General features: G+C 38.0%; 2 protein-coding genes and 2 pseudogenes across 2 annotated transcripts; 2 read left to right on the top strand and 2 right to left on the bottom strand.

Moving 5' to 3' along the window:
- The first annotated feature begins 34337 nt into the window (after nucleotides 1-34337).
- LOC127809338 (3-ketoacyl-CoA synthase 12-like) lies at nucleotides 34338-35702 on the top strand. Its single transcript, XM_052348104.1, has one exon. It carries the CDS (start codon nucleotides 34338-34340, stop codon nucleotides 35700-35702), a length of 1365 nt encoding a protein of 454 aa, XP_052204064.1.
- A 13442-nt stretch (nucleotides 35703-49144) lies between these two features.
- LOC127809793 (caffeoylshikimate esterase-like) lies at nucleotides 49145-51241 on the top strand. Its single transcript, XM_052348889.1, has 7 exons — nucleotides 49145-49328; nucleotides 49474-49509; nucleotides 49651-49924; nucleotides 50031-50161; nucleotides 50297-50434; nucleotides 50528-50626; nucleotides 50744-51241. The coding sequence occupies exons 1-7, from the start codon at nucleotides 49326-49328 to the stop codon at nucleotides 51026-51028; spliced, it is 966 nt and encodes a 321-aa protein (XP_052204849.1). The 5' UTR covers nucleotides 49145-49325; the 3' UTR covers nucleotides 51029-51241.
- Nucleotides 51242-51299: 58 nt separating this feature from the next.
- LOC127809792 (spliceosome-associated protein 130 A-like) lies at nucleotides 51300-94626 on the bottom strand (annotated as a pseudogene).
- On the bottom strand, nucleotides 66812-66911 carry LOC127810745 (small nucleolar RNA R71; annotated as a pseudogene).
- Nucleotides 94627-144179: the final 49553 nt, after the last annotated feature.

Below are 144179 nucleotides of genomic sequence, written 5' to 3'. Positions count from 1 at the left end.
GAGTTTCCTAAAAATGGCAATTGATTAAATTAGGAAGGAGTTTCTAATTTAATAATTTTCTATTTGTTGGGGTGGCAAATAGGAAATAAAATATGTTTGGGCTTAAGTTAATATTTGGACTAAATTAGATTTGGGCCAAATATTAAATTAAATATTATATTTGGACTAAATTGGATTTGGGCCAAATATTAAAATAAATATTATATTTGGACTAAATTAGATTTGGGCCAAATATTAATATTATATTTGGACCAAATTAGATTTGGGCCAAATATTAAATAAAATATATTTGGGCTTGAATTAGATTTGGGCCATAATATTTTATTTAACCTATAAAAGGATTGGGCCATTTAATTATATTTCTAGTTGGACTAGAATAAGCCCACTTAAGATTCTAATTAAATTAGAATTAATGGGCTAGCCCAATCCATTAGGGTTTTAGAAACCCTAGGATATTTCCTTATAATTATCCCTTTATGGGTTGCCCAAAATTAAGGAGTTTTTGGTGTCGTTTTTCAAGAGTTGAAAAACGTATTGCCGTTCACTCATCCCCGTTTCTTTTGGCATCAATACGAAACGAGGGGGTTCTTTTACCGTCCATACACAAGTTGCACAAAGGAGAAGGAGCTAGCACTCCTATTCCGCTCTCCTTGCCAACGGACGCGTGCCGCGTATCACGAGTTAGAGGCCGGACGCTTAGACGGCTCGAATCTGTGAACGACTCGAAAATCTAAAGGTTAGATTTATTTATTTGTTTGTGAATGATTTGATTTCGACGTTGATCCAATAGCCGAGATCGGGGTAAGGTTCAAAATTTTTGAACTACGTTACTTGCCCCGTAACGATCTTGCTTTACTTTTACTAACAACATCCAATCAATATCATAATCAATGAAGGAACATAAATAATAGATAATATGAAGTTTTGGGAATAGAATAAAAGCAAAATAAGAAGCAACGGTTGACAACAAGGGGCGAAATGGTGGAGATCTCAAGTCCCAACAGGTGACCTCCAATGTCGTTTTCCCTGAATGGTCGATAGCTTTGTTGTAATGGTTAATAGTCTCCACAAACTCCAACCTGAAACAACATACACATGAACAACATCCATGCAAGTAACACCAAAATCTTGCATGTTCTTAACCCTAGCTAAGTAAAGCATCATTCCCAAAGAAAGATAAGGTGGTACAAGACCTATTTGAAGATCCAATGGGACTTGACAAAATCCAACAACAATCAAGGAAGATCAATAAGAGTAAAATGGTAAAATAGGCAAGAATCATCATCTCAACCGTAGGAAATATAGCTAAACAAAAAGGATTTCAATAAGCAAAATTCCAGAAATTTCTAGATTTCAGGCTGATTTTTAAGGACGTGTTCCAGGCTCAATACTTGGTCAAATACCATAAACAATATGCTAAATTTGAATTTTAGGAACTTTAGTTTCTAGAACAACAAACGGATTCAAAATCAGAGATAAGCATAAGAAGTTATTCCCTATAAACTAAAGTAAGGACATATTACCCACAATAGTAAAATTTTAGATTTTATGCAAAGATTAGCAGGGCTATTACATGTTCAAAATGTAACCAAATAATTCAAGTCATATGTTGAAACAAAGCTTATGAAGTCTAGTTTACAAAAAAAAAAAGAAGGATTTCCAATAGGATATAACCACACAAAGTTATACCACAAAATGTACAACATGCACAATTTGGATGAAAATTAATAGCTCCGAAATGAAAGAAATGAAAGGATTAGAACTTGACTCTGTAATGGAAAGGAGAATAAGAGCTTGCATTCGAAATGGGAAAATAAATACAATAACTTACATTAACAACAAACAAGAGAAGAGGAACTTGTAAAGAAATGGAGAAAGGGATAGAAGACTTGCATCAAAAGAAATAAGAGAAGAGGAACTTGCAAATAAATTGAAAAAGGGATAGAAGACTTGCATCAAAAGAAATAAGAGAAGAGCAACATGCCTTAGATGATTTTCCCCTTGATTCTTGCGGGAGTGAAGTTGCTAAAATGATTGAGGAGAGCTTGGGAGTTATGAAGGAATTGTTGGAAATCCGAAATGCAGGAAGGATTGTAACAACCCGAAGATGGGGGCCGATATTAATGAATAACTCCATATTATTTTTATGTCTTGTGGGTATAATTATTTATAAATTGGTTTTCGTGCGGTGTGAGTGTGTATGTAAGTGTTTTGGAAGATTTAGGATGAGTGGTTAAGAGTTAGGAGGGCTTTTGAAGAGGCATTCAAACGTGTGAAGCTTTGGGAGGATAGTGTTAGTGTAGGTGCTATAAACCCAATCAGATTGGGCAAATTGTACACTGACATTTGTAATCATATTTCATATTGAATAAAGAGTTATTTAATTCTACAAGAAATCATTCTATTAGTTTCTTGTTATTAATGTAATGATCGGATGAAACTAGATAGAAGTCCATATGATGTATATTGTGATTAATCTATAAAGATGTGAGATAATGCATCACAGTTTCTCGACATCATTAAATGTCCCAAGTCGTAGCAATGTTAAGAATGGACATTGACAATTGCGGTAAGACTTGTATGTGCTATGTTTTTGCTATGTGATAGCAATGGGGGTCTCACACCCATAGGTATGGGGATGCCTCGACAAGTACATAGGTGACCAATATTGGAGAACGTGTTATTGGACATGACTCGCCATGAAAATCCATTTTAGTTATATGTTGATGGAATTTTCATACGAGATGGGTGTAACTAATCCTTGGACCTGAGATTGTCATGGTCATCTCATAAGAAGACCGGCATGCTTTGACATCGTTTCGATGGGCCTAGATAAAAATTGCACGTGGGCGATCGTTGGGCATATCGTGAGGCTTATAGAGATGGGTGCATAACCAAGATGGGACTCGTCTATCCCTTGATAGAGGATGATGTATCTAAGGCGCCTTCGGTGGATATTCACTTTAAATCCATGGCCATGGTGAAAGAGATCAATAACGAGTTATTGATTTACTTTCTATTAAGTGAAGATATCCGGAAGATCGAAGAAAACTCATGTGATCGTTATCAAGCAACACATCGCCATACTTGAGATCACATAAGATACTTTGACGAGAGGATCGAATTATAAGGTAACCATGCTCGTGAAAGGTTATTTGTGGATTATGAATCCTTCTGAATAATTGGGTAGGCATGATGCCTTGCTAGAGGCCAATCTTGTCTTATATGTTCGTACCGACACATTGCCAACATATTCGGAAGCCTAATGAGTCATACGCAATAGGCACGGTCCCTAGCTTAAACTAGGAGAGTGGACGTATGGTTAAGTGGGACACTTCGGCAAGAAGTTGTGCCGTCATAGGTTCTCACGAGAAAAAAACAAATAGACGTAATGACGTCAATATGATAAGGGGTCGTCATAAAAGAAAGAGTTTCCTAAAATAGCAATTGATTAAATTAGAAAGAAGTTTCTAATTTAATAATTTAGGCTTAATTTAATACTTGGGCTAAATAAAGTATTTGGGCCAAATATTAAATTAAATTAAATATTTGGGCTAAATTAAATTTGGATCAAATATTAAATAATAAATATTATATTTGGGCCAAATATTAAATATTAAATATTAAATATTTGGGCTTAAATTAGATTTGGGTCAAATATTTTATAAATGGATTTGGGCCACTTTAATTTCTAGTTGGACTAGGATTAATGGGCTAGCCCAATCCATGTCCATTAGGGTTTGGGAAACCCTAGGAGATTGCTTCTCTATAAATAGCCCTTTATGAGATGCCAAATTAAGCCTTTTATTTTGTTGGTTTTCAAGAGTTGAAAATTGGTTCTTTTCCCGTCCATTCATAAGCCTCGTTAGGAGAAGGAGCTAGCACTCCCATTCCGCTCTCCTCGCCAACGAACGCGCGTCGCGTATCACAAGTTAGAGGCCAGACGGTTGGACGGCTCGAATCCGCAAACGACTCGACAATCTAAAGGTTAGATTTACTTTATTATGTATGTGATTGTTTGATTTCGATGTTGATCCAATCGCCGGGATCGAGGTAAGGTTCAAAATTTTTGAACTACGCTGCTTGACCCATAGCAATCTTGCTTTACTTTCAATGGTATCAGAGCCATCGTCGAGATTTTTAAATTCCTTACGTGCAGATTCAATTGTGTTGTTGTTTGTGAAATAATTAAATAATTATTGCATTTGTATTTTTTGGATTGCAAAAAGTTTTTGGGTGAAGGCCAAAAGATCGTGTATGACACGAAAAAGGGCGAAACGGGGTTCGGGGTGCATACGGATGCATCGGAGGGCCGAAAGGCGAAGCCATGCGGGGCTGGCACGCGCAGGGCACTGCCAGGGGCGACCTAGCACGCGCAAGTGCCCCAGGCGCGGTCGCGTGCCCGCGCAGGCTCTGCAAGGTGACCCGCGATCTGCACGCTGCCTTCTCGCCCCAGCTGCCCTCGCGGCCGCAGCCAGCGCGCCAGGCCTTGCCCAGGGCGCCCCATGCGTCCTGCTGTTGGCAACCTGTTTGACAAGCGCGGCCAGCAGCTAGGTGGCCCCCCCGGCTGCCTTGGGCCGTGTTTTAGCCCTTCCTCAGGGTCCACATGAAGCACCCGGGCCGACCCTTTGGTGGCCTAGTGCGTTCCGTACCCTCAGTTGGGGCCCGGCCAAATTGTTTAGTTATTTTTATTATTTTTATCCGATCCATGAGTGTATGACACCTATGAGCCGTGATTAAAAAAGGGTCGGGACTATTAATTGGATTATTTATTAATTATTGGGCTGCTAGTGTATGTTTGACATGCATTGGTTGATCCAAGGCCTGTTGAGCCTTGTTAGTTAGACTAATGGATGGAGCCCAAGCCCAACACAATTAAAACAATTTTGTTTTTCAAAAATTATACAAATTTTCAATTTATTGAAAGCATTTCATTCAGATTGAAATAGATGCGACAATTAATTAACATAATTGTGAATGAATCAATTTGATTGATTGCATGGGTGTATGGTATGGATCGAGTCGACCATTTATCTTATATTGGGAATGAATGCTTGTAAATTTGGTTTTTGAAATAGGGCATGCGTGTCCTACCTCTCTTATACTCTAATGTACATTCTCTTCTCATCTCACTCCTCCCGAATGTAACTCGGGATTTCTGATTCTATGTAATGTATGTAGAATAGAATAGAATAGTGATAGTTGTAGTTTGTATGAAGAGCAAGAGATGGAGCCAAATTGAAGACAAGATTCGAAGACCAACGAAGGCTTGGAGAATGTGCTTGAGAAGCAAAATGTGATTCTTCACCTAGGTTTGACCAGCTAGCTTCCCTTCTATAGCTTGAGGGGGCTAGCCATAGTTATCCATACCATACACCGGTTTGAGTCGTTTATTATGCATTATTAATTTGATTAATTGCATGTGAAGAGACCTAAGTAAATAAATAATAAATCCCTCATTAATATTAAGCCAACTTGCCTTCCATCATTATGAAGCATTAGGTTTCTAGCTGGCACTTGATTTGTTGAGTCACTCAAGGTCATGTGTCACCTATGATTCCTATGTTTCATGGGCCATGAGATGTCCCTGAATGATGGGCCCGACTTAACTAGAAAGGTGGGGTTTGTTGAGTCACTCAAGGCCTCACTAAGTATAGAGGTAAAGATTGGGAGTCACATAAGATGTGCTTGACAAGGAGTTGTCAACCCAATGAATCTAAGAGTTGCATAGAGATGCAATTGGTAGCAAGTACCTACCTAATCGATCCTAGCATAGTTTGTTGAGTCACTCAAGGTTGTGCGAGGGGAGATGGGATCCTAGCCTATTAGGAAATCTTTCAACGGGATTTCCTGAGTTATGTCTTAAAGGTGGAAAACTCGTAGAAAATAGTGGGAGCAACCATAAAATGTTACTTCTTACAATTTATGATTTCGTAATTAAATATGATTATAACATTTATCTCTATAATTCAGGTTGTTGATCCAGAATGTCTAGAAACATGTTGATAAGATCGATACTCGATGGCAATTATACCTTCAACGGGATAAATTTCCTCAATTGGGAGATGAATGTGAGGATAGTCCTCACTCATGAGAAGATCCTCTATACGATAGAAACACCTCTTCCTCCCGAACCATCACTTGAGGATGCCGTAGCACATGAGGCCTGGAAGACACACAAGGGTGATATGATCACCGCTCAGTGTATCATCCTGGTAGCCATGACCCTGGAACATAGGCGACAACATAAGGGTTATACTGCCTATGAGATCATGGCTAGGCTCAAGGATCTCTTTGAAGAGCGAACTAGGCATGAACGTTATGACGTTACCAAAAAGCTCTTCAAGTGCCGTATGGATGAGGGATCATCTATTGAAAAGCATGTCACTGAGATGATAGGCTATATTGACAGATTGTCAGAGCTTGGTGTGGGTATGGATGCAGAACTTACCCTTGATTTTGTGCTACAGTCCCTTCCTGATTGTTATGGACAGTTCATCATGAATTTTAACATGATGAATATGGATAAGACTCTTGGAGAGTTACTGTCCATATTGCGGGAGGCCGAGCCCGAGATAAATAAGAAGGCCAAGGGAAGTGTTCTCTTAGTTGGAGGTCCCAAGGGGCGCAAGGGCAAGCCTAAGAGTAAGAAAGCCAAACAGAAGAAGAGTTGTTCCACAGTGCCATCTGGAGGAGTCCAGAAGACCAAAGCCCGTAAAGGCAAGGAGAATGCGGTTTGTTTCCACTGTAACAAGCCGGGCCATTGGAAATAGAATTGTAAGGAATACTTTGCAGAGGTGCAGAAGAAGAAGAGTTCTACTTCGGGTACTTCAGGTATTTATGTTATTGAAGTTAATTTATCTACTTCTGATAAGTCCACACGGGTATTAGATACTGGATCTGGTGCTCACATTTGCACTTCCGTGCAGAGGCTTAGAGGTATGAGACGATTGACTCCAGGAAAGGTGGACCTACGCGTCAACAATGGATCAAGAGTTGTTCCATTAGTTGTAGGGACTCTTTCATTGACATTGCCCTCTGGGCTTGTGTTAGATTTACATAACTGTTACTTTATTCCTAGTTTGACTAAGAATATTATTTCTATTTCTTGTTTGGTCAAAGATGGATTTTCATTTTTATTTAAGGACAATAGTTGTTCATTTTATAAAAATGAGTTGTTTTATGGTAAAGTAACAATATGTAACTATTTGTTTGTCCTTGATGTTGATACTCCTATTAATAACATAAATATTAAGTGACTGAAATTTGATGATTTAAATAGCACTTATTTATGGCATTGTTGCCTTGGCCATATAAATGAGACTCGTATATCCAACTTGTATAAAAATGGATACCTTAGCACATTTGATTATGAATCATATGGTGCTTGCGAATCTTGTTTGCTTGGTAAGATGACTAAGTCTCCTTTTAAAGGAAAGGGATAGAGGGCCATAAAGTTGTTAGAGCTTGTGCACACTGATGTGTGTGGGCCCATGTCCACCCAGGCTTGAGATGGGTATGTCTACTTCATAACCTTTACTGATGATAGATCACATTTTGGTTATGTGTATCTCATGAGACACAAATCTGAAGCTTTTGAAAAGTTCAAGGAATTCAAATTTGAAGTAGAGAAACAAACTGGAAAAAGCATCAAAGTATTTCGATCAGATCGAGGTGGTGAATACTTGAACAGTGAGTTTCTAGATCATCTGAAGCAGAATGGGATTCTCTCACAATGGACTCCACCTGGAACACCAGAGATGAATGGTGTGTCTGAAAGGAGGAATAGGACCTTGTTGGACATGGTCTGATCCATGATGAGTTGCACTGAACTCCCCATTTCATTTTGGGGATACGCACTCCTCACCGCAATCTTTATTTTGAATAGGGTTCCAAGTAAGTCAGTTACTCAGACTCCATATGAGATATAAAAGGAAAGAAGCCAAATTTATCTTTCCTTAAGATTTGGGGTTGTGAAGCTTATGTCAAGCTTGTTGACAGTAATAAGCTAGAACCCAAATCGACAAGATGTTTGTTTGTGGGATATCTAAAAGAAACAAATGGTTATTACTTTTACCACCCACAGAAACAAAAAGGTGTTTGTTGTCAAGCATGCGGTATTCCTTGAGAAGGAATTCTTAGATGTTGTGGTTAATGGGAGGAATGTTAAACTTGATGAGATTCGAGGTGATCCACAAATAAATACTCCTCTCCAGGAACCCGAGGAAGATCAAACACAAGATGTTGTGTCAATTCCCCAATCTTCCACACAAGGACTTCGTAGGTCAACGAGAGTTTGTCATGAGCCTGAGAGATATGGATTTCTCATCTCGACACATGTAGATGTGCTTCTAGTTGAGAATAACGAACCAAATACCTATGACGAAGCAATGTCGGACATTGACTCTAGGAAATGGCTTGACGCCATGAAATCCGAAATGGATTCCATGTACACTAACCAAGTATGGACTGTGGTCGATCCACCCGAGGGTATTAGACCCATTGGGTGTAAGTGGGCCTTCAAAAAGAAGATTGAGATGGAAGGTAATGTACAGACGTACAAAGCCAGGCTCGTGGCCAAAGGTTTTAGTTGAAGACAAGGAGTTGACTATGACAAAACCTTTTCGCCTGTAGCAATGATAAAAATCTATTCGGATTCCGCTTGCAATAGTTGTCTATCATGACTATAAGATTTGGTAGATGGATGTCAAAACAGCTTTCCTCAATGGAAACCTGATTGAGGATGTGTATATGACACAACCTGATGGTTTTTTCATCCAGGAACATGCAAATAAGATTTGTAAGTTACAAAGGGCCATTTATGGTCTAAAGCAAGCATCTCGGAGTTGGAATCAACGTTTCGATGAAACAATCAAAGAGTTTGATTTTTCACAAAACGAAGATGATCCTTGTGTTTATAAGAAGATTAGTGGGAGCGCAGTGGTCTTTTTAGTCCTCTATGTAGACGATATATTGCTCATAGGGAATGATGTTCCCATGTTGCAATCAGTTAAAAAATGGCTTTCAGAAAAGTTCTCCATGAAGGATTTGGGAGAAGCAACTTATATTCTGGAAATAAGGATCTATAGAGATAGATCCAGGAGGTTGCTAGGACTCTCCCAAAGCGCGTACATTGACAAAGTGCTAAAGAGGTTTAGCATGGAAGATTCTAAGAGGGGGAATCTTCCTATGTCACATGGAATATATCTTTCCAAGGCTATGTGTTCGAAGACACAAGATGAAAGAGATAGAATGAGTCGAGCACCATATGCCTCAACTATTGGCTCGATCATGTATGCTATGTTATGTACGAGGCTTGATGTCGCATATGCTTTGATTTGAGCATATGTAGTAAATATCAAGCTGATCCAGGTGAGAAACACTAGATTGCAGTAAAGAACATCCTTAAGTACTTGAGAAGGACTAAAGAGATGTTCTTGGTATATGGAGAAGGAGAGCTTACCGTGAAGGGGTTCACGGATGCCAGTTTCCAGTCCGACCATGATGATTTTAAATCACAGTTGGGATTCATATTCTGCCTGAACGACAGGGCCGTTTGTTGGCAGAGTTCCAAATAGGAGACAGTTGCAGATTCAACAACTGAAGCCGAGTACATAGCAGCCGCCGAAGCAACAAAGGAGGTTGTATGGATCCGTAAGTTCATTGGTGAACTTGGAGTGGTGCCTAGCATTGTTGATCCAATAACAGTGTATTGTGACAACAATGGAGCCATCGCGCAAGCGAAGGAACCACGGTCTTATTAATGGACTAGACATGTATTGCGACGTTACCATCTGATAAGAGAAGTTATCAGCCGGGGTGACATGAGTATAGAGAAAGTACTGACGGACGACAACGTCGCAGATCCCTTAACTAAAGCTCTATCTTGGGAGAAACATGAAAGTCATATTCGATCATCAAGTATGAGATACATGAGTGATTGGCTTTAGTGCAAGTGGGAGATTGTTAGTGTAGGTGCTCTAGAACAAATCAGATTGGGCAAATTGTACACTGACATTTGTAATCATATTTCATATTGAATAAAGAGTTATTTAATTCTACAAGAAATCGTTCTATTAGTTTCTTGTTATTAATGTAATGATCGGATGAAACTAGATAGAAGTCCATATGATGTATATTGTGATTAATCTATAAAGATGTGAGATCATGCATCACAGTTTCTCGACATCATTAAATGTCTCAAGTCGTAGCAATATCAAGAATGGACATTGACAATTGCGGTAAGACTTGTATGTGCTATGTTTTTGCTATGTGATAGCAATGGGGGTCTCACACCCATAGGCATGGGGATGCCGAGACAAATACATAGGTGACTAATGTTAGAGAACGTGTCACTGGACATGACTCGCCATGAAAATCCATTTTGGTTATATGTTGATGGAATTTTCATACGAGATGGGTGTAACTAATCCTTGGACCTGAGGTTGTCACGGTTATCTCATAAGAAGATCGGTATGCTTTAACATCGTTTCGATGGGCCTGGATAAAGGCTGCACGTGAGCGATCGTTGGGCATATCGTGAGGCTTATGGAGATAGGTGCATAACCAAGATGAGACTCATCTATCCCTTGATAGAGGATGATGTATCTAAGGTGCATTCGGTGGATATTTACTTTAAATCCATGGCCATGGTGAAAGAGATCAATAACGAGTTATTGATTTACTTTCTATTAAGTGAAGATATCCGGAAGACAGAAGAAAACTCATGTGATCGTTATCAAGCAACACATCGCCATACTTGAGATCACATAAGATACATTGACGAGAAGATCGAATTACAAGGTAACCATGCTCGTGAAAGGTTATTTACGGATTATGAATCCTTCTGAATAATTGGGTAGGCATGATGCCTTGCTAGAGGCCAATCTTGTCTTATGTGTTCGTACCGACACATTGCCAACATATTCGGGAGCCTAATGAGTCATACGCAATAGGCATAGTCCCTGGCTTAAACCAAGAGAGTGAACGTATGGTTAAGTGGGACACTTCGGCAAGAAGTTGTGCCGTCGTAGGTTCTCACGGGAAAAAAATAAATAGACGTAATGACGTCAATATGACGAGGGGTCGTCATAAAAGAAAGAGTTTCCTAAAATAACAATTGATTAAATTAGAAAGAAGTTTCTAATTTAATAATTTGGGCTTAATTTAATACTTAGGCTAAATAAAGTATTTGGGCCAAATATTAAATTAAATTAAATATTTGGGCTAAATTAAATTTGGGTCAAATATTAAATAATAAATATTATATTTGGGCTAAATTAGATTTGGGTCAAATATTAAATATTAAATATTTGGGCTTAAATTAGATTTGGGCCAAATATTTTATAGATGAATTTAGGCCACTTTAATTTCTAGTTGGACTAGGATTAATGGGCTAGCTCAATCCATGTCCATTAGGGTTTGGGAAACCCTAGGAGGTTGCTTCTCTATAAATAGCCCTTTATGGGATGCCAAATTAAGCCTTTTATTTTGTTGGTTTTCAAGAGTTGAAAATCGATTCTTTTCCCCTCCATTCATAAGCCTCGTTAGGAGAAGGAGCTAGCACTCCCATTCCGCTCTCCTTGCCAACGGACGCGCGCAACATATCACAAATTAGAGGTCGGACGCTTGGACGACTCGAATCCGCAAACGACTCGACAATCTAAAGGTTAAATTTACTTTATTATGTATGTGATTGTTTGATTTCGACGTTGATCCAATTGCCGGGATCGGGGTAAGGTTCAAAATTTTTGAATTACGCTGCTTGCCCCGTAACAATCTTGCTTTACTTTCAGATAGATATTCGAATGGAGATAGTACCATTCAAATGGGGTGTAAGTCATTCGAATGGGGGGTGATCCATTTAAATGGCCTAGTTTTTTAGGTGTGACTTCTTCATTATAACCCAATTGTGACTATGTTATAGCTTGAATCTCTCAAAACGTATAACATGAAAGTTGTAGAGCTTTCTCTTTTGTTCCATAGCATCTTGAATCACCTCAATCAGAGTTCAGATGAGAGAGTTATGCCCAAAATTCAAAAAGGTGTCAAAGCTATCCAGAATCCATTTTTTAGCAGATTAAACCTTCACATTCGAATGAGCCATGCAAAAACTGAAAAATTCATCCGAATAAGGCCACTGTAGCATTCGAATGGCCTCCTTTTTTCTTCAGCTTTTTTAATACCCAGTATTACATGGTATTGAGAATAAATAATTTTTAATTAATTTGAAAGGACCTCGGGTGGTCCGGGAAGCCCAAGGGTCGATTTCGAGGAATTAATTAATAAAATTGCCGAATTGATGGCAGGGAGTGCCTCGGGACTTGGATGTCTAGGGAAGAGGGCAAGAGATTGGTGAGCATCCTGAGATGAGGATAATGACGCTGGAAGTAGTTCGATCGGGTATAATTTTCGGATTTAATTCTGTATAACCTCAAAGGGGTGCAAATACCGAATAGTCTCAAGGGACTTTCGGGAAGCTGAAGGGACCTTAGGGGTGGTCCAGTTTTATGAATAAGGTAACCCTGAAGCGTTTTTAGGTCGAAATAACGGTCCCGTGTAGGCCAAGGATGAAATTGGTATTTTCGAGTAAATGCCGGTTATTAATTTTTGAAGAAATCGAGTTGGGAGTGGCTTGATGATAATTAATTTATGCCTTGGAGGGTCCAAGTGCTATTATTAAAATCGCAAGTGTAATTAAATTTCCTTAATTATAATTATGAAAAATTAGAGGGATTAAATAGTAATTTGTGTGTTTATATATATGTATATATATATATATGCGGGTGCATGAGTGCTAGGGAAGATTTCAAAATTTGAAATCAAAACAGAGAGGGAGATTGAGAGAGCAGGGCCGAGAGAGAGCTCGTGGGAGGCTGAGTTCGTGAGAGATTGAGAGAATGAGATGAGATCGAGAGGGAGCTGTTCAAGAGAAATGGCGAGAAAGCGAGAGCTCAAGGCAGCAGCGGCCATGGCTGCCGCGATGATGGCCATGGCTGAGTGAAGCAGCAGCTCGAGCAGGGGTCGCGGTCAGCAAGGCAGCTGCAGCGAGCGCAAGGCAGTCAGGGAGAGCGCGAGGAGGTGCTCGAAAGTGATGGGGATGGCCGGAGGTGCGGCCATGGCAGCTGCGGAGCTGCTATTGCAGCAGCCAAGCGCGGCCATGACAGCACTCGGCGACTACAAGCGGTGACCTGGGCTGCTGGTGGCGACCGAGGGTGATAGGGCGAGGCGTCCTTGGCCACGGGTGGCGGCTGGAGAGGCCGGGCTGCGGTGGCAACCGCGCAAGCGCGCTATGCGCGCAGGCTTCGCGAAGAAGAAGGAGAAGGCACGGGAAAAAGATAAGCAGGGAAGAAGAAAAAAATAAAAGAAAAGAAAAAAAAGAAAATAAAAGAAAGGGAAATAAAGGAGAAAAAATAAGGAAAATAGCCAAAAATTCCAGAAAAGATTAGGGAAAGTTCTGGAAATTAATTTGGGACCCAAGGAGCATGCTGGAGGCCGAGAATGAGATTTAGGAGCAAGATTTGCAACCATGGAAGCAACGCCGGTTGAGCGTTTTCTCAATGTCTTCTCTAGAATTAATCGAGGTAAATTGAGTTAATTTTTCCTAATTATTTTCAATAAATGAGATAATAAATTGTGTAGTATTGGTTGGATTTAACCCTTAGGTAGGGTTAATTGGAAGTTGTTGTTGGGTGAGTTTTGGGATGTGTGGCGAAGTTAAGGGCATTGGTTTAATGCCAGATGTTAATGGAGTTGGGTTTTGTGTGTTTGCCTTTAGGTTCGACCGAGTAGGCCGTGATCCTAGAGGAACTTGAGATTCAAGCTGGAATTCGTGTGGAGGCAGAGATGAGGCTTCGAGCCAGGTAAGGGACGGCCCCATGTGGAGGTGGCCCTGCAAGTTGGTAAATGTGTTTGATAATATTTTTATGTTGCATTTGCATGTAGTGGTTAACACTTGCGTGATGCGAGATCTAGTGGACCTGTGGCCATAAGGAGGACTAGTGTTGTAAGGGCTGATAGGTTAATGCCTCAAACCTTGGAGGGTTGTGAGGATGAGTGGGCCTAGCCTCATTTGCATGCATTGGCATACATAAACATGATTATATTCATATTTACATGCATTGCACCCTTACTGAGTCTTATAACTCATGAGATTTTACCTCATATGTAGATGTTGCAAGTCTAGATGCAAGCAGGGATGGCACCGGGAGGCTGTTGTGGCAACTAGCTGTGTTGCCCGAGTTATGGAGTTTTATAGTGTTTTCTCAATTCAGATCTAATTTACATTTCAGTTAAGGGATTGTCCCTTAGTAAGAGTTTATGCTTTTCATTTTGTATTGACTCATAGTTTTTATTCCAGTTGATTGAGATGTTCAGTTATGGTATCAGATTTTAGTTTATCAGTTAGTTTTATTTTATTTTCCCTGTAGCACCTCTTCTCGGGCAGTTCTAGGAGAGGGGTGTTACAGTATTGGTATCAGAACGGTGTTTTGTGGAGTCTCCCGTACACACATAGGATGTTGGGTAGAGTTAGGATTTGTGTCCGTCAGTTAGATAAGTTAGCCCAATTAGATGTATTCTAACCCTAAGTGGTGATGCAGAAAGATGAGTAATAAAGGTGGATGACCCCGTACTTGCAGTCAGGTTGCTTCTATGCAAGACGAGGTTCTAGTGTCCACACCAGGCTCACCAGGAGAGTCTAGTCGCGATCTACGACAGGGAATGGTCAAGATACGAGGTATGCTAGCAAGATTAATGAGGGTGGTAGATACCCTAGTTACTAATTAGGTAAGGGAATCACAAGTTCCCCAAGAAGTAGGAGATAGTAAAGGCGATAAGCCAGTCGGTCCAACTGCTCCAGTTGTGGAGACAGATATAGGGAGTCAATTATTAAAAGATTTCATGGCCTTAAGACCATCAGCATTCCATGGAGGCACAAATGCAGCAACAGTTGAGAATTAGATGCTATTGATTGTACAAACGATCGCCGAGTGCGACTTAGTACATTCTTATTTAGAGGTGATGCCAAGAGATGGTGGGAGATTACCGTTAGAGATTGGTAATCAAGAACTCACATGGGTCGAATTTCATCAAGTATTCAATGATGCTTACTGACCAGCATGGGTCAAGGACTAGAAATTTTTTTTGAGTTTGATGTAAGGTACCAAGATAGTGGCCTAATGTGAGGCATAGTTTACAGCCTTGACTATATAGGCCTTAGAGTTGGTGTCCACTAAAGCTAAGAAGGTTGCTAAATTTAAGAGAAGATTGCGTGTTGATATTTGCCACGCTTTTGGAGGAGCTTAAAGTGTGGATTATGCCATGGTAGTTCAACAAGCATATGCTATCAAGAGAAATGTTTGAGAATTGCGAGATTGAGGTACATGATAAGAAGCTATTTAGGAGACTTAGAAATTCTTGATGTTAGGGATTTTGATTTGATCCTTACCATGGATTAGTTTTCATGGCATTATGAAAGAGTTGACCGTCGACAAAAGATTCTTGACTTTGATCTACCTCGATAGCCAGTTCAGATATATAAAGGAGTCAAGCCTATGGCTATGATTCCTATGATCTTAGTGATGAAAGTAGAGAAGTTGATAGGTGATGGATGTGAAGTTTACCTAGCTTTTGTACCACAGATGAGGGAAGCAAGAGGAAGTTGTTTGAGGTGCCAGTAGTATGAGATTTCTCAGATGTTTCCTTAATGAATTACCAGGATTACCTCCCCATAAAGGAGCAGAGTTTACTATTGAGTTATTGCCTAGTATACAGCCTATTTCTAAGGCTCCATATCTAATGACACCTAATGAGCTAAAGGAGTTGACGGCCCAGTTAGAAGAATTAATAGAAAAGGATTTTATCCGACCCAGTTCATCCCCGTGGGGCGCACCAATATTGTTTTTGAGAAAGAAAGATGGATCTTTGAGATTATGTATTGATTATTGCCAACTAAATCAGGTGACAGTAAAGAACAAGTATCATTTACCTTGAGTGGATGACTTATTAAACCAGTTGTGAGGAGCTAAAGTGTTCTCAAAGATAGACTTAAGATTAGGTTACCATCAGGTTCAAGTCAGAGATGATGACATTCAGATGATTGCTTTCAGGACTCACTAAGGACAGTATGAGTTTATGGTGATGCCATTTGGGTTAACAAATGCTCCAGTTGTTTTCATGGATTTGATGAATTGAGTTCTACATGAGTACCTAGATTGCTTCATTATTGTCTTCATAGATGATATTCTAATTACACACCCAGTGTAGAATTGCATACAAAGCATCTTACTTCGATACTATAGAGGCTCAGAGAAGAGCATCTGTACGCCAAGTTCAGCAAATGTGAGTTTTGGCTCACTCAGATTGGATTTCTAGGCCATGAGGTGTTTGGAGACAGTATTTCGGTGGATCTAGACAAGACTAAAGCAGTTATGGATTGGCCAACGCCGACGATAGTGGCAGAGATATGTAGTTTTCTAGGTCTTGCAGGCTATTATAAACGATTCATTGAGGGATTTGATCGTTTATCTTCCCCTATGACTAAGCTAACAAGAAAAGGAGAGAAGTTTGAATGGAATGACGCGTGTGAACATGCCTTCCCAGAATTAAAGATAAAGTTGACTACTACACCAGTTTTAGCAATACCAAGAAATGGAGAGAAATATTCCATTTATAGTGATGTCTCCCATTAAGGTTTGGGTTGCGTATTGATGAAATAAGGTTGAGTTAGTGCTTATGTTTCTAGACAATTGAAGAAACACGAGGTGAATTACCCCACTCAGATTTGAAGTTGGCAGCGGTAGTATTTGCATTGAAGATATGGTGACACTATTTATATGGTGAGAAAGTTGAAATTTATACAGATCAGAAGAGTTTACATTATCTCTTATTCTAGAAAGAATTGAACATGAGGTAAAGACGTTGGGTCGAGTTATTTAAGGACTTCGACTGTGAGATTCTATACCATCTAAGAACGGCTAACGAGTAGCTGATGCTTTGAGTCGGCGAGGAGCTTCTACGGCTACTTTGATGGTTCAAGAATGAAAGTTATTAGAGCAATTGAGTGCTCTATCTATTTCAGCACTAGAGGATAGTACAGTGATAAGTTGTGCTTACATGAGAATACAACCCTAGCTATTTGATTTATTCAAGAACCAGCAATCAAAAGATGAAAAGTTAGCACAGATTTTAGCAGATATTGAGAAATTTTCTCCTTTGAGATATACTCTATGGAGTGATGGTATACTCTTATTTCAGGGATGTATTTGTATACCCGATGATAGAAATCTTAAGTAGGAGATTTTGAATGAAGAAAGATGTAGCAAAAAAATATTTCCTAGGGTTTAGTATGCAGCAAGTTAAATCGGAATATCAGAAACCTGTAGGTTTATTAGTTCCATTACATATTCTAGAGTGGAAATGGGATAATGTTGCTATGGATTTTTGTGATGGGTTTACCCAGAATAACTAGAGGCTATGATGCTATATGGGTGATTGTTGATAGTTTGACTAAATTAACCCATTAAGAAAACTTACCCATTGAATTGATTTGCTAGAATTTATATTGAGGAGATCGTGAAATTACACGATGTTCCAGCCAGTATTGTATCAGATCGAGATCCTTTTTTCACTTCCCATTTTGGGGGAGTTTGCATGATGCATTAGGATCTCAGTTGAAGTATAGTACAACATTTCATCATTAGACAGATGGTCAGTCAGAGAGGACTATCAAGACTCTCGAGGACATGTTGAGAACTTGTGTTCTAGATTTCCAAGGTAGTTGGGATGAGCACCTACCTTTGGTGGAAATTGCCTACAATAACAGTTTCCATTCAAGTATTGGAATGTCACCTTATGAGGCTTTGTATGGGCGACCATGTCGATCGCCAATATGTTGGGAAGGATTGGAGATAGGGCTTTATTAGGTCCTGAAATTGTTGAGCAGACGACAGAAAAGATCCGAGTGATCAAAGTAAGAATGAAGACAGCACAAGACAGACAGAAGAGCTATGCAAACAAGCGACGATGAGACCTCGAGTTTGAGGTAGGTGACCATGTTTGGTTGAGAGTCATGCTTATTAAAGGTGTGCAAATTTGGCATAACAGGGAAGCTTAGTCCCCGTTACATTAGTCCGTTTGAGATTATAAGGCAGATAAGGACTTTGGCATATGAGTTAGCTTTGCCACCTCAATTGTCCCATGTTCATAACGTGTTCCACATTTCGATGTCGAGGAAGTATGTGCCAGATCCTCAGCATGCGATTGACTTTCAGACTCTTGAAATTAGAGAAGATGTGTCTTATGAAGAGATGCCCATCAGTATATTAGAGCGAAAAAGAAAAGATTTTGAGGAACCGATCAATTCCCCTTGTTAAGGTTCAATGGCAGCGACACTTGTCAGAAGAGGCGACGTGACAATAAGAAGAAGAGATGAGGCGTCTTTACCCCTCATTGTTTGAGTAACCAGGTACGAATTTGGAGGACCAAATTCTTTTAAGGAATGGAGAAATTGTAACGACCCGTTAGAGGGCCTAGTATTTATTCAAGAATTATTTAATTAATTGTTAAAGTATTTGATTAAGATATTTTTTCAATTAATTATTTAATGTGGCAATTTACAGATTTTGAAGTAAAAGAATAGCATTTATTTCTTTTTAATGTTGGAGTTAAAGGAATTTTCCAAGGTGGCAATTTAGATTTTTAATTGAGATAATAGTATTTAAATAGCATTTAAATGGCATTTATTTTGTGGAAATTAAATGCAAGGGCATGAAGGTAATTTTGGAGTTTTATTATTATTTGAGAGTTTTAATAATAATTTTGTATTATTATTAATTAAGTGAGATTATGTATTTAAAAGAGAATGAGAATCCATGTATGAGATGGATATGGATTGAGAGTCTCCTAGTAGATTTGGAGAAGGAATCCAAGTTGTAGAAGAAGTGTGATCTAGGGCTTTATGTCTATATATAGAGCCCATTAGCTTAGCTTTTCTTCACGCCATGTGAAGAACAAAAAGGCCAAGAGATAGAAGAGGCTTGCTAGAGTCTTCAAAATCGCTCCAAGGTTCAATCAGAGAGTTCTATCAGGCAAGTATTCTTCCTGTAATCCCTTCCATTACAGGTTCGCATCAGTTTTGATTTCAGATTATTCCAGTTCTTCGTTGTAGTTTTCAGATTTATATCAGTAAGCAGAGATATATATATATGCATATAACAGTGAAGTTATGAGTAAGTTCTATTAATCCTTATTCATTTTAGATTACAAATTCTATTAATCCTTATCCATTTTGGATTACAAGTTCCATTAATCCTTATCCATTCTGGATTGCAAGTTCCATTAATTCTTATCCATTCTGGATTTGTAAGTTCCATTAATCCTTATCCATTGTGGATTGCAAGTTCTATTAATCCTTATCCATTTTGGATTGCAAGTTCTATTACTCTAAGGTCTATTACTCATTTTCCCATTTGGAGTGCAAGTCCTATTATTTCTTCTTTCTTTTGAGTTGCAAGTTCCTTCCTCCTTTTATTTCTTTTAGAGGCAAGTCTCATATATGTATGATCTTTATAACGATTCAATCAAATATTATCTTTGAATCATCCTTAAAGTTGTTTCATATCGATTGGAATTCGTTTTCCTAAGATTTTATTCAGAATGCTGTAGAATCATTAAGTTTTGTTTCAGATTTCAGTCTTTGTTAGCATTCATGTTCGTCAAATTTAATTGTAGATATCCGAATGGGTCTTCCCATATCCGAACGAGTTCCAAGTTCCTTGTGTATGATATCTGGATGGTTCTTTGCACATCCGGATAGCTCATATCTGGATGCCCTTTCTTCTATCTGAATAGGTCTAGCATATCCAGATGCCTCCTTCCATATCCGGATACCTCTCTCCAAAGTTTAATTTTATATTCAAATAAGTCTCCTGATATATATATCTGAGTGCCTTGTGAGATATCTGAATGTTCAAAATCATATCCGAATGTCCTAGTTTCTATCTGAATATATCCCAGCATATCTGAATAGCTTCTTATTTGAGGGCCAGCGTATCCGGATGTCTTTCCTCATATCAGGATATCCTCCCTAATACCTGGATGGCTTTTCCAGAAATCCAAGTGAACTTCCAATGATGTTTTAATTCAAGTTTTATTCAAATAAAGATATTCAGTACCTCCAAATATTGAATTTTATGCCAGAATATAACAAGTTAATCATGCCCATACCATAATACATAATTCATAGAATCTTTGTATTCCAATATACTAAAGATCAGATTGCATGGTTAGTATTTATTATGACATGTTCAGCATTATTCTGTGAGATTATGTGCATACATTGTCGTATGAGCATTTAGCATGACTTTATATGGAGCACTACATATCGTGTGCCAGCATTTATATGAGCATTGCATTATGCGCGCTAGGCGGCTTAGTCCGCGGGGATCCCACCAGTATCAGTTTCAGTTACAACTCAGTTTATGAGTTGCTCGCCTGGTGACGACCAGGGGGCTAGGGGCTTTGCCCACAGTATGTGCTTACAGTTTTTTCTGTTTACAAGATTCAAATCAGTCAGGTATGTTTTATCAGATTATGTGGGCCTATGAGCCAAAGTTGCATACCTGCATTTAGTTTATAGTTTATGTGCATTACATTTTTATTAATCTAAACAGACAGTGATTATACTCGGTACAATTTCAGTAAGTATTTATCAGTATCGATATTCTTCGATTTAGCTTTAATATTCTTTCCAGCTTATTACTTGCTGAGCTTTATAGCTCACCTTGTACTCTTCACCCCTCCAGATCCTAGCGGGGGAGTACTAGATATGGGGCCTAGCAGTAATGGTCTATAGTGTGTACGTGGAGACGCTCAAGATAAAAGATGTCTGGGAGTCTGTTGAGTTTTATAGTGTTTTCTCAATTCAGATCTAATTTACATTTCAATTTAGGGATTGTCCCTTAGTCAGAGTTTATGCTTTTCAGTTTGTATTGACTCAGAGTTTTTATTCCAGTTGATTGAGATGTTCAATTATGGTATCAGATTTCAGTTTATCAGTTAGTTTTATTTTATTTTCCCCGTAGCACCTCTTCTCGAGCAATTCTAGGAGAGGGGGTGTTACACGACATGGAGTTTCACTCTCTAGGAGGATGACTCCGCAGACTCAGAAAAAGAGGCAGCACATGGAAAGAGTCCCTTATGCTTTGGCAGTGGGAAGCCTCATATACGCTATGCTATGTACGAGGCCTGATATCGTGTATGTGCAGTGAGTGTCACCAGTAGTTATTAGTCTGACCCAAGTGATGATCATTGGGAGGTCGTGAAACATATCATGAAGTACTTGCGAAGGACTATGGATATGATTTTGGCCGATAGAAGAGGTGATCTCTGTGTAGACAGGTTCACATATTCAAACTTTTATTTTGACGTGGATGATAGAAAATCCACATCTAGGCTTATTTTTGTCTTCAATGGTGGAGCAGTTAACAGGAAATGTTTCAAGCAAGATATAACTATTGATTCCACCATGGAGGTGGAATATATGGCAGCATGTGATGCAGCCAAGGAGGATGTTTGGATGAGGAGGTTCATTTATGACCTGGGCGTGGTTCCAACCGTTAGTTACATATACCTTTGTGTCGCCACTAATGACCAAATTTCTTGTAGTGGGGGCCATTACACAAGTTACGGAACCCAGGTCTCACCAGAAATCCAAGCATATTGAGTGCCACCTCCACCTTATCTGAGATATTATAGCACGCAATGACGTACAGCTATAAAAGGTGGCATCACTAGAGAATATTGTTGACCCACTGACTAAGACTTTGACACAAGCTCCACTGGATCACCATCTTCAAAAGATGGGCATTTGATACCATGTGATAATTCGATAGTTGTAGCCTATAAATTAACATTATTGAAATGTTAGTGATAGTGTCCTAGATGTTAGATTTACATTACATGGGATATATGTAAATGGTGTTATTAATTATTCTTGATATTAATAGAAGGTCATATCTTTATTTATATCTCTTACTCATTTCTTTATGAATAAGTCCCTATACTTCCTGGTAAACTTCCTACTATCAAGTTGTTAAGACTGTATGACTTGGATTTCTAGTGTCACGAGTCCCCCGGAGACTCTCCCCTCAATGAGTCGTTGAGCACCCAGTTTTATTAACTTTTCCCTTTACCTTTCAACCCAAGGCAAGAGTATGGAGTTATTGTTGTGGAGACAATAGTCTCTTAGGTCCTCGAGGAACGATCTAGCCTTCATTTTACATAAGTCTGAGGACACTCTTCAAGTCTCCCAAACCCAAGTCATCAGATGGCCTCAAAGCCTCTTTGGGACCACCCAGAGATAGCTATCAGCACCTTGCCCCAATGACGTCTCTAGGCCCTCCAACCTCTCTAGAAGTATTCCTCGGAAGATCCTTCCGACTCGACCATGGGTCTCACTCATTCATCTATAAATACATGCCTCCTCGAAGGAAAATGGATCTTTTTCTCGACCCTAGCCATTTGGCCAATACTCTCTCTCTCTCTCTCTCTCTCTCTCTCTCTCTCTCTCTCTATCTATCTATCTATCTATCTATCTATCTATCTATCTATCTATCTCTACAACCTATTCGAGAACCTAAACATTCCTCTCTTTGGGACAAAGAACATTTACATGCTACATACACCTGACATTGGATACTAATCTACATATTCTGGACATTTCCCATGGACTATTGTATGACTTAGGCATCGGAAGGCCCGCGTGGGGAGTCTCTTACATGCCTTTCTAACGTCTCTTGTTGTAACACCCGAGATTTTGTTTATTTCCTTTCTCGGTTCAAATATGTAATATCCAAGAATTCCAAATTGTGTTATAAAGCTTGGATGTTGTAATGGAAAATTATAGTAGTAAAATGAATGGTATTTTGATTCAGGGCATTAACGTAATAAAGGAAATGATTGTAATGATGATTCCTTACCCTAGAAGACATGACTTGGAGAGATAGGATTGGATTTGGAACTTCACCTTAAAGTCTTATGGAAGAATGATTAATCTTACACGAAAAGCCTTAAGGTGGCTTAGCTTGGAAGAAAGAGATTGGCTTACACTAGAAGTCTTAGAATAGCTTAGCTTGGAAGAAAGAGATTGGCTTACACCAAAAGTCTTAAGGAGGCTTAGCTTGGAAGTTGTAATAATGAATGTTACCCAAAAGTCTTAAGGTGGCTTAGCTTGGAAGAAAGAAATTGGCTTGGAAAGGAAGAGATAAGGGCCATGATGGGTTCTTATCCTAGAAGCCATGTGAAGGTAAGATTTGGAGGCTTGTATTGGAAGATAAAATCAAAGAAGAAAAATTCAAAGATTGTAATGATTATAGGACACGTGGCATTATTTGAATGGAAGCACATGGATAAGTCTTCTCCAAACCTTTACTTAACCTCCAAGTTTGGGACCCATTTCACCATTTGGGTGGTAAGACATGGAAGTAATGATGAATCCCAAATAATTAAGGTGACACATGGCATGCTATGATTTGATAGATAATTCTATAAATAGGCTTGAAATCTAACTTCCCAAGCCATCTCAAAATTGTGTGAGCCAAATCCAAGTTACTTTGAGAGAAATTTCAAAGATAAATAAGATCTTGAGTGTGAGGAGGAAGTTCTGTAAAAGAAAGAGAGAAATTCGGTGAAAAACGAGAGAGAAAATGAAGGAAAGGCAAAAGGCTTGATGGAAAGCGGATAGCCGCAAAGATCTGCTGTAACAGTCTGCCAATCGGAGAGTTAAGTCTGATTTCTTTAGATAATCATGTAGAGGACTGAAATAGGAGTCCGTAGGTTCAAACGAAAGTCGATTCGGAGTTAAAATGAGAGAGATATGGCAAAAATACGAAAGGGTGTCGAATCTACCCCTAAGGATTGAAAATAGGCGCCACCTCTTCTTGGGACGCGTGAGGGCACATGTAAGCCCCTTTTTCCATGAGATTTCACATATCAACCCCTTATTTAATTACCTACAATCCCATGTAAGATTATCTGAGGTTTAGTTCATGAAAATACGTATTTTGTCTACAGAAAAACAAACCTGGTAAGGTGTGAAGCCTTAAACATTCGAATCTCATCTAGCCAAGTTGAGGTAAGTACATTATAAACTATTTATGATGTTTAAGTATGCCCATGAATTATGTTATGTGGTCTCTCATATTATTTTATGTTCACGCAAGTCTCGGGACCGGAGCTCGGTAGCGCTACGCACGAGGGTTCTTACCCCTACAAGTTGGTGGAACCTCTCGTGTCTCCATATGATATGTTATGTTATGTCATGACTTGTTTAAATACATATGATGGTTCTCTTGTACTTACTGAGACTCGCATGAATCTCATCCCATATTTTTCCCCCCAGGTGATTATGAATGAGGAGATCGAAATGTGGACGTGGAGTGTGGTGGCTATTTGAAGATAATTTTTAATAATCAAAATCTTGTTTCTCTCTTCTTGTATTAGAAATATTTTCAGTATTACACTCTTATGGTATATGTATACTATTGCTACATCGTATGTCCTTAAAGCTTATATAAGTTTATGAAAAGGCTGAGTCTCAATTTAAGGCTGGATTTCTCAATTTGGATGTTGTTGTTACAAAACATATTTGCTAAGTTTTCTTTCTTATACCAAATCCATGTTTTCAATATCAAACGTTATATTTATGCAAAACATGCTCTGAATTCTATTATGTTTGGAACATCATTTAAGTTTACAGAAGTATCGTTCCTCAAGTTTCTTGTCTGTGCTAAACCTTGAATTTCATACGAATATTATTATTATTAAGCATGTTTTAAGTCACGGGTGTCACACTTATGCTCCAAGGCTAAGTCTCAACCATGCTTCCTCGAAGACCCATCAGGGTCCCATTCTTCTTCTTTAACGCCTCGAAAGCCCTTCTGGACACATAGCCCCGGAGACCTCTCATTCAGGTTCATCCAAAGATTTGGCCTTCAGGACCCTAGTTTACCTCATCGGTAGCATCTTGGACCCTTGGATTCAGAGAATGACTCTGCTTTGGCTGTTCCCCGATAAATAAATTTAATTGTTGTAGTTTGCCAACAACAGTATCAATCAAACAAACTTTTTTGCAAAACACATTCTCATTCCCTTTCCCTCACCCTCTATTTTGCCCACCAAATGTAAAATTAGTATCCAACATGGAATACTTCTTAACTGATTAGTCTGTGATGTCATCACTTTAAATTTGTAAACAAATTTAGAGCTTGAAAATCAATACAAAATTATTGAAATATAAACTAATCTTAATCCCCCTTACGCTTGATCAATGTGCGGAGTCTTCTCGTTCAAAGATGGGTATGTACAAAAAAATCAACGTTTTAGTGACGAAAAATTCTGTCGCTAAAACATCAAAATCCATTGCTAAAAAAATGAGCGACAAATTTAGTGACGGGTACCTTTCTATGGCTAAAAATGGCATTGCTAAAATTTTGCGATGATTTTTTTTAGCGACAGGGGTTATACCCGTCGCTAATTTAACGATGGGGCTAATTAGCAACGGGCCAAAATCCTGTCGCTGAATTCAACAACGATATTTCTGTCACTAAATTTAGCGCATGCCCCTAAAATGAACACGTGCCAGCCCTCGCACTCGCCCACCCTCCCCTCATGCACGGGTCACATGGCTGCGCTTCTGCTCTCCATGTGCTAGCACTGGGATAATAATCCCAGTAATAATTGTAACACCCGGTGTTACCAGTGTTAAGAGAATGAGAACGGAAGTGAAAAACTTTCAAAAATGCCCTTGAGAAGGGGAGGGATCTTGAGGATAATGGTGCCCTATGAGAGGGGCATTTTGGTAATTTGGATAGTGGAGTCCAATAAATGGTATTTTGGTAAATTGGAAATAATTCCTAGGTGAAATTAAGTAAGTAAGTGAATTAAGTTCCCATTTTTGTATTTATGTGGAGATTAATGGGATTAATAATTCACAAGGGGTATGTTAGTAATTTGGAGTGAAATTCCGTAAAGGAATATAATTACGGAAAATAGAAAAAATGATAAATATTTAATTATTTGAGAAAATAATTAATTTTCCCTAAAATGGTGGATTAATGTGGTGAAGCCACATGGATGGTTGAGATGGAAGCTTGGGAGCCAAGTATGGTGTTCTAGAGATGACACTTGGCAAAGTCTTGTTTAAGTAAAAATAGGGATATTTAAATAAATGCAAAAGAATTGAAATTAGTTTTTCAAGCATTTAATGAGAGGCGTGATTATATGGATTAAAGAAAAATGAAATTAGTCATACATTAATGGTGAAAAATAGTCTCATTAATTTAAATGAGAAAGAAATGAAAAATTTAAGGGATGAGATTATTCTTGGAATTGGAAAGTGATCTAAGGGCCATTATCTAGTCTTGAAAGTTGGCAAGGATTGCCAACATAATAATGAATTAAATTAAAGACTAATTTTGGATAGGCATATGGATTGTGCTTTTTTAAAATGGTTAAGATTTAAGCCTAGCCAAGCACTTGGATTGTGCTTCTTTGGAGGGATGAGATTTGTTCTCATAAAGTGGGGAAAGATCCAAAGGCCAAGAATGAGTCTTGCATGGATTGAAATCAAGGGCTAAAATATGTCAAGACAAGGAAGATCCAATGATTAGGATTTATTCTTGAAAAGTTAGAAAGGAGTATAAAAGAAGAAAGAGAGCTTTATGCTCAAATTTTTCCCATTTGAAGAGCTTGGAAGGAGAAGCCATCCACTGGAGGAAAAGAAAAGAGAAGAAGAAAAATGAAGGAAAGAAAGGTAAGATTTGTTTTATGTCTTAGCCATGAAGGTTAGATGTTTTCTCTCTCTTTCTTCTCTTGTAATATGGATTTATTTTTTGTGCAAGGATCTCTTGGGTAGAAGGGATTGAATGAAGCTAAGAAGGGTTTAAAAGCTTCAAAGAATGCTAAGGTAAGGGATAACCCCATGGGATGATGGCTTTCCAATGTTGTATGGTTCATGAGTAAATATGTGTGCGTTGGCATGTTGTTTGTGTTCAAGGACCTATGGCCATGAAGTTGTGTGGGGTAGGATAGGTTTAAACGTCAAACGAATGTGGTTGTGAGGATGTAAAGGCCCTAACTTTATTGCATTGCATGCATTGACATTATATTTTATATTTATGTTCATACTTATTGTCATTGCACCTTCATTGAGCTTAATAGCTCATGAGGTTTTTACCCTCAACTTGTAGGTTGTTCATATGCCAAGAGAAAAAAAGGGTGTTGCAAGCTTGAAGTTGGGAAGCTCATGGTAGGTTTTGTAAATTTATGGATTATAGAAGCCTTAGCATGTGTTTTATTTAATTTGTGGGTTCATGGCTTATGGAAGCCTATTTTTGGTTGTATTGATTTATGTTGTAATAAGCACCATGAGTGGGTGTAAGTAGTATTTTTCCTTTGTTGTCTAAGCTTTGTGGAAGAAGAAAATGAGTATTTTTTTTTTTTTTTGTAAGCTTTTGTGGAAACAAAATTAGGTATTTCTGATGTATGGATGATGTGGGTAAAATCTGAAAATTTTGGGCAAAAAAAGCTAAGAAAAATGTTTAAGTCATGTAGGCATGCAGTAGGAAGGCTGCAGGCGGGCTCGCGCGGGTGCTCGGGAGGCCGCACTGGCCAATTTTTTTGAAAAAGATTGGAAAATTAGGGGATTCTTGGGGCAATTCTTGGTTGATTTTGGGCCCCAAAAGAATTTTCAAAAATAAAGAGATTTTGGGTATTTTTGGAGAAAATGCCAAAAATTTTTAGAATTTAAATTATATGAATTTTTCCTCCAAAATTGGTACAAATCAATGGGTTGATTGAAATGGTGAATTTTATAAATCCCGGTGAAATTCTTGGAAAGAAGAAGAATTAAAATAACTAAAATGGAGATTGGGCAAACTTAATGGAAATTATTAGCCAAGTGTGGTATGGTTAAAACCCAAATCTGCTAGTGGATCCTGAGATTGAGGGAAAGGAAGGATAAAACCTAGTTCCCATCTAAGGCGTTTTGTGTTGAAATATAGTCCGCTCTTCACGAATGGCCAGGCATATGAGCAGTTCGATTGATTGTTCACAAATGACACCTATAAGTGGGAATAGAGCATCACAATAATCTCAAACACTACACTTTGGAATCGAACCCCCAACCTCCAAGAACCAAGCACCTATATGCGCACGTGCGAGCCAGCCGATCTGGAAGCCTTCTTGATTATTAATGTGTATAAATTATATTTATAATATTTTCTTCCAAACTTTTCAAAATTATATTTACGCTCCAAAATTTTTCAAACTTATTTAATGAATATTAATTTTAACATTACTATTAGTAAAGGGAAATGAATATTAATTTTAATTTTAATATTTACTAATTTTATTTCATTACCAATTCAAATAGAAGTTTATAAATTATTAGCAGCAAAAAAAATTGTTCTTATTTTGATTTTAACTTATAATTTTATATTTTATTAATTTTGCAACTTAATTACGAAATTTTTCTTCACTAATTTTGAATTTAATTGGAATTTTTATAAATTCTACATTTAACTATGAAACATTATGTTATCAAATAAGATTTTAAATTTAATTTAAATATTTTATAAATTTCATATTAAATTTTTAATTATTTGTTTATTGTTTTTAGCAATAGGTTTTAAATTTTTTATTTAAATTTTTTCTTTTTAATTTAAATTTAAATTTTTATTTCTTTTTATTTTATTTTTTTTAGTGATGGATTTTATCCGTCGCTAAATATTAAATTTCTAATTTGATTTTATTTTCTTTTTTAGCAACTCATTTTATTCCGTCACTAAAATTTAAATTTTTAATTTTTTTTCCTTTTTTAGCTACAAATTTTTTCTGTCGCTAAAGTTTTAAATTTTAATTTAATTTTTTTCTTTTTTAGCAACCGATTTGTTCCGTCGCTAAATTTTGAATTTTGAATTTAATTTTTTTTCCTATTTTAGCCACAAGTATAATCCCGTCCCTAAAGTTTTATATTTTTAATTTATTCTTTTTATTTTTTAGCCAAGAATTTTGTTCTGTAGCTATAGTTTTAAATTTTAATTTATTTTTCTTTTTTAGCGATGGATTTGTCCCGTCACTAAATTTTGAATTTTAATTGAATTTTTTTCCTTTTTTAGTGATAGGTATAATCCCTGTCTCAGAATTTTGAATTTTAATTTAATTTTTTTCTTTCTAGCGACAGATATAACCTGTGTCACTAAAGTTTTATATTTTTAATTTAATTTTTTTTTCTGTTTTAGCGACGGGTAAAACCCCTATCGCTAAAGTTTTAAATTTTAATTTAATTTTGTTTATCTTTTAGTGACGAATTTTGTTCTGTCACTAAAGTTTAAATTTTTAATTTAATTTTTTTTTTGCGACGGATTTGTTCCGTCGCTAAAGTTTTAAATTTATTAAAAATATAAAAAAATTATTTAGTGACGGGGTTTCCATCTATAATGACCCGTTAGTGAGTCTAGGTGTTATTAGTATAAGTTATTTTGGGTATTTGAATTTTGTCATAATTAATTTTGAAAAATAATTTATATGTTGATAAAAGGAAAATTAATGAAAATGATAATTATGTGGGATAATAAATGCAAGTGATGTGAAAATGTATAAGCCCATATAAATGGGGTTTAAATGTGTAGAAGAGTCCAAAATGATGGGTTAAATGGGCTTGGATCCAATATGAGTGGACTCTTGAGATGGGCTTAGGCTTATGTATTTAATGCAAGGATGAATTAAATAAAGGGAAAAGAAATGAAAATGAGATGAGAAATAACCATAAGGGGTTTGGATATTTCAAGTGCGTGTGTGTGTAGTGAAGGGCAAATTGGGAAGAGAAAATGAGGGAGTGGTTGGAGTTGGCAGCAACCCATCTCCCCCCATTCCTTCTTGCTTCTCAAACCATCATTCCTCTTCTCTCTCTCTCTCTCTCTCTCTCTCTCTCTCTCTCCATTCTCTCTTGCTCTTTCTCTCGTTCATTTCTTCTTCTTCTTCTTCTTCTTATTCTTCTTCTTCATTTATTCTCTTGGCTGGAGCTTCAAAAGGAAAATTTCATATATTAGGAGTTTCCTTCATCTCTTGGAGTTACACCATTTAAGGTAAGTTCTCTTACACTTTCTTTTAATGGTTGTGCAAGTATTTCCTTCATTTCTTCTCCATTTCATTGCAACAAGCTTCCCTTATAAATATTCTAATTTTTCATGAAAGTCTCCAGTTGTTTTCATTGTTGTATCTGTTAGAGTTATGCCCCACAAGCCAATTATATTTTTATGTAATTGATCATACTTTACATTGGAATTTTTTATCTTCAATCAATTGTTATTACAAGGTATTATGTTTTATTTGTCATTGATGGTTGTCATCATTATTTATTACAATCCATACTTGACAAAGTCCATAAATCAAATAGGCTCATGGAATATGGTCGTGTATAGAGATGACGGTCATAAAACATATTTCTTATAAACCTTAATCTTAAATGTTCCTAGTCATAGAGTTGTTAGGAATGGAGACTAATAACTCGGATAAACTAGCATATATAATACATACTCAATTAGGAGAATGTCTTGTTTCATGGACATTAGTGTGACACCAATGAATATATGTGGGTGCTTATTATAAGAATAAGTATACTGAACTAACCCGCTACAAAATTCCTAATGATTATTGTTTAATGTCAAATTGGAATTCCTATGCTGCAATTGTGTAGATTGATCCTTAGACTTGAGACATCATGGTAGTGTTATATTTGACTAATTATGCTTTAGTGCTTTTTTGGATTCTAATGGAGTCGTTAACAAACTGTCATTGGGTGTGGCCTTATTACATATGAAGGCTTGTGAATATCGAAATAGGATTCATCACTTATCATCAAGATGAGAGGATGTCTATGTATTCCGATGATTTCATGACTGAGGAAATCCTTGGCCAAGATAAGGTGGAAATCAAAAGGTATTTTGATTTCACCTATTAAGTCATAAATCTGGATGGATACAAAGTTATTGAATGATTAGGGTTTCATCGTAAAACCATACCCTAAATTCAATTGGGACATAGATCGATGAAAGCATTTTACTACATGGTAATTGCAATTGAAAAGGTCCATGTTTTTTTCATCATTAGCTAGGTATTCATGGCATGTTGCTAGACATTAACCATGATATGTAGGGTATTAGAATTAAGTTGATTAATTCTAAAATTATTAATTAAAGAGTTTAATTAATAATCCCATGAGATGAGTTTAATTAAACCAATGAGTTGGCCCCTGATGTAACCCAAATTGGAATTGGCCCTACATCTAGTCTAATGGTAGACCTAAGGAGTCACACACTTAGATCGAACCCATTCCACAATTAAAAAGAAAGAGAGAGAGAGAGCCAGACCAATATGATTAAGGATTGGGCCTAAAGTGTTTAGGGTTTTCTATGGCATGATTAGGGTTCTTGAACTCTATTTATATGCCGCTTAAGAAGCTAAAAAAAAAGAATAGTAATTTCGAATTCTCTCAAAGCCATCTAGGGTTGCTAGTACGACCAAAGACGAAGTGGAAGGATCGATCGTGTGGACTGACAGTATCTTAGTGGGTCTTTTCTTAGGCATGAAGTTGGGTCTTGTTTATGTATTCATTAGGGTTTGTTTACCCTATTTTTACTTCAAGGAATGACTTTGGTGGGTTAAGAAGCTAGATGAGGGGGTTTGGTGTGTTTGGTATTCATTTCGTATGTTTTTTGTTGCGTCAAGTTAACTTATCTATGAGTTAAGTCGATTCGGCAGAGACTTGTCGTTGCAGTCATTTTTCTCCTTGTTCTCAAATAAGTCGACTTATTTTTCCCATAAGTCAACTTAGCCTTAGTCGACTTATTTTCTCCTTAAGTCGACTTAGTGAATTTTATCAGCACTGCGCATATTGCACTATTTTGACCATAACTTTTGATGTAAAAATCAAAATTGAGATCCATTTAAAGTGTCATAAACTAGACTTCGAGGGATTCGATTTGATATATAATATCTTATACTTTGGTTATGATTTGAGTTGATTAAGGATTTCCTCAATCCAAACTAAGCATGATTGTTAATCTAAGTTGTTATTAATTGCTTCCTCTTGCATCACTCAATCCTCTAAAATACTAGGATGTGATTGGAGACATATACATATGTACATACATGGACTCATGAATGAATATGTTATTGAAATGTTTAAATGTGCATGATGTTCATGATATGTGCATTTCTATAATGGAGCATGTACATTATATTTATGTGAGATCTCATGAACATTGCACGACATTATTATTATTTATGCCCTTGTTATTATTATTTTGGCGCTGCAGCTATGTTCTATGAATGAGAAAAGAAAAAGATATCCTATGGAACGTTTGACACGGGTGAGGTGGTCATATAGCTCGGTAGGAGATGCTCAAGCCAATGAGTGGTAAATTAATTTTTATATATATGTATGCATACATGCATGTGAATAAATGGCTTGAGAGCCGAGGTGATCGCTGTAAATGGAAGGTCGTGTGAGCCAATGCGATGTATGGAGATCTATGTGATTATGGAAAATGAAATGTTGCATATATCATTAATGATGATGGTATGGAATGGTATTAATAATGGAAATTGAATGATGAGTTTAAATTGTATTGGGGAGTCGGATGTACTCTATTTCTGTTATCTATCCCTTCATTCTTGTTTCCGTTATTGTATATATACTTGATGAGCCTTGTGGCTCATCTTGTTTAATCTTTGTCATTCCAGGTAAGGGCAAAGAGATCTTTGGGGATGAGTTTAGTGGGGCTTAAACCCAAGTTTAGAAGTGTACAAAGATGTTCCCAACAAAAAGGTCCATGTTGGTAGTTTTGCTAAGGGCGCATTGTGAGGAGATTTTTATTTTGTTAAATCCATTAGTGCCCTTGTATTGATTTTGTATAGGCTATAGTGCTTGAATGATGTAAACTTATATTAAGGCTTCCGTTGGATATATATATCTAAGATTAAAAGTTGTGATGTTGAGTTTTATTATTCTATATTATTTTTGTGACAACCTCCTTTCAGATGTCCTATGCTAGCAGGATTATCCGGGAGATGGCCATTACTACCGTCACTAATTCTGACTCTAAATTAAAAATTATTTAAAAATATTAGCAATGAAATATCAGTCACTATTTAGTTTATCGCATAAACTATTTTTATTGTAGTTCTATTGTATTTGATATAATAATGATATTCTTAAACTATAATTTTGGTCCACATAGATGGAATGATAGAACTTTAACCTTCACTTAAAGAGGTATCTTGCAATTATAGGCAACTTTACTAACATGGCTCAACAACTCTCACTATATTCTTTTTGTTATTTTCAGACTATTTTTAGTTTTTAGTTTTTAAAAATAATAAAAATACATTTACTTTGTCATTTTTAAAAATACATTTTTGAAAACAAGAAAAAAATTTATAAAGGAAACTCAAAACAACAAAATATTGTTTTGGTTGTTTTCAACCAAAATAATCTCTAAATCCAAAATATGAAAAACACAATCTATTTTCTATGTTTTGGTTCTAAAAAAGAAAAAAAAATTAAATAGTTTATTTATTTATTATTCAAAATTAATTTATTTTGAATAATAAATAGTTTTAATTTATTTATTTAAATTAAAACTAAATAGTTTTAATTTATTTTTTTTCAAGCTAATTTATTTATTTATTCAAAATTAAATATTTTAAATTTTTTGGATAATTAAATTCATTTAATAAAATATTATTAAAAAATTATTTTCAAAATTTAAAAAAGAACACGTTTTTTAGTTTTCTGTTTTAAAAAATAATTTTTTAAAATAACAAAGAGATAGTATTTTCAATTTTCTAAAAATAGACTATTAAAACATAAAACATAAAATATATTTAAAACTTAAAATTAAAAATTAAAAATAAAAAATAAAGAGAATGCAGACTAAATGTTTTCTTTTTTTTTTTTTTTTTGTATACACTATAACTAATGTTAATTAATAAAAAAAAAACCCTAACTTTTTGGTTTTGTTTTTAAATAAACTTTTATAAGCCTTTCGAAAGTGAACTGTGCTTTCGTTTTCTGCTTAATTTGTTGGAAATGCTAGCTCCAAACGTTTCCTAACAGAAAACTCATGCATAGTAGATGTCTCTCTCTCTCTCTCTCTCTCTCTCTCTCTGGTATGGGATTCTGATTTTCATCTCGTGCCTATATAGAAGCGTGAAGTTAAAACTCATAAGAACACATCTCTCCCTCCTCCTCCCCCCTCCTCTCTCTCTCTCATATGGATCTCCTAATTCTGCTCATGTTAAAACTCCTCGTCTCATACATTATCTTCTTCCTCTGCAACCTTGCTCTTCGCAGGACCAGCCATGGCTGCTGCTACATTCTCCACTATGAGTGCTTCAAACCCTCCCACGACCGACAGATCAGTACAGAACTTGCCGGCGACATCATAAAACGCAACCGCAACCTCGGCCTTGAAGAGCACAGATTTCTCTTGCGAGCCATTGTCAGCTCCGGCATGGGCGAACAAACCTACGGCCCCAGAAACATCATCGCCGGCCGCGAAGAGATGCCTTCTCTGGCAGACGCCATATCTGAGATGGACGAGTTCTTCTTCGCCACACTCGACAAGCTCTTTCACAACTCTGGGATTTCTCCATCAGAGATAGATGTTCTTGTTGTGAATGTGTCGATGCTCGCCACAGTACCTTCTTTAACCTCCAGAATCATCAACCACTACAAGATGAGAGAGGATGTCAAGTCCTTCAGTCTCTCAGGAATGGGTTGCAGCGCAAGCCTCATATCCATTGACCTCGTTCGTAGCATCTTCCGATCTCTCAATAAACCTAATTTCGCCATTGTTGTAACCTCAGAATCCATAGCCCCGAATTGGTATTCCGGCAAGGACAAGTCGATGATTCTCTCCAATTGTTTGTTCCGATCCGGCGGCTGTTCGATCCTCTTGTCAAACAACAAAGCTCTGGAACGCCATGCAAAGCTAAGACTGAAGGGCTTGTTTCGAACCCACATGGGATCATGCGATGAAGCGTATAAATCTTGCATGCAAAAAGAGGATGAGCATGGCCGGCTTGGTTTTTACCTTGGGAAGAACCTTCCAAGCTCAGCCAGCCGAGCTTTCACCCAGAACGTGAGAGATCTATATCCAAAAGTGATGCCAGTAAAGGAATTACTTCGGTACTTGGTTTCACGCAGAATTTTGAAAAAAAAGGAAGGTGGAATTAGCAAAGCCGCGGCGGTCAATTTCAAGGCTGGGATTGATCACTTCTACTTGCACCCAGGTGGGGCTGCAGTGATCGATGCGATAAAGAAGAGCTTGAAGCTCAGTGAGGAAGATGTAGAGCCAGTAAGGATGACGCTTCACAGATTTGGTAACACTTCAGCAAGCAGCCTCTGGTATGTGTTGGGTTACATAGAAGCGAAGAAGAAGCTGAAGAAGGGTGATAGGGTTTTGATGATAAGTTTTGGGTCAGGCTTCAAATGCAATAGCTGTTTGTGGGAGGTTATGAGGGATCTGCAGCAGGACGCCAACAATATTTGGGAGGATTGCATTTCCGAATACCCTACAAACAACGTAACCAACCCTTACATGGAAAAGTATGGTTGGATCAACCTAGCTAGCTAGGCAATAAACCTCCAGATTTGGTATAGCTCATGCTCAGCCAATATCAACAAATTCTCTTAAACTAATTTTTTTCTTTTTAAGCTTGATAAGCCACTTGTTAAACTTGTCATGTTTTTACTTGTCTGTTAATTTTCCCTTTTTATTTTTCGTCCCAAACGATAAACTAAATTCAAACATTAGCTTCGAGCACAAACCAACATGCCTATAAAAGCGGATTAATTAAGAAAGAGACTTTACCACTTATATACACATCTATCTTTTCTTTCTTATGGTTTTTATTTCTTTTTGTACTTAAAAGTTAATTGAATTACGTACGTGTTATGCTCCATGGTAGCTAGCACAACTTGTTGAAGAGGGAATTTCATCAATTAGTACAAAGGATGAATCATACCTAATTAATTCATTTTATCATTGTAACAAAAATTGTGTATCTATCACCAAACCACTACACTTGGTTCCTGAAGTTGACACTGACTTAAATCTTAGTGTATCATTTATGAGCTCACCACACTTGGCTCATAGGGCATACAATAACAGTTCAACTTACACCAACCCACATATCTCATATTTGTATCTTATGCAATATGGCATGTGACTCACAATCATTTATCATTAGTATCTCATATTAATCATAAGTAATAGCCTATGTGCTAGTCCATAATCAATTAATTTTAGTCCCCTTCAAAGAAATATTAGGATTAGGAATACCTTTAAGGAAATCATGTGTTATAGATTTTTATCCCATATTCTTAATAACTTAAGAATAAAGATCATCAAGATATCTAGGGACTCATTCATATATAAATTGAAAGTTATGAATGAAGATATGACCATTTAAATAACAAGCAAAATTATATCATTAAGCCCAATATTTATACTATATGTCATCTAAATCTACCAATAGGGCATTAACACCAACATTAAGGACCTACCAATCAGCTTAACGGTGGTCACCAAGCTTCAAGAGACGACATTCGCTCCATTGAGAGAATCCCTAGCGTTTGCTCAGCCATCATCATTAGTAGACATGTTTTTCTGAGTGAACCAGTTTGTTATACACATGGAAATATTGAGTACTTATGAAACAAAGAAGAGGGAAAGGAAAATAGACAGGGACCTAATAGGGCTGAAAAAGTAGCTCGCCAAGGAAATGATGATTGGTGCTGACACATGGCTATTGCTGAGTGGGGCTTAAGTTTCATCGAGAAGGAGAGGTTGCCACGAAGCCGCTATAATACCCCGTTTAAGCATAAGGTTGCCACGTAATTTAAGCAAGGTTTGAATACCGAAAAATGGGCTTGACAACAGTTATAAGTACAGAATCGACTGCAGGGAATATCTCGGGGTGAAATTGTCTAAGGAAATGACATGGTCTCGATGAGAGTTCCGAGATAAAAATTATAGCATCGAAAGAAATCGTATCGGGAATGGTTTTCGGTACAGCTAAAATGCAGTTGCCATTTAGGCTGTAAAACCGAATCGTTGTAGGAGGCTCCCGAAAAATCAACGAAACCCTAGAGGGGCTCTGGTTTTGCATAATGAGTAACCCTTCAGTGGTTTCAGGATGAAACGATAACCTGATGAGGACACTAGGGTAAAATCGGCATTATCGAGTAACTTTGAAGTTATTAATTTTGCGTTCTCGGTATTGTAATGCAAATTAATTTGAGGTTTAAGGGCATAGTTGCAATAAATGAATTTCTCAAGTGATATTATGATAAAATTGGGGATTAATGTGCAATTTTCTATATATATATTAGTGTGATATATAGTGTATTTATATATAAATATGGGCATGCGTGAGGCCATTCATTCACCATGCCTTGCAACTTTCACCCATGCGCTGCAAATTTGAAACCACGCCTCTACAATCTCCATGTTTTGCAAATGTGTTGGCTAAAAATTGTGTGAGTTATACGCTAAGAGGGATGGGGCAAGAAGGGTGAAAATTTCCAATAAATAGATGAGAGATTGAGAGATTTGAGCAAAGGAAGAAGAGCAACAGAGAGTTGCAAAGAATGAGAGAAAGCAACCGCGAGCTCAACGGCTGGTCAGCAAGCACGGAACAGCTCCCACAACGATTCAAAGGCTGCACGGGCGAGCTCGGTGGAGGCGGGAAAGGCTTTCGACGTGGGCGGAAGCAACCATGGCAGCCGTGGAGCTGCCATTGCAGCAGCTTGCCGGCGCGACAACAGCGGGAAGGAGCCACGGGCAGCGAGCATGGGCGGCCGGAAGCGCGGAGAGGCGACTGGCAGAGGCGCCGGCAGGGCCCGACGTGGGTAGAAGCGGTCAACGAGGCGGGCTGTGCGCGTGGCCATGGTTATCCGTGCGCTAGAATAGAAGCAGAGAAGAGGAAGAAGAAGAGAAGAGAATGAGAAAAAGAAAAAGAAGAAAGAAATAAAGAAAAGAAATGAAGAACAGAAAGGAAGCAGGGCAGGTGGTGTGCGCGCAGGAGCCAGAGGAGTGAGATGATGAATAATAGAAGAAGAAAAAAATAGATAAAATATCTAGAAAAATCCTAAAAAAATAGGAAATGAATATTTATTAATATTTCAAAGATTTTGAGCTAGAAAATGGTTTGCGCACGTATTTCAAGAATATGACGCGCATACCAAGGAAGCCAGAGAGGCTATGTCAAGGTAAGTAAAATTTTCTAGAAAATTCTAGAAATTCAGGAATATTATTTTATGAATTTTCGTAGTGAAATATTTGAGAAAAATGTTTTAGAAATATTTAGTTTGGATTTATTGAGAAAAAATAGGAAAAAATAGAGAGAAAAATAAAGATAATGCAAGAAATTATGGAAAATAGGTTTTGATACTTATTTAAATAATTATGGCGATTAAGATGCTTTGAGACTTAAGTTGAAGTGACTTGTGCAAAATTTTCAGGTTGGCATGCAAATTGAGGCGATGCACGTATTTTTATGCAAGGCACGAATATTAAGGTAGCCCGATAAGGTTGAGAAGGTAAGTGATATTTTTCAACTGGATTTAGTTTTATGGAAAATGATTGGTTGTAGGTGATTTATGTTTCAAACTCCGATCTTCGGGGATGTTTTCATCATATTGACATGCTTTGATATGTATTCATCACGTAGACTGCATACATGACATGCTATGAAATGCATATGTACACGTTGATACCATTGATCACGCGCATTGTGGCCGTAAGGAGTATGAACTAGCACTACTGCTTTACCAATGGTGCACCCATACACCCCGGCTTTGAAAGAGATGCCCACAAAAATGGTGAGTAGTATGAAGGGTGCAGTTGACCCTTACGACAAGTAAGACATTGCATTCATACACGAAATATGTTTTTTGTACCCTTACTTAGATGATTCATCATCTAACTTGGGCTTTACCCCTGGAATATTCAAACGTTCTAGATGGAGATTGTAGCAGATACGAGGATAAATGAGACATGTAATGGCACTTAACAAAGTGTATAATAAATGTAATATATGTTATGTAGCTCATGTATTTAAGTTCTACTACTTTGAATTCTGAACGTTTTGAGGAAAGATAATGTAAGAATTGATTTATGATCAATGTTAAGATATCAGGTTCGATCCTTGTTTCCGCATTTGATGTGTATAATGATTCTCTTTCGAGAAAAAATGAATGGGAATTATGGGACGGATTCGAGGAATAATGTGATTTAGCTTTAGTGTTTGAAAGAAAAAAATTATTATCCCAGAATTATCCTAAGTTATAACGCGCCTGGGAAAGCGGTGCGTTACAGCCGTCGTGAGCTAACTCGCGGCAAGGCTACAGTGAGCTGGGCCTCATGGCCAGGCCCTGCCACGAGGTAGCCTTGCGGCTAGTCACTCGTGGCAAGGCCCTGCTGCGAGGCAACCCAGCGGCTGGCCCTCTTACCTCGAGGCTAGACCTCGCGACAAAGTTGTCGCGAGGCCTCGCAGCTAACCCTTGTCGCAAGGCTAGCCTTTGCAGCTATCATCCAACCGCCTCGTGGCTAGTTGCTCCTGGCGAAGCGACTTCATGACGAGCCAAAATTTTTTAAATTCATTTTTTTTTCCTCTCATTTTTCATGGCACAACAGAAGGGCTATTGAGGGGCAGACTCTCACTGACTTCATTGTTGAATGCATACATGCTCCAAAATCTCATAACACTTCTCTAGCTAAATGGATGTTTTTCGTAAACGGGGTCACGATTGCCAAAAGAAGTGGGGTAAGAGTTGTATTGATTTCTCCTAAAAAAGAGGTCTTGGAATATTCACTACGGTTTACTTTCTAGGATGCAATAATACTGCCGAGTATGAATGTAACGACCCATTAGGGGGTCTAGACGTTTTCAAGTATTTTATTTTGGGTTCAAAAATTTTTTGTTTTAATTAATTGAGGGTTGAAAATATTTTTCCTTGTTTATTGGAATAAAGAGTAAGTTGAAATAAGAGTTTTGTAGCCTATTTAAATGGGAACCAAAAAAAATGTGGGGAAAGTCCAAATAGATTGGGCTATTAAGATGTGCTTGGAATTTTAATTATATTATTAATGGGCTTGGATGATGAAAATTTATTTTTGGGTTAGCAAGTTGGGCCATGGAATGGCCCATAGCATGGGCTGAGCCCAATTGAGAGATGAAACTTGAAATCCTTAAAAGAAAATCATAATAAAATAAATTGGCCCAAATGTCAATAGTGCCCTTGGTCTTCCTTTTGACCATTGTAAAGGTGAAGGGCAGTCAGGTCATTTCGACCAAGTGGCAGGTGCAGACTGTGCATTGCCCTCTTCATGTTTCATCTGCATTGGAGACCTTTTCTCTTGTGCGTACTCTCTTTTCCTATGTAAGACTTCTTCTCCTTATCTCCCATTTTCCCTCCTGGTTGCTGGTATTTTGGTCTGGGTTGATAGCAGCTTCAGGAAGGGAGGATTTTTCTGCGTAGCAAAGTTATCAGGGAAGTTCTTCTTACACTCTCTCTTAATTTTCAGTGCGAGCTCCCTTGTTATTTATTTTCTCGTGCAAGTTCCCCCTGTTAGTCTCTTCATTTTACTCACTGTGAGGGGTTATATATATATAGACATGTATAAAATATATTTATACGCTTGTTGCTACGTATGGTTCACTCTCTACTAGAGTTCATTGAGTCTGTGAATCTGGGTATCTGTTGGAGTCTTCTTGAGGTCTCAAAATGGGGTTTGTTTTCACCCCAAGCTTTCTTCGTGAATGGCATTTTATATAGCTAGGTGAGGATGAGAACCTCTGTTCGTTCTGCATCCAAAGAAGCAGTGTTCAATGTATATATATATATATCTGTGTGTGTAACACCTCTGAATGAGCTCGCTGATCCAAATGCTTCTTATATGTATATGTGCTATGTTTGAATGTAAAATGCTCAGTCCATTCAAATGATTTTATTGAGGTATTTGGAGGTCTCGCATCAAACAGCAAAAGCTGAACTGGAAATAAATATATACTGTTCACCCATATATGAGACCCACTTGTAAATACATATATACAATATGCGTAACGAGCTGATACCCCTCAGAGATTTGTAAAACTTATTAAAGCATGCCCTGCCTAGCTAATCCATCATATATTCATGCTTAAACAGTCATTCGAATGCCCCTGTTTTGTTCGACAAACCCAGTTATATATATATACACGTTCAGCTTCATTGATGTTCTAGCGAGCTCGTTCCAGTTCTTTCCGCGAGCTCGTTCCAGCTTTTTGCCGCGAGCTCACACCTATATGCTCCCTGACCGCTTGATCGCGCGCTCGTCCTCGCGAGCTCATCTCGCAAGCTCTTGGCCGCGAGCTCTTGCCGCGCGCCTGACCTCAAGCTCGTCCAGCGAGCTCTTGCTCAACCCTTGACCGCGAGCTCGTTCGCTTGGCCTTCTCGGGAGCTCTCTTGAGCTCTCTCTGTAAGCTGCGACCTCAAGACCGAGCTGTTCCCGAGCTCGTCCCATATGCCTTTGAATGAGAGCTATCAGCTCTCACCCTGTTTATTTACCTTTCCTTAACTTAAGTAAATGTTTGCATTTTCCTTAATTTATATTTTACTTTCCTTTACTTTAATACATAAATGTAAATAAGAAAGTACCCCCCATTTGGATTCAATAAAAATATCAAAAAAATCAAAATCCGTAAAAATAAAAAGTTAGAATTTTGGTTTTAGTACAAATTCATGAATTTGCAATTTTACCACCATCGAAATACATAGTTTCCGTTTCTTGAAAAATTCATTAAAAATCATTTTTACAACAATAAATGCTAGTAATCAAATTACCGGGAGTTAGTTTTTCAAGATGAAGACATTTTCAAAAAAAAGTTCTATTTGGTCCATTACCTTAGAAAAATTTCAGGATTATGTTTGGTCAGCAATTTCACGTGGTGTGGTCATTTGATTGCATGGGGTCGAATAATGAATTTGAGCTATGAGCATGAATGCAAGTAAATGCATACTATCACTGGTTAAATGAAATCACAACAATCATATGATGGGAATAATAGTTATTAAATTTATAATACTCCTCAACTGGTGAATCGAGATTTAATATTAAATAGCATCTCTCAAAGAAGTATTCTTGTGTTGTAAATTACATTAAGCATTTTTGTGTCATAAATTACATCTTGAATGTGGTAAACATTATGAAGTAAGATATGTTGAATTTTTCTGATGATGGGGAAAATACCCGGTATGGGTAAGTAATGTTAACAGTATGAATATTGCAGAATCAGGAATTTAAATACATGTGGTTGGAAAATGCATACATGATGCATACATGTACAGGTTTCATATATATATATGTTTTGCGCACCTATTATTTTGCGCGGAGGGAGAAAGGGTACCCTAGAGCACTTGGCGCGGGACGAGGTGGCCATAGCCCGGCAGGTTGGCTCCATATTTATTTATGAGGTTCTATGAAACTTATGCACTTTTGCATGCATTGATTTATGGCTTGAGAGCCGGGGAAATTGATATTGATAATGAAATTATGCACTTTTGCATGCATTGAATTATGGCTTGAGAGCCGGGGAAATTGATATTGATAATGAAATGATGCACTCTTGCATGTATTGATTGATGGCTTGCGAGCCTGTGAGAATTTATAATGACATTGAAATTTTATGCACATTTGCATAGGGATACATGGTGAGATGATATATTGAGTTGAATTGATAATTCATGAATTATGAACCTTGTATATATTGTGGAGTTCTTGATTACTCTTCTTGGTGTCATCGTGTTCTTGAATCATATATATATTGTTCCTTGTTTCTCGAACTTGCTGAACCTTGTGGCTCACTTGATCTTCTTTGCCATTCCAGGTAAAGGAAAGACGGTTATTGGGGGCGAGTCCAATAGGACTGCAACCCAGGGATAGTGGTGTACGGAGACGCGTCCTAGCTTTAAAGATCCTAGTTAGTGATTTGGTGAGGTTTGTAATAGTGAAAATTTATTATGTTATGGCATTTGAGCCTCACATTATTTTGTATGGCCATCGAGCCTAGAGTTATGAGATATTGGGAATGTAATTAAATCTTATTAAATTTCCGCTGCTAGAAATGAAATGAGTTGAGTTCAGTTTTGTTCTATATCATCCATGTAAGGACCTTCTTTCGAGTATTCGGAAGCGGGCCTTACAATGAAGCTCTCATAGCCAGCATAAACTTAACTAAGAAGCTAGAAGTACAAAAGTTTATGGCTCACAGTGACTCTAAGCTGGTAGTCCAGCAATTTCAAGGGTCCTTCAAGACTAGAGAACCTATTCTGATGAAAAACTTGCAGTAAGTATGAGAACTCGCCCATACCTTTGTCAGTTTCAAGTTGGTTCAAATAAACTTATCCTTAGGAGACACTTGCTCCTATGAGGGGGTGGCCCATCCCTCTGTAGGGTTGTGGGTTCCAGGAGGAGTTGGGGGCTACGAGGGAGGTGTAAAAACGATCCCACGCACCTCGAAGGCTCTACCACATGGATAACCCAGGTAGTCATCCTCAACCGGTCCTCGGTGAAAAGGTCTAGAAAGCTCAATAAACCTCCACATAGAAATAGAGCCATAGTTTTTCGGTGTTGCTCACGAAGTTCTTTAAGTTTAGAAATGTTAAGATACACCACAATTTCGTCATCTGAGCATTAGTCTCAATACGAAGCCCACTTCCTATGTGGCAATTTCATTACGAGCCATCTTGTCTCAAAGTGGTCGACTTTGGGTGGAAATTTTATGAAAAGACGATCCTTGGGCTGGGTTTTTTGGAGGGTATAGAAATGGTCATGTCCCTCCACCGCACGCAAGTGGAAAAAGCAGTGGACCAATTTGAAGGTTGGGATCATCTCCTTCTCCTAACACATAACAAAGAAGCCCACAAGCTAGGTCCAACCATTGGGATAAAGCTAGGCCAAGGCCACCAATCAATTCCTTTGAAAGAATTTGATACCAAATGGATGGAAAGGTAAGCACAGGATGTTTCTAAAACTGGCTTCAAAAACAGCGAACCATCTTCCATCAATTGCCTTATGCATTTCTTGCCTTGTTAAGCCTCCCTAGCTCAATAAGTAGATGGTATCCCATAGTTCCTCTTTAAGTGATTGACTTGCACCTCATCCAATTTGGAGTTATTGCCTAAAAACATCATGTATATATGTTCTACCCTCAGGAGTCTTGGCAATAATGTAGACTTTGTCACTCGCCATAATTTAAGGAGAGGAAAGAAATGAAGAAATAGCTTCAACAAACTCCTATAAGAGCATCTTTCGGGGAGTGCAAAGTCTTCCGGGTGAAATGAAATTTCCTCTAGAAGTGTCTTCCAAGGAGTACGAAGTCTTCCTGGCAAAATGAAATTTCTTCCAGGAACGTCTTCCAGGTGAAAATAATTCCTTTTAGGAAGAAATAATTTCCTTCAAGTGGAAAAATAAGTCTTCATGAAGAGCAAGAGGGAAACATAAGTTGTACAAAGTCTTTTGTGTAATATCCTAGTATTTTGAGAATAATAATAATTAATTATTTTATATTTAAAATATTTTTTGACATTCATTAGATATTATAATTGAGAAAACTAATGGGCTTAGAATTAGTGGGCTAAGTTGAAATAGAAAATGATAAGTAAATAGATTTAGAGTTAGTGAGCTAAGTTGAAAAAAAAAAAAGACTAAGTAAATGAGTTTAGAATTAGTAGGCTAAGAAAGTGGGCTTAAAATTAATAAACTAAATAAAAGAATAATCTATTCAAAAGAAAATTTAGTGAAAAATAATTAAGGTGACAAAATAATTAAAGATAGTGGGTCAAATAATTGAGAAATGTGGGAGACAAAGTAAGGTGTGGACAAATAATTAAAGATTATGGGTAAGATTTAGTGAAAAATAATTAAGAAATATGATAAAATAATTAAAGATAAGATATGAAATAATTGAGAAATGTGAGAGAGAAAGTAAGGTGTGAACAAATAATCAAAGATAATAAGTGAAATAATAGAGAAATGTGGGAGACAAAATAAGGTGTGGACAAATAATTAAAGATTATGGAAGAGATTTAGTGAAAAATAATTAAAAAATATGACAAAATAATTAAAAATAGTGGGTCACTACAATTATGCTAAACTTAATTCAACCTTCTATGAATAGAGGAAAGTTGAAAGGTTTGAAAACTTAAATTGGAAAGAGAAATGTTGTAAGAAAAAAGATTTGAGAGTAAGAGAAAGATTTGAAAAAAGAGAAAGAAAGAAAATAGGAAAAATAAAATATAGAGAAAAATATCAAAAATTCTTAGAAAAATCCTATAGGCTAAGTTTAGTAGTTCGTGTGAAAATTTGTGACAGAAGGCGTCGTTGGATAGACAAATCGAGACTTCATCGCAGTATAGAAGAATACCGAATCGCTCCACGGGAAGGTGAGTTATCTTCAAAAATTACAGAAATATGATAATTATATTTTAGAATTGTTAATGATGAAATTGGAAGAAAAATGCATAATTGGTATTTATTATGGATTTTTGAAGTAATAGATGCTTGAAAATCAAAGAGAAAATGAGAAATAAATAGAACATGAATTTTGAAAATTATAAGAAAAATTTTGAAGCTTAGGAATATTGTTTTAGGAATTATTGGGAAGATAAATTGAGAAAATTTTATGAGAAAATATTTATTTCATAATCTTGAGGAAATAATAGGAGGAAATGGGAAAAATTAGGAAAATTAGAAAAAAATAGAAATCTGATTTTCTTAAGTAATAATGATGCCCAGGGTACGCCAAAATTCATAATTGAGTACGATTGGAAGTCTGACGCGAATTTTGAGGCAAAATTACGCTAGGGGCAAAATTATCTTTTTGCAAGGTAAGTGGTACTTCTCAACTGGATTTACTTTTATGAAAATGTTTAAGTTGTTCGACTCTAAAATTTGATTTTATGTAAATGATCTTATCATGTTGTCATGTCGTGATGTGAGTATGTCATGTAAATTGCATTTACATGTTTTGATTTATGAAATATGCATATGAGCATGATGAGATTTACGGTCATACGTTGTATGGGTTTGGGATTAGGTACTAGCATCGTTGCTTTGCTAAGGGTGCACCCATACACTCCAGTCTGGCATGGAGACTGAAAAAATAGCGGGTAATCTTAAGGTACAGTCAACCCAAACATGAGAGTTATGATGTTATGTGCATTGCATACATACATGAACATTAAATGTTTTGTTCCCTTACTTAGATGATTTATCATCTAACTGGGGCTTTACCCCTAGAATATTCAAACGTTCTAGATGGAGATTGTAGCAGAAACAATGATGAATGAAACATAAAATGGCACTTAGCAAAGTGCATGATAAATAGTATGATGAGTTGAATGTATGTTATATATCCCATGTATTTAAGTTCTATTACTTTTAATTCTGAACGTTTTGAGAAATGATGATATATAACCTTAATTATGGTTAATGAGAATGTAAGAATTGATTTATGATTAATGACAAGATGTTAGATTCAATTCTAGCTTCCGCATTTGATGTTTATGATAATTCTCTTTCAAGATAAATGTATGAAAATTTTGGGGTGGATAAGAGCAATGATATGGTTTAGTCATAGTTTTAAATAGAAAAAAAAATTATTATCTCAGAATTGTCCTAAGTTATAGCGCGCTCGAAAACGGGGCGTTACATTCTGGGTGGGAAATCACCTATATCAGGAGTAATACGAATTATTCTGGGTGGAAAATTGAATCTTCCAAGAAGAAAGAGTCAGAACTCTCGCAATAAATGTATGGTGAAAGTATAAAATGATCTTAGTAAAATGCAGTATATATAGGCGAGTTCCACTTGAAAGGCGAAAAGTGGTCAATGCAACGAATGGGAAAAAAATTCCACCCAAAGCAAAAAATGAAAAGAAGAAAAGTGAATAATTTCTGTAAAGATTTTGAAAAATTACTCTTCCATTTTTCCAAAGGTAAAATAGAAGAGTGGGAACAATATTTGTTGTACCAATTCCTCCAAGTGGAATAGATTTCCACCTGGAGCATCCTCTAGAGTGAATTGGATGCAAGCAAGTGTCCACCCAGAAGGGCATTATGCTCCAGGTGGAATTCACCTGGACCAAAGAGACAAAACGTTGCCATTTTTGGGGGGAGGAAATGATCGGGAGAAAAAAAAAAAAAAATGACCAAGAGTATACCTTGCCCATTGGGCAGTTAGCCACGAGGCTCACCTTCACCTGGAGGATTTCCTAGGCTTAAATAATCCTTTGGGGGGATTTCACCTAAACCAATCAGACAACTGGTGACCTTCTGAAATGACACATGGCCCACGCGAGATTCTTAAGAATCATGCCTATAAATACCCCACCTCTTAACAAAGAAAGGATCTTCCAATTTCAATAAAAAATGACCTCACTCATTCTACTCAGTTTATTCTTCAACTTGTACCAATTACCTCACACACATTCCACTCGGAGGGACTCAACAATCCACTCTTAGCATTTTCCATTACCTGATAGTGACTTAAGAGCATAGGAGGGTCTACGTGGGTGAGAAATTCCTGCATGCCTTCTAACTTGCATTACAAAATACGATTGTTGTATTTTGGTAACAACACTTTCCGAAGACCCTCTAGACTTATGTCCGGCCATCGTCAGATCGAAGCCAAGCAGATATTGTACGTCACGTTCTACATTACAAAATACAATTATTGTATTTTGGTAAAAACACTTCCAGAGACCTCTAGACTTTGTCTTGTCAAGAATATGTCAACTCACCTTTAAAGTCTTTGTCTGGAAAGCCAGAGTAGATAATCTCGAAAGATGTGGATATTACCCCATCTATCAACTCCAACCTCTATAAATAAAAGGCAACCCCTCACTCTTCTAACACAAAAACTCTACTGGATCTACACTTCTATTGCAAATATAGCATACTTTTTTATTTTCGACTGAGTTGAGTTAAGCATTAGAAGGCCAGTGTGAGGGACACGTCTCACCCTTTGACTGTCTATTATTTTACAAGTCTCCCGAATATTTTAGAAGACTCTTTCGCAATCATAAATCCATTATTATGTTTCAATGATAACAAAATTATTTTATTTATTAAATATAAAGGTGGTCATACGTTTGGACAGACACAAAAATTGGAGTGATGAACGGGTCAATTTTGTTTTGCTCCCAAATTTGACTTTAAATCCCAATTGCCGTTAGATCTAGTATGGGTTAATCCTTGGGTCCAAAGACCCAAGCCAAACTAATAAGACACTCTAAAAGAGCCTTTAAAATTTTGCCATAGCCTTAGAATCCCTGTCAATCGTTAACTGTTAAATTGAATAATTTTGATTTGAAGTACTCCTGCTGCATTGGTTTTAAATGTATCTTGAAAGTGTTAATTTATGGTTTATGATAAAATAAGCTCTATAAATTTTAATATTTTAATGTGCTACAAGTTTTGAGGTACTAATTTTTTATATGATTATACATATTTTAGATCTAAGACTCAACCCAATCACATTCTAATTTGATTTGGTTAAGTTGTAGTCTTATTTCTACTTTATAATTAAATTAACTTTGAATCCAAAATTATATATAATTTGGTGATTAACTTTAACTTCATATCAAAAAGAAATTTAACTCAACTCATAGGTCATAAACACTCCCAAGCTACGTGTATTTAACAACTGAATCATGTTTGTCATTTTTGAGATTATTATTTTTTAAAATAAATTAATGTCTCTTTTGACTTTTTTTTAAAAAAATTTATCAAATAGGAATGAACATATATAATAATGTAGACGGCCAGTATATACAAACAATGGAGAAATTATATAAAATATTTTGTTACATGTGTTAGACTTATCTCATAATTGAATTTGTGGGTCTTAATAATCATGATAATGGAGAGAAGATTATGGGGGAGGCAATAAATGGGTCAAAATTGGATGCCCCATAGGCTATTGGCCCCACAGAGAAAGTGGCACCCAAGTCTATATCATACATACATACATACATTTGTATCCACAAAAGAAAAAAGAGAGCCAATTAAGCAGAAAGTGCTCGACCTACCCATCAGAGTCTGATTCTTCAACCTCAACATCCAAATTTCTTTCCTTCATCTAATCTCATAGCAGCAACAGTCGATCCCAAGAACTTCTTCCGATTCAATTCCATCCAACTTTTAGATACATATGGTCTGTCCGGTTTCTCCCTCTATCTTCCATATAATTAACTGCATACATATGTATATACATAAATATATATAGGTGTGTGTGTGTTTATATGTATATTTTGACTGTGACCAGAATCTGTTTGTTTTTGTGGTGCTGATAACAACAGGCTCATGAAACTGATGAAGGTATCATCTATGAAGAGGTTAGTCCCAGCTGCTAGATCAACTCTTTTATTTGTATTAATCTGAAATTATAAGTTTCTGGTAGATGAAATATGCAATAATAAGCCCAACCCAGTTAGTTAGTTAGTTAATTTTACATATTTATTGGGAAATAAATACAGGAATTCATAGTGAATGCAAGGGGGATGAAGCTTTTCACATGCAGATGGGTGCCTGCAGAGAGCGAGGCAAAAGCTTTGATCTTGCTGTGCCATGGGTATGGCATGGAGTGCAGTCTCTCAATGAGAGGTGCTGCGACGAGGCTGGCAAAGGCAGGGTATGGGGTGTATGGGATGGACTATGAAGGACATGGGAAATCATCAGGCCTTCAGGGCTTCGTCCCCTGCTTTGATGATGTTGTTTCTGACTGCTCTCATCACTACACATACATCTGCGGTTGGTTGGTTTGTTTGTTTGTTTTATTTAATTAATTTCTCGGAAAACAAACATATCAAATAATAGAGTTGATAAAATTTGTTTGAATATGGATGGGGTTGAGCAGAGAGGGAGGAGAATAGGAACAAGTTGAGGATCCTGATGGGGGAATCCATGGGAGGAGCGGTGGCTCTGCTGTTGCAGAGGAAGACGCCTCACTTCTGGGATGGTGCCATTTTGGTTGCACCTATGTGTAAGGTCTCTCTCTCTCTCTCTCTCTCTCTCTCTATATATATATATATATATATATGGAAGGTTAATTAATTAATTAGTGGGTAGTAATAAGATGGATGATTGATGATGATATTAACTGGGAATTGTATGGGAGAACAGATAGCAGATGATATGAGGCCACACCCATTGGTGATAAACGTGCTGAGAAAGCTGAGCCGTGTGATTCCAACCTGGAAAATCATACCCACTCCTGATGTCATTGATGCTGCCTTCAGAGATCCCCGTGTCAGGGAGCAGGTTGGCTATTTCTATTCTCCTTTTGTTTTTGAACCAATCACGTACACACGTTATTAGTAATAATAATAATAATAATAATAATAAAAATGATAGATTCGATCAAATCCTTACTGCTACAAAGGCCGACCTCGACTGCTTACCGGCTATCAGCTTTTGACCGTGAGCATGGATCTGGAGCAAAGGCTTGAAGAGGTACGTAAAACTAGGTAGAGATGTACAAATAAATTTATATTCTAATTAATTAATTAATTAATTATAATAATAATAATAGTAATATTAATAATAAAGTTGGCGTGGATGGGGCGGCAGGTCTCGTTGCCATTTCTGGTATTGCACGGGGGAAAGGACAAGGTGACGGATCCGGCGGTGAGCAAGCTTCTGTACGACTCGGCTCGCACGAGCAGTAGAGACAAGACCTTGAAGCTGTACCCAGAAATGTGGCATTCCCTGTCCTACGGCGAGCTTCCCCACAACATCGACACGGTGTTTTCCGACATATTTGAATGGTTGGACGAGAGACTGGCATTGTCCTCGTCCGACAACTTGGAGCGGCAGCTCAAGCTTGAAAATGATAATGATGCCTGCAAGCGCTGACCACACCCACGCGTTTTAATTTTGGTGTATTTCATGATTCATTCATCTGATTTAAATTATATATATCCTTAGTGTTTACACGTTAATTATTACTTTTTGTACAATTTAACTCATATAGAGAATCGTACCTTTTCGTATTCATATGATTTGAATGCATTGTAAAATTTGTACAATGCATTCAAGCTTGCATCATCAGAACAAAACACGGGGAAACAAGAACAAAAAACAAAAGATAAATTCAGTACCTTTTTGTACAAATTTTAGAAGAGCTGGGGATAATTAAATATAGAAAATCGATACAAGTTGGGTGATTTAGAACCGAGTATCATTCTGCGTGCGATCTACAACTCCAACATTGCCGGGGAGTTTAGGATTTAACTTTAATAAAAAACAAAGGACGGACGGACGGACTACTACCTCCACCAATAAGCCATAAGCCATAAGCAATATGCAAAGCATTTTTCGGATTCCCAGCACCAGCTGATGCATCACCGAACACGCTTTCTCACTCACTGTTCCTGTTTCTGCATTCTTCTCTCCTATATAACAAACCAACGCATTCACAAGCCAGATCTCGTCACTAAAGGTAACGAACTACAAAGTAAAAGCATGATACAGAGAGAGACTAATTTACTTTTACAATCAAATGCTACTTGTACAACAAAAAACTCTTAACACATTCATTAATTCACAGACCAACCACTACAATCTGCCTGCCACTATTACTTTGATACCAAAAAAAAAAAAAAAAAACAAAAATTGATAAATGAATCCAACAAAGTTTCTTTCTTCCCAGGTCTTTCCATAAACGAGATGGGCGCATTACAATGCATTTCTGTCGGACAAATCAAGCAATTCCGGGCATTCCATCTGAGCTGACCGATCATCCTCTTATGTCAGATTCCAGCATATACAAATACCTAACACCCTACATGAACACGAATCAGACACAATCAATCGTGAATCAGTAACCAATCCTATACATAATTCACATATAGCGCAGATGCTCACTGCTACAACTCCTCAAAATTCATGTATTTCAGGTTGCAGAATCTTAACCAATTACTTATATGCCATGGTGATTTGTAAGTTGCTCTTTCCCCAATTATAACTGAATTACATCAAGGATTTGCATTTAACTCTTTCCTCTTTACTCTTGTGATGAATAAACTAACCAACATCTAAAAAGGAGTGCTTTAGTGTTATATGCTATTGCTATCTATAAACAATAAAAAAAAAAGGATCAATTTTGATTTGATCAAATGTTCCCAAAAAACAATGAGGAGATCTTGGAGGATGCTACTCATAAAATCAATGCAAGCTAGCTAAAGTGAAGTGCATCTGATATTTTATGCAATCATAAAATCCCTTTCAGCCTAAAAAGGAAGTTTTATCAAATAGCTACAAGACCATCTTTGTTGTACGGTTCAAAATATGGGACAATTATTAAGCAGCAAAATGTTCAAAACATGAGCAGCCATGCAATGAATATATTATAGTGGATTGCAACCATGTAAAAAAGTATATATATATGAAACGAGATCATACATAATAAGGTTGAAGTGATGCCTATTGGAAATAAGAAATGGGAGGCACAATTAAGGTTAGTTTGGACATGTAAGAACAAGACTAATAAAAACATCGGTAAGAAAGTGGATGAAATAGAGAAAATTAGTAACAAGGGGAAAGAAAAATGAAAGAAAACATGATGGGAACCCTAGGACGTGACGTAGAATATAATGGTCACATAAAGGATATGTCCACCAATAAAAACTAGAAATCATATAGCTGACCTCACCCCACAGTTAATGGTTGTATTTGTTGTTGTAACAATTGAACAAGACAATATATACCACTATATAAACAATCCTACATTTGAAAGCAATAGGAGGTCTCGTCTTTAGGTGACACTAAATCATCCTCTAATTAAGATTCAAGTGTATAAAAATTATGGCAGCTTAAAATCATGAAACAACAGTACAAAAAGTCCCAACATGTGCAAAATGTAAACTAGCAAAGATGAGGACGTTACAATGGATATGCAACCAAACAAGGAAATATAAAAATAAAAATGAGGTAACTCATAATAAGGTTGGAGTGACTATTGAAGATAAGATGCTTGAGACATGATTAGAATGGCTTGGTTATACAAGAAGAAGCCAAATAGAGGCTCCCATGAAGAGAGTGGGTGGGATGGAATAAGTTTCTAGAAAAAAGTAGAGGAAGAACAAGATAAATATGTTAGGAGACTTCTCAGTGACATAGAGTATATGGGTCTTACAAAAGATAAGGCCATAGACAAAAATGATTTGCAAACTATAATACATTTAGTTGTCCCCATATAGTAGGATTAATACCCACTCTCATAGTTTGTTTCCATATATTCAAACCATTTTAATCCCATCTTATGCATCTTATTACAATAGACATAACTCTAACCTTATTTCTAGTAATCTCATTTCCAATTTTATCCTTTTTTGTGTGATCATACATCTCTTCTAACATTTTCATCTCAGTTATGCTCATATTTGCATATATTAACTCTAAATTTTCTAACACTCCATGCCGTACAACAAAATTGCATTAATGTCATAAAAGAAAACTTCTATTTAGTTTTAAAGAAAATTTATAATAAAATAAAACACTAGGAACACTTCTCATTACCTATATTGACTTAATTCTTTTAACATGCTAATAACAATATCAAAATTAAATTATAGCACTCTTCTAATGAATGTTATGCCATCAATATTAACATTTAGAGTAATTGCCAAAAAAGTGCTAAATTTTACCCATGTTTTTAAATTTAGACTCGCCTTTTAATTTTTCTAATAGAGAAATCCAACATCGTAAAACATTGCAATTGTAGACCACTGTTACCTCCAATCTAATTTTGGCATAAAGTGATTACATGGACTACCTATGTACAAATTGAAAAATGGCAAGGCTGCTACATGACAAGCCAACAGGCGTTGGGGGAGAGAAAGAGAGGGGGAGAGGTTCACTTCCAAAGCTATTAGGTAGACTGACCCCACCACTGCCCTCTCCTCCACTCCTCTTCTATATTAATAGCAATACAGGCCCAAAGAAACAAAAGTCTGTGCATATGCAGGCATCTATATGTATGTATGATATAATAACGTGAAGAGAGATAATTAGGTATAGGAGCCTAGAAAGATTTGGCCCCAAAGCTCGGTTTTGATTTGCAACGAGAATCCAAACAAAGAACTGGAAAAAACTATGTAGTGGACCACCCAAATTGCCAATATACACACACACAGATAGATAGATATAGAGAGAGTTAAGTTTTTTTGTTTTCATAAATTCCAATCAAATCCTCCCATCTTCCTGACCAATCTGTAAGGTCCCTGTATCCTTCCTTGTCTTCTTCTGTTCATTGTGTTTTCTTTCACTTCTTTTTTCCTCTTGAGAAACTGAAAACAGTGGGGATGTCAATGACTGCTTCAATCAGATCTAATCTAATTACTGCTGTTGCAGCCCTTGGGATTAACTTTTCCGTTTTGAAAAAAAAAAAATGTCGAGAAGTTAAAGACAATAGATTCAAGTTGTCTCTATCATGGCTGGAAATCAAGAGATAAGGTTGTTGGGCAGAAGTGATTTACAAACTAAAATGATAAGAGGTAAAAGAGATAAAGCAGTGCAGATAAGAGATAAGAGATGAAGCAGTTCCAGAAGAACAGGAAAGGATCAGCAAGTTCAAAAATTTCTGTTTATCTGTATCTTTCAAGTCTAGTTTGAATTTGTTTTCCCTGTATTTATCCCTGTATTTTAGGAGATATTTTTAGGAGATCTAGTGTATATATACTCATCTTGAGTCCAATGCAAGATGAGAAAAACATTTTACAATTAATTGAGTAAGTTTTTCTTCTACTCGATTACACTCCAAGTACTCGAGATAATCCTCCTATTTACTCGAGTAAATCTTCTATCCCTCAGTTTGTTCAAAAATAACAATATTGATTGATACGATCTCCAAATTTTGATAACATGCTAATATCTTATCAGAAATTTAGGGATCTTAGTTTTCACACAAGTATTTGCAGATGAAGAAAGCAGAAGAAATACAGGGAAAGGCATTAGGGCTTCTCAACACAGCCAAGCAGGTGAATGGCTAATCGCAGATTCAAGTCTTGATGGAGCTTCCACAAGTTGCAGCATCTCTCTCTCTCTCGACTTGCAAGCTTATACATGTGGCAGCCATGTCATTTTTCAATTTACACGGAGCTTGTCCTTGTCATCACTTAACAGAAAAATTGGAAGTGAGGTAAATATGGTCTATAACTGCAACATTTTACAACATTGGATGTCCTTATTGAAAAAAATTAAAGATGAGCCTAAATTTGAAAACACGTGTAAAGTTCAACATTTTCCAAAAATTTACCCTAATATTTATTACAAAGGTAAAATACACTTAGGTAGCGTTTGTTAATCAAGATATAGATCGGAAAATATGAGATATGGAAAGCATCCCGGATAAAAATATTTTCCATTGTATTTGTTAAATTTTCTGGAAAAAAATCACATGACTTCTTATCTTGAACTTTCAAAATAAATCTATCCCTTCTCTCCCTACGGATAATTTATCTTGAATTTTATAGATAAGTTATCTTAATAGAGCCTTATTTTACTCATTTTAACAAACACTACCTTAGTACTAAAGTTGTCAAAGGCACAAGAGTGCTTGGAGGCTAGGTGTGAGCCTTTTGGATGTGAGGTGCACATTTATTAGATAGCTAATAGGGTGGTGTTATAGTTTTCCCATGTTTCTTTCAAGTTTGTTTCCTAGTTAGTTTATTAGTTAGATCTTAACGAGTCCATCAAAAAATAATTATTAGCAAAAGGCCTACACTTTGCACCTCAAGGTGCTTTTGACAACCATGTTTGGTACATCCCTTGAGGTTTAACCTGAAAAGAGAGTTACAACAAATGATAGAAACTGCCCTTACTTCACAAACCGTGTTGCAAATTTCCCCTATTGTTAACTTAATACTGTTACGACTTTCTAAATGCCCAAAATGGCCTCCCTCAGCCCCTCTCCCTCTCTCTACACTGCAATCGAAACAATGGCCAACTCTCTTCCGCCTCTCCCTGAACCCAATTTATGTGTCAACTCTTCTCTGATGATGGCATCTTCTCCAGCAAACCATAGATAACTTCCTCCTCTCCCTTGTACTCCCTCTCTTCTCCTTTCTCATTGCACAGTGACATGCACACAGGCGCACGAGCTTCAAAAAGTAGGACAAGACAATATCGGGCCACATTAATTAATAAACTAAATTTTTATATTTCTAATGACACAACAAAATATCAAAACTATACTCCAAACTCATAAATATGCATTTAAATTTCAAAATACAAAATTCCAGATATGTAACTCAAATCTTATTTGCACTTTGAAAACACCAAAAATTCTAAAGCAAGTATCTAGGATTCAAAGATGTCAAGTTCCTAATCTGACAAGTGAAATCGAGAATGGCAAAAGGAAGGAAGAGGGAGGGTTTGAGAGAATTTAGAGGGAAAGAACAGTGAAATTTAGGAGGGAGAAGAATTAAGAAGGAAACTGATTTCCTGATTTCATTCAACATAAGGGAAAAGGCATAGATCAGCCCTTTTATACTGATCTATGGCTCAGTTGGTGCCAAAAACGGTTAATCCTTTTTCCCACTTGCCTTACAACTTGCTCGGCACATGCTAGAACATTTCTCTAGTTGTGATTTAACCGAGGCTTTTATTTACATGGGCTCAGCCCAATAGATCTAGGCCTAATATCAAATACATTGGCCTAATTATCTAACAATCCCCGCCCCTTAAAGCATTTATTGTCTGCAAGAAATATGTAGGAGACTGGCAGAGTTTGGAAATTGTCGGAGCAGTTCTGGAAGATACTCCCAAGTGTTGTTGTCCTCATGTAGAGATGACCACTTGACTAAGACTTGAATAAGGGGGGCTCCATGTCAGTGGATCACTCTTCTGTCTAAAATGGCGGCAGACACTGGATCCTGCCTGGCAGTTGTGATCATTGTGGGCAGCGAAGTGCTATGTGGGCGGTGACCAATGGCTTTCTTGAGGAGAGAGACGTGGAACACCAGGTGGATGTGGGTTCCCTTCGGTAGCAGTAACTTGTAGGCTATTGCTCCAATCCTTTCTACAATAGGAAATGGCCCATAGTATTTTGGACTGAGCTTGGAAATTGGTTGCTGAGACAACGCCCTAAGATGTTGTGGCTCGAGCTTTAGGTAAACCTCTTCTCCCACTGCAAATTCTCGTTCGCTATGATGTCGATCAGCCATCTGCTTCATTCAATTTTGGGCTTTAGCTAATTCCGTCTTTACCATCTTCATAATTTCCTGTTGTTGTTGCAACTAATTACGAACAGCTGCCACTGTAGTGTGGTTGGCTAATGCCGGTAGTAGTCTTGGTTTGTAGCCATAGAGAGCTTCAAATGGGGCCATTCAGATGGAGCTGTGGAAAGTTGAGTTGTACCACCATTGGGCAACGGCCAACCATTTATGCCACCCTTTAGGTTGTAGGAAACTGAAACATCTCAAATATAGCTCCAGCGATTGGTTTACTCGTTCGGTCTGGCCATTCGTCTTTGGGTGATAAGCGGTTGACATTAAGAGTTTAGTGCCCAGCAGCTTCATTAATTCTTTCCAGAATAAACTAGTGAAAATGCGGTCTCTGTCGGACACAATAGACTGCGGTATACCATGCAGCTTTACTATATTATCCATGAATGTTCTAGCAACGTCTTGAGCTGTGTATGGGTGGGATAACCCAATAAAGTGGCTGAATTTAGAGAACCTATCTACCACCACCATGATGCAGTCTTTCCCTTCTGAGCAAGGAAGCTCTTCTATAAAGTCCATAGTAATATTAGTCTAGGCTTGGTCTAGTAATGGCAGGGGTTATAGAAGGCCGAGATGCGCTACTGTCTCATGCTTACAACTTCTGCACACATCACACTGCATCACATATTCCCAGACATATTTTTTTAGCTGAGGCCAAAAGAATACCTGATGGACTCTTCAGTATGTATTCTGGATACCCGAATGGCCTCCGATAGGGGACTCTCATGGAGTGCTTGTAGGATGTTTCTCTTCAGTGCTTCATTGTTTTCTATCACCAGTCGTCCCTTGTAGCGAAGTATGCCATTGTTTAGTGAGTATCTGGGTCTGCTGTGCGCAGCCACACTTAGTTGCTCCACTAAGCCTTTTGCCCAGTCATCTTGATGGTAACTGGCAGTCACTTCTTGTAACCAATCAGGGACAACTGCTGAGATAGCTTCACATGTTCCTTCTTCTTGGCAGCGAGATAAGGCGTCTACTGCAACATTCTCCTTCCTATTTCTAAATTGGATTACATAATCCAATCCCATAAGCTTGGCCATGCCTTTCTTTTGTGACTGAGTGTGTAGCCGTTGTTGTAGCAAAAATTTAAGACTTTCATGGTTCGTTTTTATCACAAATTTGCCTCCTTCCAAGTAGTGCTGCCACTTTTCCACTACCATGAGGATTGCCATTAACTCCTTCTCGTATATGCTAAGTCCTTGGTGGTGGGGAGCCAGGGATTGGCTTAGGAAAGCCAATGGTCTGCCCTCTTGGGACAGGACGGCCCCTATTTCGTGGTTGCTAGCATCGGTTTCTAACACAAATGGCTTGCAGAAGTCTGGTAGGCCTCTGGGACTTCACTCAGTGCCTTTTTAAGTTGCTCAAAAGCTGCCTCATTCGGAGAACTTCATCTAAAGTTGTCTTTCTTAAGCATCTCCGTTAAGGGCTTACTCATCGTTCCATAATTTCTTACAAATTTTCTGTAGTATCCCCTGAGCCCAAGGAACCCTCTCAAAGCTTTGATGTTTGTTGGTTTCGGTCAGGATACAACAACTTCAATTTTCTTGGGGTCTGTCCCCACTCCTCCCCCTAAAATGATATGCCTAAGATATTCCACTTGATGTTGTGCAAAAGCACACTTTGACCTTTTGATGTACAATTGATTGTATCTCAAGATATTGAATGTAGCCCTAAGATGGTCTAAATGTTGGTCAAAAGAGGGGCTATAAACCAAAATATCATCAAAGAAAACCAACACATATTTTCTAAGATGGGGTTCAAAAATTTGATTCATGAGAGCTTTGAATGTGGCTGGTGGGTTGGTTAGGCCGAAAGGCATAACGATAAATTCAAAATGGCCATGATGTGTTTTGAAGACTGTTTTAGGGATGTCATTAGGATCCATTCTAATTTGGTGGTACCTCGACCTTAGGTCCAATTTGGAAAAAACAATGGCATACTTAAATTCATCCAAAAGATCTTCAATAATAGGGATGGGAAATTTGTCCTTGATAGTAATGGCATTGAGTTGTTTGTAGTCAATACAGAACTGTCATGTTCCATCTTTTTTTTTTTTACTAATAGGATGGGAGAAGCGAATGGGCTATGGCTGGGTCGAATCACAGATTGAGTTTGGATGTTCAGTGTTGAAATGGTGAGGAGGTTTAAACTCACCAGTGTGTGAATGTAGTTGTAGCACAAATATAAATTTCGGACAAGTCCGGGTCGATTCACTGGGAGGTTTATTTAACAAAAGAATTGTTCATTCGGGTTGATTTATCCAAAGAGAGCTAAGTTTTCTTAATTGTAAAAAGGTTTTTTGGAATATTAAAAAGGTCTTGGGTTGAGGCGAGTTCAGAACCAATGCCTAATAAATCTCTTATAGCAATTTAAACAGCAACATTAATTTGAAATAAACAGAGGATCGTTTGGTAGTTATAATTCAAGATACGAATGATTCTCAGCTAAGCAACCCTCATACATGATATAAGGGTTCTAGGTTAAGATGTCACTGTAAATTGTATTATACTACAAACTATGATTTGATCGTCTGAGTTTGGGTATATCTCATCTCCAATTCTAGCAACTCTCATACATGGCATAAGAGTTCTAAGTTAAGATGATGACCCAATCCAAACTCACAAAACCATTTAAGCACTCAACTCGAGTTTAACTCAGATAAATCTTGCATTCATCGAGGTTTGGCTTATCTTGAGATTCAAGAACATTGGACACTGTCCTCGCCTTAACCCAAAATTAGATTTAGCCACTCATTTCCATTTAAAAATTAATTGACAGAAATTTAAATGACGTAATTTAAATGATAGAATTTAATTGACAGGAATTAAAATAGTAGAAATTAACCGGCCATTTAGGCGGTGGATAATTTAAATGACAGGAATTAAAATTGTAGAAATTTAAAGGCAGAAATTAACCGGCCATTTAGGCGATGGATAATAAAGTAACAATAAATGACATAAGAATTTAAAAGAAGAAAGAAAGAAAGTAAGATTACAAGAGAAAACAAGAGAGAGAATAAGAACAATTCTCTAAGAGAAACTCTAAGAACAAAACTAAACAAGAGAGAGAATAAGAACAATTCTCTAAGAGAAACTCTAAGAACAAAACTAAACTTTGATTCAAGTAATAACCACCTCCTCACAAATGCACCAAAGTGAGCTATTTATAGCTCACAAGATGCAATACAAACCACACAATTATTCAACAAAACATTCACCTAACTAGTGGAAGAAAATTAAGTAAAAGACAAAAAATACAAAAGACTTTGTGTGGTGGACTTCTCATAAGAATACAAAAAACTTTAGGTGATAAAACACTTATAAAAATTCAAAACAAAGAAAAGTCTTCTACAAATTAGGCTTTGTTGGGCCTTTGATTGGTCTTGGGCCTTTCTTATGTTGGATTCTATTTGATAGTTGGGCCAAGTGCACTTGAAACATCCTCTAGACTCCATAGTTGGCCCATGATTTTGAGCAACAATAATGGGTAATCCAACGTCTTCGATTTATGCCCCTAATTAATCATAGAAGTCAGCTTCCTTGCTTCATCGTACAATAATATGTAATGCAAATAATTATTTATTTTAAACATAATTATAAAGTCAAAATGGGGATATAATTCATTAAAATTTAGGAAATATTAACCCCTTATCACACCCCCCAACTTGAATATTGCTAGTCCCTTAGCAATCAGATTATACACCAGCCATGATCTAATCGCAATACTTGCATGAATATAAAAATTTCAAATTCGAAATCAAAATGCATAGAATAGAACATTCAAAATAAGTCGAACATTCAAAATTATATTTATGGTTAAAGGTCATACAATCTTAGGAATGGCAATCAGGATGATCAATACACAGATTTACTCCCTCGAAGTTTTAACTTTAAACCTTACTGTGGATTTTCCCTCTAATAAAACGATTCCTCAGGTGTACACACAAGGGGGTGCACCGTTATAAGAGTAAATGTAGAACAAGTTCAAAATTGGTGTCATCCCAAATACAAGGAACGTATTGTCATGAAAGAACGGGAAAATTGACATAGCTTCATAACTGGAATAATGCCTTAGATAAATAACTTCTGAATTTAAACATAATTCCCTACTCCGAACTCGAATCCTGAGATCACATGATTTATAGCATCAAGATGGACCAAACTGGGTTGTAATGGGGCTATGAGGTTAATACGGGTTGTCAAAAAAAAAAAGGGTAAAGTGTGCAAATGGTGTGTTAGGATTTTTTTTTTTTTTGACACTAATCTCAAACTGGATATAATATTTTCTTCAGCATTTATTTTAAAACACTTATACTGAATAACTAAGAGAACTTCTCTTTGTTTTTTTTTTTTTTTTTTTTTTCTTTTTTTATATGAAAATACCGAGATAGACTGATTCCTAGAAACACACTAGGTTGGACAAACTTCATATGGTTACTGGTTAGACGAAGGTAAGGAAAGGGATTGTGCTGAGAACAACTCAAATGGGCTAGCAAATGAGGCTAATGTAAAGAAAAAAAAAGGTTAATAGGCCCAAATTGAAAGTAATTGATCCCCCTATCATACTTCTACAAAACAATGTTACTCAGTCAACTGATTCAGAGTTTGAAACCAGCCAAATTCTTCCGCTATCATACTAGACATTCAAAGCAAATTGATGTTTTGAAACTATTGAAAAGATAAGATAAACAATAAAGCGCATTTAGAGTAAGTGTTATTTCACTCAGAATTAACGATTATTAGGTTCAAACACTCACTCGGGTAATAGTCTCCACTTTTGTTGAGGGATCATGCAGTGTGCTAATCAGCTAATTACCATTGCCTTTGACTTTATGACCGATAAACCAATTTCTAATTATTGAACACCCGATGCATGCAAATCATCTATTCTAATTCCATACATATACGTTTTCAAATAAGAAATTAATGCATTCATGATTCATATTGCAAATTCAATTGGCTATCAATGTATAATTCCAAAGCTTTAGGAATAGCATTATTTAAAACACACATTTTTTTTTTTTTTTAATTCACACAAAACTACAAGCATGCAATTGCAAATTCACAGTTAAACATAGACCAGATAATTCATAAATATACCTTACTCCCCCCAACTTGAATTGCAGTAATAAAATAGGGTTGTTAGGAATACCTGTAACTCCATAAGTCCATAAATTTACTGTGAACTGCTAAAACAAACAAATGAGTATACCATATATATATTTTTATATTTTCACACTAAAATAAAAATTTCATGCAAGTCATAAGATAAACAAAATGAGTCTCAAGAGTACAAAAAGTACTCCTTACTCAGCCATCTTATTATAGACTCGCCTAACAACATTCCATAGGCTTTTTTTTTTTCAAAATCACAAGAAAAGAAATTTCGTACAAGTCATAGGACATGCGTCTCAAGAGTACAAAAAGTACTCCTTACTCAGCCATCTTATCATAGACTTGCCTTACAGGGATAAATCTAAATTAATCGAACCTTTTTGCCGCTTGTTTCTGATTACCTTAGACCAATCTATCCGAGGCTCATAAGAATTATGCTGTGGAACATAAGCATGTAATTTCTCTAGCAGTTCCTCAATGGTGGATGCAGAAATAAGAATCTTTCTTGCTGAAGAAAAAATGAACTTTTGGTCCACAGCCTGATCAATAAAAGAAAGCAACCCATCGAAAAAATGGTTAACATTTAAAAGTCCAATAGGTTTGGTATGCAGATTGCTCTTAGCCCAAGAGATTATACGGAAGATTTCTTCAAGTGTACCAAAACCTCCTGGTAAAGCGATGAAAGCGTCTGACTGATAAATCTTACAAGCCGTGCGCTCAAACATAGAAGTCGTTTCTATAAGTTGACCGCGTATAATCCCAGAAGTACGTGGTTCAGCCAAAGGGATTGGCATTACACCTACCACATATGATTTTCCAAAATGTGCAGCTTGTGAAACATAACCATTCAATCCACGACTTCCCCCTCCATATACCAAATTAATCTTTTTCTCTCCTAATTTTTGGCCTAGTTCGCTTGCTGCAAGTGCGTAACAAATATTGCTCCCAAGTTGAGAGCCACAAAGTACACATATGGTTTTGATTTGACGAACAAACTAACCTTCCATGTTTGTTCCTTTTGTCTGCCCTGTAAAGAGGTTTGGCGATCAAAAGTAGCTATACAACAATTCAACAAGAAAAATAAATACAAACAAAAATCATGTGTAAGTACAAGTAGTTGTGATTGTGGCTCACATCTTCCTTTGATTTTACGTCCAGAAACGGCTTAAACACTTTCTATGAAGTGGGAATAGGCTTCCTATCCAATTTTCTTATAGATTGGCAAACAGGGTCGTTTTTAGTCAGATTCCCAAGACTATAGTGTTGGTGGTCACTTATGAACTGGGTCCATAAAGCGAGAAGTTCTCTTTGCACTATTCCACATGAATGCGTCTCAAGAGTCAATCGGATATCATCCAATGACTCTTTACTCAGTCCATCCTTTATGAAACTAATTTTATCTTCTCGATTTATGGACGTAAACCCCACAAATTTGCATAGAGTGTTACAAGTCCAACGAGCACACTTGTGACAACCATTCACTCTTTTAGCTCTTCGTTTCTTCGCAAAACTACTCTTCCCTAAGCCCGGGAAGTGCTTAAAACTAGGTGAAGTTTCGCCAGCTAATCGAACTTTTGCTTCGATCAGCCAACGAATATCTTCAGAAATGTTATTACGCATCATATATACCATACAAAACAATATTATCAAGTCAACCAAAATTATTTGCACAATGGATCAATTTCAAACACCAATAAATTAATTCTTAAGTACACCTTACCCCCCAACTTAAATTGCGCATTGTCCTCAATCGGCAATAAAAGAATAGAAGATGGGCATATCTGGCGGTCTTCAATGCATGAATTAGTATGCAAATATTTTATTTAGACTGCACACAGAGAAACATTATTTGGGTCAAAGTTAATTAAGTAATACAAAAAAGAACAATAAATATATATTATATATATATTTTAGTTTTTTTTTTTTTTTTTATATCCGAATTCCAAAGACATCCATTTAACCTAAATAGAAATGTGGTCTTTTAACGTCAGATTCTCAGACGAATGTGTTCCTAAAGGTCACTTAACCACTGACGGTGGATCACCCAACTCCATCATCTCGTCATTTCCTTCAATAAAATCTTTCTCAGCTATGCCTAGATATGGTTTCAGCCTTTGACCATTCACTTTAAAACATTGTCCAGACTCTTTGATTTTAATTTCTATTGCCCCATATTCTGATATGGTCTTAATTGTATAGGGTCCTGTCCATTTTGATCTCAACTTACCTGGGAACAAATGAAGTCTTGAGTTGTAGAGAAGCACCTGCTGACTGACCAACATGAAATTTTTTTCTGTTAATGTGTTGGTCATGCAACTTTTTCATATGCAACTTCGATAATTTGGCATTTTCAAATGCATCATCCCTAAGTTCTTCAAGTTCATTAAGTTGTAATTTCCTATTGAGGCTCACTTCTGTTGATTCCTCATTAATCTTCCTAATGGCCCAGTAGGCTTTGTGCTCTATTTCAACTGGCAGATGACATGGCTTGCCATATACCAACCTATAGGGAGACATGCCTAGAATGGTCTTGTATGCAGTTCTATAGGCCCAAAGTGCATCAATCAACCTCAAGGACCAATCCTTGCGGTTAGAATTGACTGTTTTCTCTAAAATCCTTTTTATCTCCCTATTGGCCAATTCAGTTTGGCCATTGGTTTGAGGGTGATATCGGGTTGCAACCTTGTGGACTACTCCATATTTTCTCATTAATTCAGCCACTGGTTTGTTACAGAAATAAGAACCTCCATCACTTATGATGGCCCTAGGCATTCCAAACCTACTAAAAATATTTTCTTTCAAAAACTTCATTACAACCCGATGATCGTTTGCTCTTGTTGGGATTGTTTCTACCCACTTGGACACATAGTCAACAGCTAACAAGATGTACTCGTGTCCACCTGAATTAACAAATGGTCCCATGAAGTCTATTCCCCAACAATCAAAAATTTCTAACAGCTGAATGGCTTGCAAGGGTATCATATTCCTCTTGGTTAAGCTTCCTAGCCTTTGGCATCTATCACATGAGCTACAGAACTGATGCACATCTCTAAACATGGTAGGCCAAAAGAATCCACTTTGTAAGATCTTGGTCAATGTTTTTCTTGTGGAGAAATGACCTCCACAAGCAAGAGTATGACAAAAATTCAAAACACTCTGTTGCTCATGCTCGGGGATGCACCTTCTTAAAATTTGGTTAGCACAATACTTATACAAGTAAGGGTCATCCCAGAAATAAGTTCTAACATTCCTAAAGAATTTTTGTTTATCTAGCTTGGTCCAATGATTTGGAATTAGACCGGTGGCTAGATAGTTGGCCAGATCTGCATACCATGGTGTAACAGAGGTTGAAGTATCATTGATAAGAAAGAGTTGTTCATCTGGAAAGGTGTCCCTAATTGGTTCCTTATCTAGATTAAGGTCTTGGCATGGAAGTCTAGACAAATGGTCTGCCACCACATTTTCTACTCCCTTTTTATCTTTGATTTCTATGTTGAATTATTAGAGTAACAAAATCCACCTAATAAGACGCGGTTTGGCATCTTGTTTGGTGAGCAAGTATTTCAAAACAACATGGTCAGTGAAAACAATGACCAATGACCCCACCAGATATGATCTGAACTTCTCTAATGCAAAAACTACTGCCAATAGTTCCTTCTCAGTTGTTGTGTAATTTTTTTGGGCTTCATTGAGGGTTTTACTGGCATAGTAGATGACATAAGGTTTTTTATCTTTTCTTTGCTCTAGGACTGCTCCTACAGCATAATCACTTACATCACACATGAGTTCAAAAGGTAATGACCAATCTGGTGGTTGAATAATGGGGGCTGAGATGAGAGCATTTCTTAACCTCTCAAAAGAGGTTTGACAAGATGAAAACCTATCTGCTCACAGGAGTGATCATGGAGAACATGATCCCTTGGATGGTGATGAGATTAAACCCATTAGGGATTATTTGCACCCTCCAAGGCAAACCACTCCCTCTTGCATAATCCTACCAATAAACCATCATCGATTTGTCCTTAAACCAGGTACCATACAAATGCTCCCCACATTTCATGGTATGGATTCTGAAAATCCATATACACACGTGAGGGATTTTGAAGAGGTATGTGGTACCTGTGGGGATCAAAATATACATGAGGGCATTGTTAGACTAAAGCTCTTCCCATTCTCACTCAAGGATAAAGCAAAAATGTGGTTAGGAACTCTAGAGCCTAGATCAATAGGAACTTGGAGGGAGATGCAAACAAAATTTCTAAAAAAATACTTCCCAGCTAATAGAACAGCATCACTCCAAAGACAAATGATGAATTTCGTCTGTAAATCAAATGAAACATTTGCTCAAACTTGGGAACGTTTCAAGGACCTCTTGCATTCTTGCCCACACCATGCCTTTGAGCAATGACGGGTAGTTAGTTTCTTCTTTAATGCCTTAACTCCTAATTTGAAAATGCTGGTGTCCACCATGTGTAATGGTGATTTTTATGAAAAAACTCCTGAAGAGGCTGTTGCATACTTTGACCATGTAGCTAAAAACTCTAGAAATTGGGAAGTTAGGCCATTAACCATAGGAGATTTGAGAGACCAATACAATCCACAACCAAAGGGAAAACTCCAATTAAATGAAACTGATGACATCAGTGCTAGATTAGCTCTGTTGACAAAAAAATGGAAGAATTGGAGATGAAAAAAATGAAGGCTGTTAATGAGGTAGAGGTGCATTGTGTAGTGTGTGAAGCCAATAGCCATAGAACAGAGGAGTGTCCAACTCTCCCTGCTTTCAAAGAAGTGCTGTATGGCCAAACTTCAAACTCACAACCAAGGCAAACAGAGGGTAAGATATACCAAAACCAGAACCAGGGTGAAAATTATCAAGGGTGCAACCCAAACTCAAACACCTACCATCCAAATTCTAGGAACCACCCAAATTTCTCTTGGAGAAATGACTCAGCTCCTCAGCCACACCAACCATTTCCATCACAACCACAGCCACAACCTCAGCCATAGCCCTACCAGCCTAACCAAGGACCATCTGGCTCATATCAGCCACCGCATAAGAGATCCCTAGAGGATACTCTACAACAATTTATGCAAGGGCAGATGGGGAACAATGCTCAGGTAGCAAAATTCCAAGAGCAAACAAATAGGGCAATTGAGGATATGAAGAGTCAGCTAACCAAGCTAACTCAAACTTTGACTGTGAGAGAACCTGGGAAATTCCCTTCTCAACTAAATCCCAACCCCGTGAAGCAAACAAATCAAGTGGAATCATCAAATAGTGGGAACAATAATCATGAGCAGGTGCAAGCAGTTACTGTCCTTAGGAATGGAAAAATAATTGACAAACCAGATGATCCTAGGACAAGCCAACCTAATGAACAAGAAGAAGAACAAAATGAAAATATAAAAAATGACAATACTCCAACTTTAGAGGAAAAACTTGAAAACAAAAAAAAGAAAGTTAAAGAAAAAAATAAGGTGGAAGAATTCAAGAGCAACCCTGCACCACCATTCCCTCAAAGACTTACTCAAACAAAGAGGGAAAAACAAAATGCTGATATTTATGAAGTGTTCAAGCAAGTGAGGATTAACATTCCTCTCCTTAATGCAATCAAACAGACACCATCCTATGCAAAATTCTTAAAAGACTTGTGTACTGTTAAAGAAATATCAACATCCATGAGAAAGCATTCTTAACTGAACAAGTGAGTTCCATTCTGCAACTTAAAACACCTCCTAAGTACAAAGACCCTGGTAACCCAACCATTTCTTGCATAATTGGAAGCCAGAGGGTAGACCAAGCACTCTTAGATCTAGGAGCAAGTGTTAACTTGCTTCCTTATAGTGTATATCAGCAACTGGGCTTAGGAGAACTCAAGCCAACAAGAGTTACCCTACAGCTTGCTGATAGGTCAATCAAAGTCCCTAAGGGGATAGTGGAGGATGTATTAGTGCAGGTGGACAAATTTTACTTCCCTGTTGATTTTATAGTCTTGCACACACAACCCCATCAAGGCTCTCAACCCCCTGTTCCAGTCATTCTTGGTAGACCATTCCTAGCAACTTCAAATGCCATAATTAATTGTAGGAATGGAATACTTAAGTTATTATTTGGAAACATGACTGTAGAGATGAATATCTTTAGAGTTTCCAAACAACACATAGCTGAGAATGAGGTGGAGAAAGTAGATTTGGTTCAAACATTAGCTGAGGACTATTTTGCAAAAGAATTTTTGAACAAATCTATGGAAGAAGATCAAGAAGAGAGAAAGAGTTAAAAGAATTAGAGAACACTAGGGAGCAAGAAGCAATGCCTGTGGCTCAATGGATTCCCAAATCAGAACCATTGGGTTCTCTGAACAATGAGGAGTCACAATCTGATAATACCTCACCCACACCTGAAATAAAACCTTTGCCAAGTGAGTTAAAATATGCATTTCTAGGTGATGAGAACACACTTCCCGTAGTCATCTCTTCAAGTTTGACATCCCAACAAAAAATTCAACTGATAAACATTCTGAGAGCTCATAAAAAAGCCTTAGGTTGGACCATCTCAGACTTGCATGGAATTAGCCCTTTGACTTGCACTCATAGGATATTTCTAAAGGAGGATGCTAAACCTGTTAGGCAAATGAAGAGGAGACTCGATCCTAACATGAAAGAGGTGGTTAGGAAAGAAGTGTTAAAGTTGCTGGATGCAGGTATTATATACCCCATCTCGGATTCAAAGTGGATCAGCCCCACTCAAGTGGTCCCAAAAAGGTCTGGAGTCACAGTGGTGAGAAATGAAAAGAATGAATTGATCCCTACTCGCATCCAAACCGGATGAAAAGTGTGCATCGATTACAGAAAACTCAATGCAATGACTAGAAAAGACCATTTTCCATTGCCATTCTTGGACCAAGTCCTTGAAAGAATAGCTAGGCAAGCATTCTATTGTTTCCTTGATGGTTATTCAGGATATAACCAGATTGACATTGCCCTAGAGGACCAGGAAAAGACCATTTTCACATGTCCATTTGGGACATTTGCCTATAGACGTATGTCTTTTGGACTATGTAATGCCCCTGCCACCTTCCAAAGGTGTGTGATGAGTATTTTTAGTGAGATGACATAACACATTGTGGAGGTTTTATGGATGATTTCTCTGTCTATAGAGCTAGTTTTGAGGCATGTTTAGAGAATTTAGAGAAGGTTCTAGCTCGTTGTGAAGAAACCCACCTTGTGCTTAACTGGGAAAAATGTCATTTCATGGTCAAACAAGGTATAGTCCTAGGGCATATTGTCTCTGCTAAGGGAATGGAGGTGGACAAAACCAAAATAGAAGCCATCCAAAAATTACCAATCCCTAAGAGTGTTAAGGACATCAGGTCTTTCCTAGGGCATGCTGGGTTCTATAGGAGATTCATAACATCTTTTAGCAGCATAGCCCGGCCTCTGTGTAATTTGCTCTCCCAAAACGTCCCATTTGAGTGGACAACATCTTGTCAAACCTCTTTTGAGAGGTTAACAAAAATGCTCTCATCTCATCCCCCATTATTCAACCACCAGATTGGTCATTGCCCTTTGAACTCATGTGTGATGCAAGTGATTATGCTGTAGGAGCAGCCTTAGGGCAAAGAAAAGATAAAAAACCTTATGTCATCTACTATGCCAGTAAAACCCTCAATGAAGCTCAAAAAAATTACACAACAACTAAGAAGGAACTATTGACAGTAGTTTTTGCATTAGAGAAGTTCAGATCATATCTGGTGGGGTCATTGGTCATTGTTTTCACTGACCATGCTGTTTTGAAATACTTGCTCACCAAACAAGATGCCAAGCGCGTCTTATTAGGTGGATTTTGTTACTCCAATAATTCAACATAGAAATCAAAGATAAAAAGGGAGTAGAAAATGTGGTGGCAGACCATTTGTCTAGACTTCCATGCCAAGACCTTAATCTAGACAAAGAACCAATCAGTGACACCTTTCCAGATGAACAGCTTTTCCTTATCAATGATACCTCAACCTCTGTTACACCATGGTATGCAAATCTGGCCAACTATCTAGCCACCGGTCTAATTCCAAATCATTGGACCAAGCTAGATAAACAAAAATTCTTTAGGAATGTTAGAACTTATTTCTGGGATGACCCTTACTTGTATAAGTATTGTGCTGACCAAATTTTAAGAAGGTGCATCCCCAAGCATGAGCAACAGAGTGTTTTGAATTTTTGTCATACTCTTGCTTGCAGAGGTCATTTCTCCACAAGAAAAACATTGGCTAAGATCTTACAAAGTGGATTCTTTTGGCCTACCATGTTTAGAGATGTGCATCAGTTCTGTAGCTCATGTGATAGATGCCAAAGGCTATGAAGCCTAACCAAGAGGAATATGATGCCCTTGCAACCCATTCAGCTATTAGAAATTTTTGATTGTTGGGGAATAGACTTCATGGGACCATTTGTTAATTCAGGTGAACACGAGTACATCTTGTTAGCTGTTAACTATGTGTCCAAGTGGGTAGAAGCAATCCCAACAAGACCAAACGATCATCGGGTTGTAATAAAGTTTTTGAAAGAAAATATTTTTAGTAGGTTTGGAATGCCTAGGGCCATCATAAGTGATGGAGGTTCTCATTTCTACAACAAACCAGTGGTTGAATTAATGAGAAAATATGGAGTAGTCCACAAGGTTGCAACCCCATATCACCCTCAAACCAATGGCCAAACTGAATTGGCCAATAGGGAGATAAAGAGGATTTTAGAGAAAACAGTCAATTCTAACCGCAATGATTGGTCCTTGAGATTGATTGATGTACTTTGGGCCTATAGAACTGCATACAAGACCATTCTAGGCATGTCTCCCTATAGGTTGGTATATGGCAAGCCATGTCATCTGCCAGTTGAAATAGAGCACAAAGCCTACTGGGCCATTAGGAAGATTAATGAGGAATCAACAGAAGTGAACCTCAATAGGAAATTGCAACTTAATGAACTTGAAGAACTTAGGGATGAGGCATTTGAAAATGCCAAATTATCTAAGTTGCATATGAAAAAGTTGCATGACCAACATATCAACAGAAAAAAATTTCATGTTGGTCAGCAGGTGCTTCTCTACAACTCAAGGCTTCATTTGTTCCCAGGGAAGTTGAGATCAAAATGGACAAGACCCTATACAATCAAGATCATATCAGAATATGGGGCAATAGAAATTGAAATCAAAGAGTCTGGACAATGTTTTAAAGTGAATGGTCAAAGGCTAAAACCATATCTAGGCATAGTTGAGAAAGATTTTATTGAAGGAAATGACGAGATGGTGGAGTTGGGTGATCCACCGTCAGTGGTTAAGTGACCTTTAAGAACACATTCGTCTGAGAATCTGACGTTAAAAGACCACATTTCCAATTAGATTAAATGGATGTCTTTGGAATTCGGATATAAAAAATAAAAAAATAAAAAAACTAAAAAATATATATATAATATATATTTATTGTTCCTTTTTGTATTACTCAATTAACTTTGACCCAAATAATGTTTCTCTGTGTGCAGTTTAAATAAAATATTTGCATACTAATTCATGCATTGAAGACCGCCAGGTATGCCCATCTTCTATTCTTTTATTGCCGATTGAGGACAATGCGCAATTTAAGTTGGGGGGTAAGGTGTACTTAAGAATTAATTTATTGGTGTTTGAAATTGATCCATTGTGCAAATAATTTTGGTTGACTTGATAATATTGTCTTGTGTGGTATATATGATTTTATTGGGCCCCTAAAAAAATTTAAAAAAATAATAAAATAATAAAATAATAAAATAATAAAATAAATAGAAAAAAAAATTATTAAGAGAGACAGAATTGACGCTGGTGGTAGCCATTCTTCTTGGGCAGTGCAATCACACTGCCCTATAAAGAAAGAGGCACACTACCAAATGTTGAAAAATGAGACGCTAAACGACACCAAGCCTGACGGTGCAATTATGGCATGCCTCGAGCCGAGTGTCGAATAGTGATACCCATTACTCTATAAGAGACTCCAAATCTGTATGAGACAAGCCACCCTCCTTGAGCCCAATCTTCTCTCATTTGTGTTATTCTCCGATCAGGTACTCTCATCCCTTTTGTAAAGTTTATAGTTCTTTACTTTCTTCTTATTAGAGTTTTCTTTAAAAAAAAAAAAAAATGGATCTTCAGCTTTCAAAAATTCGCAAGTACTATCCATCTCTCCCGCAAAATAATTTGAAAAAAATTTATGCTGCTAGGTGTGAAAGACTTAGGCTTTTGATGGTAATAACATTCCTGAAGATATTCGTTGGCTGATCGAAGCAAAAGTTCGATTAGCTGGCGAAACTTCACCTAGTTTTAAGCACTTCCCGGGCTTAGGGAAGAATAGTTTTGCGAAGAAACGAAGAGCTAAAAAAGTGAATAGTTGTCACAAGTGTGCTCGTTGGACCTGTAACACTCTATGCAAATTTGTGGGGTTTACGTCCATAAATCGAGAAGATAAAATTAGTTTCATGAAGGATGGACTGAGTAACGAGTCATTGGATGATATCCGATTGACTCTTGAGACGCATCCATGTGGAATAGTGCAAAGAGAACTTCTTGCTTTATGGACCCAGTTCATAAGTGACCACCAAAGCTATAGTCTTTAGAATCTGACTAAAAACAACCCTGTTTGCCAATCTATAAGAAAATTGAATGGGAAGCCTATCCCCACTTCATAGAAAGTGTTTAAACCATTTCTGGACGTAAAACCAAAGGAAGATGTGAGCCACAATCACAAGTACTTATACTTACGCATGATTTCTGTTTGTATTTATTTCTTGTTGAATTGTTGTATAGCTACTTTTGATCGCCAAACCTCTTTCTAGGGCAGACAAAAGGAACAAACATGGAAGGCTAGTTAGTTCGTCGAATCAAAATCATATGTGTACTTTGTCAAAATGGGGATATAATTCATTAAGATTTAGGAAATATTAACCCCTCATCAGTAGGAGGGGTATGGTATGATCCGGGACCTTTGAGGAGGAAGGGTTTTAGGTTCTACAAACAAATCTTGGTTTTCAATTAAAAGTGCATCAAGAAGAGTCAAATCATGTACCTGCCAAGTGGATGTGGTCGCCGAAGCTGTTCCACTTTCTAGTCCTTGCTGTTCATTGGCCTTAATTGAAAAGAGTTGGGCTACTTGTGATATCTTATTTTTGAATAGTCGCTGAAGTGTTTTTCCTTTAATCATCTTGCAAGTGCCCACCTCCACATTTCCTTGTAACACCACCCTTCTTCCTTCTTTCTCCAATGTAACCTCCATTTTGTTAAAATCAAAGCTAATTGGACTCACCTCCTTCATTCAATCAACCCCAAGGACAATATGGCATCCTCCTAGCTTGAGCAGCCTTAAGTCAGCCTGATAATCTTCTCCTTGCATTTCCCAGCAAAATCCCACACAAGCGAATTTGCTGATTACTCGGTTTCCATTAGCCACAGTAACCGAGAGTGGCTGGGTGTTGACTAACGGCCACTTCATTTGTTTAGCTATTCCCTCATCTATGAAGTTGTGGGTACTCCCACTATCTATTAAAACCATGAGAGTGCTCTCCTGAACCTTCCCCTCCACCTTTATAATCTTGCTACTAGCCATTCCTTTTATAGCGTGTAAAGAAATGGCCCCTGTCATGACCCAAGTAGTAATTCAAGGGCAATATTGTAATAGTATTATAATAATAGTTAGGAGATATTTTAGAGCACATGGGGTGCATGTGCTAGGCCATTATTGAGCTTGTAATGCCTATATAAGGCTACTGCTATTGGTTTGTTGGATATGCTGAAATTGATTAGAGAAAATCTGATTCTCTCTCTCTCCAATTCTCCCTCTCATTTCTCTTAACTTTCTCCCTAATTCTCTTCAATCTCCCCCTTCACTTCTTCTTTGTTCTTCCACAATTCCTCTTCTAACCCATCACGAACCCTAGGTTCGTGACAAATGGTATCAGAGCAAACGATTCTTGGTTGTGGTTCCGATTCGTTTGAAAGTAGCGATTTCAATGGGCTTCTCATGGCTAAGTGAGTTGCAACTCTAATCGGAAGTTTCGTTCCCAACTGGTGAAGCAAACCAGTGGCAATCAAGCACTGCCACCTTGATCGGAAGCTCCAACCCATACTAGTGAAACAAACCGGTGGCCTTAGAGAGCGACACACCCTGTTCGGAAGAAGGTTCTGACTCGTTCTAGAGAGGCGACACTGAGGCTGAAACCTGGAGCGTGGTGAACACCGCAGTGAAAATTCTGCCCCATCCAACCGAAATGATGAGAACTGCTATGAAGATGGCCTATTTGTAGCTGAAATGACTTCTAATGTTGTGAAGGTGTGTAGCACTGATCCTAAAATGTGCCACAATGTTGCTGTAAATTTTGAGGTTGAGGAGCAACATCAATTGAAGGCTGAAGGACTGCAAGTTACACCTGTTGCCGATGGCTGAAAACAGCTAAATTCAATGAAGGCACTAGATGAGGATGTATTGACTGGATTTGGCATCATATTGGATCCTCAACCTATGGCTGATGAGTATCCAAGAACAAAGAAGAAGCGGCCTAGAAAGGGAATGATAAAAGAAAGAACCACCAAGCTAGAGAGAGTTGGTATTGGTTGAGGAGCAATGACTAAATTATTGTAAGTTCTTGGGGACAAGAACTATCTCAAGAAGGGGGGAATTGTCATGACCTAAGTAGTAATTCAAGAGCAATATAGTAATAGTATTATAATAATAGTTAGGAGATATTTTAGAGCACATGGGGTGCATGTGCTAGGCCATTATTGAGCTTGTAATGCCTATATAAGGCTACTGCTATTGGTTTGTTGGATATGCTAAAATTGATTAGAGAAAATCTGATTCTCTCTCTCTCCAATTCTCCCTCTCGTTTCTCTCCATTCTGCTCTCCCTCATTTCTCTTAACTTTCTCCCTAATTCTCTTCAATCTCCCCCTTCATTTCTTCTTTGTTCTTCCCCAATTCCTCTTCTAACCCATCACGAACCCTAGGTTCGTGACAGCCCCTCCTCCTTCATCTTCGTCTTCCTCTTTGCCAACGATCTCTTCCTCGTCTGTCCCCTCTGCCCCTTCTAATAAGAGCAATTGCTTTTTGCATTGGTGCTCAGGAGAGTACCTATCCCCACACTTGTAGTACAATCCCGCCATCCTTCTTTGCTCAAAGATCTTATCTCGTGGAGGTAAATTTGAATCATGGGGGGAGGGGTTAGTTAGATACCTTACTCTTGTTCCTCCTCTGAAATTGTCCTTGTTCTGTATTCAACCTCCTGACAGTATCATTCCCGAATTTATTCCCCTACTTTGCACCCTTTGCTTCTTCATTAGGGCCTCCACAGTAAGCTCTTGTAATAGTGCATCTTCTGCTGCTTCTTGCACCGATCTCGGTCTCATCATCTTCACCATGGATCTGAGGTCATCGCTCAATCCACTGATGAAACTTGATACAAAATAATCCTCTGTTAAGTAAGGATTTCTGTGGAGCATGAGTGACTTCAGCTCTTCGAACTTGAGCTAATAATCCTAGACCGTCCCAAGTTGTTTTAATTTGTTGACCTCTTCTACAATGTCTATTGTTCTTCGTTCACCAAAGCGTTCACACAATCCTCTAACAAATTCTTCCCACGAGTATCTTTCTCTAACTCCTGACCATCCTTGGAACCATATATCCCCTACATCATTTAAGTATGCGGCGACCAAGTTAACTCTCTACTCCTCGGCCACCTGGTGGATATTGAACAATTTTTCACATCGTCGAGTCCACCACCTTGGTTTGGTCTCATCAAACACCGATAACTCTAATGTAGGGACTGGAAAATTAGAGTGATCAGCGTTAACCATCGCTCCTTGCCTTCTGTTCATGATTCTTTCTTCCATTTCTCTCGATTCACCTCCCAGTTCCGAAGATCCCATCGCCCGATGGCTAGGGGCAATACCTGGAAGTATGGGATCCAACTGCTCACGTGGTGGAAAATCTGGAGATATCCTTACCTGCGCCTGGTTCGAGAACATCAGCATGAATTGCTGCATCTGATCTCTCACCATATTGCTTTGCTCCTGCATTTCTTCTCGGATCTGAACGCGCATATCTCCCCTCAAATGATCCGCCACTACTTCCAACTTCTTGTCCACGGCTCCAATCGCGTCTTTCACATTTCCAACCCGTTGTTGCACCTCAGTCACCGTCGCAGTGACTTGTTGGATCTGCATCTCCATTTGTTTCATGCGAGTTCCGTCAGCCATTTCGTTCTAAGCTCAAAAGCTTTGGTCAGGAAAGCTGCTCTGATACCAATTTGTCAAGTTCCTAATCTGACAAGTGAAATCGAGAATGGCAAAAGGAAGGAAGAGGGAGGGTTTGAGAGAATTTAGAGGGAAAGAAGAGTGAAATTTAGGAGGGAGAAGAATTAAGAAGGAAACTGATTTCCTGATTTCATTCAACATAAGGAAAAAGGCATAGATCAGCCCTTTTATACTGATCTATGGTTTAGTTGGCGCCAAAAATGGTTAAGCCTTTTTCCCACTTGCCTTACAACTTGCTCGGCACATGCTGGAACATTTCTCCAGCTGTGATTTAACCGAGACTTTTATTTACATGGGCTCAGCCCAATAGATCTAGGCCTAATACGGAATACATTGGCCTAATTATCTAACAAAAGAAAATAAAGACTAGAGCTAGGAAATATATAAATGCAAAATGTAAATCAATCCTTCATTCTTTCAACTTCTTCATCAGTATCATCCACAAAAACCATGCCACCCTCCAGAAATCAGTATTCAGTATAAATTAATATTATACTGCAATTTGGAAGAATCAAGATTCATTAAAATTGAATAGTCAACTTCAAGATTCAACAATCAGAAACAAGATACATTAATAACTTTATAAGTATAACCTATATAGTATAGCATACAATAAAATAAAAATTGAACTGACAGAATTTGATGAAACGAAAAAGGAGATGAAATCTCATGACTCTCATCTGAACTATCGGCTCCTCATGAAAACAAAACGACACAGTACTGGTACAGTCCATCACAAACCCAATCCAGCTGGAAAAGTGAAAACCCAATCCAGCCGCCAGACCACTCACCGTGCCTCAGTAGATAAGGACAGTACCAACAGTACAGATATCTGCCGACTGAAAACCCAAGTTCGGTAGTACTCACACCAGCCATCTCTCCTCTCATCTTCAGAGTTCAACCTTCTGATAAACGTTCCAGTTTCCAGCAGTCGATGGTCAAATATAATGTGAATGGAAGCTTGAATAGGAAAGACATTGAAGAATCTGGCAATCCAACCAAAGAGATATGCACAAATCAAGGTATGGAAATAAGAACAGATCCTAATCCATACATCTCTAATGTGTCCCAAAAGGGGGCACGCGTGTCTGTCACATGTCCCCTCATGTTTCCCTTTCGTAAAATAATAAAAAATGCACTCACCATGCGGTGTCCGACACATGACACCAACATGTCACCATGTCACTGCATCCTACATGCCGACGACAATATAGGGCGACTTGTTCGCCATGTCCATGCAATATAGTCTTTATCTAATTAAAAAGAAAAAAAGAAAAATGGATGGCCGAAGAACAAATTGAATCTGTTCTTCAGCAAGAGGGACAAATCAAGAACCCAAACGGGTTCCAGCTGGAACCCGTTTGGGTTCTAGATCTGGAGAACTGATGGTTAGGTTCCATTGTTGGAACCCAACAATGGGTTCTAAGGAACCCAATAGAATATACCGAAGTTAAGAAGAAGGAAGAAAGGGAGAGGAGTCGGTAGATGGGTTAGCTGTAAAGACTATGAATGATGTAGTTGCGAGGGGGGGTAAACCAATACCTTCTGCAATGGTATCAAGAAGAGCCTAGAGCAGGGCCTTGATTTAGAAAACCCATTGCCAAACACCAAGGAGCCAGGAGGCATGTTTTGGCTAGAAGAAAAAGATCTGAAGAGTGTCGAGAAAAAAGAGTGGAAAACAAGGCTAGGAAAGAGTCAGTGTGTCCAAACTGATCTATTTCAAAGACTTGTTCCAGGAGGTGAAAGCATGGATTTGTGGAGCTTGTTGGGTGAAACTACATAAAGTGCCTTACCATCCAGGTAAAGGTGATGAAAAATATCCTTGATTTTTGCTCTACTTGAGTACTTCAGTATCATATAATAAAAAATAAAGTACAAATAAATTCCAAAGAGAGAGAGAGATGTTTGGCAAGTAAACTACAATTGTGGAAACATATATATATATATAGGTTGAAGATGGTGGATTTTAATTTACAGATGTAAATGAATGAAACAGTTTATGGCTTTTATTGCCCAAGTACACCCAATTCTCTCTTTCCAAAAACCCCTCTATCTTCCTTCTTCTAACAAACTAACAAAAAGAACCAAAAGGTTCAATAAACCCAAAAGCTTCTAGGCTCGCTGAACCTAACAAAATCAGGGTTGGGTTTGATGAACTTTGATCTGGTACCATAAAACCTAGATCTTAGGATCAGCAAACCCAAATCTAGGCAGGCTAATGGAGAAGGTTCACTGAACCTAGTCTAAGTTCACTGAACCTAACCATATCAAGTCTGGGCTCAATGAACTTAGATCAGGTATCACCAAACCTAGATCTAGGATCGCCAAACGCAAATCTAGTATGCTCATGGAGAAGAACTGAGAAAAAGAAGAAAAAGTGACAAAGACAAAGAAACATCAAAAACCCAGACTTGAATCAGCAACCAATAATAATAACAATAATAATAAATGAAGAGGCTGGGGTTCGAACTGAGGAGAAGAAAATGAAAGAAAAGGAAGACACAGAAGAGGTGTTGTAGAAGTTCCTCCCTCCTCACTCCACCAACCCAGAACTGGGTTCACAAGAAGAGTAAATGGGGAAAAAAGATGAAGAAATCGATTCTAAAGCTGGAATCGAATACTTAATTAACCGAAACAAAGGGAAATAAATATACAAGTCTTCTACCTTAGGTTGGAGTCTATTCTATGTACAACATATCTGATAAATTTAAATATAAACTAGCTATCTCTAGATAAACTAAATCAGCTTTATCTTATCTCCTAAATATTCGGTATTTTATCTATGCAACAACCAATCTTCAAATCTTCTTATCTTATCTTTAATCTCGGCTTATCAGCTTTAATCCTTCATTATCTCCACACTCCCCCTCGAGCTAGGCTAAATATGTTGTTCAGGCCAAGCTTGCAGCTCAATTCGTCAAATATTCTTCTTGGTAAGGCTTTAGTGAGAATATCCGCCACTTGATTGTTAGTAGGAGTATAGTTTAGCTTGAAAACTCCTTCTTCCAATTTTTCTTTGATAAAGTGTCTATCAATCTGCACATGTTTTGTCCGGTCATGATGAACTGGATTTTTAGCAATACTGATGGCCGACTGGTTATCACACAACATCTGTACTGGCTCAATCATATTCACTTGTAATTCTTGTAGTAGTCTTCTCAACCATATTCTTTCACAAAATCCGTGTGCCAAAGCTCTAAATTCAGCCTCTGCACTACTTCTGGAAACAACTGATTGCTTTTTGTTGCGCCAAGTAACTAGGTTTCCCCATACAAATGAACAATACCCAGAAGTTGATCTTTTATCCAGGATTGATTCGGCCCAATCTGCGTCACTGTAGACTTTGATTCCTCGGTCTTCTGTTTTTCTAAACATTCATCATTTGCCAGTAGTTAATTTCAAATACCTTAGGATCTGATAAACTGCTTCCAAGTGCTCTTCTTTGGGGTCATTCATAAATTGGCTTACAATGCTTATAGAGAAACCAATATCAGGTCTAGTGTGAGATAGGTATATGAGTTTTCCCACTAGCCTTTGGTATCTCCCTTTGTCAACTGGAGTACTTTCTTTGCCAATATCAAGCTTTGTCGTAGATTCCATAGGAGTTTCTGCTGGTTTGCAACCCAACATTCTTGTTTTATCAAGGATATCCAGAATATACTTCCTTTGGGAGACTGAAATTCCTTCTTTGGATCTAGCCACTTTCATGCTTAGGAAATATCTTAGACCCCCAAGATCTTTGATCTCAAATTCTCTTGCAAGTATCTTTTTGAGGCTTTGGATTTCAATAATATCATCCCGTGTAACAATGATATCATCAACATATACAATAAGAATTGATATTTTACCTTTTGAGGAGTGTTTGATAAATAGAGTATGGTCGGTTTGGCATTGGTTATATCCATGCTTCTTAACTGCCCTTGTAAATCTCTCAAACTAGGCTCTTGGGGATTGTTTAAGCCCATATAATGATCTCTTTAGCTTGCATACCTTATTTCTTGTTTTGTGAGATTCAAATCCATGAGGGATTTCCATGTAAACTTCCTCTTCTAGATCTCCATTTAGAAAAGGATTCTTCACATCTAACTGATGTAAAGGCCAATCCAAGTTTGCTGTTAAGGACAGCAGGACCCTAATAGTATTTAGCTTTGCCACGGCGGCAAATGTCTCTTGGTAGTCAATACCATAGGATTCATTGGATTGGGTGAAGCCTTTTGCAACTAACCTGGCCTTGAATCTATCAATCTTTCCATCCTCCCTGTATTTTACTATAAAGACCCATTTGCAGCCCACTAGGCTTTTTCCGAGAGGTAAGTTAGTATCCCATGTCTCATTTTTTTCCAAAGCCCTGATTTCCTCAAGAACAGCCTCTTTCCATCTAGGGTGTTTGAACGCCTCTTTAACATTGTTAGGAACCTACACTTTGTTCAAATTAGAAACAAATCCACTGAATTTTGGTGAAAGCCCCTTGTAAGAGATATAGTTTTGTATGGGATGTTGTGTACATGATCTTACACCCTTTTTCAAGGCAATAGGCTAATGTAAATTCTCATCATCAATAGATACAATATCAGTATTCTCACTAGTCATTTTCTTTCCTCCATCAGCCGAAAGAATCGGTTCAGCCTCTTGGACAATCCCAGAACATGTTGGGGCCTCATTCTCCTTAGATCGGGGCTATCTTCTAGAGTAAACTTGAAGTTTAGTGGTAGAATTAGGAGGTTCCTTGGTAGGAGGAGCAGAATGGTCGTTAGAGAAGGTAGAGGTAGGTTCAGGGGGCTGCTCATATTGCTGGCTATCAGTAGAATTTTCCCAAAACTGATATTCTGAAGAGAAATATTGAGTATTCTCCCCCTGAATATTAGTTTTGCGGTAATATGGATGATGTTCAAAAAATGTGACATCCATGGAAATAAAGAATTTTTGAAGCAATGGAGAGTAGCATTTATAGCCCTTTTGCTGAGGAGAATAGCCGAGGAAAATGCATTTGAGTGACCGAGGCTCAAGCTTGCTTCTCAGATGGTTATGTACATGAACAAATGCACAACAACCAAAAACTTTGAGAGGAACATGGGATAGAATCTGAGAGTGAGGAAAGAGATCGATCAAAAGTTGGCTAGGGGTTTGATATTTTAGGATGCGTGAGGGCATTCTATTGATTAGATAGGCAGTCGTTAGGACAGCCTCACCCCAAAATTTGGAAGGGACATTAGTAGAGAATAACAACGATCTTACTACTTCTAATAGGTGTCGGTTCTTTCTTTCAATGACCCCATTTTGTTGAGGGGTATCAACACATGAGCTTTGATGTATAATGCCTTATTGGGATAGGTAATGACCAAGAATAGTATTGAAGTATTCTTTGCCATTATCTGTTCTCAGAATCTGAATTTGGTATGAAATTGCCTTTGCACCATTGAATGAAAGGTTTGGAAAATGGTACCAGCTTCAGATTTGTCTTTCATAAGGAATACCCATGTGAGCCGAGTATAATCATCAATAAAAGATATGAACCAACGTGCCCCAGTAATGTTTCTAACCCTAGAAGGCCCCCACACATCACTATGAATCAACGAGAAACGTGAAGATGGAGTATAGAGTTGGCTGGGATAAGTGTTTCGTATATGTTTAGAGAATTGACAGATTTCACACTGTAAAATATGGGAATCTTTATTCTCAAATAATGCGGGAAACATTTTACGAAGATAAACAAAATTAGGATGGCCTAATCTATAGTGTCATAACATGATAGCACTGTTATTGTTGGAATGAGATAAACAAACTGATGGTTTAAAAAAGGAATAATTGCTGGACTGAATAAGTTTACTACTGGAATGAGGAGTCCCTTTAAGTATGTAGAGGCCGGAACATGTTTCAGCACTACCAATCATCTTCCCCGAACTCCGGTCCTGAAATTCACACAAATTTTGTGAGAATTTAATCACACAATCACAGTCAACAGCTAATTTGCTTACTGATATTAAATTGAAATCTAAACTTGGCACTAAAAGAACTGATTTTAATATCAGATTTCCATAAATTTCCACTGAACCTATTCCAGCAACCTTTGACTGGGAACCATGAGCTATCCTTACCATCCAATCTTGCTTGCAAGGTTGAAAATTAGTTAGTAGATCAATGTCTCCAGTCATATGATCCAAAGCCCCTAAATCAACAATCCATATAGCAGAAAATTCACTTTTTGCAATCAAAACATGTAGAGATTTACCTTTGAAAGCTATAGAGCCGGATGCCAGGTTAGAAGGCTAAGAGATCTGGGTTTTCCCAAACATATTTTGGAGCCATTCCATCTGTTCTTTACTAAACAGATTTGGTGCTATGGTTGCTGCAGTTTCCTCTATTAAAGCTTGTGTCCCTCTATTCCTTTTTTCATAGGCTGGCTTCCAGTCAGGAGGCTTTCCATGAATTTCCCAGCAAGTGTCCTTAGTGTGTCCACTCTTCCAGCAATGCTCACACCATGGTCGATTCTTCTTTTGTTTAAACGGAACTTGTTGGCTGCTGCGGGTGACCAGGGCTGATTGTTCCATAGTTGGATTTGTAGATTTGAGCGTGACTTTCATACGACTCTCCTCCCTTCTGACTTCAGCAAAAGCCTCTCTTAGGTTTAGCAAAGGCTTTGTTCCAAGGATTCTTCCACGAACTCCATCTAGGTTCTAGTTTAAACCTATAAGAAATTTGTTCAACCTCTTCTTTTCTACAATCTGTTTGTATGTAGCTGCATCTTCTGTACACTTCCATTGGATATTGAAGCCAATATTTGTTAAGAGAGTTAAAATAATGAGTAACATGGGAATCACCTTGCCTAAGGTCATCTAACATGCTCTCAATTTCAAATAACTCTTGAGGTGTTTTCAGCATGTGAGTAGGCTTCCTTAGCTGCCTCCCAAATCTCTTGTGCAGAATTATAAAGTAGAAAATTCTCACCGATTTTATTGGTCATTGAGTTGATGAGCCAAGACATCACCATGTTATTTTCTTTCTTCCAAACCCTGTAACCGGGCTCCTCTTCTCCTAGCTTGGTTGTGGCGCTGGTTAGGTAGTCATCTTTTCCCTTATTGCAGATAAACATCAACACTGATTGTGACCACTGAAGGTAGTTCTGACCATTGAGCTTGAGCCCGGTAATTGTGAACATGTTATTATCAATGGTTACAGCATTGGTATTTGGATAGGGGATGATCTCGATGGTCTTGCCTGCATCAGTGGACTTGGTGCCTCCGCTAGCCATCTTGATAGGAGATTCTAGTGTCTACGGGTCAAAGAAAGATGTTGGTGGCTAGTAGTTTGAACACTGATGGTTCTGCAATGCCGAGAACCAGATAGCAGCGTTGATAATCAAGAGGAAAAAAGAAACAATTCCTGCTCTGATACCATGAAGAAATCAATTCTAAAGCTGGAATCGAATACTTAATTAACTGAAACAAAGGGAAATAAATATACAAGTCTTCTACCTTAGGTTGGAGTCTATTCTATGTACAACATATCTGATAAATTTAAATATAAACCAGCTATCTCTAGAAAAACTAAATCAACTTTATCTTATCTCCTAAATATTCGGTATTTTATCTATGCAGCAACCAATCTTCAAATCTTCTTATCTTATCTTTAATCTCGGCTTATCAGCTTTAATCCTTCATTATCTCCACAAAAGAAGAGGGAAAAAACAGACAGAAAATGAAGAACAAGTCATCTTAGGATAGAGGAGAGACTACCAGATCTCCTCCTCTACTCACAGAAACAGATCGAGGTTTGCAAGAAATGAAAAAATGAAGGAAAGAAGATTAAGTCTCAAAGGATCTCCTCAACTCAGCAAACCCAGATCTGAGTTCAAAAAACCAGATTATGGTTTGCAAAACGATGAAGGAAAAAAAAACAAAGAAGATGAAGAAGAATGAGAAGAGATGGCATACCTAAGAACATTGTCCTTTCAAGGAGGAGAAGAAGATGAGTCAACTGAGAAATTGACTCAAAGCGGGGAGGAGAAGATGCTCAAAAAAAAAAATGTTGAAACCCTCAAACATTTAAATAGCTTTTATACTCAATGGCATACTTATAAATAAAACAAAATCTGAGGAAATTTTTGTACAGTGACCTATAATTCAATTTTTTGAATAAAATTGAAGTATAAATTTAAAACTGAACTGAAAATCAAAATTTCTACATAAAAAAACTGAATCATATTGTTTGTAAGAAAAGAGAACAAAATCGAACCAAATTAACTAAAAGTTTTTGAACCGAATAATGCTAACCCATGCTCTAGCTCCCAGGCTAGTCTCACATAGCAGTCCCTGGCATCAGACTCGGTACTAAGACACCCATGAGTATCCACTTCATCCCACTACACAATCAGTAAGATGTTCTTGAACTCTCAATTATAGAATTCACGAATGGTGAAGGGTGTACGCTTCAACTCACCAAAACTAGGGTCTTCTTTATCCTCATTGTAGGGCTTGACTAAAGTGGAACACTAGGTGCAGCATGACTTTTGGGGGATAGGTCAAGCTTGTAGGACACTTTAATCACCTAAGCACACTAAAAGGTCCCTCATAGCATCAGACTAGTCGCTTGCACAATCCCCATAGCTTCTGTTTCATGTACACCTTGATCATCAAAACATCACTTACTGGAAACTAAGTTGTTTTACACTTGTGGTTGCCCACTTCTTTATGCACTTGACAGCTTGGGGCTAGCAAGTTTGGCCACATTGTTCCATCCTACTAGTCTTTTGTGAACTAGTATCCCATTGGACTACTCCCTGTGCACCCTACAATCGGATGCAAGACAGCCAGAGTGCAGTGAAATTTTGAAGATGAGAAGGATTAGGGAAGAAGAGAAGAAGTTGGGGGCAGAGAGAGTTTGATTTGTATTCAATATCAATAATCTGATTTTTTTTATTACATCCTAAGCCTATTTATATGTCCAACTAAAAGATAAATACCTTAATTTTCAATGATCCAAATAAATAAGTCAAAATCTAAAATCTAAATAAAACTCAAAAAAAACAAGAAAACTAAACATCCCATCAAAGTTCCTATGCTTGGCACTTGTGCTGTGCCTCAGGTGTACATCCAATAATATGCTAACCCTCTTGGTTTGGTTACTGGTCTGTGGATGCATGTTGATTTGATAAAAATAAAAAAAATAAAAATGAATCCATTGGCTAAAACAGTTTGATTAGTAGCCTCCCTGTAAATCTAAGGTGACAATCACTCAAGATCATTTACAAGATGCCCCAAATACCGGGTACATGCTTGAGCTTCACCTTGGGTGCCACTACACTTGGGCCATCATTGGGCACGAGAATACAGGGGGCCTCTTGAAGAATCTAGGATCATTGACTCCCATGGTCACTCAGGGAGAAGCAGGAACTCCAGCAATCCTGTCAGCATGCTGCTCAATCTTATCCGGATGGCACACCAATCAAGTCCTCAAGCAAGCTTCAACATTGTCTCATAGGTGTGGTTAACAGTACCAACCCTTGACTAGTAGCACTCTTGCAAAACCTCCTACCACAAGCTTTCATTTCGCAGCACGTACAACCAGTGTTATTAAAGGCGCGCCTTTATACCAGGTGCAAGCCTGGCGCCTAGCAACAAATCAGGCAGGCGAGATCTACCCAGGTGCGCCTGGGAGCACCCAGGCCCTCAGGCGCAGCCTTGGGCTTAAGCGTGCCAAGGTTGCACCTGGTTTATTTTAGTTTAATTTTAGTATTAGTTTTCAGATTTTAAGAAAATATTAAATTGGAATTGATTTCTTGCTATATTTTAATCAAATCTAATCCTAATTCAAATTATACTTAAATAAACCAGCTGCCATTCTTAGTTAAAGCATGTATACATTACAACATATTTACATTTATTTAGTTTAAGTAAATGTCATTTACTTTAATACATGAATGTAAATAAGAAAATACCCCCCATTTGGATTCAATAAAAATATCTAAAAAATCAAAATCCATAACAATAAGAAAATAGAATTTTGGTTTTAGTACAAACTCGGGATTTAGCGATTTTACCACCCCCAAAATACATACCTATTATTTCTTAAAAAATTCATTAAAAATCATTTTAACAACAATGAATATTAGCTATCAAAATACCGGGAGATAGTTTTTCAAAATGAAAACATTTTCTTATATGTCTCCTTATAATGCGCTAATCTTCCAAACATAGAAAAATAGCATTTTTCAAAATGAAAACATTTTCTTGATTGTGGACTTGTAGTATTTATTGATTGCAGACTTGTAGTGTTTATGTGTTTGTTTAGAACTTTGCATGATGATTGGTACTTGTTTGAGTTTAAGTATTATCTCTTTGTTTTTATTAAGATGGTCTTTAGAGTGGTATTGTTGTTGACATGTGAATCTTGCAGGAATCAAAAATTTAAAATGTCATCCAACACTATCGATCTTAATCTTGATGGTAGCCCTGTTGGTAGAAGAAAAGATTCAGCATGGAAATATCATAGTTAGCATATGTTGAATTTTATATTTTTTTTATTACATGCTTGTTAAAATATTATTAGAAGTAATGACCTATTTTATACCTTTTTCTCCAACTAGGACATATATTTTTATTTTTTATTTTTTTATTAACTTGTGCCTAGTTCCACCAGGCTCACGCCTCGTCTTGCGCCTTGCACCTCAGGCTCCAAAACCCTTGTGCGCCTTGGGCCTTTAATAACATTGCGTACAACCTCTGACCCATTGCATATAACAAGTCTTCTTCCACAAACAAAAAGGCCCAAAAGCTTTCTTTCACCTTAAGGCAATTATTATTTTTGTGTCATAGGCAAAAGCCCATTAAAAGACCCAAAAGCCCAAAATAACTCTTTGGGCTAAAAGGTGTAAATTTTCCTGTAAACAGAGGGGTCCCACACAAACGCGAAAATTAGATGACTCCGACATTCGAAAATCCCTCCAAATATTCTACAAAAGGGATAGGCATTATTCATAAAGAATTCTAATTCTAAAAGGATTTTGGAATATTGGGATAAACATCATCTCTAAGAATCTTAATCCTAACGGGTTCCAAAATGTCAAGATAAACATCATCTGTAAGAATCTTAATCCTAACAGGTTTCAGAGTGTCAAGATAGATGTTATCTATAAGAATCATAATGCTAATGATTTTCAAAATATCAAGATAGACGTTATCTGTAAAAATCCTAATCCTAAATTACTTAGGATTGTTCCATACCCTTTTATAAATAACCAAGCACTCATTCTAGAAAATGTACGCCTCTGATATTAGTTTCAATATAACATTATCATCTTCAATGTTTGACTTAAGCATCGGAGTGTTTGCATGAAGACCTCCCAACGCTCTTTGACTGTTTTCTTTTTTGCAGACTTAGGCAGCTTGATAACAACGTTTCCAGTCAAATAAATTTATTATTGTATCTCAACAACAACAATTATCAAAGCCACTTAGAGGTAATACAATGTGGGTATGAGGTACTACATACCAACTCCTGGCAAGATCATTCAAGATCAGGTAGGGAGCCTATACAAGGACATCTTGATCCACATTGGATGTGTATTAAGCACAATTGTCAACACAATTGTCAAAGGTGTGCAAGGTGCCCTCTATGAGGCACCAGCCCAGGCGCTAAGGTGGGTGCCTTAGATTGAGGTGCAAGGCAGATGCCTTTTCACCTATGTCATTTTTTTTTATTTCCAAAAGGAGCTAGCATGCTTTCTCATTGGAGAATCTGTTTTTTTTTTTTTGGTAAATATGAAAGCATAATCTATTAGATTGGAGAGATGCAAATCAAGTGGTGATCATCAGAGGTCTGCCAGACTGCCCCCATGCTGGCAGCTTTCCAATAAGCTGCTGGTGGATGAGCCAACCTCCAGCAACCAGTTTTCCATTGGCAGTGTCACCATAGGCAGGCGAACCACCTGTGGCAACAATCTTTAATTTTTACTTTCCATTTATGTTTTATTTCATCGCTTTCTATTTTCCTTCATTTCTCTTTCTTCAGAGCAGTGTCTTTGTGTATTTTGTTGTTCTTTCGGCAATAAAGAGGCTCATTCAAAAGCTGGTTTACTGTTTTTTTCCTTTGTTTTTTTGTCTTTTACTCAACTGCTTGCAACCTCATTTCTTCATTGTTTTCTGTAATTTTAGCTGTTTCTTTTGCTTTTTGTTTGTGTTCGTTTTTTTTTTTTTTTTTTGTGCTGATTTTGTTTTTTGTTTCAATGAATTTTTTCTCATTTTCCTCAGATTATTTATGTTAGAAAATGGACCACTATAACCAGCATGCATCCCGTATGATAGTTTTGTTTCCTTTTTGTTAATTTTTCGCTGATTATTCATGTTATATAATTGGACTACTATAACCAGCAATGCGCCATCCTGTGCCTACATTATGTTGTGCCCATAATAAGGAATAAAATGCTTCAAAGGTCAAACCTCGCATTTGGAGTTTAAGTGTCTCTAAAGATATTTCTGCAAAAGTAATTTCATATGGCTAGATATACATGAAAGTTAACTACAGAAAGCTTTTCCTACAGCGATAAACTTCAAAATCAAAACCTCAATATTTCTCATACAGTGGAAAATGGATAGCTTTCAGTGAACTGAATACAGAACTTAAGACATTCATGCAAGCATGCACATATAACATGAAGACAGATATGGATGTATGCAAGACAGAGTGCAACTTTGACCTAACCTTCTCAAATGATTTTATTTCGAATATCTTCAAGTTTTTTGAGAATCTCAGCCGGAGTTCTATCCAATTCCTCTGCAATCTTCCGCTGCAAATCCATGGGCAATGTTGGGAACTGCTCACACAAATCTCCATCGATCACATCCTACAAAGTTATGCAAGGTTACAGTGAGCTAAGAAAATACAATAATTTAAAATAAAAATGTTAAGAAGCAGAAATACTTGATAGAAATGTATACATATACACACAGAGTCGCAAGTAGCAACAATGGTAAATTTTCATTAATGACTAACTAGTACAAGTAGGACAATATTTGATAAATAAACATAACACATGCAAAAGCAGCACTAGCAGTTGTATTAAACCCTTGTCTGCAAGGGTATAGGCATTTCACTCAAGAAGCCAACAATTATGCTGTTGAGCCACCCTCAATCATTTCACATAGTAACCTAATGATTTTTCAATGATGCTTCCACATAAATCCATGACCACAAGCCAAAATGCAACATCAAATTTTCTTCTTTTTGCTAAGTAAAAGAGGAAGGTGGGACAACTAGTGTAGCAATGCCCTCTAGACATGACAATGAGGACCTTTCCTTACTAGGAAATATCCAGTTTGAGCCATAGCTACTATCGAGAAGGCAAGCCTGTCACCCTATCCCCACCGCAGTGCACAATATCAGGCCTTGTATCCACCACACTTTTTGACATCATGGATCTAGGTAATCTTGCAAGAAAAATGAATTTAAGGTTCAAACCCTAGACAGTGGGGGATATAGGAGAACTCCTGAACAGCTAGGCTACCACCATAGTGGTAAGTTTTCTTAGTAGTAAGAAACATTAAAACAAGAGCAGTGGTTGTCATAAAAAAGAATGCATAAGTAGTAATTATGAGTTTCACCTCAAAAGCCATGCAAACTAATGAGTGCATCAATTCAAACAATATTTGTCTCCCTCATAAATTAGTATTGCCATATTATTGTACTTCTTTTTTAACTACTCAACATTCTAGTAAATCCATGTCATGTTTCTATGATCTAGCATCAGAATTGTGTTACATGGGCTCTTCTATGTCCACTTGTGTCCAATGGATTTGACAAGGATGAAGTTTGGGTCAAGTATTTGAGACCTAATGCCTAAATCAAAAACTTATATCCTATTGGTTTGATGTTGCAGAAAATTTTCAAAATCCAAACCCAGATAAGAGAGAGATCTTATTTTCCTTTTAAGTTTCATGTAATTTGAAACATTATTAATATTGTCATTTATGTTAAAATAATACGCTATACACAATATATTTAAATATTCACATCATATCCATCCACCTGCAGACTTCCTCTAGAAACATACCCTAATATCCTCAAACTAAAAAGTTTAATGAGGTCTGAGATGTGAACATATTCCATTCTTGATAATCATCCCAGGTCAATGGAGCATAGAGAGTGAATACTCACACTTGGCTTAAGAACCAGTTATCAAGGACATATCCAGGTGTTTTAACTAGACCAGGGAAATCTAATTGTTACACCTTGTTTTTACAGTAATTATTTAGGAAGACACAGATCTAACAGAATCCTAGTTCTATGAAATTATTATAAAACAGTATTCTATAATCAAGTGCTGAAAAAATAAAATCAGCATTAGAAATTGGTAAGAGTTAGAAAAAGAAATGGAAAATAAATACATTACCTCTCAATCCACACACACATCCAAGGGAAAAAAAAAATAGGATGAAAGAAAGAAAGAAAGAAAGGAAGAACAAATGATGAGAACAGGAGAAGACATGAATTCAATTCCAATATCAGTTAAAAATGGTAAAGGAATAAATTTCCCCTCAATCCACAGAACTATCCCCCAAAAGGAAATAGAAGATGAAACAAAGAAAGGAAGAACATATTATAGAGGCAAGAATTCAATTCCAAAACCTGTCAAGGTAAAATGGCACAGTACTTGTTTCCAAATGCTTAACTAGGTAATTAACCCCTTTTAAGTAGTAATAAAATAAGCAATAAGCACATATACCCTAAAAAACCTTTAAAATCCCAAATAGCCATAGCATCAATGGCAAGAAAAATCAAGGGCTTCTCTGAAAAGAAGAAAAAGAGTAAGCCTAAATGAACATATATGAAGCTATTCCCATGTACAAGTTGAGTATTCAAGGGATTCCCACATCCATTTCTAGTCTTTTAATTGATGGGACTTATTCAAACAAGCAATATATTTACCTTAACTGGAAAATAGGCTGATCTATAAGCCATGTGATCTCTTCCACACAAAGGCAGGTGCTCTTGCCTCATATGCATCTCCAAATGAGAAAAAAAATCAACGTCATCACGGGAAGAGAAAGCAAACAATGCACCCAAACTTCCCATCACAGTCCCATAAATGACACATTCTCCACCACCTGGCATTAGAGATGCCTTTTGCAAGCAACTGACCACATCACTAATGTGGAACTGCACTATTTCCTCTACCTTGTTAGGGGCTCCATTCAGCTTCCCCTGTTCCCACTTTATCTTCCCACCAGTTGGATCTTCTTCAATCTCATCCGACACATCTTGTGGTAACCGCACAAAATAAATATTACCAAACTTGTCTGCACCAGCCATGGTGTCAAAATCGATGTGATATGCTGCAGTAAGCCATCTTGGAACACTATCATCAGCAAATATGTATAGTTGATTTTCATCTCGTTGATACAAGCAATAGTGGAATGACTGTAAAGCAAACATGCAGAAGACTATACATGGTCAGTACAAAAATTAACAGATCAAAACTCATAACTTTGGTACTCATGTGAGCAATAGAAAAATTTGCATCTGTAAAGATACAGTAAATAAACCAATATCAAGACAAGGCCAATGTCATGATTCCTCCAGTTTATTCTTCCAATTCAATAAAATTTAAAATCAGTCTGTTTTAGATTTCCAGATTTGCAATTTTCCAAACTCTACCCACATTTGATTATGAAATCAGAATAAACATTCCATTTTGAGCCAAGCTCATACCACACACCCTAATTTGCATTGGTCAATTCAAGAACCTAATAAGTACTATCTATATCAAGACAGCAAGCTAGTTGATAAATCTTAAAACCACAGTCATCTTTATACATTTCCCCAGTTATATCCTATTATTAACATGACAAGTCTCTACTTCCACAAAACATAGTATTACCAATAAAAAGGGGTAACAAAGCCTGCCAAGACTCCAACCAGATAGAACAAAAATACTAACAGAAATACCATCCTCCATGGATAATAACAGAAACAATTACAACATGAACAAACAAACAGAAAGTAAACAGCAGGAAAAAAAAAACATATATTAAACAGAGGAAAGTAAATGAGTAATTGCATTAATGTGTTCAATAAAAGTTCACAATAACATATCAGATTCAGAAACAACAGACAAATTATTGATGCCACAAAATAACATATCTAAAAACATACTAAGTGAAATTGAACATAACAGAGCATAATATGGGAAACCAGATAACCCAAAAAGAGCATACCTCCTGAATGTCACCTACATAAATACGATCACGGTAGGTATGGATAGACATGATTGTGTTGGGGAACAATTTATTCTCGCATTTTCTAAGCAACCTCCTTTTCCCCAAATCATATATTCTAAGCACAGGTCCAATACCAGCAAGTAACCTTCCCTGGAATTGGCACAAAGCAAGAGGAACGCCATCCACTTGTGTCTTATGCAGAAGTTCAAGGGATTTTCCATCGTCCAGAAACCTATAAATATGAATATATCCAGCAACAAGAGACCTTTTGGGCCAAAATTGCAGGCCCTTTGCTGTCCCAACTGCCAAAAGAGTCCCAAACTCCTTATCATGGACATTTACCGTGCAAATGCTGAATGCAGCTTCATTATCCTGAAGCTCCAGCAAACAAGTAGTGTTTGCTGTCTTTGGGTCAAGAACTCTTATGCAAGAAACCCACCTTTCTGACTCTGACTTTGGATAACCATATTGCTCATCTGAAAGCGGATCTTCCTTATCCTCATCATCCCCACCATTCTCCATTTCCATCTTTCCATTTTCCCCCATTCCAGCATCTTCAAAGCATTCTTTTTTTGCAGTTTCACGCTCCTCAGCTGCAAATGCTCCTTGATCACTCTCAATAATTACCAAAAGCTTCCGCTTTGGTTGAAGGACGAACTTTCTCGGGGTGTACCTCAGAAGAATTGCATTTTCATTAAATGTCTCCCCCAATCTCTCAATAGTAAATACCGCAATGCATCCCCAGCAACAGCAACTACACCTTCCGCACACTGATCAGATGAAAATGAGGCTGCATATTCAAGAGTTTCGTATGAAAGTGGTGTTAGAAGGAAATGACCTTGATGGATGTAACCGAGCCAGGGTCTACTTGACAAGCAAAGCATAGCTCGCCGTCCTCTTACAATAACAGAGAAAAGCTTTGGGGCTCTCAGTCCTAAGAATCGAGAGCGGGCATCCGAAAGCTGACCCGTCACCATGTCCACCACTGTTCTAAATAAAACCCCATTCTGTAAACCAGCATTAAGGAAAAGGCTGGCAGGGTGATCTGCACCATCCTCCCCACCAACAGAAGCCTGAACTTCAAGAAAAAGGAAAGACTCTGGAGGGGAAGAGACACTTTGTAAACTTAATACCTGCATACAATCATCAGGATCCAGAGACAAGATACGAATGCAGTTGTCATATGATCCGATCATAAAAGCACTCCTTCATCCTCGGAAACTCCCTATCTCTCTGTTTCATCAACAGCAACAGCAGCGAGGAAGGAGATCAAATGAATGGATCATCCCCAACCTCCACACAGCACGCGCGCGTGGTCACACATACATACACCGACGGTTGCAGTAGCCATCGGCAACAGTGAGCAACATGCTCGGCCTCGTCGCTGTCGCTCGTTGTGCCTGGATCCGTCGCCTCGCCGGCCATTTCCCTCCTACGGCGCCGGGGAACAAAGGCCTCAAGAAGAAAACGTTATTTGCTTGGCCGATCATGTCGCGCGGAGATGAGGTCCGAGTGCTGCCGCAGCGCAGCCACGGCTTCCACTTTGCCTGCATCGACACCTAGCTCGGATCTGATTCGTCCTGGCTGGGCGACGACTTAGAGTGGCTGGATGTATGTATATTTGTATATGTATATTTGATTTATTTTTTAAATATTGTATATATGTATATTTGATTTATTTCTTAAATATGTGTATATTTAATTATTTTATATAATTAATTAATAATTTATATTTTTAATTATTGATTATTGTGATTATTTTCATAAAAAAATAAAAATAATTAAATATTAAAAATTAAAAAATACAGTAATTTTTATATAAAAAATTAAGTTAATTAAATACCTATAATTGATATTTCTCTTCAAATTTAATTCTAAACAATTTAATTGTTCAAAAAATATTTTTTCATATAAATTTTATGTTTGTAATCAAATATATTATTAAAATAATAATTATTTTAAATTATTTATCAAAATAGCACTGAAAGGACATTCGATGTAACAGGTGAGCAAAGATTCTTCGTTAGGGAGCATGGCAAAACAAGAACTGCTCCAATTAATAGCATTTATATTAGGCCTAAGACATAAAGAGGTCACTTAGTAATTAAGAAATATATTATTTAATTTTTAATTATAGGATGGCAAAATTAGATATATTAATTATTAAAAATTATTATTCTTATTTCTTATTGTGATTAAAAGTAAATGAAATCGTTATTTATACCACGTAAGATGTCACCTCATATAAAAGAATAATATTTACAAGACACATCAAATAACACTTAATACATCAAAATGATATTTGGTTGTTAAATAATTAAAAAATTTCACATTTAGTTTTTTATATGAAAAAAAATAAAATTGATAAAAAAAATCTAAAAATTTCATTAAAAATATTTTAAAAAGACCTAAATTTTATAAAAAGACCTAAAAATATTTTTAAAATACCTAAGTTTCATAAAAAGACCTAAAGAATTCATTAAAAAAGACATAAAATATTAAAAAAAAGGACCTAAATTTCATAAAAAGATCTAACTTTTCCATAAAAATACCTAAAAATAAAAAAATATATTATTATTAGGTCTTTTCTGAAATTTTCAAGTCCTTTTTTTAATATTTAAGGTATTTTTATGAAAATTTTAGATATTTTTTAATATTTTTAGGTCATTTATGAAATTCAGATCTTTTTTGAATATTTTTAGGACTTTTCTAAGATATTTTTTGTTTTTTTGTGAAATTTAGGTATTTTTTATTATTTTTAGATCTTTTTAATGAAATTTTTAGGTAATTTTTTGAAATTTAGGTATTAAAGTATTTTTTATAAAATCTTTGGGTCTTTTTATAAAATTTAGATCTTTTTTATCAAATTTGATTTTTTTTTCATATCAATGATCAAATGTCAATTTTTTTTAATTGTTAAGAAACCAAATATTATGTTTATATATTAAACTTAATTTGATATGTCTCACAAATGTAGTTTTTTTTATGTGATGTGATATCATGTGTTGTACCCTACCTCTCCGAGAGAGATATTTCTCAGAAAGGAAGCCGTGAAGGCCTATCGAGGGGCCTCCTTGAAAAGATCCTAGGAGAGTCTTTCCGGGAGGATTCTCCCTCGAAGAAGCCTCTTTGAGAGACCATTGAAATTATTACACACGTGTCCCAATCAATCATCAAGGCGTGGACTCCTATAAAATGAAAGACAAAACCTGATTGGTAGGATCCTTAACATCTGGTAACCTATCTCGATTCTCTCAATATTTCTTTTTCGAAGTCTTTAAGTTTCTTTTCGCGGCTTCTTCTTCTTGCATACTAACTTGATCGTCGGAGGGTCTTCACGGGAGATCTTTGTCGCAAGCCTTCTAACCCTTATCTTGTGTTGTAGCCCCTCTCAAAGTCAAGATCAAGTCAGTTGTATCTCTTTAAGAAAACCCTTATTCTCTTTAAGGCCCTCGAAGCACCTTCCCAAAAGAGTTGCATTTCTTTCTGAAAGCTAATCTATTCATCTCCTAGACATGCAAGACCCCCTCTGAGAGTCGTCACCGAAATCGGGCACCAGGCCAGCCAATTTCTCTGAGAGGTCCACCAGGCTTTATCCGCCTTTTCTTGACTCATTTCTCTCGAGAAGCCTTCTCTCCGAGAGAGCTTTTTCGGCAGCTATACTTTCGGACATCAACATCTCACACAGCTTTAGATGATAGTTTCCCTCACCCTATAGAAGTTTCTATTGTTGTATTTTTTGCAACAATTTGGCGTCGTCTGTGGGAAACTGACAAGAAACCAAAATGACCAGAAACACAAGATCGATCGGCTTGGGTAGCTCGTCCCACCAAACACAGAGAAGTACTCATTCAAGAATAGCAGCTACTGGGGAGCCTAGCCTAGCACCCTTACTCCAGCCAATAGTAATGGGACATCATCAGGAGTAAGAAGTTCGCTCGAGACATATACCCCAGGCGGAGGATAGTCAACTAGTCGGACTGGGGGGCAATCAGATTGCTACTTTAGAAGAAGACCCTAAAGCTGAGATCAGGGTTCGAGCATGGTCAAAGCAAGGAGAGATACACGTTATTGATCTGGGGGTAAAAGCTACGAGACAAGGGAGATGAGCACCACCCCCAACTTGCACGATTCCTGAGCCGGACTCTTTGGGACAATCATCGATTTCCCGAGAGAATCCAACCACGACCCCAAGAGGAATCTCAAGATCATCTGGAATAGCACCTCTCATAGTATTGCTTGTTGATTACGAAAGACTTCAAAAGAACTATGAGGAGTTCAAACATCAGAATAAGGAGCTTCAAAAAAGTAACGAAGAGAATGCGGGGAGAATGCAGGGAATCACTGCCCTTCTACAAGAACTGATGCCTAATATACACATCCCATATGTGGGACACAGAGATGTTAGAGAAAGCAGACCTGGAACATGAGGCCAACCCCCGAGAGTAGCGCAAGCAGGGGTATGAATTGGGACGCAAAACCAAGATGATTGCGCCCTGAGACCAATAAACCCACCTAAAAGAAGTGGTAGACAGGCGAGGAAAGTCCCGATGTATGACGAAATGGCGAAGAACACCCATTCCAAAGCTCTTTATCTCCCTCCCCCTTAAAAGGAAGATGCAAAACAAGGAATGTTAAATGCAACAGGCGTTAAGAGGCTCATAGAGGAAGTGTTGGAACATAAACAAGTAATGACATTGGCCAAAGAAGCCCCCACTAAAGGATTCCCCCTATCAAAAGAGCTCTAAAGACAACCAACCCAACCACGGTTCAAGCTGCCCTAGCTCCCTGTTTACTTTGGGAAAGAAAACTCGATGAGGAATTTCCAACATTTCGTAGCCGTGGCTGTAGTACATAGCTGGAATAAGATGACCAAGTACCGAGCCTTCCCCATATCTTTGGCTGGACAGGCTCAACAGTGATTCACAAATTTGCTGGCAGGTCACATACGATCATTTGGGCAATTAAGGATGGAATTTCTAGAGGCGTTCCCGACCTACGTGCCAAAGAAAAAGAGCGCGATGTACTTGATAAGCTTATAACAAAAGCCTGGCAAGTATTTAAAAAATACACAGAACGAATTAGGGTAGCCACTCCACTTTGACACTTTGGCCTTCAGAAATTAAATACCAAAATATACATTAAAAAAGTTACATTTTTCACTCCACTTTGACACTTTGGACTTCAAGCCTTCATACCAAATTTTATTCAAATTTTCCATTGAGCTCCACAATGAACCATCAAAGTCTTACCCAAATACACTTGGCAACAACCATATACTTATACAACATACATAAAAATTACAATACATGTTTGGGCTTCAACAAGACATAAACTAACAACACAAAAAAATAAATCAAAGCATCTTAGGTCTTCCAAGGCTTCAAGCTTGCAACATTCCCAACCTTTTGTCACATAAAGACCTACAAGGTAAGGGTGAAAATCTCATGAGTCATAAATCTCAGTAAGGGTGCAATGCATAAGTAAATAAAGCACGAGATAGCGTGTAATTCAAAATGCAATGCAAATGGGTAGTCTTCCATGCCCTCATAACCTCCATAGGTTAAGCCATCAACCAACCCTTCCCACAATACTAGTCCTTCATATAGCCATAGGTACATTACAACACATATCATGCAAATGTTGACCACAACATGCAACTCATAAAGAAACACTTACAAATTCAAGCAAGATTACCACCACTTGGGGTCATCCCATACATTTCTTGTTAGATTCTTCAAATCTTTAACTTCAAGAGAGAAACCCTTGCCAAAAACTTGCTTATCACCTATTAACACATTTTTTTAACACCCTGCATCAAACGATAGGAAGACCTGGGACAACTTACCTTGATGGGACTACGCGAACTTCTTGGGGGGGTCACCCATCCTTAGGCTTCCTCAGGTCAAGCATACTTAACCCTAGAGTTATTTGCCTACATTCAGCCCAAAAGGTATCAAGCTGGTGTTATTTCCTTCCTTACTTATCCTCGATGTATATTACCATTCTCTGGGCTCTTGGAGTATTACACACATCGTGTCATTATCATGGGCCCATAGCCGCGAATCAGCTTTTAGCTCTCGCTCTTCAACTGCCAGGAGCCCCACCGTACTTATGAGCCCTTTAGTGGTTGCCCTCTAGGCAACCTGATATGGGATCGAGAATCGGTGCTTACAGCACCACCTCCAGCCCTCTCCCTCTAAGTGTGGTGGCGCTCGTGGGCACGGACCATCTCAGGGGTGATAGAAGGAAGTGTGGTGGCGCTCGTGGGCTCGGATCATCTCAGGGGTGATAAATGGTGGTTAGGAGGGAGGGCTGGAGGTGGTGATGTAAGCACCGGTTCTCAATCCCACATCAAGTTGCCCATTTGGGCAACCATTGAGGGGCTTATAAGTGCGGTGGGGCTCCTGGCCGTTGAAGGGCGAGAGCTAAGAGCTGATCTGTGGTTGTGGGCCCATGATGATGACATGATGTGTGTAATACCCAAGAGCCCAGAAAATGGTAGTATACATTGAGGATAAGTAAGGAAGAAAACAATACCAGCTGGATACATTGTTGGCTGAATACAGGCGAAAAACTCCAGGGCTAAGTGTGCTTAACCTAGGAAAGCCCAAAGATAGATGACCCCCTTGAGAAGTTCGTGTAGGCCCATCAGGATAAGTTGTCCCAGACCTTCTTATCGCTCAATGCGGGGTGTTACAAAAATGTGTGTCAACACCACCTAAGGAAAAATTCTTACAATTAGACTTTTCCTTCTAAGATGACATCAAAGATGAAGAGAAGCATGAAACTTACCTTGCTCTCTTCTTTTTCTTTCTCTTTTCCTTCATGGGAGACTTCTCCCAATCTCTTCCTTCTTTCTCACTTTCTTTCTTTTCCCTTTCCTTCTTTTATTTACTAATCCAAACCCATTCCAAGACTAAATCTTGGTCATTGGATCTTCTTGATACAAGATTAAATCCACACCCTCCACAACAAGCACAATCCATGTGCTCTGAAGAACTTTAATCTCCACCATTCATACTTTAATACTTGGCAATTCATACCATTTTCTCTCCTTAATTCTCAACCCTTTATTGAGATTGGAGATTAAATCTCCACTTTCCAAAGTAGCACAATCCACGTCACTTAGAGACTTTAAATCTCAACTCTTGGATCACTTGAATTTCCAATTTTCTCATCATTTATTTAAATGAGACTATTTTCATATACATCACCTTGATAGACATATTTCACATAATTTCTCATTTAATTTAATAAGACTATTTTTCATCATAAATGCATGACAATTTTTTAATTTATTTTCCATTTTCCTTATTCACCATAATGATTACCCACATTAAATGCTAGAGAGACTATTTTTCAATCCTTTTTTATTTAATTAAATCACCCTTTTTTACTCAAAATATCCATCCATATATATATATATATGTATGTGATGTCCCACCAAATAATTTATATCTCTCTTCTCACAAGAATTGACCAAGTGTCATCCATATACTTAATTTGACAATTACTTATTTCTCCCTAAATTACACAAAATTAAATCCTTCACATGAGATTTATTTACACATTTTCCCCATAATAATTCACCTTTAATGGGATAAAATCCAAATTATCATAATGCCCTTAGGAATTAACAATTCCATCAATTCCATTCAATTGCACAAATGAGAATAATTCTCAATAAATTCTCATTCCAACTAGGAAATGTTGGTCTTAATGATGGCAAATATATCCCAAGAGGGGGGTGAATTGAGATTTGTATAAATTTTTGATAATTTAAAATATTGATTGATGACAGAACACTATGTTTCAAAATATAGGGTATATGTTTTGAAATAAACCTTTCTGTTAAGTAGGTTTCTAAACCTACTATATATGTTTCGAAATATACGTTACTGTTATAACTTGTTTCGAAATATAGATTGTATGTTTTGAAATATACTTTTATGTTTTGCTTGATTCGAAATCTTTTATCATGTATTTCAAAAAATGATCATTGGGAAATATGATTTTCATAAGTAGAGTATACCAAAGATATTTGTATATCAAATATATGTTTATATGTATATGTATAAACTTATGCTCAAGGAAAATATGTTTTTGTCTTTGATAACAAATCTTATGAAAGATCAAGCACTAATTGATAAGGAAAAGTAAAAGATCAAGTGCACACAAGATATATAGTGGTTCGGCACCCCGCCTAATCCACTATCTTCAATCTTACCCACTTGAAGGATTTTTCAATCCAATCATTTTTACTAGTAATCAATCACAACAAAGGTTTCATCACAGTTTACCCCAAAACCTTGTACAATGAGTTTTTATGGCTCAACTCAAACCTTTCACCAAATGAATTTTTACGGGTTTAACTCAAACCTTACAATAAGTGAGTTTTAGGCTCAACTCAAACCTTTTCCACAATGAGCTTTAGGCTCAACTCAAACCTTACAACAATCAATAAGATAAATAAACTTTTATCTTTATAGCCCAATGGATTTATAGCAATGAATATCTTACCAATGCCTAGACAAACCTCTTAGCTTGAGGTGAGGAGAGCTGAAAAGATAAGACTCGTTATTTGCACTTGTTTCTCCTTTCACAATTGCAATGCACAAGCTTAAGATGTAGATAGATCTTCTTTGAGAGCTTAATAAAACATTTTGATCACCACTTGTACTTATGTGTGTGTCTCTAGTGTGTGCTCTCTTGTTCTTACATATTCTTGTCTTCAAACACCTGCTATTTATATTAAGAGATAGAAATCTGGCCGTTTATAGCTGTTGGAGACAAGACAAAAAAGTAGATTTTGAAACATCACAAATTTACACTAAACTTTCGAAACATACTTCTCATGTTTCGAAACATACAGCATTTCCAGCTGGACTAGCATTTCGAGACAACAATGAGTGGGAGATAAAAACTTATGCCCACTTTGAATATTTTAAAAGCACTCACATTCAAATTTGAATTTGAATCTCATAGCATGGAGAATGCATTAATGAAATGATTGAAAAGCATTTTGATAAAGAAAAAAGTGCAGCACACATGCATCTCATTTTTGAATGATCTACTGACAGAAATGTTAAAAGTTTTGAAACATATAATGAACGTTTCGAAACATACTTCAAAGGTTTCGAAACATGATATACAGGTTTCGAAACATAGTCCAAAACTTGATTTGAAAACATATTGCATAGCAAAGTTATTTCGAAATATCATACATTTAGAAAAGCATTGAAAACCTTTTCAGAAGGGGTTTCGAAACATATATAGAAACATGACAGATTTTTGGAAGCATTTTCTTGAAAGCACAATCCATAGCATGTATACATCACAGCATATTTACATTTCTTTAGTTTAAGTAAATGTCCACATTTTCTTTTATTTATATTTTTCCTTCCATTTACTTTAATACATAAATGTAAATAACAAAGTACCCATATTTGGATTCAATAAAAATATCAAAAAAATCAAAATCCATAACAATATGAAAGTAGAATTTAGATTTTAGTACAAACTCAAGATTTAGCAATATTACCACCTCCAAAATACATACTTTCTATTTTTTGAAAAATTCATTAAAAATCATTTTAACACCCACATTTTCTTTTATTTATATTTTACATTCCATTTACTTTAATATATAAATGTAAATAACAAAATACCCCCTATTTGGATTCAATAAAAATATCCAAAAAATCAAAATCTATAACAATAAGAAAGTAGAATTTGCACTTTAGTACAAACTCAGGATTTAGCAATATTACCACATCCGAAATACATATTTTCTATTTCTTGAAAAATTCATTAGAAATCGTTTTAACACCAATGAATGTTAGCTATCAAAATACTGGGAGATGGTTTTCTAAAAAGAAAATATTTTCTTATGTGTCTCCTTATAAGTGCTAACCTTCCAGACTTAGAAAAAATAGGATTTTGCAAATCTCGATACTTGGAATTCATTTGGTTTTCATTTTCACAAAGTAATACTTGATATTGAAATTGATTTATGTTGAAAACCATAAGCTTCACTCATGACTTAGGGATAAAACAAAGTATTATTTTTCATCATCAAAACTAAGTATAAGGGTAAAACATCAGGAAATACTCTCCAAATTTCCCAATTAGCCTTTATTGGGTCTTGCTACCCAATTTACGAAAATGCCCCTCCCTGAGAGCACCATTAATCCTATAGATCCACTTATCGCAAGGGCACTTTTTAGAAGTTTCTATCAACCTTCCATATTTTCTAACACCAATAACACCGGGATATTACAGGCTACATGTAGACTCAGTGGTAAAGGTGTAGGAAGACGAAGACCCCATTATTTTCACACCCAAGGACTAAGGGGATGTGCTCTTTCCCCCATGATGATCAACTGGTAATCTTAGGCATCATTGTTAAACACCCTATTGAATGCATCTTGGTGGAAATAGGAGCTATGTGAATTTACTGTTTTGGAACTGCTTTGAAAAGATGCACATCATGCACGACCGACTTAAGACTATCACATCGCCACTATACAGTAAGCATTTTTCGTTATAGGGTCTGTCTAGCTTCTTGTCACTTTAGGCAGCCACCCTCAAGTGGTTACTAGGCAGGTAAGCTTTATGGTGGTTAAAACCTTCTCCCCCGCTTACAACGTGATCTTGGGGCGATCCCTAATCAACGCCATGAGAGCAGTCATCTCACCAGGATACCTTCTAATGAAGTTCCCCACACTTCAGGGTATGAGCCAAGTAAGAGGAAACAAGAAGTAGGCCAAGGTATGTTACGTAAGTTCCATCAAGAGCTCTAAGGGGAAGGAAAAGTCAACAACAGGGGAGACCTTAATGATCGGTAGCCAATTGAAGGATTCGAAAAAGGCAAAACTCATCGAGTGCTTGCGGGCCCATGCAGACGTGTTTGCCTGATTGCCCAATGACATGCCAAGAATTGACCCCAATGTGATCTCCCACCATTTGAATGTACGTCCTAAAGTGCATATCATGCCAAAGCGATTGAGGACTTTAGAAGATAAGGTAGAAAAGCTTCTTGCAACTGGTTTCATCAGGGAAGTGCATTACTCGGACTGGTTGGCTAATGCGGTTATGGTCAAAAAGCCTAATGGGAAGTGACGGGTCTGCGTTGACTTCACTGATCTAAATAAAGCCTGTCCGAATGATTCCTATCCTCTCCTCATGATTGATAGACTTGTCAACGAAACCTCAGGGTATGCTATGTTGAGTTTTCTGGATGCTTTCTCTGGTTACCACTAGATTAGTATGTACCCGCCAGGTGCCGAGAAAATTGCATTTATCAACAAAAGGGGTCATATTGCTACAAAGTGATACCCTTTCGTTTGAAGAATGCGGGGGCCACGTATCAGCGTATGGTTAACAGGGTGTTCAAGGATCTTCTTAGAGATGTGATGGAAGCCTATGTGGATTATATGATCATTAAGAGTAAGCAGGAAGAGTGGCACTTCGAAAAGCTAGCTAAGGTTTTTGTAGTGCTTTGAGAAAACAAGATGCGACTCAACCCCAGTAAATGTGCTTTTGGGGTGAGATCCGGTAAATTTCTAGGCTATATGATCACACACCAGGGTATTGAGGTGAACCCAAAAAAAGTTCAGGTAGTGATTGATATGCAAGCACCAACTTCAGTTAAAGAGGTCCAGAGGCTGACTAGGCGCTTGACAACTTTGGGACGTTTCTTATCAAAATTCATTGAGCGGAGTCTTCCTTTCTTCAAAGCTTTGAGGGGAGGGAAGAATTTTCAGTGGACAGGGGAATGTGAAAAGGCATTTCAGGAGCTGAACACCTATCTAAAAGAGATACCTTTGTTGTCATGTCCAGAAGAAGGGGAGCCTTTATATTTGTATCAGGGGATCAGCTACCATGAAGTCAGCATAATATTGATCAAGCGAAAGGGACAGGTTGATCAACCAGTCTACTATGTGAGCAAATCATTGCAAAGGGCTGAGGAGCTATACCCGTACACAGAAAATAGGGCTTTATCGCTTGTCATGGTAGCCAGGAAGTTGAGACCTTACTTTAAAGCTCACTCAGTAATTGTCTTAACTGATTAACCATTGAGACAAATCCTACAAAGACCAAAGTGTTTGGGGAGGTTAACTAAGTGGGCGGTGGAGCTCAATGAGTACGACATTAGTTTCGAACCCTGAAGGGCGGTGAAAGGGCAAGCCTTGACAGACTTTATAGTGGAATGCACTCACCTATCGACAATATAAGACACTACATGTAAGCAGTGGATGTTGTTTGTGGGAGGGGCGTCTAATGCTAAAGGAAGCGGGGCAGGAGTGGTGTTAATCTCCCCCGAGAAGGAAGTTTTAGAGTACTCCTTGCTATTCACTTTTCCCAGTTCTAATAACACGAGTGAATATGAAGCGTTGCTGGTAGGGATGAAGCTGGCTGAAAATTGGAGGTAATCGATCTAACAGCTCACAGTGACTCACAATTGGTTATGCAACAATTTCAAGGGACCTATGAAGTAAGGGAACCAGTATTGTCCTGCTATCTGCAGAAAGTGAAGGAGTTGACACACAAATTCAGGTGCTTTAAACTAATCCAAATCCATAGGTCCCTCAACCAAAATGCGGATACGCTGTCCAAGCTAGCCTCCACTCATGACACTCTCGGACGGTTGATTCATATGGAGGTCTTGCAACGGCCAAGTATAGATGAAAAGGAAGGAGATGTGCATTGCATTAATGTGACCGATGATTAGAGAACACCAATACTAAAGTACATGTTTAATCAAGAACTCCCAACAACACCTTCAGAGGCCAAGAAGCCAAAGACTAGTGTGACCTACTTTACAGTTATTAGCCGAGAGCTCTATAAGAGAGGGTACTCCACGTCACTGCTCAAATGCTTAGGGCTCTTAAAAGAAAAGCATGTCCTAGAAAAAGTGCACGAACAGGACTGTGAAGAGCACGCAGAGCCTTGATTGGGAAGATCCTACGGGTTGGAATGTAACACTCGAGAATTTCTAAAGGACTCAAGGGTAATTTATCTTGGGGCAAAAATGAAATTTAAGGATAAATTGAGGGTATAAAGGTAATTTATTACCGTATGAATGACCGAATTGACTACAGGGAGTACCCTGGAGCCGACATGCCAAAGAAAAATGATATGGCTTTGATGAGTAATTTGAGACATGATTTATGGCATTGAAAGAAATGAGATCAGGAATGGTTTTCAGTACAGCAAAAATGCAGCTGCCATTTAGGCTGTAAAACCAAATCGTTATAGAAAACTTCTCGAAAGTCAACGGAAGCTTGAGGGGGCTTCGCTTTTTCATGAGGAACAACCCTTCAGTGGTTTCAGGAAGAAATGAAAGGATTTAGGGCCAAAATGAATATTCGGGCCTAAGTACAGTTTCTCGAAACTGTCAGAGAGAGGCCGAAAGGATAATTTTTTGGGATCTTTGGGGGTCAAATGGATGTTTTAAGACTTGTGGGTCTTAATAGCAATTGTGAGAAGTTCAGGGGTTAAGTGAAAAGGGCCAAAATGAGAAAGGCCAAAATTGGAGAGGCCAAAGTGCAATTTCAACAAAGTTTGGCCAATGGAAATCCAACTACTTTTGGCCAGTCAGCGACAGCTGAAATGGACCATGGGATTGCACGAGTCTTGGTCGGGGCAGGATTATTTGTGAAGGAAGATCCGACAAAGGCCACCATGGTGGTCAGAAATCGAGTAAAAACTGACCGAAAGTTCGGTCGGTTGGTCACACGCCTGCAACTTGGTTTGGTGGTCGGACAAGGCAGTTTGAGGGTCGATCTAGGGGAGGTTTAAGCTTCTAAGGGGTCATTTAAGGAGGCCAAAGGCATTTGGTCGCTCGAAAATGCCTATAAATAGGGGTTGGAAGAGGCCAAAAAAGGGAGTGAAAGAAGTTTCAAATCAGTCGTTGTAATGAACGAATTGAGTCTCCAAAATAAGGGGTTTTTGAAGCCCATGAGCTGTAGAAGCATTTTGGAAAGTTGGAGGCATTTTCATGAAGGTTTGGTAGGGTTTCAAGCTTCGCCGGAAAGAGGGAGGCAGATGGCTGGCCAAGGCTTTGAGCCTCTGGTTGGGGCACATCCGGTGCTTTTTTTGAGCATCAAGGCATACCATGAGGATCGACCGAATGAGAGGAAGAGGCCGGTGGAGAGAACCAGCATCGCAGGCATGGCCGTCGCCGGAGAAGACTACCGGCAAGTGCCGGTCACGAGTAGTCCTTCACGCGTGCCCAGTCATCCTAGTGTGTGCAAGCGCGTTCGGGTGCGTGGGCTGCTAGAAAAATCGGTAAAAAATTCCTAGAAAATCAAAAAAATTATTTTATGGAGGGTTATGCAAAAAGATTGGGATTTGGCCTTCCCGATATCTTGATTTTCGCATTGAAGAGCCTCGTTTTGCATAAAAGCGCACCATCCGAATAAGTCCAGTATTTTTCCCTTGAAGTTCATTAGATATTATGAATTATTGTGGAAATAGATTTGAGGAAATGGTCCCGAGGTATTTATTGGGATTTTTAGAAGGAAAATAGGAAGAAAATGGAATATTGAGATATTTAGTGATAAAATATCATTTTTATGATTGAGGTGATCGAGATGAAGTGATTGGTACAACTTTTCAGAGTTTGCACGAAAATTGAGGTCAAGTAAATATATCGAGGCGGTGCACACTTTTCGAGATGTCCTAATCGTTGCGCAAATGTGAGTGGTTTTCTCACAAGAACTTATATCCATGATATGTTTGTTATATATGCATGTTGTTATGAATGCAATATTCATTTTGTCATATTACATGGAAAGTCGTGATGATTGCATGACATGATGTTATTGTCATATTGATATTTGTGCATGGGAATGGGATGTCACCCCTAGAGTGTAGCCTTAATTCCCCTAGGACAATGATGGAATAACTTTAGACTTATCCTGCAGAGGTCCGGGATTTGCCTAGGATTCCTAGCGAGGCTAGTTGGCTTGGGAAGTTACATTAAGGGCAAATGTTGTTCATGTTATTGCATCATGCATTCATATATATGTTTTTGGACCCTTACTAGAAGTTTCATCTTCTAATGGGTTATGCCCCTTGAACATTAAACGTTCTAGTTGAGACTTGCAGCTCAGGTAAGGAGCTGATTGAGATATGACGACACGGGGAGACGTGTCCGATGGACTCAACAGATGATTCCGGTATTTTGTCTATCCAAATATGTTTTAGATCAGTTAGGAAATGGCTATGTATTCGATGTATGTTCGAGGTATCATATGATTGCACCTAGGGTGTTTAGATGTTATCTCGGGAAACGTGTCTCCATGTATTTTATATTTGAGGATATGATGTTTAATATATGGTACGGATTCTTTATGATATTATATAACTGAATTGATTATGTACCATATCAGGTTTCGATTATCGCTTCCACTTTTGTAATGATATGCTGGGGGGTTTCCCTTTGAAATAAATATGTATCAGGCATAAGAAATGTGTAAGGGAAAAGGGAATTTGTATGTATCGATGGGCCCTAGCATAGTGACACGCCCTCCGGGAAAGCGGGGTGTTATAGTTTCTTTTGGCCAACCCTAAGACGAGATACGACCCAGAAGGTACGGACATGTGACAGGTGCCAAAGGCACGTCACTCTGACAGCTCGACCCCTACATTGATCCAATCGATATTCTAGCCATTACCATTTGTACAGTGGGGGTTGGACATTTTGCGTTCATTTTCAATGGCGTCAATGCAGAGGATATTTCTGTTGGTAGCTATTGATTACTTTACGAAGTGCGTCGAAGCAAAGCCCCTACTGATAGCATGCATATTTATGCTATATTTTGGCATTTCACCTCAGTCTTATTACGCCATTTGAAGTAATTTCTGCTGATCTTTCATTGTTTCTATTTTATTATACTTCAAATCGTCCTTACACTATTTTCTATCTTACTTCTATGGATCCAAGCTTGCTGATCTTGGATGGGCTAGAGAAGCAGCTGGAAAAGACTTGAAGTGGCTCATTTCGAACTTCATGAGGGTAGGCCGGCTTTGGGCAATTGTGGGACTCATCTAAAGGAGCTTGGGTTCACTTTCAAGGAGCAGATTTGGGCTACTCGATTTTGCTATTTTGGGCTCACTTATCTCTCTTTTGTTTCTTCTCTTTTCTGTTGGGCTAGGCCCAACCCTAGCCTTCATAGCTTTTCCTTTTTTAGCCATGTATTTAAGGCCTCTTAGCACTTATTTCCAAGAGGGGAGGGAGAGAAGAAAAGGGAGGAGATTCTGGTCGTTTTTCTTGTTGTTAGCATTTTTCTATTTTTTCATTTTGTCTCCATTTTGTCTTCCTTGCTGTAATGAAAGGCTAGAGCTATTGTAACTTGTTGTGTATCTTGAACCCGTGTGGAATCTGAGTCCCGGATGAGTTGCAAAAACCTGGTTTGTTTGTTTTAATCTTATTCATTTCCATTTGGTTTAGTTTGAGCAGATTTTCGAATGCATGGAGTTCATGGCAGGTTTGTGTGAATTTGCATGGATTCATTTTCTGTTAAATGCTTAAGAGAACAGAGTGTTGTAGCCGGTTGGTATAACATCTCGAAAATGAATATAATGTGCTTGAATGGTTGTTCTTGCATAGCTCCGGATGGGTTGAATAGAGAGTGAATGGTTGCCTTTTGTTTATAAGAGATTTCTATATTCATTTTGTTGTTCCAATCATTCTAATCCTTGGACGGTTGTTGGGGATGCTTTAAGTTTGATATCCGGAGATTAAAACATCTAACAAGCCAAGATTTATAGGTTGGACGAGGAAGATTTTGTTGGAAATGTATGCCCTAAAGACACGTTTTGTTTAATTTATGGTAATGATGTTTCTTTTATTCAGTTTATGGCACATATATTATTTGCATTTAATTGTTGGAAAGGTGTCCATGCTATTAAGTAAGTGATTCATGTGATGGGTCGTTCTTCACAGTTAGGCATGAATCATGGGTACTTAATAAGCAAGAAAATATAACTCTTGATCTTTTGATAGAACTGGGCATTCTATCATGATAAGATCATTGTGCAATAGATCCTAATGGAGGATGGCTTGCCTTAGCCAGTAAACAGTCCGTTTACTCTAATTGTACAAGCGCATTTGGAATGCGTAGAGTGGACCTGTGATAGAAGCTAATGACAAAGTGCTAATTATCATGGAGCTAGTCTATCACTGCTACTACGTGGACGAGTACTCTAATACTTGAGTATTAGTTGGTGGTCTAGTGAACCTAGAGCTATATTCTTAGATTCATTGCAGGTGAGGTCTATCAAAGATCAATATCCTTTTGAGTTGGGAGCATGGTTTCTAATTAGCTAAGACAGACTAATACAAGATAGTTTCTGTGATTCACCCCCTTGTGATTGTCCAAGAATAATCGAATAATCCAGGGCCCTGGGAACGTGACTTATGAGTGTGTGCTTCTGGGTAGCTCCCAATGATAAGCAAGTACATTCGAGTAGTCACGGATTATTGGACTAGTGATCTAAGGATGGTAGAAGTCATTTAGAAAGGTGTTAGTACAATATTCCTTTCTAAATGATGGGTGTTACGCAGAGGGGTATTTTCGTCATTACACTAGTAGGTCAAAGACATGGCATATGCAAAATTATTCGTGGGGTCAGTGTTACCATATGGTGATAGTTGGAACACTTAGAATGACAAAATATAGCTACTAGGTAGCAGGGATATTTTGGTCATTTTAGTAGCCGTGAATAATTTGTCTTTTGGTCCCCGGGGTAGCTCGATGTAACTCATGTATTTTTAATACATTTGGCTTGTTGGATGAATTACATTAAGAGAGAATTATTTTATTTAGAATAGTCCATTGGGCTAAAATAAAATAATAGTTCATAAGGGTTTTAATTAATTAATTGGGCTAACCCAATTAGGAAATTAATTAAAAGATTTGGCCCATTAGGGTTTGGCCCACTAGGGTTTTAACCCTAGGGTTCTCCCTATATATATCTCTCTTTAGTTGTTTTTTAATCCAAGTCGTTTTTCATTCTTCTTCACCGAAGAGAGGCCACGAGTTCGAGTCATACTCCGGAAGATCGAAAGGGGGCGTTTGAGTTCTGATGCGACGGAGCCGAAGGATAGCAGGACAGCCGTCGTCTCCTCCACACGAAGAAGCTCCCATCGCTCCATTCTGTCCGGTAATCCGCCGTAAAAGTAAGTCTCCTAGACTCTAACCAATACGAGGATCGTTTTTATTTTAAAACGCTTCCGTTGCATGCTTTTGATCCTCGTTCATGATCCTTCAGATTTCACAGAGGGGACAAATACACAGCCGGTTGCATTTCATTTACTGATTTTCATCTATCATTGTTTTTTTGTTTTGTTACTTAGTTTTCTGTCAAAACCCCCCCCTAAACAAACTGTTGTTTATACTAGTTCTCTTTGTTTGTAGAGAAGGTGAGGCTCCTTGTGAGAGACGACCTAGGGTGCACTTTGCTGCAAACTAGAGAAGAGATACATAGATATCTAATTCTGGAGTGGTTCGACAGTCGCCGGCCACCTACCAACCATAATTCAGAAGAAAGTAGAGGGGATGGTGTGGAAGGATATAATTTTCCATTTTAGTGTTCCCCAAATTCTAAAAACTGACCATGGAACGCAATTCGACTCTAAAGCTTTCAGGGGCTTTTGTTAGAGATGGGAGATAAATTTGAGAATGGCATCCATAGCATACCCCCAAGCCAACGGAAAGGCAGAAGCGAGCAACAAAACCATCCTATACAGGCTGAAAACCCAATTAGAGAAGGCAAAAGGTAAATCGACCGATGAACTCCCTAGTACTTTATGGGCTTATCGCACAACCAGTCGTGTATCTACGGGGGAAATGCCTTTCAGCCTAGTGTATGGGATAGATGCCCTCATCCTAGTAGAAGTAGACCTTAGCTTGCCTCAAGTTATGGTTTTCAGCAAGGAAGGGAATTCAGATTGCTCGAGAGAGAACTTAGATCTGCTAAATGAGTTCAGGGAGAAAGCAGTTGTATAACTGGCAGCGTATTACAGAAGGATCTCCGACTATTACAATGCGAGGGTTCACCCTCAGATGTTTCAAGAAGGGGATTTGGTGCTCAGGAAGACAATAATTACGAACTCCCTAAGGAAGGAAGGAAAGCTTAGGCCTAATTGGGATCGGCCGTATAAAATTGTGAAGATGCTTGGACCGAACACAAGTGTGTTGCAAACGTTGCAAGGTGAGGCACTGGGCAAGACGTGGAACACCATGCACCTTAAAAAGTATTTCCAGCCGTCCTTGCCACAAAAGTCGCCATGAGAGATAACGAGCAAGACATAGGGAGTTATGTGCCACGAGGAGCCCTTCCTGACCATGTTATGCATCAAGATTCCTTTTAGATTTTCATATGTATTGTAACTCCCCTTGATGAATAAAAGAATATACCCCTTGTATTCTAGTGGATGTAGGTGATGTTATAAGCTGAACCATGTAAATTCCCTTGTATGTTACATATGGGTAGTTGTCTTGAAATCTGGTGTAGAGACTGTGGCAGGGAATGAATTCTGATGGCCCCTAGCACTGCCAAGCTCAACAGCGACAAAACAATAAATACGAGGGGAAGCTTACGTCCTAGAGGGTTCAACTCAACAAGTGGCAATCTGGTGCTATGACCACGAACTTCCCCGGACTCCCAAATGAGTTCCGATGCAATGCAGGCTAACCTGGATCCCTCGCGTGAGTCCGGTGCTAAGCTTATGGGTTAATCTTGACTCCTTGGTAAATCTGGCGCCAAGCCTCCCAAGAAACTTGGAACGACCGACAGTAGTCCAGCGGATAATCCCAAGTTTAACCTAGAACCCCCTATGTTGAACAAACCCGAAAGGGCCTAAGTAAAGTAGAAGACTGTGGTTAACCATGTAAAACGAACTCGCTTGGTTGCGATTTGGCGCCATGACCTCGGGTCCTCGGTGATTCCTAAATGCATTTTGATTCGATGTCTGCAGGCTAATTTCGATCCCTTATGCAAGTCCGGTGCTAAGCTTGTGGGATAACCTTGACTCCTCAGTAGATCCGACGCCACGCCTCTCGGCAAACTTGGAAAGTCTAGTAGAATTTCAGCTAGAAACCCCAAGTCGAACCTAGATCCCCTATGGTAGATGAGTCAGAAAAAGGGGTAGGAAATATAGGAAATGCATACAAGGCTGAATGACCACCTCAGATACTTGAAGGTGATCCAACGCAATGCCTTCTGAAAAAACCTAGATTCACCAGTACAGTTCGATGTCAAAGTGAGAGACTAAGCTAGATCCCTTGTGGCAGACTTGCGTCAAGCTGATGGGCTTTTCCTAGACTACCCGTGAGGATTCGACGCTAGGTCTCCCAGCAAACCTGAACACGTGGTTGGAATCTGGTGCTAGGTCCCCCGAAACCTAGTGTAACAACCCGTTGGTGCGTCCAGGAGTTATATATATATATTGGAATGGGAAAATTTCTTTACTAGAATAATAATTTGGCAAATTTTGTGTGATATTTCTAGGTGATGTGCAAAGGAGGTGGAAAAAGGTCAAGGATTTAGTTTAAGTGGTAGTGGGACCCGACATAAACCAAGGTATGTGACCGAAATATTATTTGGTGGTGTAATTAAGGTCTAAGCTATTTTGTGAATGTAAAGGATTTATATGAATATAGGGGGAATTTCATTCAAGTGGCAAGGGCATTTAAGTAAATGGGAAGGCATGTGTGGATATATATAAAAGAGAAAAGGGTTAATTTGTTTGGCATGTAAAGAGGAAACTAAAGGCAAAGGAAATAGGAGAAGGGAAGAGACGTTCGGGAGAAAGGAAGAACCAAGGTAGGTTTTCTCTTCTTCCTTCCTTATGTGTGTAGGAACTCCAAAGGGATTAAGTGGGGTAAGATAGAGATAACTTCATCTTCTATTACTTTTCGTCCTGTTAATATTGTGGTAGGGAGTGGGAAGCAAAAGGGTTGGGAGGCTGGTTGGATTAAGAAAGGCTCTTTAAGGTAAGTTCTACTCATTTCTTCTTGTGTTTGATCCTTTGGCTTTGGTGTTTTCCTAGAAAGGATTTGTTTGGAAGCTATGTAGAAATGGTTGTAAATCTCCCAAACCTCTTGCTTGATCTTGTTAGTTTCATTTGGTCTTCAAAATAGGGCTTGTTCCACCCTATAACCCCTTGGGAATGATGTACTTGCTGTTAGGATATAGTTGGTGCAAGTCTTTGTGTTGAATTTGCATGTTTTGAGGGTTTTTAGGGTGTTCTGGGCTTCGACCGGTCAACCGTTTTTGTTTGGCGGTCGACCATTTCTATCTTGTGACAGCCTGCACATGCCCCACTATTTCAAGCATAACTTTTTGTAGAAATATCAAATTTGTGAACCATTTGAAGCGTTGTAAATTAGACTCGATAGGCTTCGATTTGGGATAGAAATCAATACATTTTGATTAACTTGGGTATTTTTTTTTGGTTCCAAAACAGCTCTAGTTGTCTTGAAGGGTGGTTATGCATTCATCAGCATGGCATTGAACCCATTTGTGGGCACGTGTTTCCTACACATATATTTCTTATGTGTGTTGTGCTGGTGGTAATAGTCATTAGATGGGAGAGGATTTTCCTTAAGGGCTTATGTACTCATGAGCATAGCCCTAGGAGTGAGCTTTCTAGCCCTACTGATCATGTGGCTGGTGCTATGATTGTGACCTTAGGTGGGAGCTCAAGGGTTATGGGGGCGAGAGGCCCAACCCGAGGAATGAGCTTTCTGTCCCCAAGTGTTAGTGGTGGTTGTGGGTGTTAGACGAGATTGCATGGTACCACATATGTTTTGGGTTGTATGGTATGCATAGCATAAGCATGAATCCTTAGCTTATATTTGAGATCCGGTGTTTAGCATGGACTCGAAATGGTGGAAATAAGGGTCATGAGCATCCCTCAGAAAGATCCAGATACACAATGAGGTAAGTGGATTAAACTCCCATTACAAGTAGCCCACACACACCACGAGAATAAATAAATAAATAGCGAGCACCTTACCGCCCCAAGTTGTAACATGGTCGATTCATAAAGTAAAAGAAGCTAACGCTACAAATAAGAATGACAAGTAAATGAAGAGCTAAAGGCAATAACATAATATGTATTGAACACGATAGTGTGTCCAAAAGCCATATATGTCTAGAATAACAGAATCTAATACACAATGTTCTATGCATTTTAAATTCAAAAATAAAATAATAACAATAAGGCCTACACTAATCCTGATTAGGGAGATAGTCAGTTGGCCTCGAGCCTTCCCCTTGGAACCAGCCTTCCAAAGCCCGGCCGACGACGTTTGCATCTAATCCTTGCTCACTCAAATGGATGGTATGGGCCATGTCGTCGGAGACAATGGTGTTGGGTTGGTACGCTGGGAGCTCGTCTTCCTCATGGTTTGGTATGTAGGGACTCTAAGGGACCAACAAGTTACTTAAGTCATCTTCCAATACCCGTCACACACATTTTTCGGGCCCTGGATCATTAGGTTTGTATCAGCGCCTGTAATATCCCAGATTTTTTTTCAAAAGGGCTCAAAAGTAATTTTAACGTGGGTCATAGGCGAAATAATCAAAAGAGTTGGGACTTAAGTATAATTTTTTATAGTTATCAGTACCAAATTAACTGTAGGGAATGTTTCAGAGTGCAATTGTTTAAGGAAAATGATATGATCTTGATGAGCGTTCCAAGATAAGATTTATGGTAATAAAAGAAATTGAAATTGAGTCGATTTTCGGTACAGCTAAATTACAGCTTCGATTCAGGCTGAAAAATCGAATCATCGTAAGAGACTCCCAAGAAGTCAACGGAATCTTAAAGGGCTCCAGTTTTTCATAAGGATCAACTATGGAGTAGTTCGGAATGAAACAAAGGTCTGGTGAGGGTGCAGGGAGGAAATTATCCGTATCGAGTAAGCTATGAATTATTAATTTTGAATTTTCGGTATCATAATTAAAATTAATTAAATATTTGAGGATGTAATTATAATTAGAGAAATAGTCAAGCAAATTAGATATGAAATTAGGTTTAAATGTATAATTTTCTTATTTTATATAAGATGTTATGTATATATATAATATATATATATAGAATTATGTGCGTGAAGCAGGGAAAGTTACAGCACTTAGGAGACAATTTGACATCAATTAAGAGACAAATTGGCACCAATTAAAGAGCTTGGGGACAAACTTTGCACAACATTGGTGAGGAATTGGTCGAGCAAAAGAAAATCTGGGTAGATATCTGAAGAGATAAGATTTAAGTGGGGATAATGTGTAGTATATATATATATATATGTATATATGCATAAGTAGAGGATAGGCCAAGTTGCAGTTAAAATTTGATTTTATCCTCATTTTAAGCCATGGCCGAGAGTGAGAGATTGGATGAGAGATAGAGAAAGTGTGTACTGGAGCTGAGAGGGCCAAGAGGAAGAGGCTTGGAATGGCCAAAATCGGCCATGGCAGCAGCAGCAAGCTGCTGTTCGGCAACCATGGCCGCACCAAAGTTGGGCGGGGCGGCAGCACGCAATGGCAGGGCCGAGGCAGCATCGCCGGTGGCTCGCGGTGGTGCTTGGAGGCGGCGGGGGTGGCCGTGGTACGGTCGGAGATGGTGCGTGCAGTCGGCAGCGGCTGGGCATGGCCGTGGGAGTTGCAGGCAGCGCACAGGTGGGAGGAAGAAGAAGAAGAACAAGAACAAGAACAAGAAAAGAAAAAAAAAAGAAGAAAGAAAAGAAAAAGAAAATAAAGGAGAAGAAGAAGCATGGTTGTGCGCGTAGGAGCAGGGGAGGAAAGAAGAAGAAGAAGGGAAGAAAAAGAAAAATAAAGAAGAAAAGAAAAAAAAATGAAAAAGAGAAAAAGAAAAAGGAAATAAAGAAAAAGAAAAGAAGAAAATAGAAGAAAAATGGGAAAAAATGGAGAAAAATCCTAAAAAGATTTTCAAAAATTCCAAAAATTAATTTGGGGCTTGAGGAGCATGCTCGAGGTCAAGAAATTGTCTGGGCACGTTTTTTGAGATTTGGGCACGCATACCGAGGAAGCCCAAGAGACTAAGTCAAGGTGAGTAAAAATTTCTAAAAAAAATTCTAAACATTTAGAAATGTTATTTTATGAATTGTTATAGTGAAATAGTTTAGAAAATATTTGAGAAATGTTTAGTTTGGATTTATTGAGGAAAAAATATGAAGAAATAGGGATAAAAATAAAGGAAATGCAAGAAATTATGGAAAAATAGGTTTTAATACTTATTTAAATAAATATGATGATTAGGGTGCTTTGAGGCTTAAGATAAAGTGACTTGTGCGAATTTTGAGATTGGCAGGCAAATCGAGATAATGCACGTATTTCGAGGTAATGCAGGAGTATCGAGGTAGCCCGATAAGCTTAAGAAGGTAAGTGGTACTTCCCAACTAGACTAAGTGTTATGATCTTATCATGTTGTCATGCCTTGTTATGAGTATGTCATGTAGATTGCATTTACATGTTTTGATCTATGAAATAAGCATATGAGCATAATGAGATTCACGGTCATACGTTGCATGGGTTTGGGATTAGGTACTGGCTCCGTTACTTTGCCAAGGGTGCACCCATACACCCCGGTCTAGTAGAGAGACTTGAAAAAATGGCAGGTAATCTTAAGGTGCAGTCGACCAAAACATGAGAGTTATGATGTTATGTGCATTGCATACATGCATGAGCATTAAATATTTTGTTTCACTTACTTAGATGATTCATCATCTAACTTGGGCTCTGCCTCTGGAATATTCAAACGTTTCAGATGGAGATTGTAGCAGAAACGAGAATGAATGAGGCATAAAATGGCACTTAACAAAGTGTATGATGAGTTGTATGCATGTTATGTAGCTCATGTATTGATGTTTTGCTACTTCAAATTCTGAACGTTTTAAGGAATGATGATATAGAACCCTATTTAGGGTTAATGTTAGTTGAGAACTTATGTTATGTATTAAGTTATGTTTAGAAATTTATGTTCCCGTAATGTAAGAATTGATTTATGATTAATGTTATGATATTAGGTTCGATTCTAGCTTCCGTATTTAATGTTTATGATGATTCTCTTTCGATATAAATGTATGGAGATTTTGGGATATATATAAGGAGTGATATGATTTAGCAATAGTTTTTAAGAAAAAAATTTATTATCCGAGAATTGTCCAAAGTTTTAGCGTGCTCAAAAAACGGGGCCTTACAATGCCAGTTTTGAGGGGGGATAGGAGAGATGGCATTAACAAAAATCATGTCCACGAATGACTCGTGCGGCCGCTTCGTTTCCAGGAAGGTACGACCGTGGTAGAAACTTTATTTCGAATAACACGAGGCATATTCGTCCTTCCGGAGAAAGCAGTCTGCAGAGAGTCAATAGTCTCGGACTGCCTTTTTCACAACCTCTTTAATATCTTGTTGTTTCTCACCAGCCACCTGGTTGGCCTCCACCTTCAGTCTTCCCACCTCCTGCTGCGCCTTAGCAGCCCGCTACTTGACCCGGACTAGTTTAGTCTGAAGGTGGGAAGTTTCTTCTTGATGAGTCGCCTGGCTGCGCTCCAACTCAGCACTAGCCTCTTGATAGATTGCTTCCAATGACCTATGCGAAGAGGTCATCCTCTCGTTCTCTGAACGCAACTCCTACCTCTCCAGTCGTTCAACTTGTACTCCTTGGCTACCAAGCGGGCTCTGTTCATGACATTTGTCGCCACAACTCCTTGAGCTCCCTACAAGGAATGAGATAAAGATTTTAAGAATAGAGCCATAAAGTAAGGGAGAAGCGCCAAAGATCTAGAAGAAATGACTTACGATGGCCAAGTAATGCTCGAAGTTGTTCATATCCCCGGCAGGGTTGCGGAAATACTGCCCCTCGTCATAGGGGAGAATGATAGAGTACAACAGGTGGGCCGCAACACCAGGCTTGTCGATTGTTTCAATGCCTAAGACACCTAATTGAATTTGAAATGGCTTGCCTTATGCCTAGGGCCCTCGGCCCAGATAGTAAGCCTTCTCGATAGGAGGAGGCATCTTTGGCAAGATAGGGTTAAGGCTTCGTTGAGAACCCTCAATGTTTAAAACTCAAAGGCCTGAGCGTTGGGGATTAATCACGGCGCGCCTATAAATGCCTCGGCCTTATCCTTGAATAGCATCAACGGCTATATGATCCAGCCTGGAAGACACCTTAGTGTCCGCTACGCCAAGGGGCTGTGACTCGTTCCCACTTCGACCACTGTAGGCCTTCTATGTCTCGGGGCGATTCCCTTATTCCATACTCTGCTCAACTCCCCCAATGAAGCCCATGCAGGAGATGCAAAAACCTAGGGAGGAGTTTCATTAACGAGTCTGCAATCGGCCATGGGAAGCTCCCCTTTCTCTGGGATGATGAGGTCGATGAGCGGGTGGAACGTAGCAACGTCCCCTTCTGCTTCACGCCTGCTTCTCCTCGTCTTCCTCGGCCATCATCTCCCCCACCTCTTCTACTAGCGAGACTCATGGGGTTATCGGCTCATGGGATGGGCCTTCAGTTGTGGCTCCGAAGCCTACCCTCCTTTGTGAGCCTGACGCCATTTGCCTGATCGTTGCATACAAAGAAAAAGAAATAATGAGAGTTTGAATAAAGATAAGGACGTTAAGCAAAATGATAAGGAACTGTGCACTAAAATGCTAAGAATCCAAGATTAAGAGAAAAATGAGGGTGAAAACAAAAAGAGCAGTCAGGTGGATCCACACCCTCACAGGAATGCTCATTCTGTAGAGGGATGTTCGTTTCCTTTGCAGTTGCGTGGACAATAGGGCGGCGATGTGATATTGCTCTAGGAACCTAGTGATGGGACAGTCTGGCGGGCCTTTGGATCCACCCAACCCTCATTAACCTATCAACCGTAAGGTAGTCATAAAGATGCGATGGGCCACCTAGAAGAATAGCATGATGCTACTCACGGTATTGTTCTTGAAGGTCACTAATGGTGGCCTTGCCCAAACACGGTTTCACCACCTTCACAAGGTCGATAACCCACTTGCGGGGAGCATTCCGCTCAATGGCTAAAACAAAAACCACTGGGTATCAAAGAAATGATCCTCCAGACGAGGGCGATGTAACGTGTATAGATGAAATTGGCTCCTTACTAAACGAAGATAGAAAAAACAAAACAAGAGTTCGATGGAGGGGACTACCTCTTTCTCTTGGCACCGCACAAAGAAGGCGACTAACTTATTCGTATGCAACAACAATACTGTTTAAAAAGCTTTTTATGTAACTGATGAAAACTGGAACAACAGTGAATGCTGATGGAAATATCATAAAAGAACATAAAAGAGATATTTTATAAAAACTGAATATGAAATATATTTTATACATATAATTTTTATGTAAAGATAAAGAAGTATATTTAAAATGAGAAGATTTTGAAACAATATTGAAAATGTAGAAGAGAATGATATTTAAAATAATTAGCACCATAAAAACGTTTTAATGACAATTTAAAAAAAATGCGATCTTCTGAATTTATGTATGAAATATATGTGCATAATAGATAAAGAAAAATGTTGCTAGAAAGAATACATAAAACAATAACCATGAACATAGCAATTTTTGAGTGGTTCAACCAACTGGCTTAGTCCACTACCTTTGCTGCTCACTAAAGATTTTGAAAACACCCAAGAAGGGGTGAATTCGGTTTCAAATTTTTTTTTCATAGATTTTAAAAACTTTGAATAATACAATTTGAGCTTTTTAATATCTAATGTAATGACCTGATTAGGGGTCTAAAATATTTTGGTATTTTGGGTATTAATGATGTGTGAGTGAAATTTTGAGATATTAATTTGAATGGAAGTTTTAAGTGTTGTAAGTTAATTTATATGTGAATTGGTGATTAAATTAAGAAATGAAAAGAGGAAGGGACCAAATGGGAATATGTATAATGAGTAAGGGGAAAATGGGAAAAGGGAGTTGGTATAAAAAGGAAATGTGAGAAAAGACCATGCCATTCTCTCATCCTCTAGCTACTCTCTTCTTCTCCCCCTCTTTGCACCTAAGTTTGTCTTCTTCTTTTTGGAGCTTCAAGGAAGGGATCAAGGGCTGGATTTAGAGGGCTTTTGGAAAAGGCTTAGGAACTAAAGCTTGTGGTGCTTGCTCTTCTTCAAACTCACCCCATAAAAGCAAGGTAAGCTCTCTTCAAACTTCTTTAAATGACAAGTTTCCACTTAGGATCCTTGTTGTGGGAAAATTTAGAGTTTTTCTCTTTTAATGAAGTATTTGAAATGCCCATTTTTGGGTGAAAGTTAAAAAATTCTTCCTTTTGGAAGGGGGTTTTGGAAAAAAACCCGACTGGTTGGGTCTCGTGTTTTTTTCTTTAAAATTTCGGTTAGCCATTCATATCATCTAGATGGGGACTTGTTTCTCCCCATGTTTTCACAAGGAATGATGTGTTTGTTGTTAGGATGTAGTTGGTACAAGAAATTGTGGTTATCTTGCATGTTTTGAGGGTTTTCGAGGTGGTTCTCGACTTCAAATTATCGACAGTTTTTGCCTTATGGCAGATTACGCATGCTCCATTGTTTTGGATATAACTTTTAGTAGAAAAATCATATTTGAGATCCGTTTGATGTGTTGTAAACTAAACTCAATAAGATTTGATTTGGCATAGAATTCGAATTATTTGGACAAATTTTGAGTGATTTATTCTTGGTCCAAAAGCATGTCTATATGTTCTTGAGAATAATTAGTTATTGAATGGCGAGGCATTAGGAGAATTGAGGATTCATGATAGGCCTGTTTGAGAATGATGATGTGCTAGTATTGGGCCACATGGGGACTTGCTTTTGGAGAGCATTATGTAAGTATGACTTAAATGGGAAGTTTTGGGGGTTTAACTGTGCATATAAGAATTGGTAAATGAGTTGAGAAGTGGATTATTTAGAGATATGAATTTGGAGATATAATTCATGGATATTCTCTTATGATGTGTGGACACATCCCTTGAGGAATGATTTGTGAATTTGGATGTGGAAGAGGATGTCCAAGTATACCCCATGATTGTAATTACAATTATGGGAAGAGATATGATGAATTGTATGAATTCACACGTATTAGTAGACTGATGGTAGTATGTGATTAGGGGTTAATTTTTTCTAAATTTTAATGAATTATATCTCTATTTTGATTTTATATTAATGTTTAAATTGAATAATTATACACATTACATATTATTTTCAGGATACAAAGAAATTGATATTTACAATTAATTTGAAATATAATTGGAGAAGTCAAAGAGTCAATTGGATGGCCCACTGTTACCTCTCAAATTCAAGAACCAATTATTGAGTCCATGCTTCAAGTGAAATTGGGTCAATCATTAAATTGGACCCAGCAATAAAATTGGGCCCATGCGCATGTGTAATTGAAGCCCATTTAAGGGCCCAGCTGCATGCCTATTTAAAGCCCAAATTGAGGCAACCCATGGAAGAATTCAATTGTACATAAAGCCTGAGAAATTAAGAAATGCGCCACTAATTCCAGCGCTTTGTTCCCAGCCGCATGCAATGTCACTTTAGTAATTAACTTGAAATTGGAAGGCTTTCAGTGGTTGAGAATGCGGTCCTTTGGATTGTAAATTCACTAAACTTCAAGGGTAATTTGGCACGGCCACAGAGGCAGGAGGAGAACAGAGTGCGCTGGAGAAGAATTTTCTCCGACAACAACCGAGTCACGGGTCACTCCTTTAATACGGGTGACCATCACCTTCACTATTTTTGTTTATTATTTTTTATTATCATTCCGTTATTTTTTATTCTTGCAAAAATAGTGAGGGTAATGATTATTCCGGGTGAACAAAATTGCACTCGAGGTACAGTGACTGCGGGGGGATTTTCAAGGACAACAGTGAACAGAACGTTGGAGACGGAAGGAATTTTTTGAACAGCAACACGGAGAGAACGGTGGCTGGAGGAGGATGAACGCGAAGGCTGGAGAAGGTAGCAGAAGGCATCGCACAGCTTGGAGGCGTCACACAGCACTGTTAATTTTTAATTTATTAATTTCTTATATTATTCGCTGTTAATTTTTGTTCTTTCATTTAAGCATTGTTCTTTCGTTTCATTCCTGTTAAATTTTTATTCTATTCCTTAATTCCGTTTTTGACATTTACATTTCGTTGATGCAATTTTACATTCTGTAATGTTTAATTTTTGTTCATTTTAATATCATAAATTTACATTCTGTATTTTAATTCTCCCAATTTCAATTCCATTAGTTACATAAATTACACCTTAAATTTTGTAATCTCATTTATGCATTTCCTTTCCAGTCAATTTAATTTTTCGCATTTTAAATTTTGTTATTTACATCCTACAATTTACTTTTCTGTATTTTACGTTTCCCGTACTTTAATTTCTTGCATTCAGAAATGATGTGCGGCTAATAATTCTTGAGCTAAGGCAAAAACAGTGTCCAATGTCAAAATTTCTTGAGTTAGCTAAAGTTCATTGTAAGTTGAGATGTTAAAATTAATTTTTAAATTTTTGCCAAACACTTGAGTTTGGATTGGGATATATGCTTAATCCGAAACTCTCATGCCATGTATATGGGTTGCCCAACTTGAAAATATCATCATTCCCAAACTTAAGTGTACTTTATATGCATTTCGATTTATTGTGGTTTCTTAAGTTAGAGTCGGCATCGCACGTACGTCAGTTACTAGAATTAGAACCATCATCATTCCGAAACGTAATCAATAGCAAATATCATAAAACTAATCTAACCCGATGATACCCTCTTTCGTGAGTCTTGGGAAACATTTGGATTGACACTGAAATTGTCTTAATCTAAGACGTTTTATTTTTAGTACCAATTTAGTAATTTTCAATATTAATTGATTTGATCTGATCCACACACACTTACCATTTCAATTTTTTGTACTTTCAATTATCGCACATAAATAAACGAATTGGTCTAACAAATCATTTTGTATCACGGCTTTTATTTTCGTTTTAATGAAGATCTTCCAATGAATCGACCTAGACTCCCATCCAATAAATAAATTTGTGCTGCAATGCACACTCGTACATTAGTGAGTATAAATGCCTTGTGCCTGCATGCTTGTTTTCTTCTTGTTTTTTTATATGTGTTTGTTTGAACTAATTGCACAAGATTAAGCGCAATCTGTAATACCCCAAGAGCCTAGAAAAGGGTAGTATATATCAAGGATAAGTAAGAAAGAAAACAACACTAACTGGATACCTTTTGGGTTGAATATAGGCAAAGAACTCTCAGGTTAAGCGTGCTTGAGCTAGGGAAGCTTAAGGATGGGTGACGCCTGGGAAGTTCGCGTAGGTCCATCAGGATAAGTTATTATGGTCCTTTCTATTGCTCGATGTGAAATGTTACAGGCGGTATTAGGGCCAATCATTGGAGAATGCGGTCTGATGAGGGCAAGGAGTGGCACCGAGGCACAAGGGCCTGAACAAGGAGCGGCTCCTAGAAGGGTTCTAGGATGGCATCCCCAAAGGGGAGAAGATCTATGACCAGTTGTAAGGTTGCAGGACGAGAACGTCATGTGCTTAAGAAGGGAAGAATGTAAAATATCCCAAGAGCCCAAAGAAGAGTAGTATAAATCGAGGATAAGTAAGGAAGGAAACAATACCAACTGGATACATTTTAGACTGAATGTAGGTAAATAACTCACGGGTTAAGCGTGCTTGAGCTGGGGAAGCTTAAGGATGGGTGACCCCTGGGAAGTTCGCGTAGGCCCATCAAGGTAAGTTGTTCTGGTCCTTCCTATCGCTTGATACGGGATGTTACACAGTCAGTATGTGCTTGTGATTATGATGCGTAAGACTATGGATTTGAGTCCCATAGTAGCCATATCTTCTGATGCGTAAGACTGTGGGTTTGAGTCTCACATGTAACATCTCGCATCAAGCGATAGGAAGGACCGGATCAACTTACCCTTATAGGCCTACGTGAACATCTCAGGGGTCACCTACCCTTAAGCTACCCTAACTCAAGCACGCTTAACCCAAGAGTTCTTTATCCACATTCAGCCCAAAAGGTATCCAGCTGGTGTTGTTTCCTTCCTTACTATTCTCGATATATATACTAGCTACTCAAGAGTCCCTTCTTAAACCTGACATTAGACTCTCAGGGTATTACATTCTCCCCCATTGAGCACATGACATCCTCGTCATGTGACCTTATAACTGTAACACCCCACTTTTTCCAAGCATACGTTAACTCGAGATTTTGGGGATATATATATTTTATCATGCAACTCAACATAAATTATATCCCGACAATCCCAACCTACCATCTTAGCATATCAACTTAAAGGAATAAGCTAAGATAAGTATTATCATCATATCAGTAGAAGCAAGATTGAAACCTTGATAATACACAACTGTAATTCCTTTATTCATAATATAGAAATCGTACCATCGATGTTTAACATGACATCATCAAAATAATACACCTACAGCTGAATATCCCATACATAATAAAAGGCCTACAAAAGATCTAATACGTGATAGCTACATCTCGAGAACTTCCTTTCTTCTGGCATCGCTACTTCTACCTGGAACGTTTGAATATTTCAAGGACAAAGTCCAAATTAGATGATGAATCATCTAAGCAAGAGTTCAAAACATTTTCATGAATATATGCAAAACCATGAATAAAATCGAAAAATCCTGACATGTCCCAGTCCAAGAGAATCCCACACAACACTTAACCCTAATTGGGGAAAATGCAATCTCTCTAAAGGAAACACAACTACATCAACACATTGACATAACACAATTCTGCTTAAGAGGGACAACCTCAACGCATAAACCCGGGTATCACCCCTATATCATGTCAGGAATTACACTCTCATTCAAAGCATTGTGAATCTCAACACAACCCTGGTCACAAGAGGAACAACACTATCCCCGGAATCAACGTCCACCTAGGCAATAAAGCTATTTCTCAAAGGAACCTAGGGTGGTGTCAACTCTCAGCCTCGCCACTTGAGCTAACATCCGGGGTGGTGTCCACTCTCAGCCTCGCTACTTGAGTACCATAGGGTGAAGTCCATGTTAGCCCCATCCCAAGTGGGTCACATAGCATTATTCCTTAGCACGCATCCCGAGTGCTATCTCTCAAGTGCCACAACAGAGGTTAACAGCCCACATCCCACATGGATAACACATAAACTTGCCAATGCAACACATAACATGCATCATTTAAAATCATCATTTCAATGCATGAATTTATAACGCACGAAATTCAATGCACAAGTATAAAAACAATTTGGGATGCATCTCTCAGATGAAACCAACCTATCTCAAGTCAAATCGTTCGTATAAACAAATCAAGTATAGGGTTAAACCATCCAAAATAAACCAAGTTTGGTATAAGAACGCTCACAATAAGCCAAGTTTTCGATAAACTACTCACAATAACCAAGTTTTATAAGTAAGGACACTTACCTCGAATGTAACTAAGAATACCTCAATTCTCGTGCCAACCTCGATTTTGCTCCGACCTTCCTCATTTCCTCTGCAGATTTCTCTTCTCTTTCTCAAGCATAAATGCCTTACCTCAATCTCTCAAGTGGATCTCAAATGAAATGGTTTGAGAACAACCCCGTGGCCCTATTTATAGGGTTGAACTCCAAAGTGATCCAAAGTTAGAATGGAATAACTTTTCAAATCCGCAACGATACCTCTTAATTTTTCCCATTCCTAACACCTAACCTCACCATACCTTTATGTCATCATTACTTGTACTAACTTACTTTTTCCCATTCCTAACAGCTCACCTCATTACTCTTCACCATACCTCTTACTTTTTCCCATTCCTATCACCCCACCTCATTACTCCTCATAATTAAGCAAGGTCATACCCTCACAATTAACCTTAATTAACTTCATAATCCCCTTTTTAGAATTTCCACAATCCTCAAATATAGAATTAATAATCATCGAGATACTTAAACTCCATGATTAATAACTTCAAGTTATTCGATAAGTACAGTTTCATCTCTACACCTTCACAGGACCTTTGTTTCATCCCAAAACCACTTTAGGGTTGATCCTTAAATAAAATCAGAGCCCCTTCAGGGTTCCGTGGACTTTCTGAAAGTCCCTTACAACCATTCAGTTTTTCAGCCTAAATCATAGTTGTACCAAAAATCATCTCTGATCCGTTTTCTTTTGGCATCATAAATCTTGCCTCGAGACGCTCGTCAATGTCATACCCTTATCTTTAGGTATCTAAGTTTTGAGACCTTTCCTGCCTTAGATTAGTCGATTTATTTTACCATAAACTCAATTTTTTGGTATTTTAAATTCACTTAATTTACGTGGCAACCTCACGTCAATATGGGGTATTAGAACAACTGGTCCCAAATCTTCTCCCCTTTGCGGGCTACCATCCTAAAAGCCTATCAGGAGCCACTCCTTGTTCAGGCCCTCGCACCCCGACGCCATTCCCTGCCCTCATTGGACCGCCTTCTCTAAGGGTCAACTTTGATACCACCTGTAACATCTCGCATCAAGCGATAGGAATGACCGAATCAACTTACCATGATAGGCCTACGTGAACTTCTAAGGGGTCACCCATCCTTGAGCTACCCTAACTTAAAGCACGCTTAACTCAGGAATTCTTTATCCACATTCAGCCCCAAAAGTATCCAACTGGTGTTGTTTCATTCCTTACTATCCTTGATATATATACCAGCTTCTCTAGAATCCTTTCTTAGACCTGACTTTGGGCTCTCGGGGTATTACATCCTCTCGCCCTTGAGCACATGACGTCCTCGTCATGTGACCTTAGAACTGGTTCCAAATCTTCTCCCCCTTGGGGGAAACCATCCTAGATGGCCTACCAAGAGTTGCTCCTTGTTCCGACCCTCACACCCTGGCGCCACTCCCCGCCCTCATCGGACTGCCTTCTCCAAGGGTCAGCTCTGATACCACCTATAACATCTCGTATTGAGCGATAGAAAGTACAAGATCAGCTTACCCTGATGGGCCTACACGAACTTCCCAGGGGTCACCCATCCTTGAGTTACCCTAGCTCAAAGCATGCTTAACTCGAGAGTTATTTATCCACATTAAGCCCAAAAGGTATCCAGCTAGTGTTGTTTCCTTCCTTACTATTCTCGATATATATACTAGCTTCTCTAGAGTCCCTTCTTAGACCTGACCTTGGGCTCTCAGGGTATTACACCACAATATCCACATCTTATGATGTGTAAGACTGTGGGTTCTAATCCCACAGTAGCTTATGACCTTAGTGTTGGAAATGTATGCCCTAAAGACATGTTTTGTTTAATTTATGGTAATGATGTTTCTTTTATTCAGTTCATGGCACATATATTATTTGCATTTAATTGTTGGAAAAGTGTCCATGCTATTAAGTAAGTGATTCATGTGATGGGTCGTTCTTCACAGTTAGGCATGAATCATGGGTACTTAATAAGCAAGAAAAATATTACTCTTGATCTTTTGATAGAACTGGGCATTCTATCATGATAAGATCATTGTGCAATAGATCCTAATGGAGGATGGCTTGCCTTAGCCAGTAAACAGTCCGTTTACTCTAATTGTACAAGCGCATTTGGAATGCGTAGAGTGGACCTGTGATAGAAGCTGATGACAAAGTACTAATTATCATGGAGCTAGTCTATCACTGCTACTATGTGGACGAGTACTCTAATACTTGAGTATTAGTTGGTGGTTTAGTGAACCTAGAGCTATATTCTTAGATTCATTGAAGGTGAGGTCTATCAAAGATCAATATCCTTTTGAGTTGGGAGTATGGTTTCTAATTAGCTAAGACAGACTAATACAAGATAGTTTCTGTGATTCACCCCCTTGTCATTGTCCAAGAATAATCGAATAATCCAGGGCCCTGGGAACGTGACTTAAGAGTGTGTGCTTCTGGGTAGCTCCCAGTGATAAGCAAGTACATTCGAGTAGTCACGGATTATTGGACTAGTGATCTGAGGATGGTAGAAATCATTTAGAAAGGTGTTAGTACATTATTCCTTTCTAAATGATGGGTGTTACGCAGAGGGGTATTTTCGTCATTACACTAATAGGTCAAAGACATGGCATATGCAAAATTATTCTTGGGGTCAGTGTTTCCATATGGTGATAGTTAGAACACTTAGAATGACAAAATATAGCTACTAGGTAGCAGGGATATTTTGGTCATTTTAGTAGCCGTGAATAATTTGTCTTTTGGTCCCCTGGGTAGCTCGATGTAACTCATGTATTTTTTAATACATTTGGCTTGTTGGATGAATTACATTGAGAGAGAATTATTTTATTCAGAATGGTCCATAATTAATTGGGCTAGAATAAAATAATAGTTCATTAGGGTTTTTAATTAATTAATTGGGCTAACCCAATTAGAAAATTAATTAAATGATCTTGGCCCATTAGGGTTTGGCCCACTAGGGTTTTAACCCTAGGGTTCTCCCTATATATTCTCTCATTATTTGTTTTTTCATCCAAGTCATTTTTCATTCTTCTTCACCGAAGAGAGGCCACGAGTTCGAGTTATATTTCGGAAGATCGAAAGAGAGCCTCGAAGTTCTGATGCGAAGGAGCCGAAGGATAGCAGGACAGTCGTCGTCTCCACCACGCGAAGAAGCTACCGCGCATCCTGCCCCTATCGCCCCATTCCGACCGGTAATCTGCCGTAAAAGTAAGTCTCCTAGATTCTAATCAATACGAGGATCGTTTTTTTTATTAAAACGCTTCTGTTGCATGCTTTTGTATCCTCGTTCATGATCCTTCACTTAGGCAGGTGCTAGTGCCACAGAGTTGAGAGCGGTCTGAGAACACTGCTATGATGAGGCCACTGCATACTTGGCGTGTGGTATCATGGCGTGTGTTAGTGCTGTAGAGTTGAGAATGGACTAAGGGCACTGCTATGATAGGGCCACTACATACTAGGCGTGTGGTATTACAAGCATGTGTTAGTGTCATAGAGTCGAGAGTGGACTGAGTGCACTGCTATGATGGAAGCACTGCATATTTGGCGTGTGGTATTATAGGCATGTGCTAGTGTCGTAGAGTTGAGAGTGGACTGAGGGCACTACTATGATGGGGCCACTGCATACTTGGCATGTGGTATCACAGGCATGTGTTAGTGTTGTGGAGCTAAGAGTGGATTAAGGGCACTACTATGATGGGGCCAATGCATACTTGGCGTGTGGTATCACAGATGAGTACTAATGCCGCAAAGTGGATTGGATTTATAGGCCCAGAGTGGGTTGCCTTGTGACATGAATGTATTATACCGCAAGATAATGGGTGTTGTGCTTAGAGCATTAGATGGCTTCCAGAGACTACATAGTAGCAAGGCTATAGGAGTGTGCCTTATCCATGCTATGGTAAGGGTTTGTTACTTGTGTAGATTGTAATGATCTTGGTTATGATTATGACCATGATGTTCCATGTTACAAATTCTACTTATGTTACCCTATGCCACGATCCTACAATATATTGCTTGTTATTGCTTATTGAGTCTCTATCATGATATATCTCATGCTTTATTTCATTGTATTATGCTTGCTGGGCCTTGCGGCTCATTCTTTCTCTTTGCATCATTCCAGGTGCAGGTAAAGCAAAAGAAGAGAGGGGTCCTAGCAGGGCATGATCGGTTTGGTTAGATGTGTACAGAGCTCACCCGAATAAAAGGTTTTGGAGGTGTTCGTTGGTTGGTTGGTTTATGCCATGCTAATGGCTGTATTTTATTATTTGGGGTTTATTGTATTACCCAATGGGATAGCAAAATGGAATGTAAATGGTAATAATTATTTTGTTATGTAAAAAAAAAAAAAAACATTTCTATTTGTTGTAAGGTATAAGTGATCTTGATCGAGTTATGCTTTGTTCCCATCTCATATTGGACCTCCGGGTCATTACATCTAAAGACAAATGCTTTAAATAAAATCTTGACAAAAATGATGTGAGTTAAAGTGAAATAATAACACAAAATGATTGATTCTTTTAATATTTTAGAAAACTATTACTGAGATTTTTAAAACTAATATCAAGGATGTTGAAAAATGTGTAACAACCTGTTAGCGGGTCTAGATTATTTTGTCATTATCTTCATGTATGTTATATTAGTGTCATTATTTGAGCAATGTGTTGAAAATATTTTATGTGATGAACAAGGGAGTCAAAATAAATGAGAAGTGTCGTGTTGAATAGTCAAAGTATGGTGTGTTTGTGTGTGTGTTGAAAAGTCAAAATTTACAATTGGAAATTGAGGTGGGTTGTCGTGTTTAGCTTGCCTATATATATAACTATATACTAATATCATGTTATGCAAAGTTAAAATGGATGAAAAGTCTAAAAGCTGATGTAAAAGGGTGTAATGCATGTATATATATATAGGAATTAATGTATAATAATTTATTAATGTGTATTAACATGTCGGGGAGATTAAAGGACATATTAGTGTTTGTAATATTCTATTAATCTGAAAAATTAAATAGGAGAAGTAGCAAGTCGGTAGAGCAGCATCCTTCCTTCATTTCGGATTTCCAAAATTCCTTCCATAACTCCCAAGCTCTCCTCAATCATTTTAGCAACTTCACTCCAGCAAGAATGAAGGGGAAAATCATCTCTAAGGCATGTTCCTCTTCTCTTATTTTTTTTGATGCAAGTCTTCTATCCCTTCCTCTTTAATTATTTCTTTTAATGCAAGTCTTCTATCCCTTTTTCCATTTCTTTGCAAGTTCCTTTTCTCTTGTTTGTTGTTGATGTAAGTTATTCTATTTATTTTTCAATTTCGATTGCAGGCTCTTATTCTCCTTTCCATTACAGAGGCAAGTTCTAATCCTTTCATTTCTTTCATTTCAGAGTTATTAATTTTCAGCCAGATTGTGCATGTTGTACGTTTTGGGGTATAACCTTGTGTGGTTATATCCTATTGGAAATCCTATTTTTTTCCATAAACTAGACTTCATAAGCTTTGTTTCAACATATGACTTGAATTATTTGGTTACGTTTTGAACTCGTAACAGCCCTGCTAATCTTCGCATAAAATCTGAAATTTTATTATTGTGGGTAATCTGTCCTTACTTTGGTTTATAGGGAATAACTTCTTGTGGTTATCTTCGATTTTGAATCGGTTTGTTGTTCCAGAAACTAGAGTTCCTGAAATTCAAATTTAACATATTGTTTGTGGTATTTGACCAAGTATTGAGCCTGGCACATGTCCTTAAAAATCAGCCTGAAATCTAGAAATTTCTGGAATTTTGCTTATTGAATTCCTTTTTGTATGGCTATACTTCCTACGGTTGAGATGATGATTCTTCCCTATTTTACCATTTTACTCTTATTAATCTTCCTTGATTGCTGTTGGATTTTGTCAAGTCCCATTGGATCTTTAGATAGGTCTTGTACCACCCTATATTTCTTTGGGAAAGATGCTTTACTTGGCTAGGGTTAAGAACATGCAAGATTTTGGTGTTACTTGCAAGGATGTTGTTCCTATGTATGTTGTTTCAGGTTGGAGGCTGTGGAGACTGTCGACCGTTGTGTCAAAGCTATTGACCATTCAAGGAAAACAGCACTGGAGGTCGCCTGTTAGGACTTGAGCTCTCTACCATTCCACCCCTTATTGTCAATCGTTGCTTCCTATTTTGCTTTTATTATGTTCCCCAAACTTCATATTATCTATTATTTACATTCCTTCATTGATTATGATATTGATTGGATGTTGTTGAGGGGAAAAAATACACCTAAGAGTATAAGTTGGGATTTTCCTTCATTGATTATGATATGTGGTTTATGTGTGCATGACTGTGGATGAGTATATGCATAGGTATGTTTTAAAATGTTGTTATACATAACGGTGATGAGCATTGGCTTAGAGGAATTTATAAGTGTGTGATCATGCATGAGGATATGTATAATTGTGTTTAAAATGTTTAAAATGTTGCATGGTGACTGATACATGTGGCGAACCATGTCCACGGGGTATACTCATGATGTTTGCTTGATGAATGTCAGTGCATATGAGCTTTGGTTTTGGATGCTCTCCGGGTGAAAGTCAGTGTGTGTGAGCTTCAACACTGGATGCTCGCCTGATGAAAGTCGGTGCGCGTGAGCTTTCTGCTCTGGATGCTCACCTAGTGAAAACTAATGTGTGGAAAGGCATCGGTCCTTAAGTTGATAACGTGAATTCATTGTTATATGATGCGGTAAGGCATGGCAAGGATTTATGAGAATGTAGCAAGTAGTTCTTATCTACTTTGTTTCCTATTATTCACTTCATGCCTATGATTCATAATACTTCTTACTTACTTTGAATTATATTGTTGGGCCTGGTGGCTCACTCTTTCTTTTGTGTCATTCTATGTAGAGCCTAGCGATGATTGAGCCTCTCGAGGTTAGTTATGTGTACAGAGTAGTTCCAACCAAAAGATCCATGGGGATGTGTTTTGAGGGCAGACAAAAAAGAGTTTAAATTTGTATTCTAATTTTGTTTCCCTTTTATTTTGAAGTGTTGGGATAGTTAAGCCGTAGTGAGCATGTTAAATAAGTGATGTTGTAAATATTCATTTTGGCTCATGTTGTTAGTGAGAAGGTTTGGGATTGAAATTATTTTGAATTATATTTGTATCAACTTAGAGATAGATGTGAATGTCTTTAATTATGTTCTTATCCGTGCCGATGCTTTCAGCAACCTCCTCTCAGATTCCTATGCTAGCGGGATTTTTGAGAGTGGGCTGTCACAAAATGACTCAAAGAAAACACTTGTTGAAGATAGAAATAAAGCTTGCCAAATTAAAGATGAAAATGCTAAACTGAAATGAAGAAAAGAATGCAACACACATAAAATTTATAGTGATTCGGCCTCAACCAGGCTACTCCACTCCCTTGGCTCCTCACCAAGGATTTAAATTTCCACTTAGCTTTTCACAGAGTGTAGTTGTAACTATAACGACCCGTTAATGGGTCTAGGTTAAGCTATCAATACTGCTATGCGTCTTATATTTTTGCCATAAATTGATCAATATGTTGGAATTATTTTAAGTGTGCAAAAAAGGTAAAAATAATGAAGAAAACATTATGTTTAATAAATCAAGAAAAGCGGGAATATATATATATATATATGTAAGTGTTTGTATGCAAGTGAGGGCATGATGGGAAAAGACAAAACTAAGTGAGGACATTTAAGTAATTGTGTGTGGGAGTGTATATATATATATAAGAGGAAGGGGCTTGTATTTGCATGTAAAAGGGAGAAGTAAGAGGCAAAGGAAGAGAAGGGGAGGGAACCGAACGGGAGAGGGGAGCAAAAAGGTAAGCGCTTCTTCTCTTTCTTCTCCTTTGATTGTTAGTGTGCCAAAAGGATGGTAGAGCTAAAGATTTCTTCTTTTTCTTCTCCTTCTTCTTCTTCTTCTTGCTAGCTTTCTTATTGGAAGTGAGAAGTAAAACGGGTTTGGAAGAGCATCTTCTCAAGTAAGAGCATCAAGAAAGGCTTGACTAAGGCAAGTTCTACTCATCTCTTCTTATTTTTTATCCTTTTGGCTTTGGTGTTTTTCAAGAAAGGCTTTGTTTGGAAGTTACGTAGTAATGGTTGTAAATCTCCCAAACCTCTTGCTTAATCTTTCTAGTTTCATTTGGTCTTCAAAATAGGGTTTGTTCAACCCTATAACCCCATGGGAATGATGTATTTGTTGTTAGGATATAGTTGGTGCAAATCTTTGTGTTGAACTTGCATGTTTGGAGGGTTTTCAGAGTGGTTCTCGGCTCCGACCGATCGACCACTTTTGGGAACCGGTCGACCGTTTCTACCCTGTGGCAGTTTGTGCATGCTCCACTGTTTTTGGGCATAACTTTTAGTAAAAATATTCAATTTGAGATTCATTTGATGCGTTGTAAACTAGACTCGATAGGCTTCGATTGGGTATAGAATATGAATTTTTTGGATGAGTTTTGAATGGTTTCATCTTGGTTCCAAAACATGTCTAGAGGAGTTGGGCTTCATGTGAGGCTTATGTTAAAAGAATGAGTTTAGGGTGATTTCTCCATGATCCCTTAGAATGTTATATGCTCGTAAGGGATTATTTGGGCATTGTTGGGTATGGTTGGGGGCATGATTTGGGGTTACATAAGTTTGGTAATTCGGTGATATATTAAAAGCTTGCTTATATATGTTAATTTGGGCATGCTATATGGGTGAGCCAAGGCCTTGAGTGGAGCTGATTGGCCTCTAAGGTTGCATGTGCATGGGAGCATGCCCTAGGTGTTGAGCTATTTGGCCTCAATAGCCTTGTGGCAGGAGTCATGTGTAAACCTTGGGTAGAGCTGATTGGCCTCAGGTGTTAACCTAGAGTTGAGCTGCCTGGCCCCAAGTGTTAGTCGATGTGTACATAAACCTTGGGTGGAGCTGGCTAGCCTTAGATGTCAACCTGGAGTTAAAGTGTCTTGCCCTAAGGGTCAATTGATATGTATGTAGACCATGGGTAGAGCTGACTGGCCCCGAGCATTGCCTTGGGAGTGGAGTTGCCTGGCCCCGAGTGTCCAATATTATCTGGGCTTATAGCACTGGGATATGGACTTGAGCACACTGTGTGGTATCATAGGTGTGTGCTCGTACCCCAGAGTTGAGAGCACGTTGAGGATATTGTTATGGTGGGACCACTGCATGCTTGGCGTATTATACCGTAGATGTGTGATAGTGTTGTAGAATGGATGGGATTTATGGGTCCAGAGTAGGGTGCCTTGTGGCATGATTATCATGTTACTGGAAGACAATGAATGTGGGTTTTATAGCTTTATGTGGGTTCTGGAGACTATGTGGTAGTAGAGTCACCGAATTGTACCTAGATTATGGTGTGTTGAGCCAACTTGCTCATATTAATTAAGTTTTGATGATTAAGAAAAATATTTTTATGATATAAATATTTTTCCTTACTCTTACAAAAAGTAAATTTGTTTTGAATTAAAAGAGAATTGCTTTTAGACATGTTTTCTTGTTTTAATCATTTATGTCTCAAAAGCTTATATTTAAATTTTTAAATCTTGATTTCTCATTCAAAAAGTAAATTTATTTTGAATTAAAGGATATTGCTTTTAGATATTTTTTCTTGTTTTAATCATTTATGTCTCAAAAGCTTATATTTAAATTTTCAAATCTTAATTTCTCATGCAAAAAGTAAATTTATTTTGAATTAAAGGTGAGACATGTTTTCTTATTATTTGAGAAAGTCTAAACATTTTTTGAATTTCAAACTTCATATTAACCTTTTCTTTAGTTGCTAAAATGCTTAGAAATAACCCCCCCCCCCCCCCCCCAAACTCATTTTTTGAGCATCCAAGTACTTCCATTGCATATCCAAAGCACCGAAAGCTCTCAAATGCTCTTAAGCAAAGCATCCAAGCAATCTGAGACTCTAGAAATATTATTGCACATCCACCGAAGAGCCATATGGTAAGATGAGAAAAGTGCTTCAAGTCTTCTACGACAAATCCGAACTTCTCAATTTGAGGTTACAAATTTATTTATTTATTTAAGTATTATTGTCTTGTATAATTTGCTCTTAATTTCTTATTTGTGTCCAAGTGTGGACAAATTATTTATAACATTTAAATTACTATTGTGGATTGTATAGGTTTCCTAGAACCATTAAAATCTAGGTGAATCTAGTTTCCAATGTAAGCTAGGAAGAAAATCTTAGTGTAGTGGTTGCCTAGAATCCATTGTAATCTAGGTGTGTATCTAGTTTCCAAAGTGAGCTAGTGTGAAAACCTTGGTGAAATTATTTTAGTGGAACCCCAAGGGTGGTTAGACCTTGGGAAAGTGGACTAAGTGTGTGTGAAGACACCGAACTACTATAAATTGTGTTGTGCCTCATTGTATTTATTTTTGTTATATCTTATTGTTGGAAATGTATGCCCTAAAAACACGTTTTGTTTAATTTATGGTAATGATGTTTCTTTTCTTCAGTTTATGGCACATATATTATTTGCATTTAATTGTTGGAAAAGTGTCCATGCTATTAAGTAAGTGATTCATGTGATGGGTCGTTCTTCACAGTTAGGCATGAATCATGGGTACTTAATAAGGAAGAAAATATTACTCTTGATCTTTTGATAGAACTGGGCATTCTATCATGATAAGATCATTGTGCAATAGATCCTAATGGAGGATGGCTTGCCTTAGCCAGTAAACAGTCCGTTTACTCTAATTGTACAAGCGCATTCGGAATGCGTAGAGTGGACCTGTGATAGAAGCTAATGACAAAGCACTAATTATCATGGAGCTAGTCTATCACTGCTACTACGTGGACGAGTACTCTAATACTTAGTATTAGTTGGTGGTCTAGTGAACCTAGAGCTATACTCTTAGATTCACTGTAGGTGAGGTCTATCAAAGATCAATAACCTTTTGAGTTGGGAGTATGGTTTCTAATTAGCTAAGACAGACTAATACAAGATAGTTTCTGTGATTCACCCCCTTGTGATTGTCTAAGAATAATCAAATAATCCAGGGCCCTGGGAACGTGACTTAAGAGTGTGTGCTTCTGGGTAGCTCCCAGTGATAAGCAAGTACATTCGAGTAGTCACGGATTATTGGACTAGTGATCTAAGGATGGTAGAAATCATTTAGAAAGGTGTTAGTACATTATTCCTTTCTAAATGATGGGTGTTACGCAGAGGGGTATTTTCGTCATTACACTAATAGGTCAAAGACATGGCATATGCAAAATTATTCTTGGGGTCAGTGTTTCCATATGGTGATAGTTAGAACACTTAGAATGACAAAATATAGCTACTAGGTAGCAGGGATATTTTGGTCATTTTAGTAGCCGTGAATAATTTGTCTTTTGGTCCCCGGGATAGCTCGATATAACTCATGTATTATTTAATACATTTGGCTTGTTGGGTGAATTACATTAAGAGAGAGTTATTTTATTCAGAATGGTCCATAATTAATTGGGCTAGAATAAAATAATAGTTCATTAGCTTTTTAATTAATTAATTGGGCTAACCCAATTAGAAAATTAATTAAATGGACTTGGCCCATTAGGGTTTGGCCCACTAGGGTTTTAACCCTAGGGTTCTCCCTATATATATTCTCTCTTTGATTGTTTTTCATCCAAGGTTCTTTTACTCTTCTTCACCGAAAGAGAGGCCACGAGTTCGAGTCATACTTCGGAAGATCGAAAGAAAGCCTTCAAGTTCTCATGCGAAGGAGCCGAAGGATTGCAGGACAGCCGTCGTCTCCACCACGAGAAGAAGCTCCCGCCCATCCTCCTCCTATCGCTCCATTCCGTCTAGTAATCTGTAGGAAAAGTAAGTTTCCTAGATTCTAATCAATACGAGGAACGTTTTTTGATTAAAACGCTTCCGTTGCATGCTATGTATCCTCGTTTATGATCCTTCACTTATGGCTTACATTTATTATTAATCTCAAATATAATTTATTATAGTTATCAAATATATATTTTTTAAAAAAGTCATTAATCAATAATATTTATTAAAATTGAGAAAAATTTTAATCACTCAATTCACCCCCCCTCTTGAGTGCCATATCCTAAGGGACTAACATGGTGGAAGCTAGATAGTTGAGGGGACTACAATGATTCTCGGTATGTGTTTCCCGTGGTGCTCCTTGTTTCTATTTTGTCAATAGTACTCTATGTGAAGGTCCGATCATGTTTTGCCAATTATTGCTTACTGAGTCTCTATTGCGATATATCTCATGCTCTATTTCATTCTATTATACTTGCTGAGCCTTGCGACTCATTCTTTCGATTTGCATCATTCCAGGTACAGGTAAAACGGAGGATGAAAAGAGTCCTAGTGTGGCATGGTCTATTGGGTTAGATGTGTAGCTCACCTGAACAAAGGGTCTTGGGGGCATTGTTAGTTTGTGTCATGCTAGTGGCGGTACTTTTTGTTATTTGGGCTTCATATATCTCCTTTAGGCCGGCCTAAGGGAATGTAATTGGTTATGTTCATTTGTTTTGTATGAAAAATAATGCAATCATTACTAATTGTTGTTAATGGTGTGAGTAACCTTGGTTGAGTTACACTCTGATCCAATCTTGTGTGGACTTTCCCTCAAAATTCCTTTGCTAGCGGGACTTCCGAAGGCGGGCCCTCGCAGTTTGGTGATAGAGCCTTGTATTGGACCTCTGGGTCATTAAAGTTGGTATCAGAGCAGGGTTCAGGGATGTGTCTTTGTACACATAGGTGAGTCAGGTAGAGTCAGAAAAGTCTTAAGATTAAATATGAGTTTGAATGGGAAATTAAAATTTTGAATGTGTTATTTGTGCCAGGAGATGAGAGTTCGTTGTGGGAGGACACCAGTCAGGGGTAGAGGTTGGGTTCATTTTGCACCTATGGCAGCATCTAAGACTCCGGGAGAGTCTAATAGAGACTGGTTACAAGAGATGGCCGAGGTGCAAGAGACCTTGGTAGGGTTCCAGAGGGCAGTAGAGATGCTCACTACTAGTCAGGTGAGATAGGATCAGGTACCTCGAGAGGTTGAGGTGGATCCGGTTGAGATTAATGTCGAGGGTTAGCTATTCCACCCGGTGGTCTATGGGACTGATGACTATGCTGGGGGTCTGTTGCTCATGTATTTTATGACACTTCGACCACCCAAATTTTAGGGAAGGGTGGATGTGTTAGCGGCAGCAAATTAGATGTCATTAGTAGAAAAGAACCTCCGATCTATGGGATGCAATGATAGCCAGAATATGTGGTTAATTACACTCCTTTTGCACAGAGACGCAGAGCGATGGCGAGGAACTACCAAACAGAGATATATCAGTAGGGAACCATCGTGGAAAAAATTTTAAGAACTCTTAAATGAACATTTCTTTCGTGAGTAGGATAGGATTGAGTTGAGGATGGGGCAAGCTATTCAGAAAGGGGTGCGCTCATCACGAGGCCATAGTGGGGACTAGAAAAGGAAGCGGAAGGCTAGTGTGAGTGAGAGTGGAGAAGAGGTCCTATCATGAAATACATGTGGCAAGAAACATGGAGGTCCCTGTCGTCTAGACAGGATAATATATTTTCTATGTGATCGGATGGGGGCACAAGTAGAGAGATGATTCTCAAAGTCAAGAGGTTGGAAGTCAGTGGTCAGAAGGCAAGGACCAAAGATCTACAATGAGGCTAGGTGTGCCCAAGATGCATGGGACAGTTCTTCAAACAGTAGCTGATGCTAAGAGAGGTAGTGAGACCTTATGACGTATTTTTTTTAATTGTATGTTAGTGATGTGCAGGCATTTTTTGATATAATTTGTTTTCACCTTTGTGTGGCACCACAGACTGTATGTTATATCTCTATCTTTAAGCTTGTATTGCCACACTACTAGTTACGCCCATATCTGGAAAGTTGGTGTTGGTTGGTAATGGTGTCTTTTGGAAAATGTGAAATTGAGAGGTAAGGTAAAAAGTTATTTGATAATTTAAATGTAATGTATATCGAAGATTTCAATTTTAATCTCGATATGGATTAGTTATTCTAATATTGTGCTGAGGTTGATTGTCGAGGGAATGTAATTTATTTTGAGTTATCTTAGCGGCCGACTGGCTAGTATAAGAGTAATAAGTTAATGGAGTAGACTCTGATGACTTTGGTAATAGGGGCTACGTGATTGATGTTACATGGTTGTGAGGTATATATCGCCTTTGTGATTATAGGTGCTAACAGTAGGTAAAGTTATCTAGGATCTCGGTGATTGGTGTTATTCTTGATGTATTACTTGAGGTGTTACTGGGAATACCGCTTAGAGGGTGAATGATTTCCTATTGCTTTGATATTTGATGCCTAACCTATTTTGGAGTAGAATGGCTTAATGAAGTGGGAAAGTTAAGGGATCAATTGTAAGGATTGGTTGATAAGGGATTTAAACATCCAAGTGTGTAGTTGTGGGAATCCCAACTTGGTCTACGCATAGAAAGATGGGTTTTCGAGGTGAGCTTATAGAGGTGAAGCCCATAATTGATTGATTAAGGCCTACAATTGTAATTGGGAATTGCAGTCTCTTAGTTTATGGAATTCGTTTCCCAAAACGGGAGTAGGAGCTAACCACCATATCAGTGTTAGTTATACCTTTGTGTGAAAAGCGAATACAATATATATGAAGTCATTTCTTTTTATGTGGGATTTACTGAGTTATATGCTTGTATAGGGTGAGGTTGCATGCATGAATTTGGTGTAATTGGCATGCATTTCGGGGTTGTTTCGCTGATTCTCAAGTTGTGCTTGCTGACTGCCTTGGGCGACCTGTCGACCACTTACATGGAGCTGTCGACCGTTAGATACCAATAAGGTGATTCTTGGGTTGTCGATCAGTTGGTAAAGGTTGTCGACTGCTTCCTTTCGAAACCCACAGAGCTGTCGATTGTTCCTCGTTGCTTGTCGACAGGCTGTTTCCCCTGTTGCTTGACTTTTTATTGTTGCATCCGACTTGCCCCAAATTAATATGGGAACTATGTTTGTGTTCCAATATTCGTGCATTAGTTGGTATATTTTCTGTAAGTGAGGGAATGAGGTTGTGGGTGCTATAAGTATGTCAAGGAAAGATGCTTCGTAAAGTGTCTGCGCGATAAGGAAATGGTATATATTTAAGATAAAGAATGTTGTATACATGGGTTTACTTGTGTGTATTTGAACTTTTAAAAGACCAGGTGTTTATGAGGTAACTGAGGGTATCTTACTATGCCGGTGGGCTTATGCTGACTGTAATTATCATGTCAGTGGGCTCATGCCTACTGTGGTTATCATGCTAGAAGGCTTATGCCGACTGTCGAAACTTCTACTCATAATGCCGCCTAGGATGGATTTGAGCGTGGGTGGATAATGGTCCACACTTTATAATAATGTAAATTCATAGATGCATTGATGCATGACTTGGCAGAAGGCATGACATGCATGACTTTGTCCATGGTGGAAATTCTTACTTTTGTATATAATCTTATCCATCATGGTCCTGCCTTGGAGAGGGGTTGTTCTTTTACTCTTGTTATTGATATATCATGCCTCATTCTATTATGTATTCATTTGTTGTTTAAAATTACTGAGTTTTGTAGCTTATGTTCCTTTGGATTGTGTGGTGCGGGGGAGGATCCTTGACCTGTAGCTTGGTTATGCCTCCAGAACTAGTTAGTGTTTATAATGTTTCCTATGTCTCGATGTTGCAAGGGAGATGAAGTATTCTTTCCCCTCATTTGTTTGAGGAACCTTATGCCAATTTCGGGGACCAAATTCTTTTGAAGGGGGAGAATCTGTAACGACCCGTTTATGGGTCTAAGTTGAGCTATCAATACTGCTATGTGTATTATATTTTCTCCATAAATTGATCAATATGTTGGAATTATTTTAAGTGTGTGGAAGAGGCAAAAATAATGAAGATAACATTATGTTTAATAAATCAAGAAAAGTGGGAATATATATATATATGTAAGTGTTTGTATACAAGTGAGGGCATGATGGGAAAAGATAAAAGTGAGTGGGGACATTTAAGTAATTGTGTGTGGGAGTGTATATTTATATATATATATATAAGAGGAAGGGGGTTGTATTTGCATGTAAAAGGGAGAAGTAAATGACAAAGGAAGAGAAGGGGAGGGAACCTAACGGGAGAGGGGGAGAAAAGAGGTAACGGCTTCTTCTCTTTCTTCTCCTTTGATTGTTGGTGTGCCAAAGGGATGGTAAAGCTAAAGATTTCTTCTTCTTCTTCTTCTTCTTGCTAGCTTGCTTATTGGAAATGAGAAGTAAAAAGGGTTTAGAAGAGCATTTTCTCAAGTAGGAACATCAAGAAAGGCTTGACTAAGGCAAGTTCTACTCATCTCTTCTTATTTTTGATCCTTTGGCTTTGGTGTTTTTCAAGAAAGGCTTTGCTTGGAAGCTACATAGTAATGGTTGTAAATCTCCTAAACCTCTTGCTTGATCTTGCTAGTTTCATTTAATCTTCAAAATAAGGTTTGTTCAACCCTATAACCCCTTGGGAATGATGTATCTGCTATTAGGATATAGTTGGTGCAAGTCTTTGTGTTGAACTTGCATGTTTGGAGGGTTTTCAGAGTAGTTCTCGGCTCCGACCAGTCGACCACTTTTGGGAACCGGTCGACCGTTTCTGCCATGTGGCAATTTGCGCATGCTCCACTGTTTTGGGCATAACTTTTAGTAAAAATATTTGATTTGAGATCCATTAGATGCGTTGTAAACTAGACCTGATAGGATCCCATTGGGTATAGAATATGAATTATTTGGATGAGTTTTGAACATTTCATCTTGGTTCCAACACATGTCTAGAGGAGTTGGGGTTCATGTGAGCCTTATGTTAAAAGGATGAGTTTGGGGTGATTTGTCCACGATCCCCAAGAACGTTATATGCTCTTAAGGGATTATTTGGGCATTCTTGGGTATGGTTGGGGGCATGATTTGGGGTTACACGAGTTTGGTACTTCGGTAATATATTAAAAGCTTGCTTATATATGTTAATTTGGGCATGCTATATGGGTGAGCCAAGGCCTTGAGTGGAGCTGATTGGCTTCTAGGTTTTCATATGCATGGGAGTATGCCCTAGGTGTTGAGCTATCTAGCCTTAATGGCCTCATGGTACAAGTCATATGTAGACCTTGGGTGGAGCTGGCTAACCTCAGGTGTTAACCTAGAGTTGAGCTGCCTTGCCCCAAGTTTCAGTCGGCGTGTACATAGACCTTGGGTGGAGCTGGCTAGCCTCAGGTGTCAACCTGGAGTTAAGTTGCCTGGCCCCAAGGGTCAGTTGATATGTATGTAAACCTCGGGTGGAGCTGACTGGCCTCGAGCATTGCCTTGGGAGTGGAGTTGTCTGGCCCCAAGTGTCAAATATTATCTGGGCTTATAGCACTAGGATATGGATTTGTGCGCACTGTGTGGTTGTGCTGTCATAGGCGTGTGCTCTTACCCCATAGTTGAGAGCGGGTTGAGGGTATTGTTATGATGGGACCACTGCATGCTTGGCATGTGGTACCGTAGATGTGTGATAGAGCCATAGAATGGACGGGATTTTTGGGTCCAGAGTAGGGTGCCTTGTGGCATGATTATCATGTTACTGTAAGACAATGAGTGTGG

The sequence above is a fragment of the Diospyros lotus genome, chromosome 9 (assembly GCF_014633365.1).
Source record: "Diospyros lotus cultivar Yz01 chromosome 9, ASM1463336v1, whole genome shotgun sequence".
Classification (NCBI taxonomy): domain Eukaryota; kingdom Viridiplantae; phylum Streptophyta; class Magnoliopsida; order Ericales; family Ebenaceae; genus Diospyros; species Diospyros lotus.
The sequence above is the reverse complement of the archived record's forward strand: the minus strand, read 5'-3'. Positions and strand labels throughout refer to the sequence as shown.

Bases quoted from the DNA above. Each gene is read 5' to 3' on its own strand.
- LOC127809793 (XM_052348889.1), top strand. The intron at 49,510-49,650 runs GTTAGTCCCAGC...AAATAAATACAG, and splicing joins AAGGTATCATCTATGAAGAG to GAATTCATAGTGAATGCAAG. The intron at 50,162-50,296 runs GTCTCTCTCTCT...ATGGGAGAACAG, and splicing joins TGGTTGCACCTATGTGTAAG to ATAGCAGATGATATGAGGCC.
- LOC127809338 (XM_052348104.1), top strand. From the start codon at position 34,338: ATGGATCTCCTAATTCTGCTCATGTTAAAACTCCTCGTCTCATACATT.